The sequence below is a fragment of the Cuculus canorus genome, chromosome 21 (assembly GCF_017976375.1).
Source record: "Cuculus canorus isolate bCucCan1 chromosome 21, bCucCan1.pri, whole genome shotgun sequence".
NCBI lineage: Eukaryota > Metazoa > Chordata > Aves > Cuculiformes > Cuculidae > Cuculus > Cuculus canorus.
The window spans coordinates 7,807,016-7,932,349 of record NC_071421.1 but is presented as its reverse complement, the minus strand read 5'-3'; the positions used below and the strand labels follow the sequence as shown (position 1 = coordinate 7,932,349).

Here is a 125,334-nt window from a genome sequence, read left to right as displayed (position 1 = left end):
AGGCTGAGCGAGTCTCTGCTGCAGTGCATGATGCCTTAAACCTCAACAGGGCCTTGTTGGTGCCAGTGTGAGCAGCAGCAAGCGCAGGAGGAAATGAGGGTGCAACAATATCTTGGTTCCATTTGCAGGTCAGCTTAGGTACCGTTTGTAGCTGTACTCCACACGGGGTTCATTTGTGGTTGTGGTCTTGGCTTTAGGGGTTTTGTCTTTAGCATCCCGTTCTCTTAGTCAGAGCTGCAGTTGGGGAGCTGCAAAGGGCTGCCTCGGAGTGCTCCTGTGCATCTGGTGGGATCTGTGTGCGTGGAAACAATGCTGCCTTCTCCTCCTCCTCCTCCATGTGGTGTTGGGGCCGATGGATCCCAGCATTCATAGGCAAAGGGCAGCAAAGGCAGGGTTGTGTGAGAAGGGTGGGCATCACCTTGTTCTTCTTGTTCCTTGAGGTTGCATCTTCTGCTTTAGACACAGGCAACCGCTCAAGCTCCCTGTGGGTCTGGAGTTACTGGAGCTGGGAAGCGTGCACTCAGTCCCTATGGGTCTGGATCTTCTGGAGTCGGGCAGTGTGAAACCACTTCCTCCTCATCTGGATCTCCTGGCGTTGGGCAGCGTGAACTAACGCCATATGTGTCAAGAGCTTCTGTCTGCTGGCAGCACGAACCCAGTCCCTCCACATCTGGATCTTCTGGAGTCAGGCAGCGTGAAACCACTTCCTCCTCATCTGGATCTCCTGGCGTTGGGCAGCGTGAACTAACGCCATATGTGTCGAGAGCTTCTGTCTGCTGGCAGCACGAACCCAGTCCCTCCACATCTGGATCTTCTGGAGTCAGGCAGCGTGAAACCACTTCCTCCTCATCTGGATCTCCTGGCGTTGGGCAGCGTGAACTCACGCCGTATGTGTCAAGAGCTTCTGTCTGCTGGCAGCACAAACCCAGTCCCACCACATCTGGATCTTCTGGAGTCGGGCAGCGTGAAACCACTTCCTCCTCATCTGGATCTCCTGGCGTTGGGCAGCGTGAACTAACGCCATATGTGTCGAGAGCTTCTGTCTGCTGGCAGCACGAACCCAGTCCCTCCACATCTGGATCTTCTGGAGTCAGGCAGCGTGAAACCACTTCCTCCTCATCTGGATCTCCTGGCGTTGGGCAGCGTGAACTCACGCCGTATGTGTCAAGAGCTTCTGTCTGCTGGCAGCACAAACCCAGTCCCACCACATCTGGATCTTCTGGAGTCAGGCAGCGTGAAACCACTTCCTCCTCATCTGGATCTCCTGGCGTTGGGCAGCGTGAACTAACGCCATATGTGTCGAGAGCTTCTGTCTGCTGGCAGCACGAACCCAGTCCCTCCACATCTGGATCTTCTGGAGTCAGGCAGCGTGAAACCACTTCCTCCTCATCTGGATCTCCTGGCATTGGGCAGCGTGAACTCACGCCATGTGTGTCGAGAGCTTCTGGCTGCTGGCAGCACAAACCCAGTCCCTCCACATCTGGATCTTCTGGAGTCAGGCAGCGTGAACCCACTTCCTCCTCATCTGGATCTCCTGGCATTGGGCAGCGTGAACTCACGCCATATGTGTCGAGAGCTTCTGGCTGCTGGCAGCACAAACCCAGTCCCTCCACATCTGGATCTTCTGGAGTCAGGCAGCGTGAACCCACTTCTTCCTCATCTGGATCTCCTGGCGTTGGGCAGTATGAACTCACGCCGTATGTGTCGAGAGCTTCTGGCTGCTGGCAGCATGAACCCAGTCCCTCCACATCTGGATCTTCTGGAGTCAGGCAGCGTGAACCCACTTCTTCCTCATCTGGATCTCCTGGCGTTGGGCAGTATGAACTCACGCCGTATGTGTCGAGAGCTTCTGGCTGCTGGCAGCACAAAACCAGTCCCTCCACATCTGGATCTTCTGGAGTCGGGCAACATGAACCCAATCCCTCCACATCTGGACCTCCTGGGGTCAGGCAGGTTTGTACACGCTAAGATTTTAAATCAGAGTCATCCCTTGACGGAAGATGGTGAAATAAGACTTTTCCATGAATAATGCCAAAGGCAGAGTTCTGGAGAACTCATTTCTACTCTGAGGTCAGGCTGGTGCCATTCCTCTTCTGGGGATCCAAAATGCTGCCCCATCTCCTGTTTTGAGCTCATTTCCTAAGATCTGACAATGCGTGTTCTTTAACTTTGAACAGGCAGAAGATGTCAGAGGCTGGACACCAGTGGCAGGGTTGGCTTCATCTTCCCTCGTCAGCGCTGGGAGTCACGGACCATCGGAACGTCTCAAGGTACAAATGTTGCTGAGAGAACGCGACCAAGGCCTCAATGCATGTGAACACCCATCTGAGGGGCTGGAGACCAACCCGAGCTCATATCTGCAGGTGAGCAAAGCTGGAAGAAGTGAAAGGAAACCGGAAAAGGAGGTGGAAGAGCTGAGAAAAGCCCTGCAGGAAAAAACAACAGCGTTAGAGAAGGCAGACGCTGAATTACATGAGGCCCAGAGGCAGATAGTGGAGCTGCGTGCTCTGCAGCTGAAGGAAGAACAGAGGAGCAAAGACACCATCAGGAGGGCTAAAAGGCTGCAGGAACAACTGTCCCAGCTCCAAAGGGAAAATCGTTCCCTCCGTGAGCAGTTGGCAGAGATGGAGGAGATCGGCAAAGAGCTAATGGTGAGTGGTGGTTTTCCATGTGAGGGGGACAGTGTAGAACATGAGTGAGGTGAGCACTGACTGAGAATGAATGCCAGGAGCCATTCCCAGGGCTGTCTGGTGCTTCTGCAGGGATGAGGTCCTTGTGTGGGAGTCCATCCCCTGCGTTGGTTCTGGTTTGGTTGGAATGGCAGGCCTCGAGGAGTCCTTACAGACAGTCGGGTGTAGAGAATGCTGCAGCATGCACTGGTTTTCCTGCGTGCAGCAGCAGAACAGCGTGAAGGCTGATGCCCAGAGGGGCTCTAGAAGCCGCTGATCCTGGGGAAGGGGCTGCCGTCCAACTCTGGCACTTGCAGTGGCATCCGGTGACACTTTAGCCTTGCCTTAAGACACCAGCCAGACCCCCACAAAGGTTCAGTCTCAGTATCTCCTGAGAAGAAAACGCTGGGCAATAGCATCTTCATTAAAAGGTGACATTTCTTGGGTTGTCTTCACGGGCCAGCAGTGTCTGGAGATCTTCAGCTGTGCCGATGCAATCTTCTTCAGTGGAGATTGCTTCACCTGTGATGTCCTTATAAAATGGATCTCATTAGATTAACGAGGAACTGGAAGGGCAAATACAGATTTTTGCTTCTGACTTTTCTTTCCACACTCCTGCGATGTTGCTTCCCCAGAGACAACTGGAACAGCTGCAGGGAGAGTTGTATGATGCTTCCATGAAGCAGCGTGCGGCAGAAAGTTCTTGCAACTTCTCTAGACAGCTCTGTGATTTCTGGAAGCAGAATAACTTCTTCTGGCTAGACATCTTGGAGAAAACTAAGGCGCTGGTAGGCAAAGTCTGTCAGGACATTCATATTTTCGAAGCTGTTCTTTTCCTCCCTGCCTCCTGTCCTGTCGCCTTGAAAACTCAGCTGGCACTTCTGCTTTAGAACCAGGCACTGCTCAAGCTTTGCTAGAAGAGACAACCAGCACTGACACTGCGTGGAGGAAACGCAGGAGGAGCAAATGAGAGACTGCAATCAAAATTGCAGAGAGCGGTCAGCGTCACTTACTGGAGGCAAACAGCATCACCAGTGCTGCCCAACCTTCATCTTCCTCGCACCCGCACCTGGGAGAAGAAGCACAGCAGCGCGGCATTGCAGACTTTGTCCCTCCAAAATCAGCTCAAAAGGAATGAGAAAAACATACCGTGGAAATTTTTATGAGGGACTTGTGGGAGCGGTGTTGACATTTTTAGTAAGGTATAAATATGAGCTTGTAACAATAAACCAGGTCTTAGCTTGAAACGAAAGCTGAGTCCGTGTATGTTTGTACGCCACGGATGGCGCCCGATTTTGGGTCCAAACAGAGGTGTGGGAGGAGCGCGGTCCATGGCGAGCATCGGCAGAACGGCTGGAGGGGCTGAAACGAAGCCCAGGGTGCACGCGCAGACACCTGCCTGCTGGACGGAAGGTGAGCTGCCGATAAGGGGATGGGGAACACCATAACCCAGGAACAGAAAGATGGAATAGATTTGTTTAAATGTATTTTAAAGAAAGAAAACCAAACGCTAGAAACGAATGACCTTCTTTTGACGTTTGCTTGGCATTCGAGCAAGAAACATGGGATAAGATCGGAGTTAGATGATGGGATGGAGCGACTCGGTTGGACCAAATGGCCAGTGCACTGCTCGGTCCCTGCCGAGCGAATTCTGAAGTGCTAAAGGCACACATTGGCTCCAGAGAGTACAGCGAGGATTCAGACCCGAGGGCAGGACTGTCAGCAACCGCCGCCACCCCCTTCAATTTGGGTCTGACATACCCCGAGAAGGAGCCCAATTTCTTACCAGCCTGTCCCTCGGAAAGATGAGCGCAGGGAGGGAGCGCAGCAATGGGGGCACCCTGAACGGTTACAAGCTTTTCCTGCCACATGGGTTTTAATAACTCAGCATGAAATGTTAACTATGTTAATTGAAAAGGGTCACAACCGTTTCTTGGAATTGGATGGGATGGATCCCTTTACCATCTATGTTGCAACAACTCAACAGCAAGCAGACTGGCTTTTGCAACATTCTTTATCTATACAAATTGCATTAGTAGACTTTAAAGGACAAATCAGCATTCCTTATTCTCCGAGTCCCCTTTGAGTCTCTTTGAGACTCACTCGAATAAGGAGTTCCCGTGACTAACCTTACTAACCCTACCCACTTCGTGACGCTGTAGGTCAACCCAGTGCATGTGTACAATACAGCACAATAAATACGTGTGGGCTTTGGCGCTTGGAGAGAATATTCCCCCTGCGCGCCGTGCACAGCCACACACCTGCACCCCCCTCTGCCTTTGGTGTCCTCAGTTCCACAGGTCAGCAGCTCCCCCCGTTTTCTCAGCCGGGTGGCTGTGATCTCCCCTGAAGGAGCGGCTGCTGTTCCCTTTGGGAAAGAGGCGGCAGATTTCTTTTCTCGAGGAGGAGGGGGGTGGGGGGGTGGGGGTGTGTTTCTCCGGGCGCTGCCGCTTTTTTTTGCCAAGCAATGCAGGTTCCAGAGGGGCAGGACAGGCATTAAAGACCGGGAAACCACTTTAAGCCCGATCCCAGGTATCCTGCTTCCAAAGGCCATTTCCTCCCCCTCAGCAAAGTCCGCAGCAGAGCTTTCACACCTCTCCCCTTCAGCGGCACAGTCCCCTGAGGCAGCGCCGCCTCAGGCACCTGCTCGGCGCTCCCCTCCCCTCTCAGACCTTCCGCTACACTGCGCCGCAAAAACCAGTAATGGAATCACAGAATCACAGAATCACAAGGTTGGAAAGGACCCATTGGATCATCGAGTCCAACCATTCCCAACACTCCCTAAACCATGTCCCTCAGCACTTCATCCACCCGTTCCTTAAACACCTCCAGGGAAGGCGACTCGACCCCCTCCCTGGGCAGCTGTTCCAGTGCCGATGACTCTTTCCGTGAAGAATTTTTTTCTGATATCCAACCTGAACCTCCCCTGACGGAGCTTCAGGCCATTCCCCCTTGTCCTGTCCTCTGTCCCTTGGGAGAAGAGCCCAGCTCCCTCCTCTCCACAACCTCCTTTCAGGCAGTTGTAGAGAGCAATAAGGTCTCCCCTCAGCCTCCTCTTCTCCAGGCTAAACACCCCCAGCTCTCTCAGCCGCTCCTCGTCAGACGTTCTCCAGCCCCTCACCAGCTTCGTTGCTCTTCTCTGGACACACTCCAGAGCCTCAACATCCTTCTTGTGGTGAGGGGCCCAGAACTGAACACAGTATTCGAGGTGCGGTCTCACCAGTGCTGAGTACAGAGGGAGAATCACCTCCCTGGACCTGCTGGTGACCCCATTTCTGATCCAAGCCAAGATGCCGTTGGCCTTCTTGGCCCCCTGGGCACACTGCTGGCTCATGTTCAGTCGGCTGTCAACCATTACCCCCAGGTCCTTCTCCTCCGTGCAGCTCTCCAGCCACTCTTCCCCCAGTCTGTAGCGCTGCATAGGGTTGTTGTGCCCCAAGTGCAGGACCCGGCACTTGTGAATAGAGAAGGTCTTGTTGGGGATTTGACAGTTGGAGGACGCCTGGGATTAAGCCATCATGAGATGATAGGGTTTTCAGTTCTAGGTGGGATTAAGAAGGGGGTTAGCAAAACAGTCACATTAAACTTCCAGAGGGCAGACTTTGGCCTGTTCAGAAGGTTGATTAGCAAAGTCCCGTGGGAAACAGTCCTTCAGGGCAAGGGAGCCCACGAGGGTTGGGCGCTCTTGAAAAATGAAATCCTAGCAGCTCAAGAGCAAACCATCCCTGTGTTCCGGAAAAGGAGCCGGCGGGGGGAAAAGCCAGCTTGGTGGAGCAGGGAGATCTCAAGATGCGTCAATAAGAAGAAGAAGCTCTATGTGCTTTGGAGGAAAGGACAGGCATCTTGGGTGGACTACAGGGACGAAGTGAGATCGTGCAGGGAAAAAATCAGGAGGGCCAAGGCCCAACTAGAAATAAAACTCGCTAAGTCTGTGAAAGACAACAAAAAGTCTTTCTACAAGTACATTAACAGGAAAAGGAGGACGAGGGAGAATATCCAGTCTCTATTGGATGCAGAAGAAATAACAGTGACAGGGGATAAGGACAAGGCTGAGGTACTTAATGCCTTCTTCGCCTCAGTCTTTAATAGCAAAGAAAGTTGTTCCTTCTGTTTACAAAGCCAAGAGTTAGAGGAGCAGAATGAGGCTCCCATGATCCAAGAGGAGGCGGTTAGAGACTTGCTTGCCCAGCTAGACGCCCACAAGTCTATGGGGCCGGATGGGATCCACCCAAGAGTATTGAAGGAGCTGGCGGATGTCCTTTCCAAACCCCTATCCATCATCTTCCAGCGGTCCTGGCTGACTGGGGAAGTTCCACTAGACTGGAGGCTGGCTGATGTTGTGCCCATATGCAAGAAGGGTTGCAGAGAGGATCCGGGGAACTCCAGGCCTGTCAGTCTCACCTCAGTGCCGGGGAAAGTCATGGAACAGGTAATGTTGAGTGCTATCATGAAGCACATGCAAGAGAACCGGGTGATCAGGCCCAGTCAACAGGGGTTTACAAAAGGCAGATCTTGCCAAACTAACCTGATCACCTTCTATGACAAAATCACTCAACTACTGGATGGGGGAAAGGCTGTGGATGGAGTCTTCTTGGACTTCAGTAAAGCCTTTGACACAGTTTCTCACAGCATTCTTCTTCAGAAACTGTCAGCCAGAAGGGCTGCCCCCCTTCTCCCCAGCACTTGGGGGGGCTCTCTGTCACCTCTCTTTCCAGAAGGTTCGGCAGGCAGCACAGGGTCGAGGGGGAGCCCCGGTCGCTGCTGGGCACTGCCCCTCCGCCCAACCCCGCACCAACCGCCGACACCAAAGACAGAGCTTTGCATCTCCAACCCTCCCTCAAGCCAAAAATACCCTCTTGACTACACTCACCCCAAGCAAACAGCGCAAGCGAGGAGAGAGTTCATCTTCCTGACGCCCTGGGAGAGGGAACCAGATCGTTTCCCCATTCTACCAACCAATTCCTTGTTTACTTCCCCCCCTTGTCCGAGGACGGCAATGCTCCCCACCTCTGGGGATCGGCGCAGATGAGGGGGATGAGGATGCACCCATCGCTTCGGGACCCTTTGTATAGGGTTTGCTCCTTGCTCTTGGATGCTCATTTTCCCTAAATCTTGCTGGCGAGGCTTTTCCGTACAGGAGAAGGTGCTCTCCTTCCCCTTTACAGGAATGCAGGGAATTCCCACCCAACACCCCTTCTCCATAATGCCCACATGGCCGTGGGATGACCCGGTGAAGCAGCATCATTTCCAGCCCAAGGAGGAAGCCGGTGCTCCCTGCCCCCGGCCAGAGATGCCCAATGGCCTTTTCCTCTGCCTTTCCTTGCATCGTGGTGCCCTTTTTGGGGAAAAATGATGACCTGACTCAGCTTTTGCATCACGGCAGCCGTGAACAACATGGGTTTGGGGTTTTTGAGGGGTCAAATGGTTCGGGAACCATCCCTCTGCCATGCTGTGAAGGCATTTCAGGGCGAATCATTGCTTCTCTGGGAAAAACATCTGAGCAACGATAAAAATATCTCTAAACATGCAGTTCTCAGGAACAGGGGTGTGTGCAGGTATTGGGTGACTAAACACTCACCCCCTGTGAGAGGAGAGTGAAGAAAACGGGGTGTTTTGGGATGAGCGAATGCAACTTCCCTTTATTTCTCTCTGTGTGGTTTGTTCCACCTCCTGATTGCAGTCACTGTGCAGAACTCATCCTGTTGAGAGGAACTATTTAGTCACCAACTTAACTGCCCTCCTAAATTAGCATTGTCTGGGGATGGGCAAGGCTTTGAAATCATAGAATCATGGAATGGTTTGGGCTGGAAGGGATTTCAAAGCCCATCCATTCCCACCCCCTGCCACGGGCAGGGACACCTCCCACTGGATCAGGGGCTCCGAGCCCCATCCAACCTGGCCTGGAACCCCTCCAGGGATGGGGCAGCCACCACTGCTCTGGGCAGCCTGGGCCAGGGCCTCCCCACCCTCACAGCAAAACATTTCTGCCCCATTTCTCATTTCAGTCTCACCTCTTGCAGCTCAAAACCTTTCCCCCTCATCCTATCCCTGCACTCATTGATAAAGAGCCCCTCCTCAGCTTTCCCGGAGCCCCATTCAGTACTGGAGGCCCCTAAAGGAACCCCCCAGGGCCCCTCTAGGGAACCCCAAGGGTCCCAAGGACCCTGCTAAGAACTCCTTAAGGGAGGATCCCTCTAGGACTGCCAGAAACCTTTGGGAACCTCCAGGACCCCTCTATGACTGCCAGGACTCCTCTAGAGTGCCCCTACGACCACTATAGCGACCCCCAGGACCCCAGCAGGGCTCCCCAGGACCCTTCCAGGGATGCCTAGGAACTAGAGAATTGCATTAGAAAAATTCTAACTCAGGGATGGAGATAGAAATGAGGCTGACATTGCTGTGACCCCCTGTAAGCTTGGTGCCTGGTGCTTTGGGAGGAATGTCCTTCCACAAGAGGTTATGGGGCTTAGAGGACACTGCTGACCCAGGGACAGCTTCCTGACCAGTAGACTATGGGACAGGAGAGGGCTCAAGCTGTTTCTGCACTGGTGGAGCCAAGAGCACCACAATCTGTGCCAAAACGGGCAAGGGGGGAAGGCAGAGACTCTACAGCCCTGGTCTCTGCACGGTGGACTTATTTACACCCTCTGGGGGATGAAGGACAGAAATTGCAGGTCAGAGCAAGTGCTGGAAAATTCAGTTCTTGGAAATATTAGCAGGACTGCAAGGTTTTGGACTTCTCTTGCCATGGGATGACGAAGATGGCAGGGGGACAATTGCCAAATGGACGGAGCGGTTGGTTTTTGCCATTTCAACTAAATTATTCAGGAGCTTTTCTTTATCGTCCCCAACTGTAAATGTGTGTGTGTGTCATCCCAGATCCACCCAGAGGCTGGAAGTTGTAGATGAACTCTGTAAAGTGGAAGAGGAATGGGGTGAAGCGTATCTTCTCCTGAACCCCGACTCCTTGTGCAGTCAAAGCCTACAAGCTTTGTAAATAAACCTGGGAAAAGTTCCCTTCCACACTTTCTGATCCCAAGCGCTCCCTGCCATGTGCACACTTCTCTCTTTTCCCCTTGGTCTGTGCACGTGAAGGGAGGTGGATGACGAGGGAAATGGCATAGGAGCGGGCGTGGAGAGGAAAGGTGGGATCTGAACATCCTGAGAAGGAAAGAGGGTGGATCTTGGATGCTTATTAACAGGGATGGATGCTTGGGTGGGAGTAGAAGGAATCGGATCATGCAGAACCGGGGTGTAGAGGGGATCTGTGTATGCACAGAGGGAAGCAGAAAGGATCAGAGCGTGAGGTTAGGGAAGCAAAGGGGTCTGAACACACGTGAATGGAAGAGGATGGTGTGTACTCGGGAGAACAGGGCATGAAGAGGAGTCACAGTCAGCGTGAGGGGGCACCGAGGGAACGTGAGTGCTCGGAGGAGGAAGGGGAGAGGCCCTCAAAACTAATGAATCGGCCTGGAGGGCACCTCAGCGTGCCTGGAGAGGGGGATGGAGGGCATCTGGACTGGCACAGGGGGCCACGGTGGGGACAAGAGCAGTCACAATGGGAAGAGAGCTCGTCACTGCGCTTCCCCTGGCTCAAAAGCACCAGGGAGGAGAGGGCCACAGCGGGAGGGAGAGATGGGCTGCAGGAGAAAGCGCACCAAGGGGCCTGGAGATGAACCCACAGGCACGGCTTGGAGGTGGAGTGGCCTGAAACGCATACTGAGGGGCCTTGGGGTGCTCTGAAAAGCTCCCTGAGGCTCGCAGCATCCTGAATCGCACCCCAACTGCCTTGGAGAGCAGTGAGACTCACACCTAGGGCAGTGGGGCACCCCAAAAGGCACAGCCCCGGGTGGTGGGAGCATCAGAAGGCAGATTGATATGGGCAGGGGAACCCCAAAAAGCCAACGAAGCCTCTTAGAGCACCCCAAAATGGACCCTGAGCAGTCTGGGGTGGCCTCTGACAGACAAAGGATATGGAGGGGCTCCAAACAGCCCCGAAAGGCACGCTGCTTTGTTTCATTTTGGAAAATACTTGATGCCGATCGAAACTATACATATACTCTTTTAACATTTGGGACAAATCTAATATAGCTCTGATTTCCCCCGATGCTAATGTTTAGTTAGTTGATCCCAGATTAACTATTGTCCCATTCAAACATGTTATAATTCTTGCAATGTCACTGCTGTTTCTTACATTCTGTGTCACTGCTGTGTCATCTAACGATCTCTGAAACTATGAAAATTAGTCATTGATAACCCACCTAACATGTTCTAAAAGGATTACTTGGCGTAGCCAAAGACAAACATGATTGCCATCCAGTCATATTTGCAAACAAAATACAACGCTTATTTTTGGGTTTTATGGTCACTGTCTTGCAGTAATAATTGAGATCGTTGCTGACCAGATCGACCCTCGCGATGCTCCTCTTGGGGTGTTCCATCACGTGCTTCGTCTACTGCTGGTTTCACCCATTTTGCTGGGCTCCAGATTGGCCCACTACCTGTAATGACACAAGCATATCCTCTTCCCCACGTTATTAACTGGAAAGGGCCTTTCCAAGACCCTTCTCTTATTTTACTAACACTTTGGGATGTTCTTGGAATGTAGACATTCCTGTTGTCAAAGTCTGTATGTGCTTAACAATGGGAGGGACTTCATCATTCCCTGCTAAACGCAAAAAAATCATTACATATTGTACTTTTATAATTCTGTTAGTGGGTGTTCCTCCTGATTCCCCCCTTTTTTGTCCCTTGAGGCAATATTGTCCATTGATAGCGACCCCTAAACTCATGCCCAAAGCCCAGGAGGCACAAAAAGGCACATTGGTGTGACCAGCTTCCATCCCTTGTGCTTCCAGGGAGCTTTGCTGGGGACTTGCTGGAGGAAGAGGGAGGTGGATGCCATGAGAGGTAGCCCTGGGCCTCAGGGGCCGTTCCCCTCAGAAACGGGGCTGTGTGGATGCAGAGAGGTTCTGAGCACACGCCCACACCCCCCTCCAGCCCTGCTGGCCTTTGACCCTGCCCTGCTGCCAGCGCTTTATGATGTCACAAGCTGTTCCTGAGGTGAGCACGGGCCTTCCAACCCTGCTCTTGGTGGAGCTGGTACCGGTGAAGCCGTTGGTGGTGGAGCTGGTGCTAGTGAAGCTGGTGGTGTTGGTGCTCTCGGTGGAGCTGGTGCCAGTGAAGTCGCTGGTGGTGGTGCTCTCGGTGGAGCTGGTACCAGTGAAGTCGGTGGTGGTGGTGGTGGTGGTGCTCTCGGTGGAGCTGGTGCCGGTGAAGCTGGTGTTGGTGGTGGCGGAGCTGGTGCCGGTGGTTGCCCAGCCCAAGCTGCTTGAGTCCTGCCACTCCTCAGAACTCGGTTCCTTGGTTCCACCAAGTCCTGCCGGCCATCTCTCCTTGCAGAGAGGTGAGTGAAGTCAGGTGGTTCAGGGCCCATTTCCACTGCACCATGAAGAGGATCTGGAAGATCCTGCGTCGGCGGAACGTGGGGGTTCGGTCTGTGCCCTGTGAGAGCACGAGTGGCCATGAACTCTGCCCAGAGGGACAAGACAAACTGCCGCCTGTGGATGCCGGCAGCACCTCGGCCCAGGAGCAGCCCCTGGTGAAGAAGCCGGACACCAACTGGCAGCACACAGCCAACAGGTACCGGGGTTTGGGTGCCCCTGCGAAAGCTCCGGGCTCTGTTCCTGTCTGGGGCACAGCTTTGCACATGGGGGTGTTCCTTCTCCAGGGAGGTCCCTATGGAAAGAGGGGATAATCCCAGTTGTTAGGGTTACGATGAGCAGGACTGATGTTGTGTTTCTGTCTGTCCACGTGCAGTCCTGTAGAGTCCACGGAGCAGGAGAACAAGAGAGAAACTGCTCCAGGCCAGGCAGAGGCTGTGTCGGCATCCAGCGCTCCCTGTGGATCTGGAGCTGTTGGAGATGGGCAGCATAAACGCGCTCCCCGTGGGTCCAGGGCTTCTAGAGCTGGGAAGCGTGCACGCACTCCCCATGGGTTTGGAGCTTCTGGAGTCGGGCAGCATGATCGCACACCCTGTGGGTCCGGAGCTTCTGGATTCAAGCAGTGTGAACCCACTCCCTCCTCGTCCAGATCTGCTGGAGGCAGGCTGCATGAACCCTCTCCCTCCTCATCTGGATCTCCTGGCTTTGAGCAGCGTGAGCTCACTCCATGTGTGTCCAGAGGTTCTGGCTTTGAGCAGCGTGAGCTCACTCCATGTGTGTCCAGAGGTTCTGGCTTTGAGCAGCATGAACCCAGTCCCTCCATGTATGGACCTTCTGGAGTCGGGCAACGTGAACCCAGTCCCTCCACATCTGAATCTTCTGAAGGCGGGCAGCATGAACCCACTCACTCTATGTCCAGACCACTTGGCTTTCGGCATCGTGAGCTCATTCTGTGTACGTCCAGAGCTTCTGGCTTTGGGCAGCATGAACCCAGTCCCTCCATGTATGGACCTTCTGGAGTCGGGCAACGTGAACCCAGTCCCACCACGTCTGAATCTTCTGGAGTCGGGCAACGTGAACCCAGTCCCTCCACATCTGGACCTCCTGGGGTCAGGCAGGTTTGTACACACTAAGATTTTAAATCAGAGTCTTCCCTTGAGGATTCTCTTCCACCCCAATGTGAAATAAGACTTTTCCATGAATAATGCCAAAGGCAGAGTTCTGGAAAACTCGTTTCTACTCTGAGGTCAGGCTGGTGTCAGTCCTCTTCTGGGGATCCAAAATGCTGCCCCATCTCCTGTTTTGAGCTCATTTCCTAAGATCTGACAATGTGTGTTCTTTAACTTTGAACTTTGCTCATATCTGCAGGTGAGCAAAGCTGGAAGAAGAGAAAGAAAACTGGAGAAGGAGGTGGGAGAGCTGAGAAAAGCCCTGCAGGAAAAAACAACGGCTTTAGAGAAGGCAGACGCTGAATTACATGAGGCCCAGAGGCAGATAGTGGAGCTGCGTGCTCTGCAGCTGAAGGAAGAACAGAGGAGCAAAGACACCATCAGGAAGGTTGAAAGGCTGCAGAAACAACTGTCCCAGCTCCAAAGGGAAAATCGTTCCCTCCGTGAGCAGTTGGCAGAGATGGAGAAGATCGGCAGAGAGCGAATGGTGAGTGGTGGTTTTCCATGTGAGGGGGACAGTGTAGAACATGAGTGAGGTGAGCACTGACTGAGAATGAATGCCAGGAGCCATTCCCAGGGCTGTCTGGTGCTTCTGCAGGGATGAGGTCCTTGTGTGGGAGTCCATCCCCTGGATTGGTTCTGGTTTGGTTGGAATGGCAGGCCTCGAGGAGTCCTTACAGACAGCCGGGTGTAGAGAATGCTGCAGCAAAGACCCCCTTTGTGGGGGTCTTCTGACACCAGGCAGACCCCCACAAAGGTTCAGTCTCAGTATCTCCCGAAAAGAAGATGCTGGGAACAGCATCTTCATTAAAAGGTGACATTTATTGAGTTGTCTTCACGGGCCAGCAGTGTCTGGAGATCTTCAGCTGTGCTGATGCAATCTTCTTCCAGTGGAGACTGCTTCACCCTGTGATGTCCTTATAAAACGGCTCTCATTAGATTAACGAGGAACTGAAAGGGCAAATACACATTTTTGCTTCTGACCTTTCTTTCCACACTCCTGCGATGTTGCTTCCCCAGAGAAAACTGGGAGAGCTGAACGATGCTTCCAGAAAGCAGTGTATGGCAGAAAGTTCTCGGAACTTCTGTAGACGGCACTGTGATTTCTGGAAGCAAGAAAATTCCTTCTGGCTAGACATCTTGGAGAAACCTAAGGCCATGGTAGGCGAAGTCTGTCAGCACATTCATAGATTCAAAGCCATTCTTTTGCTTCAAAAGACACGAGAGAAGAGGACATTCTGGGATCAACTACAGAAGAGCTTTGTGTGAGGAAGCTGGGAGCTACACCATCATTTCCAAAGGCTTTCCAGCCTAGAGTGTGCTTTCAGCACCTTTCTCCTCCTTCCTCCTCCTCCGCTAAGAGGGTTTCCCCCTCCCTCTGTGGAAGGCCTGGTACCTCTCGTCTGTGCACCCGGCACTGCCCAACGCAGGCGTTAGTGCAGGAGTGTGTGGGTGAGGAGGAGCGGGGCAGAGCAGGAGTTGATGGGAGCAAAAGGAAATGCAGAGAATGCCAGACATTGCAAAGGAACATCTTCACGTGCACGGGTGCTGTGTGATGTCATAGGTTTCATTTGCCTTTTGGCGAGGCGGGGCGGATGGGAGCTGGAGCAGTCTCGTCAGCAAGGGCTTGAAAGGTGCTGTTCCTGTCAGAAACCCAAGGGGCTTTTCCCTGGGTCGAACCGCAAACAGGATGGCTGATGGCGATGTCCGTGATCCAGATGCTCGACGGAGTGTCACAGCTATGTCGGACCCCTTTGCCCAAGGCAGGCTGTTTTACCCCCATGCAGATGGGGTCACAAACATCTCTGGAGCAAAAAGCTACAAACCAGGATCTGTTCAGGCTGAGCGAGTCTCTGCTGCAGTGCATGATGCCTTAAACCTCAACAGGGCCTTGTTGGTGCCAGTGTGAGCAGCAGCAAGCGCAGGAGGAAATGAGGGTGCAACAATATCTTGGTTCCATTTGCAGGTCAGCTTAGGTACCGTTTGTAGCTGTACTCCACACGGGGTTCATTTGTGGTTGTGGTCTTGGCTTTAGGGGTTTTGTCTTTAGCATCCCGTTCTCTTAGTCAGAGCTGCAGTTGGGGAGCTGCAAAGGGCTGCCTCGGAGTGCTCCTGTGCATCTGGTGGGATCTGTGTGCGTGGAAACAATGCTGCCTTCTCCTCCTCCTCCTCCATGTGGTGTTGGGGCCGATGGATCCCAGCATTCATAGGCAAAGGGCAGCAAAGGCAGGGTTGTGTGAGAAGGGTGGGCATCACCTTGTTCTTCTTGTTCCTTGAGGTTGCATCTTCTGCTTTAGACACAGGCAACCGCTCAAGCTCCCTGTGGGTCTGGAGTTACTGGAGCTGGGAAGCGTGCACTCAGTCCCTATGGGTCTGGATCTTCTGGAGTCGGGCAGTGTGAAACCACTTCCTCCTCATCTGGATCTCCTGGCGTTGGGCAGCGTGAACTCACGCCGTATGTGTCAAGAGCTTCTGTCTGCTGGCAGCACGAACCCAGTCCCTCCACATCTGGATCTTCTGGAGTCAGGCAGCGTGAAACCACTTCCTCCTCATCTGGATCTCCTGGCATTGGGCAGCGTGAACTCACGCCATGTGTGTCGAGAGCTTCTGGCTGCTGGCAGCACAAAACCAGTCCCTCCACATCTGGATCTTCTGGAGTCAGGCAGCGTGAACCCACTTCCTCCTCATCTGGATCTCCTGGCATTGGGCAGCGTGAACTCACGCCATGTGTGTCGAGAGCTTCTGGCTGCTGGCAGCACAAAACCAGTCCCTCCACATCTGGATCTTCTGGAGTCAGGCAGCGTGAACCCACTTCTTCCTCATCTGGATCTCCTGGCGTTGGGCAGTATGAACTCACGCCGTATGTGTCGAGAGCTTCTGGCTGCTGGCAGCACAAAACCAGTCCCTCCACATCTGGATCTTCTGGAGTCGGGCAGCGTGAACCCACTTCTTCCTCATCTGGATCTCCTGGCGTTGGGCAGTATGAACTCACGCCGTATGTGTCGAGAGCTTCTGGCTGCTGGCAGCACAAAACCAGTCCCTCCACATCTGGATCTTCTGGAGTCAGGCAGCGTGAACCCACTTCTTCCTCATCTGGATCTCCTGGCGTTGGGCAGTATGAACTCACGCCGTATGTGTCGAGAGCTTCTGGCTGCTGGCAGCACAAAACCAGTCCCTCCACATCTGGATCTTCTGGAGTCGGGCAGCGTGAACCCACTTCTTCCTCATCTGGATCTCCTGGCGTTGGGCAGTATGAACTCACGCCGTATGTGTCGAGAGCTTCTGGCTGCTGGCAGCATGAACCCAGTCCCTCCACATCTGGATCTTCTGGAGTCAGGCAGCGTGAACCCACTTCTTCCTCATCTGGATCTCCTGGCGTTGGGCAGTATGAACTCACGCCGTATGTGTCGAGAGCTTCTGGCTGCTGGCAGCACAAAACCAGTCCCTCCACATCTGGATCTTCTGGAGTCGGGCAACATGAACCCAATCCCTCCACATCTGGACCTCCTGGGGTCAGGCAGGTTTGTACGCACTAAGATTTTAAATCAGAGTCATCCCTTGAGGGAAGATGATGAAATAAGACTTTTCCATGAATAATGCCAAAGGCAGAGTTCTGGAGAACTCATTTCTACTCTGAGGTCAGGCTGGTGCCAGTCCTCTTCTGGGGATCCAAAATGCTGCCCCATCTCCTGTTTTGAGCTCATTTCCTAAGATCTGACAATGTGTGTTCTTTAACTTTGAATAGGCAAAAGGTGTCAGAGGCTGGACACCAGTGGCAGGGTTGGCTTCATCTTCCCTCGTCAGCGCTGGGAGTCACGGACCATCGGAACGTCTCAAGGTACAAATGTTGCTGAGAGAACGCGACCAAGGCCTCAATGCATGTGAACACCCATCTGAGGGGCTGGAGACCAACCCGAGCTCATATCTGCAGGTGAGCAAAGCTGGAAGAAGAGAAAGGAAACCGGAAAAGGAGGTGGAAGAGCTGAAAAAAGCCCTGCAGGAAAAAACAACAGCGTTAGAGAAGGCAGACGCTGAATTACATGAGGCCCAGAGGCAGGTAGTGGAGCTGCGTGCTCTGCAGCTGAAGGAAGAACAGAGGAGCAAAGACACCATCAGGAGGGCTGAAAGGCTGCAGAAACAACTGTCCCAGCTCCAAAGGGAAAATCGTTCCCTCCGTGAGCAGTTGGCAGAGATGGAGGAGATCGGCAAAGAGCTAATGGTGAGTGGTGGTTTTCCATGTGAGGGGGACAGTGTAGAACACGAGTGAGGTGAGCACTGACTGAGAATGAATGCCAGGAGCCATTCCCAAGGCTGTCTGGTGCTTCTGCAGGGATGAGGTCCTTGTGTGGGAGTCCATCCCCTGCGTTGGTTCTGGTTTGGTTGGAATGGCAGGCCTCGAGGAGTCCTTACAGACAGTCGGTTGTAGAGAATGCTGCAGCATGCACTGGTTTTCCTGCGTGCAGCAGCAGAACAGCGTGAAGGCTGATGCCCAGAGGGGCTCTAGAAGCCGCTGATCCTGGGGAAGGGGCTGCCGTCCAACTCTGGCACTTGCAGTGGCATCCGGTGACACTTTAGCCTTGCCTTAAGACACCAGCCAGACCCCACAAAGGTTCAGTCTCAGTATCTCCTGAGAAGAAAACGCTGGGCAATAGCATCTTCATTAAAAGGTGACATTTCTTGGGTTGTCTTCACGGGCCGGCAGTGTCTGGAGATCTTCAGCTGTGCCGATGCAATCTTCTTCAGTGGAGATTGCTTCACCTGTGATGTCCTTATAAAATGGATCTCATTAGATTAACGAGGAACTGGAAGGGCAAATACAGATTTTTGCTTCTGACTTTTCTTTCCACACTCCTGCGATGTTGCTTCCCCAGAGACAACTGGAACAGCTGCAGGGAGAGTTGTATGATGCTTCCATGAAGCAGCGTGCGGCAGAAAGTTCTTGCAACTTCTCTAGACAGCTCTGTGATTTCTGGAAGCAGAATAACTTCTTCTGGCTAGACATCTTGGAGAAAACTAAGGCGCTGGTAGGCAAAGTCTGTCAGGACATTCATATTTTCGAAGCTGTTCTTTTCCTCCCTGCCTCCTGTCCTGTCGCCTTGAAAACTCAGCTGGCACTTCTGCTTTAGAACCAGGCACTGCTCAAGCTCTGCTAGAAGAGACAACCACCACTGACACTGCGTGGAGGAAACCGCAGGAGGAGAAAATGAGAGACTGCAATCAAAATTGCAGAGAGCGGTCAGCGTCACTTACTGGAGGCAAACAGCATCACCAGTGCTGCCCAACCTTCATCTTCCTCGCACCCGCACCTGGGAGAAGAAGCACAGCAGCGCGGCATTGCAGACTTTGTCCCTCCAAAATCAGCTCAAAAGGAATGAGAAAAACATACCGTGGAAATTTTTATGAGGGACTTGTGGGAGCGGTGTTGACATTTTTAGTAAGGTATAAATATGAGCTTGTAACAATAAACCAGGTCTTAGCTTGAAACGAAAGCTGAGTCCGTGCATGTTTGTACGCCATGGATGGCGCCCGATTTTGGGTCCAAACAGAGGTGTGGGAGGAGCACGGTCCATGGCGAGCATCGGCAGAACGGCTGGAGGGGCTGAAACGAAGCCCAGGGTGTACGCGCAGACACCTGCCTGCTGGACGGAAGGTGAGCTGCCGATAAGGGGATGGGGAACACCATAACCCAGGAACAGAAAGATGGAATAGATTTGTTTAAATGTATTTTAAAGAAAGAAAACCAAACGCTAGAACCGAATGACCTTAAAGCACTTTTGGCATGGGCTTGGGATTAGGAGCCTTCTTTTGACGTTTGCTTGGCATTCGAGCAAGAAACATGGGATAAGATCGGAGTTAGATGATGGGATGGAGCGACTCGGTCGGACCAAATGGCCAGTGCACTGCTCGGTCCCTGCCGAGCGAATTCTGAAGTGCTAAAGGCACACATTGGCTCCAGAGAGTACAGCGAGGATTCAGACCCGAGGGCAGGACTGTCAGCAACTGCCGCCACCCCCTTCAATTTGGGTCTGACATACCCCGAGAAGGAGCCCAATTTCTTACCAGCCTGTCCCTCGGAAAGATGAGCGCAGGGAGGGAGCGCAGCAATGGGGGCACCCTGAACGGTTACAAGCTTTTCCTGCCACATGGGTTTTAATAACTCAGCCTGAAATGTTAACTATGTTAATTGAAAAGGGTCACAACCGTTTCTTGGAATTGGATGGGATGGATCCCTTTACCATCTATGTTGCAACAACTCAACAGCAAGCAGACTGGCTTTTGCAACATTCTTTATCTATACAAATTGCATTAGTAGACTTTAAAGGACAAATCAGCATTCCTTATTCTCCGAGTCCCCTTTGAGTCTCTTTGAGACTCACTCGAATAAGGAGTTCCCGTGACTAACCTTACTAACCCTACCCACTTCGTGACGCTGTAGGTCAACCCAGTGCATATGTACAATACAGCACAATAAATACGTGTGGGCTTTGGCGCTTGGAGAGAATATTCCCCCTGCGCGCCGTGCACAGCCACACACCTGCACCCCCCTCTGCCTTTGGTGTCCTCAGTTCCACAGGTCAGCAGCTCCCCCCGTTTTCTCAGCCGGGTGGCTGTGATCTCCCCTGAAGGAGCGGCTGCTGTTCCCTTTGGGAAAGAGGCGGCAGATTTCTTTTCTCGAGGGGGGGGGTGGGGGGGTTGTGGTTTTCTCCGGGCGCTGCCGCTTTTTTTTGCCAAGCAATGCAGGTTCCAGAGGGGCAGGACAGGCATTAAAGACCGGGAAACCACTTTAAGGCCGATCCCAGGTATCCTGCTTCCAAAGGCCATTTCCTCCCCCTCAGCAAAGTCCGCAGCAGAGCTTTCACACCTCTCCCCTTCAGCGGCACAGTCCCCTGAGGCAGCGCCGCCTCAGGCACCTGCTCGGCGCTCCCCTCCCCTCTCAGACCTTCCGCTACACTGCGCCGCAAAAACCGGTAACGGAATCACAGAATCACAGAATCACAAGGTTGGAAAGGACCCATTGGATCATCGAGTCCAACCATTCCTAACACTCCCTAAACCATGTCCCTCAGCACTTCATCCACCCGTTCCTTAAACACCTCCAGGGAAGGCGACTCCACCCCCTCCCTGGGCAGCTGTTCCAGTGCCCGATGACTCTGTCTGTGAAGAATTTTTTTCTGATATCCAACCTGAACCTCCCCTGACGGAGCTTCAGGCCATTCCCTCTTGTCCTGTCCCCTGTCACTTGGGAGAAGAGCCCAGCGCCCTCCTCTCCACAACCTCCTTTCACAAAGATAGACCTTCTCTATTCACAAACAGCAAGTCAACACGGGTTTACAAAAGGCAGATCTTGCCAAACTAACCTGATCACCTTCTATGACAAAATCACTCGATTACTGGATGGGGGAAAGGCTGTGGATGGAGTCTTCTTGGACTTCAGTAAAGCCTTTGACACAGTTTCTCACAGCATTCTTCTTCAGAAACTGTCAGCCAGAAGGGCTGCCCCCCTTCTCCCCAGCACTTGGGGGGCTCTCTGTCACCTCTCTTTCCAGAAGGTTCGGCAGGCAGCACAGGGTCGAGGGGGAGCCCCGGTCGCTGCTGGGCACTGCCCCTCCGCCCAACCCCGCACCAACCGCCGACACCAAAGACAGAGCTTTGCATCTCCAACCCTCCCTCAAGCCAAAAATACCCTCTTGACTACACTCACCCCAAGCAAACAGCGCAAGCGAGGAGAGAGTTCATCTTCCTGACGCCCTGGGAGAGGGAACCAGATCGTTTCCCCATTCTACCAACCAATTCCTTGTTTACTTCCCCCCCTTGTCCGAGGACGGCAATGCTCCCCACCTCTGGGGATCGGCGCAGATGAGGGGGATGAGGATGCACCCATCGCTTCGGGACCCTTTGTATAGGGTTTGCTCCTTGCTCTTGGATGCTCATTTTCCCTAAATCTTGCTGGCGAGGCTTTTCCGTACAGGAGAAGGTGCTCTCCTTCCCCTTTACAGGAATGCAGGGAATTCCCACCCAACACCCCTTCTCCATAATGCCCACATGGCCGTGGGATGACCCGGTGAAGCAGCATCATTTCCAGCCCAAGGAGGAAGCCGGTGCTCCCTGCCCCTGGCCAGAGATGCCCAATGGCCTTTTCCACTGCCTTTCCTTGCATCGTGGTGCCCTTTTTGGGGAAAAATGATGACCTGACTCAGCTTTTGCATCACGGCAGCCGTGAACAACATGGGTTTGGGGTTTTTGAGGGGTCAAATGGTTCGGGAACCATCCCTCTGCCATGCTGTGAAGGCATTTCAGGGCGAATCATTGCTTCTCTGGGAAAAACATCTGAGCAACGATAAAAATATCTCTAAACATGCAGTTCTCAGGAACAGGGGTGTGTGCAGGTATTGGGTGACTAAACACTCACCCCCTGTGAGAGGAGAGTGAAGAAAACGGGGTGTTTTGGGATGAGCGAATGCAACTTCCCTTTATTTCTCTCTGTGTGGTTTGTTCCACCTCCTGATTGCAGTCACTGTGCAGAACTCATCCTGTTGAGAGGAACTATTTAGTCACCAACTTAACTGCCCTCCTAAATTAGCATTGTCTGGGGATGGGCAAGGCTTTGAAATCATAGAATCATGGAATGGTTTGGGCTGGAAGGGACTTCAAAGCCCATCCATTCCCACCCCCTGCCACGGGCAGGGACACCTCCCACTGGATCAGGGGCTCCGAGCCCCATCCAACCTGGCCTTGAACCCCTCCAGGGATGGGGCAGCCACCACTGCTCTGGGCAGCCTGGGCCAGGGCCCCCCCCACCCTCACAGCAAAACATTTCTGCCCCATTTCTCATTTCAGTCTCACCTCTTGCAGCTCAAAACCTTTCCCCCTCATCCTATCCCTGCACTCATTGATCAAGAGCCCCTCCTCAGCTTTCCCGGAGCCCCATTCAGTACTGGAGACCCCTAAAAGAACCCCCCAGGACCCCTCTAGGGAACCCCAAGGGTCCCAAGGACCCTGCTAAGAACTCCTTAAGGGAGGATCCCTCTAGGACTGCCAGAAACCTTTGGGAACCTCCAGGACCCCTCTATGACTGCCAGGACTCCTCTAGAGTGCCCCTACGACCACTATAGCGACCCCCAGGACCCCAGCAGGGCTCCCCAGGACCCTTCCAGGGATGCCTAGGAACTAGAGAATTGCATTAGAAAAATTCTAACTCAGGGATGGAGATAGAAATGAGGCTGACATTGCTGTGACCCCCTGTAAGCTTGGTGCCTGGTGCTTTGGGAGGAATGTCCTTCCACAAGAGGTTATGGGGCTTAGAGGACACTGCTGACCCAGGGACAGCTTCCTGACCAGTAGACTATGGGACAGGAGAGGGCTCAAGCTGTTTCTGCACTGGTGGAGCCAAGAGCACCACAATCTGTGCCAAAACGGGCAAGGGGGGAAGGCAGAGACTCTACAGCCCTGGTCTCTGCACGGTGGACTTATTTACACCCTCTGGGGGATGAAGGACAGAAATTGCAGGTCAGAGCAAGTGCTGGAAATTTCAGTTCTTGGAAATATTAGCAGGACTGCAAGGTTTTGGACTTCTCTTGCCATGGGATGACGAAGATGGCAGGGGGACAATTGCCAAATGGACCGAGCGGTTGATTTTTGCCATTTCAACTAAATTATTCAGGAGCTTTTCTTCATCATCCCCAACTGTAAATGTGTGTGTGTGTCATCCCAGATCCACCCAGAGGCTGGAAGTTGTAGATGAACTCTGTAAAGTGGAAGAGGAATGGGGTGAAGCGTATCTTCTCCTGAACCCCGACTCCTTGTGCAGTCAAAGCCTACAAGCTTTGTAAATAAACCTGGGAAAAGTTCCCTTCCACACTTTCTGATCCCAAGCACTCCCTGCCATGTGCACACTTCTCTCTTTTCCCCTTGGTCTGTGCACGTGAAGGGAGGTGGATGACGAGGGAAATGGCATAGGAGCGGGCGTGGAGAGGAAAGGTGGGATCTGAACATCCTGAGAAGGAAAGAGGGTGGATCTTGGATGCTTATTAACAGGGATGGATGCTTGGGTGGAAGTAGAAGGAATCGGATCATGCAGAACCGGGGTGTAGAGGGGATCTGTGTATGCACAGAGGGAAGCAGAAAGGATCAGAGCGTGAGGTTAGGGAAGCAAAGGGGTCTGAACACACGTGAATGGAAGAGGATGGTGTGTACTCGGGAGAACAGGGCATGAAGAGGAGTCACAGTCGGCGCGAGGGGGCACCGAGGGAACGTGAGTGCTCGGAGGAGGAAGGGGAGAGGCCCTCAAAACTAATGAATCGGCCTGGAGGGCACCTCAGCGTGCCTGGAGAGGGGGATGGAGGGCATCTGGACTGGCACAGGGGGCCACGGTGGGGACAAGAGCGGTCACAATGGGAAGAGAGCTCGTCACTGCGCTTCCCCTGGCTCAAAAGCACCAGGGAGGAGAGGGCCACAGCGGGAGGGAGAGATGGGCTGCAGGAGAAAGCGCACCAAGGGGCCTGGAGATGAACCCACAGGCACGGCTTGGAGGTGGAGTGGCCTGAAACGCACACTGCGGGGCCTTGGGGTGCTCTGAAAAGCTCCCTGAGGCTCGCAGCATCCTGAATCGCACCCCAACTGCCTTGGAGAGCAGTGAGACTCACACCTAGGGCAGTGGGGCACCCCAAAAGGCACAGCCCCGGGTGGTGGGAGCATCAGAAGGCAGATTGACACAGGCAGGGGAACACCAAAAGGCTGACGAAGCCTCTTAGAGCACCCCAAAATGGACCCTGAGCCATTTGGGGTGGCCTCTGACAGACAAAGAATATGGAGGGGCTCCAGAATGCCTCAAAAGGCACGCTGGGGGATTTTGGGTGAAAATTGCTTCATTGCAAGAAGCCGTGCGCCCCAAAAGGCACATTGAGGAGTGTGAGGGGAACAAAGCAGCAGAGCCAGGGCTGTAGGGTGCACCAAAAAGCACGCTCTGGGGAACTGGGCACACCAGAAAGCAAACCAAGGCATAAGGGTACCCCAAATGGACAGGGGACCTTGGGGTGCCCTCCAAGTGACACCCAGGGCTCTACGGATACAGAGAGGGGAGCAGCAAGGGGTCCAGGGTAGCCCTAAACTCATGCCCAAAGCCCAGAGGCACAAAAAGGCAGTGCCAGTGAAGCTGGTGGTGTTGGTGCTCTCGGTGGAGCTGGTACCAGTGAAGTTGGTGGTGGTGGTGGTGGTGGTGCTCTCGGTGGAGCTGGTGCCGGTGAAGCTGGTGTTGGTGGTGGCGGAGCTGGTGCCGGTGGTTGCCCAGCCCAAGCTGCTTGAGTCCTGCCACTCCTCAGAACTCGGTTCCTTGGTTCCACCAAGTCCTGCCGGCCATCTCTCCTTGCAGTGAGGTGAGTGAAGTCAGGTGGTTCAGGGCCCATTTCCACTGCACCATGAAGAGGATCTGGAAGATCCTGCGTCGGCGGAACGTGGGGGTTCGGTCTGAGCCCTGTGAGAGCACGAGTGGCCATGAACTCTGCCCAGAGGGACAAGACAAACTGCCGCCCGTGGATGCCGGCAGCACCTCGGCCCAGGAGCAGCCCCTGGTGAAGAAGCCGGACACCAACTGGCAGCACACAGCCAACAGGTACCGGGGTTTGGGTGCCCCTGCGAAAGCTCCGGGCTCTGTTCCTGTCTGGGGCACAGCTTTGCACATGGGGGTGTTCCTTCTCCAGGGAGGTCCCTATGGAAAGAGGGGATAATCCCAGTTGTTAGGGTTACGATGAGCAGGACTGACGTTGTGTTTCTGTCTGTCCACGTGCAGTCCTGTAGAGTCCACGGAGCAGGAGAACAAGAGAGAAACTGCTCCAGGCCAGGCAGAGGCTGTGTCGGCATCCAGCGCTCCCTGTGGATCTGGAGCTGTTGGAGATGGGCAGCATAAACGCGCTCCCCATGGGTCCAGGGCTTCTAGAGCTGGGAAGCGTGCACGCACTCCCCATGGGTTTGGAGCTTCTGGAGTCGGGCAGCATGATCGCACACCCTGTGGGTCCGGAGCTTCTGGATTCAAGCAGTGTGAACCCACTCCCTCCTCGTCCAGATCTGCTGGAGGCAGGCTGCATGAACCCTCTCCCTCCTCATCTGGATCTCCTGGCTTTGAGCAGCGTGAGCTCACTCCATGTGTGTCCAGAGGTTCTGGCTTTGAGCAGCGTGAGCTCACTCCATGTGTGTCCAGAGGTTCTGGCTTTGAGCAGCATGAACCCAGTCCCTCCATGTATGGACCTTCTGGAGTCGGGCAACGTGAACCCAGTCCCTCCACATCTGAATCTTCTGAAGGCGGGCAGCAAGAACCCACTCACTCTATGTCCAGACCACTTGGCTTTCGGCATCGTGAGCTCATTCTGTGTACGTCCAGAGCTTCTGGCTTTGGGCAGCATGAACCCAGTCCCTCCATGTATGGACCTTCTGGAGTCGGGCAACGTGAACGCAGTCCCACCACGTCTGAATCTTCTGGAGTCGGGCAACGTGAACCCAGTCCCTCCACATCTGGACCTCCTGGGGTCAGGCAGGTTTGTACACACTAAGATTTTAAATCAGAGTCTTCCCTTGAGGATTCTCTTCCACCCCAATGTGAAATAAGACTTTTCCATGAATAATGCCAAAGGCAGAGTTCTGGAAAACTCGTTTCTACTCTGAGGTCAGGCTGGTGTCAGTCCTCTTCTGGGGATCCAAAATGCTGCCCCATCTCCTGTTTTGAGCTCATTTCCTAAGATCTGACAATGTGTGTTCTTTAACTTTGAACTTTGCTCATATCTGCAGGTGAGCAAAGCTGGAAGAAGAGAAAGAAAACTGGAGAAGGAGGTGGGAGAGCTGAGAAAAGCCCTGCAGGAAAAAACAACGGCTTTAGAGAAGGCAGACGCTGAATTACATGAGGCCCAGAGGCAGATAGTGGAGCTGCGTGCTCTGCAGCTGAAGGAAGAACAGAGGAGCAAAGACACCATCAGGAAGGTTGAAAGGCTGCAGAAACAACTGTCCCAGCTCCAAAGGGAAAATCGTTCCCTCCGTGAGCAGTTGGCAGAGATGGAGAAGATCGGCAGAGAGCGAATGGTGAGTGGTGGTTTTCCATGTGAGGGGGACAGTGTAGAACATGAGTGAGGTGAGCACTGACTGAGAATGAATGCCAGGAGCCATTCCCAGGGCTGTCTGGTGCTTCTGCAGGGATGAGGTCCTTGTGTGGGAGTCCATCCCCTGGATTGGTTCTGGTTTGGTTGGAATGGCAGGCCTCGAGGAGTCCTTACAGACAGTCGGGTGTAGAGAATGCTGCAGCAAAGACCCCCTTTGTGGGGGTCTTCTGACACCAGCCAGACCCCCACAAAGGTTCAGTCTCAGTATCTCCCGAAAAGAAGACGCTGGGAACAGCATCTTCATTAAAAGGTGACATTTATTGTGTTGTCTTCACGGGCCAGCAGTGTCTGGAGATCTTCAGCTGTGCTGATGCAATCTTCTTCCAGTGGAGACTGCTTCACCTGTGATGTCCTTATAAAACGGCTCTCATTAGATTAACGAGGAACTGAAAGGGCAAATACACATTTTTGCTTCTGACCTTTCTTTCCACACTCCTGCGATGTTGCTTCCCCAGAGAAAACTGGGAGAGCTGAACGATGCTTCCAGAAAGCAGTGTATGGCAGAAAGTTCTCGGAACTTCTGTAGACGGCACTGTGATTTCTGGAAGCAAGAAAATTCCTTCTGGCTAGACATCTTGGAGAAACCTAAGGCCATGGTAGGCGAAGTCTGTCAGCACATTCATAGATTCAAAGCCATTCTTTTGCTTCAAAAGACACGAGAGAAGAGGACATTCTGGGATCAACTACAGAAGAGCTTTGTGTGAGGAAGCTGGGAGCTACACCATCATTTCCAAAGGCTTTCCAGCCTAGAGTGTGCTTTCAGCACCTTTCTCCTCCTTCCTCCTCCTCCACTAAGAGGGTTTCCCCCTCCCTCTGTGGAAGGCCTGGTACCTCTCGTCTGTGCACCCGGCACTGCCCAACGCAGGCGTTAGTGCAGGAGTGTGTGGGTGAGGAGGAACGGGGCAGAGCAGGAGTTGATGGGAGCAAAAGGAAATGCAGAGAATGCCAGACATTGCAAAGGAACATCTTCACGTGCACGGGTGCTGTGTGATGTCATAGGTTTCATTTGCCTTTTGGCGAGGCGGGGCGGATGGGAGCTGGAGCAGTCTTGTCAGCAAGGGCTTGAAAGGTGCTGTTCCTGTCAGAAACCCAAGGGGCTTTTCCCTGGGTCGAACCGCAAACAGGATGGCTGATGGCGATGTCCGTGATCCAGATGCTCGACGGAGTGTCACAGCTATGTCGGACCCCTTTGCCCAAGGCAGGCTGTTTTACCCCCATGCAGATGGGGTCACAAACATCTCTGGAGCAAAAAGCTACAAACCAGGATCTGTTCAGGCTGAGCGAGTCTCTGCTGCAGTGCATGATGCCTTAAACCTCAACAGGGCCTTGTTGGTGCCAGTGTGAGCAGCAGCAAGCGCAGGAGGAAATGAGGGTGCAACAATATCTTGGTTCCATTTGCAGGTCAGCTTAGGTACCGTTTGTAGCTGTACTCCACACGGGGTTCATTTGTGGTTGTGGTCTTGGCTTTAGGGGTTTTGTCTTTGGCATCCCGTTCTCTTAGTCAGAGCTGCAGTTGGGGAGCTGCAAAGGGCTGCCTCGGAGTGCTCCTGTGCATCTGGTGGGATCTGTGTGCGTGGAAACAATGCTGCCTTCTCCTCCTCCATGTGGTGTTGGGGCCGATGGATCCCAGCATTCATAGGCAAAGGGCAGCAAAGGCAGGGTTGTGTGAGAAGGGTGGGCATCACCTTGTTCTTCTTGTTCCTTGAGGTTGCATCTTCTGCTTTAGACACAGGCAACCGCTCAAGCTCCCTGTGGGTCTGGAGTTACTGGAGCTGGGAAGCGTGCACTCAGTCCCTATGGGTCTGGATCTTCTGGAGTCGGGCAGTGTGAAACCACTTCCTCCTCATCTGGATCTCCTGGCGTTGGGCAGCGTGAACTCACGCCGTATGTGTCAAGAGCTTCTGTCTGCTGGCAGCACGAACCCAGTCCCTCCACATCTGGATCTTCTGGAGTCAGGCAGCGTGAAACCACTTCCTCCTCATCTGGATCTCCTGGCATTGGGCAGCGTGAACTCACGCCATGTGTGTCGAGAGCTTCTGGCTGCTGGCAGCACAAAACCAGTCCCTCCACATCTGGATCTTCTGGAGTCAGGCAGCGTGAACCCACTTCCTCCTCATCTGGATCTCCTGGCATTGGGCAGCGTGAACTCACGCCATGTGTGTCGAGAGCTTCTGGCTGCTGGCAGCACAAAACCAGTCCCTCCACATCTGGATCTTCTGGAGTCAGGCAGCGTGAACCCACTTCTTCCTCATCTGGATCTCCTGGCGTTGGGCAGTATGAACTCACGCCGTATGTGTCGAGAGCTTCTGGCTGCTGGCAGCACAAAACCAGTCCCTCCACATCTGGATCTTCTGGAGTCGGGCAGCGTGAACCCACTTCTTCCTCATCTGGATCTCCTGGCGTTGGGCAGTATGAACTCACGCCGTATGTGTCGAGAGCTTCTGGCTGCTGGCAGCACAAAACCAGTCCCTCCACATCTGGATCTTCTGGAGTCAGGCAGCGTGAACCCACTTCTTCCTCATCTGGATCTCCTGGCGTTGGGCAGTATGAACTCACGCCGTATGTGTCGAGAGCTTCTGGCTGCTGGCAGCACAAAACCAGTCCCTCCACATCTGGATCTTCTGGAGTCGGGCAGCGTGAACCCACTTCTTCCTCATCTGGATCTCCTGGCGTTGGGCAGTATGAACTCACGCCGTATGTGTCGAGAGCTTCTGGCTGCTGGCAGCATGAACCCAGTCCCTCCACATCTGGATCTTCTGGAGTCAGGCAGCGTGAACCCACTTCTTCCTCATCTGGATCTCCTGGCGTTGGGCAGTATGAACTCACGCCATATGTGTCGAGAGCTTCTGGCTGCTGGCAGCACGAACCCAGTCCCTCCACATCTGGATCTTCTGGAGTCGGGCAACATGAACCCAATCCCTCCACATCTGGACCTCCTGGGGTCAGGCAGGTTTGTACGCACTAAGATTTTAAATCAGAGTCATCCCTTGAGGGAAGATGATGAAATAAGACTTTTCCATGAATAATGCCAAAGGCAGAGTTCTGGAGAACTCATTTCTACTCTGAGGTCAGGCTGGTGCCAGTCCTCTTCTGGGGATCCAAAATGCTGCCCCATCTCCTGTTTTGAGCTCATTTCCTAAGATCTGACAATGTGTGTTCTTTAACTTTGAATAGGCAAAAGATGTCAGAGGCTGGACACCAGTGGCAGGGTTGGCTTCATCTTCCCTCGTCAGCGCTGGGAGTCACGGACCATCGGAACGTCTCAAGGTACAAACGTTGCTGAGAGAACGCGACCAAGGCCTCAATGCATGTGAACACCCATCTGAGGGGCTGGAGACCAACCCGAGCTCATATCTGCAGGTGAGCAAAGCTGGAAGAAGAGAAAGGAAACCGGAAAAGGAGGTGGAAGAGCTGAAAAAAGCCCTGCAGGAAAAAACAACAGCGTTAGAGAAGGCAGACGCTGAATTACATGAGGCCCAGAGGCAGGTAGTGGAGCTGCGTGCTCTGCAGCTGAAGGAAGAACAGAGGAGCAAAGACACCATCAGGAGGGCTGAAAGGCTGCAGAAACAACTGTCCCAGCTCCAAAGGGAAAATCGTTCCCTCCGTGAGCAGTTGGCAGAGATGGAGAAGATCGGCAAAGAGCTAATGGTGAGTGGTGGTTTTCCATGTGAGGGGGACAGTGTAGAACACGAGTGAGGTGAGCACTGACTGAGAATGAATGCCAGGAGCCATTCCCAAGGCTGTCTGGTGCTTCTGCAGGGATGAGGTCCTTGTGTGGGAGTCCATCCCCTGCGTTGGTTCTGGTTTGGTTGGAATGGCAGGCCTCGAGGAGTCCTTACAGACAGTCGGTTGTAGAGAATGCTGCAGCATGCACTGGTTTTCCTGCGTGCAGCAGCAGAACAGCGTGAAGGCTGATGCCCAGAGGGGCTCTAGAAGCCGCTGATCCTGGGGAAGGGGCTGCCGTCCAACTCTGGCACTTGCAGTGGCATCCGGTGACACTTTAGCCTTGCCTTAAGACACCAGCCAGACCCCACAAAGGTTCAGTCTCAGTATCTCCTGAGAAGAAAACGCTGGGCAATAGCATCTTCATTAAAAGGTGACATTTCTTGGGTTGTCTTCACGGGCCGGCAGTGTCTGGAGATCTTCAGCTGTGCCGATGCAATCTTCTTCAGTGGAGATTGCTTCACCTGTGATGTCCTTATAAAATGGATCTCATTAGATTAACGAGGAACTGGAAGGGCAAATACAGATTTTTGCTTCTGACTTTTCTTTCCACACTCCTGCGATGTTGCTTCCCCAGAGACAACTGGAACAGCTGCAGGGAGAGTTGTATGATGCTTCCATGAAGCAGCGTGCGGCAGAAAGTTCTTGCAACTTCTCTAGACAGCTCTGTGATTTCTGGAAGCAGAATAACTTCTTCTGGCTAGACATCTTGGAGAAAACTAAGGCGCTGGTAGGCAAAGTCTGTCAGGACATTCATATTTTCGAAGCTGTTCTTTTCCTCCCTGCCTCCTGTCCTGTCGCCTTGAAAACTCAGCTGGCACTTCTGCTTTAGAACCAGGCACTGCTCAAGCTCTGCTAGAAGAGACAACCACCACTGACACTGCGTGGAGGAAACCGCAGGAGGAGCAAATGAGAGACTGCAATCAAAATTGCAGAGAGCGGTCAGCGTCACTTACTGGAGGCAAACAGCATCACCAGTGCTGCCCAACCTTCATCTTCCTCGCACCCGCACCTGGGAGAAGAAGCACAGCAGCGCCGCCTTGCAGACTTTGTCCCTCCAAAATCAGCTCAAATGGAATGAGAAAAACATACCGTGGAAATTTTTATGAGGGACTTGTGGGAGCGGTGTTGACATTTTTAGTAAGGTATAAATATGAGCTTGTAACAATAAACCAGGTCTTAGCTTGAAACGAAAGCTGAGTCCGTGTATGTTTGTACGCCACGGATGGCGCCCGATTTTGGGTCCAAACAGAGGTGTGGGAGGAGCGCGGTCCATGGCGAGCATCGGCAGAACGGCTGGAGGGGCTGAAACGAAGCCCAGGGTGTACGCGCAGACACCTGCCTGCTGGACGGAAGGTGAGCTGCCGATAAGGGGATGGGGAACACCATAACCCAGGAACAGAAAGATGGAATAGATTTGTTTAAATGTATTTTAAAGAAAGAAAACCAAACGCTAGAACCGAATGACCTTAAAGCACTTTTGGCATGGGCTTGGGATTAGGAGCCTTCTTTTGACGTTTGCTTGGCATTCGAGCAAGAAACATGGGATAAGATCGGAGTTAGATGATGGGATGGAGCGACTCGGTCGGACCAAATGGCCAGTGCACTGCTCGGTCCCTGCCGAGCGAATTCTGAAGTGCTAAAGGCACACATTGGCACCAGAGAGTACAGCGAGGATTCAGACCCGAGGGCAGGACTGTCAGCAACCGCTGCCACCCCCTTCAATTTGGGTCTGACATACCCCGAGAAGGAGCCCAATTTCTTACCAGCCTGTCCCTCGGAAAGATGAGCGCAGGGAGGGAGCGCAGCAATGGGGGCACCCTGAACGGTTACAAGCTTTTCCTGCCACATGGGTTTTAATAACTCAGCCTGAAATGTTAACTATGTTAATTGAAAAGGGTCACAACCGTTTCTTGGAATTGGATGGGATGGATCCCTTTACCATCTATGTTGCAACAACTCAACAGCAAGCAGACTGGCTTTTGCAACATTCTTTATCTATACAAATTGCATTAGTAGACTTTAAAGGACAAATCAGCATTCCTTATTCTCCGAGTCCCCTTTGAGTCTCTTTGAGACTCACTCGAATAAGGAGTTCCCGTGACTAACCTTACTAACCCTACCCACTTCGTGACGCTGTAGGTCAACCCAGTGCATATGTACAATACAGCACAATAAATACGTGTGGGCTTTGGCGCTTGGAGAGAATATTCCCCCTGCGCGCCGTGCACAGCCACACACCTGCACCCCCCTCTGCCTTTGGTGTCCTCAGTTCCACAGGTCAGCAGCTCCCCCCGTTTTCTCAGCCGGGTGGCTGTGATCTCCCCTGAAGGAGCGGCTGCTGTTCCCTTTGGGAAAGAGGCGGCAGATTTCTTTTCTCGAGGGGGGGGGGGGGGGGGGGGGGGTGGTGTTTCTCCGGGCGCTGCCGCTTTTTTTTGCCAAGCAATGCAGGTTCCAGAGGGGCAGGACAGGCATTAAAGACCGGGAAACCACTTTAAGCCCGATCCCAGGTATCCTGCTTCCAAAGGCCATTTCCTCCCCCTCAGCAAAGTCCGCAGCAGAGCTTTCACACCTCTCCCCTTCAGCGGCACAGTCCCCTGAGGCAGCGCCGCCTCAGGCACCTGCTCGGCGCTCCCCTCCCCTCTCAGACCTTCCGCTACACTGCGCCGCAAAAACCGGTAACGGAATCACAGAATCACAGAATCACAAGGTTGGAAAGGACCCATTGGATCATCGAGTCCAACCATTCCTAACACTCCCTAAACCATGTCCCTCAGCACTTCATCCACCCGTTCCTTAAACACCTCCAGGGAAGGCGACTCCACCCCCTCCCTGGGCAGCTGTTCCAGTGCCCGATGACTCTGTCTGTGAAGAATTTTTTTCTGATATCCAACCTGAACCTCCCCTGACGGAGCTTCAGGCCATTCCCTCTTGTCCTGTCCCCTGTCACTTGGGAGAAGAGCCCAGCGCCCTCCTCTCCACAACCTCCTTTCACAAAGATAGACCTTCTCTATTCACAAACAGCAAGTCAACACGGGTTTACAAAAGGCAGATCTTGCCAAACTAACCTGATCACCTTCTATGACAAAATCACTCGATTACTGGATGGGGGAAAGGCTGTGGATGGAGTCTTCTTGGACTTCAGTAAAGCCTTTGACACAGTTTCTCACAGCATTCTTCTTCAGAAACTGTCAGCCAGAAGGGCTGCCCCCCTTCTCCCCAGCACTTGGGGGGCTCTCTGTCACCTCTCTTTCCAGAAGGTTCGGCAGGCAGCACAGGGTCGAGGGGGAGCCCCGGTCGCTGCTGGGCACTGCCCCTCCGCCCAACCCCGCACCAACCGCCGACACCAAAGACAGAGCTTTGCATCTCCAACCCTCCCTCAAGCCAAAAATACCCTCTTGACTACACTCACCCCAAGCAAACAGCGCAAGCGAGGAGAGAGTTCATCTTCCTGACGCCCTGGGAGAGGGAACCAGATCGTTTCCCCATTCTACCAACCAATTCCTTGTTTACTTCCCCCCCTTGTCCGAGGACGGCAATGCTCCCCACCTCTGGGGATCGGCGCAGATGAGGGGGATGAGGATGCACCCATCGCTTCGGGACCCTTTGTATAGGGTTTGCTCCTTGCTCTTGGATGCTCATTTTCCCTAAATCTTGCTGGCGAGGCTTTTCCGTACAGGAGAAGGTGCTCTCCTTCCCCTTTACAGGAATGCAGGGAATTCCCACCCAACACCCCTTCTCCATAATGCCCACATGGCCGTGGGATGACCCGGTGAAGCAGCATCATTTCCAGCCCAAGGAGGAAGCCGGTGCTCCCTGCCCCTGGCCAGAGATGCCCAATGGCCTTTTCCTCTGCCTTTCCTTGCATCGTGGTGCCCTTTTTGGGGAAAAATGATGACCTGACTCAGCTTTTGCATCACGGCAGCCGTGAACAACATGGGTTTGGGGTTTTTGAGGGGTCAAATGGTTCGGGAACCATCCCTCTGCCATGCTGTGAAGGCATTTCAGGGCGAATCATTGCTTCTCTGGGAAAAACATCTGAGCAACGATAAAAATATCTCTAAACATGCAGTTCTCAGGAACAGGGGTGTGTGCAGGTATTGGGTGACTAAACACTCACCCCCTGTGAGAGGAGAGTGAAGAAAACGGGGTGTTTTGGGATGAGCGAATGCAACTTCCCTTTATTTCTCTCTGTGTGGTTTGTTCCACCTCCTGATTGCAGTCACTGTGCAGAACTCATCCTGTTGAGAGGAACTATTTAGTCACCAACTTAACTGCCCTCCTAAATTAGCATTGTCTGGGGATGGGCAAGGCTTTGAAATCATAGAATCATGGAATGGTTTGGGCTGGAAGGGATTTCAAAGCCCATCCATTCCCACCCCCTGCCACGGGCAGGGACACCTCCCACTGGATCAGGGGCTCCGAGCCCCATCCAACCTGGCCTTGAACCCCTCCAGGGATGGGGCAGCCACCACTGCTCTGGGCAGCCTGGGCCAGGGCCTCCCCACCCTCACAGCAAAACATTTCTGCCCCATTTCTCATTTCAGTCTCACCTCTTGCAGCTCAAAACCTTTCCCCCTCATCCTATCCCTGCACTCATTGATAAAGAGCCCCTCCTCAGCTTTCCCGGAGCCCCATTCAGTACTGGAGGCCCCTAAAGGAACCCCCCAGGGCCCCTCTAGGGAACCCCAAGGGTCCCAGGGACCCTGCTAAGAACTCCTTAAGGGAGGATCCCTCTAGGACTGCCAGAAACCTTTGGGAACCTCCAGGACCCCTCTATGACTGCCAGGACTCCTCTAGAGTGCCCCTACGACCACTATAGCGACCCCCAGGACCCCAGCAGGGCTCCCCAGGACCCTTCCAGGGATGCCTAGGAACTAGAGAATTGCATTAGAAAAATTCTAACTCAGGGATGGAGATAGAAATGAGGCTGACATTGCTGTGACCCCCTGTAAGCTTGGTGCCTGGTGCTTTGGGAGGAATGTCCTTCCACAAGAGGTTATGGGGCTTAGAGGACACTGCTGACCCAGGGACAGCTTCCTGACCAGTAGACTATGGGACAGGAGAGGGCTCAAGCTGTTTCTGCACTGGTGGAGCCAAGAGCACCATAATCTGTGCCAAAATGGGCAAGGGGGGAAGGCAGAGACTCTACAGCCCTGGTCTCTGCACGGTGGACTTATTTACACCCTCTGGGGGATGAAGGACAGAAATTGCAGGTCAGAGCAAGTGCTGGAAATTTCAGTTCTTGGAAATATTAGCAGGACTGCAAGGTTTTGGTCTTCTCTTGCCATGGGATGACGAAGATGGCAGGGGGACAATTGCCAAATGGACCGAGCGGTTGATTTTTGCCATTTCAACTAAATTATTCAGGAGCTTTTCTTCATCGTCCCCAACTGTAAATGTGTGTGTGTGTCATCCCAGATCCACCCAGAGGCTGGAAGTTGTAGATGAACTCTGTAAAGTGGAAGAGGAATAGGGTGAAGCGTATCTTCTCCTGAACCCCGACTCCTTGTGCAGTCAAAGCCTACAAGCTTTGTAAATAAACCTGGGAAAAGTTCCCTTCCACACTTTCTGATCCCAAGCACTCCCTGCCATGTGCACACTTCTCTCTTTTCCCCTTGGTCTGTGCACGTGAAGGGAGGTGGATGACGAGGGAAATGGCATAGGAGCGGGCGTGGAGAGGAAAGGTGGGATCTGAACATCCTGAGAAGGAAAGAGGGTGGATCTTGGATGCTTATTAACAGGGATGGATGCTTGGGTGGAAGTAGAAGGAATCGGATCATGCAGAACCGGGGTGTAGAGGGGATCTGTGTATGCACAGAGGGAAGCAGAAAGGATCAGAGCGTGAGGTTAGGGAAGAAAAGGGGTCTGAACACACGTGAATGGAAGAGGATGGTGTGTACTCGGGAGAACAGGGCATGAAGAGGAGTCACAGTCGGCGCGAGGGGGCACCGAGGGAACGTGAGTGCTCGGAGGAGGAAGGGGAGAGGCCCTCAAAACTAATGAATCGGCCTGGAGGGCACCTCAGCGTGCCTGGAGAGGGGGATGGAGGGCATCTGGACTGGCACAGGGGGCCACGGTGGGGACAAGAGCGGTCACAATGGGAAGAGAGCTCGTCACTGCGCTTCCCCTGGCTCAAAAGCACCAGGGAGGAGAGGGCCACAGCGGGAGGGAGAGATGGGCTGCAGGAGAAAGTGCACCAAGGGGCCTGGAGATGAACCCACAGGCACGGCTTGGAGGTGGAGTGGCCTGAAACGCACACTGCGGGGCCTTGGGGTGCTCTGAAAAGCTCCCTGAGGCTCGCAGCATCCTGAATCGCACCCCAACTGCCTTGGAGAGCAGTGAGACTCACACCTAGGGCAGTGGGGCACCCCAAAAGGCACAGCCCCGGGTGGTGGGAGCATCAGAAGGCAGATTGACACAGGCAGGGGAACACCAAAAGGCTGACGAAGCCTCTTAGAGCACCCCAAAATGGACCCTGAGCCATTTGGGGTGGCCTCTGACAGACAAAGAATATGGAGGGGCTCCAGAATGCCTCAAAAGGCACGCTGGGGGATTTTGGGTGAAAATTGCTTCATTGCAAGAAGCCGTGCGCCCCAAAAGGCACATTGAGGAGTGTGAGGGGAACAAAGCAGCAGAGCCAGGGCTGCAGGGTGCACCAAAAAGCACGCTCTGGGGAACTGGGCACACCAGAAAGCAAACCAAGGCATAAGGGTACCCCAAATGGACAGGGGACCTTGGGGTGCCCTCCAAGTGACACCCAGGGCTCTACGGATACAGAGAGGGGAGCAGCAAGGGGTCCAGGGTAGCCCTAAACTCATGCCCAAAGCCCAGAGGCACAAAAAGGCACATGGGTGTGACCAGCTTCCATCCCTTGTGCTTCCAGGGAGCTTTGCTGGGGACTTGCTGGAGGAAGAGGGAGGTGGATGCCATGAGAGGTAGCCCTGGGCCTCAGGGGCCGTTCCCCTCAGAAACGGGGCTGTGTGGATGCAGAGAGGTTCTGAGCACACGCCCACACCCCCCTCCAGCCCTGCTGGCCTTTGACCCTGCCCTGCTGCCAGCGCTTTATGATGTCACAAGCTGTTCCTGAGGTGAGCACGGGCCTTCCAACCCTGCTCTTGGTGGAGCTGGTACCGGTGAAGCCGTTGGTGGTGGAGCTGGTGCTAGTGAAGCTGGTGGTGTTGGTGCTCTCGGTGGAGCTGGTGCCAGTGAAGCTGGTGGTGTTGGTGCTCTCGGTGGAGCTGGTACCAGTGAAGTCGGTGGTGGTGGTGGTGTTGGTGCTCTCGGTGGAGCTGGTGCCGGTGAAGCTGGTGTTGGTGGTGGCGGAGCTGGTGCCGGTGGTTGCCCAGCCCAAACTGCTTGAGTCCTGCCACTCCTCAGAACTCGGTTCCTTGGTTCCACCAAGTCCTGCCGGCCATCTCTCCTTGCAGAGAGGTGAGTGAAGTCAGGTGGTTCAGGGCCCATTTCCACTGCACCATGAAGAGGATCTGGAAGATCCTGCGTCGGCGGAACGTGGGGGTTCGGTCTGTGCCCTGTGAGAGCACGAGTGGCCATGAACTCTGCCCAGAGGGACAAGACAAACTGCCGCCTGTGGATGCCGGCAGCACCTCGGCCCAGGAGCAGCCCCTGGTGAAGAAGCCGGACACCAACTGGCACCACACAGCCAACAGGTACCGGGGTTTGGGTGCCCCTGCGAAAGCTCCGGGCTCTGTTCCTGTCTGGGGCACAGCTTTGCACATGGGGGTGTTCCTTCTCCAGGGAGGTCCCTATGGAAAGAGGGGATAATCCCAGTTGTTAGGGTTACGATGAGCAGGACTGATGTTGTGTTTCTGTCTGTCCACGTGCAGTCCTGTAGAGTCCACGGAGCAGGAGAACAAGAGAGAAACTGCTCCAGGCCAGGCAGAGGCTGTGTCGGCATCCAGCGCTCCCTGTGGATCTGGAGCTGTTGGAGATGGGCAGCATAAACGCGCTCCCCGTGGGTCCAGGGCTTCTAGAGCTGGGAAGCATGCACGCACTCCCCATGGGTTTGGAGCTTCTGGAGTCGGGCAGCATGATCGCACACCCTGTGGGTCCGGAGCTTCTGGATTCAAGCAGTGTGAACCCACTCCCTCCTCGTCCAGATCTGCTGGAGGCAGGCTGCATGAACCCTCTCCCTCCTCATCTGGATCTCCTGGCTTTGAGCAGCGTGAGCTCACTCCATGTGTGTCCAGAGGTTCTGGCTTTGAGCAGCGTGAGCTCACTCCATGTGTGTCCAGAGGTTCTGGCTTTGAGCAGCATGAACCCAGTCCCTCCATGTATGGACCTTCTGGAGTCGGGCAACGTGAACCCAGTCCCTCCACATCTGAATCTTCTGAAGGCGGGCAGCAAGAACCCACTCACTCTATGTCCAGACCACTTGGCTTTCGGCATCGTGAGCTCATTCTGTGTACGTCCAGAGCTTCTGGCTTTGGGCAGCATGAACCCAGTCCCTCCATGTATGGACCTTCTGGAGTCGGGCAACGTGAACCCAGTCCCACCACGTCTGAATCTTCTGGAGTCGGGCAACGTGAACCCAGTCCCTCCACATCTGGACCTCCTGGGGTCAGGCAGGTTTGTACACACTAAGATTTTAAATCAGAGTCTTCCCTTGAGGATTCTCTTCCACCCCAATGTGAAATAAGACTTTTCCATGAATAATGCCAAAGGCAGAGTTCTGGAAAACTCGTTTCTACTCTGAGGTCAGGCTGGTGTCAGTCCTCTTCTGGGGATCCAAATGCTGCCCCATCTCCTGTTTTGAGCTCATTTCCTAAGATCTGACAATGTGTGTTCTTTAACTTTGAACCTTGCTCATATCTGCAGGTGAGCAAAGCTGGAAGAAGAGAAAGAAAACTGGAGAAGGAGGCGGGAGAGCTGAGAAAAGCCCTGCAGGAAAAAACAACGGCTTTAGAGAAGGCAGACGCTGAATTACATGAGGCCCAGAGGCAGATAGTGGAGCTGCGTGCTCTGCAGCTGAAGGAAGAACAGAGGAGCAAAGACACCATCAGGAAGGTTGAAAGGCTGCAGAAACAACTGTCCCAGCTCCAAAGGGAAAATCGTTCCCTCCGTGAGCAGTTGGCAGAGATGGAGAAGATCGGCAGAGAGCGAATGGTGAGTGGTGGTTTTCCATGTGAGGGGGACAGTGTAGAACATGAGTGAGGTGAGCACTGACTGAGAATGAATGCCAGGAGCCATTCCCAGGGCTGTCTGGTGCTTCTGCAGGGATGAGGTCCTTGTGTGGGAGTCCATCCCCCGGATTGGTTCTGGTTTGGTTGGAATGGCAGGCCTCGAGGAGTCCTTACAGACAGCCGGGTGTAGAGAATGCTGCAGCAAAGACCCCCTTTGTGGGGGTCTTCTGACACCAGCCAGACCCCCACAAAGGTTCAGTCTCAGTATCTCCCGAAAAGAAGATGCTGGGAACAGCATCTTCATTAAAAGGTGACATTTATTGAGTTGTCTTCACGGGCCAGCAGTGTCTGGAGATCTTCAGCTGTGCTGATGCAATCTTCTTCCAGTGGAGACTGCTTCACCCTGTGATGTCCTTATAAAACGGCTCTCATTAGATTAACGAGGAACTGAAAGGGCAAATACACATTTTTGCTTCTGACCTTTCTTTCCACACTCCTGCGATGTTGCTTCCCCAGAGAAAACTGGGAGAGCTGAACGATGCTTCCAGAAAGCAGTGTATGGCAGAAAGTTCTCGGAACTTCTGTAGACGGCACTGTGATTTCTGGAAGCAAGAAAATTCCTTCTGGCTAGACATCTTGGAGAAACCTAAGGCCATGGTAGGCGAAGTCTGTCAGCACATTCATAGATTCAAAGCCATTCTTTTGCTTCAAAAGACACGAGAGAAGAGGACATTCTGGGATCAACTACAGAAGAGCTTTGTGTGAGGAAGCTGGGAGCTACACCATCATTTCCAAAGGCTTTCCAGCCTAGAGTGTGCTTTCAGCACCTTTCTCCTCCTTCCTCCTCCTCCGCTAAGAGGGTTTCCCCCTCCCTCTGTGGAAGGCCTGGTACCTCTCGTCTGTGCACCCGGCACTGCCCAACGCAGGCGTTAGTGCAGGAGTGTGTGGGTGAGGAGGAGCGGGGCAGAGCAGGAGTTGATGGGAGCAAAAGGAAATGCAGAGAATGCCAGACATTGCAAAGGAACATCTTCACGTGCACGGGTGCTGTGTGATGTCATAGGTTTCATTTGCCTTTTGGCGAGGCGGGGCGGATGGGAGCTGGAGCAGTCTCGTCAGCAAGGGCTTGAAAGGTGCTGTTCCTGTCAGAAACCCAAGGGGCTTTTCCCTGGGTCGAACCGCAAACAGGATGGCTGATGGCGATGTCCGTGATCCAGATGCTCGACGGAGTGTCACAGCTATGTCGGACCCCTTTGCCCAAGGCAGGCTGTTTTACCCCCATGCAGATGGGGTCACAAACATCTCTGGAGCAAAAAGCTACAAACCAGGATCTGTTCAGGCTGAGCGAGTCTCTGCTGCAGTGCATGATGCCTTAAACCTCAACAGGGCCTTGTTGGTGCCAGTGTGAGCAGCAGCAAGCGCAGGAGGAAATGAGGGTGCAACAATATCTTGGTTCCATTTGCAGGTCAGCTTAGGTACCGTTTGTAGCTGTACTCCACACGGGGTTCATTTGTGGTTGTGGTCTTGGCTTTAGGGGTTTTGTCTTTGGCATCCCGTTCTCTTAGTCAGAGCTGCAGTTGGGGAGCTGCAAAGGGCTGCCTCGGAGTGCTCCTGTGCATCTGGTGGGATCTGTGTGCGTGGAAACAATGCTGCCTTCTCCTCCTCCTCCTCCATGTGGTGTTGGGGCCGATGGATCCCAGCATTCATAGGCAAAGGGCAGCAAAGGCAGGGTTGTGTGAGAAGGGTGGGCATCACCTTGTTCTTCTTGTTCCTTGAGGTTGCATCTTCTGCTTTAGACACAGGCAACCGCTCAAGCTCCCTGTGGGTCTGGAGTTACTGGAGCTGGGAAGCGTGCACTCAGTCCCTATGGGTCTGGATCTTCTGGAGTCGGGCAGTGTGAAACCACTTCCTCCTCATCTGGATCTCCTGGCGTTGGGCAGCGTGAACTCACGCCGTATGTGTCAAGAGCTTCTGTCTGCTGGCAGCACGAACCCAGTCCCTCCACATCTGGATCTTCTGGAGTCAGGCAGCGTGAAAACACTTCCTCCTCATCTGGATCTCCTGGCGTTGGGCAGCGTGAACTAACGCCATATGTGTCAAGAGCTTCTGTCTGCTGGCAGCACGAACCCAGTCCCTCCACATCTGGATCTTCTGGAGTCAGGCAGCGTGAAACCACTTCCTCCTCATCTGGATCTCCTGGCATTGGGCAGCGTGAACTCACGCCATGTGTGTCGAGAGCTTCTGGCTGCTGGCAGCACAAACCCAGTCCCTCCACATCTGGATCTTCTGGAGTCAGGCAGCGTGAACCCACTTCCTCCTCATCTGGATCTCCTGGCATTGGGCAGCGTGAACTCACGCCATGTGTGTCGAGAGCTTCTGGCTGCTGGCAGCACAAACCCAGTCCCTCCACATCTGGATCTTCTGGAGTCAGGCAGCGTGAACCCACTTCCTCCTCATCTGGATCTCCTGGCATTGGGCAGCGTGAACTCACGCCATGTGTGTCGAGAGCTTCTGGCTGCTGGCAGCACAAAACCAGTCCCTCCACATCTGGATCTTCTGGAGTCAGGCAGCGTGAACCCACTTCTTCCTCATCTGGATCTCCTGGCGTTGGGCAGAGTGAACTCACGCCATGTGTGTCGAGAGCTTCTGGCTGCTGGCAGCACAAAACCAGTCCCTCCACATCTGGATCTTCTGGAGTCGGGCAGCGTGAACCCACTTCTTCCTCATCTGGATCTCCTGGCGTTGGGCAGTATGAACTCACGCCGTATGTGTCGAGAGCTTCTGGCTGCTGGCAGCATGAACCCAGTCCCTCCACATCTGGATCTTCTGGAGTCAGGCAGCATGAACCCACTTCTTCCTCATCTGGATCTCCTGGCGTTGGGCAGTATGAACTCACGCCGTATGTGTCGAGAGCTTCTGGCTGCTGGCAGCACAAAACCAGTCCCTCCACATCTGGATCTTCTGGAGTCGGGCAACATGAACCCAATCCCTCCACATCTGGACCTCCTGGGGTCAGGCAGGTTTGTACACGCTAAGATTTTAAATCAGAGTCATCCCTTGACGTAAGATGGTGAAATAAGACTTTTCCATGAATAATGCCAAAGGCAGAGTTCTGGAGAACTCATTTCTACTCTGAGGTCAGGCTGGTGCCATTCCTCTTCTGGGGATCCAAAATGCTGCCCCATCTCCTGTTTTGAGCTCATTTCCTAAGATCTGACAATGTGTGTTCTTTAACTTTGAATAGGCAAAAGGTGTCAGAGGCTGGACACCAGTGGCAGGGTTGGCTTCATCTTCCCTCGTCAGCGCTGGGAGTCACGGACCATCGGAACGTCTCAAGGTACAAATGTTGCTGAGAGAACGCGACCAAGGCCTCAATGCATGTGAACACCCATCTGAGGGGCTGGAGACCAACCCGAGCTCATATCTGCAGGTGAGCAAAGCTGGAAGAAGTGAAAGGAAACCGGAAAAGGAGGTGGAAGAGCTGAGAAAAGCCCTGCAGGAAAAAACAACAGCGTTAGAGAAGGCAGACGCTGAATTACATGAGGCCCAGAGGCAGATAGTGGAGCTGCGTGCTCTGCAGCTGAAGGAAGAACAGAGGAGCAAAGACACCATCAGGAGGGCTAAAAGGCTGCAGGAACAACTGTCCCAGCTCCAAAGGGAAAATCGTTCCCTCCGTGAGCAGTTGGCAGAGATGGAGGAGATCGGCAAAGAGCTAATGGTGAGTGGTGGTTTTCCATGTGAGGGGGACAGTGTAGAACATGAGTGAGGTGAGCACTGACTGAGAATGAATGCCAGGAGCCATTCCCAGGGCTGTCTGGTGCTTCTGCAGGGATGAGGTCCTTGTGTGGGAGTCCATCCCCTGGATTGGTTCTGGTTTGGTTGGAATGGCAGGCCTCGAGGAGTCCTTACAGACAGTCGGGTGTAGAGAATGCTGCAGCATGCACTGGTTTTCCTGCGTGCAGCAGCAGAACAGCGTGAAGGCTGATGCCCAGAGGGGCTCTAGAAGCCGCTGATCCTGGGGAAGGGGCTGCCGTCCAACTCTGGCACTTGCAGTGGCATCCGGTGACACTTTAGCCTTGCCTTAAGACACCAGCCAGACCCCACAAAGGTTCAGTCTCAGTATCTCCTGAGAAGAAAACGCTGGGCAATAGCATCTTCATTAAAAGGTGACATTTCTTGGGTTGTCTTCACGGGCCGGCAGTGTCTGGAGATCTTCAGCTGTGCCGATGCAATCTTCTTCAGTGGAGATTGCTTCACCTGTGATGTCCTTATAAAATGGATCTCATTAGATTAACGAGGAACTGGAAGGGCAAATACAGATTTTTGCTTCTGACTTTTCTTTCCACACTCCTGTGATGTTGCTTCCCCAGAGACAACTGGAACAGCTGCAGGGAGAGTTGTATGATGCTTCCATGAAGCAGCGTGCGGCAGAAAGTTCTTGCAACTTCTCTAGACAGCTCTGTGATTTCTGGAAGCAGAATAACTTCTTCTGGCTAGACATCTTGGAGAAAACTAAGGCGCTGGTAGGCAAAGTCTGTCAGGACATTCATATTTTCGAAGCTGTTCTTTTCCTCCCTGCCTCCTGTCCTGTCGCCTTGAAAACTCAGCTGGCACTTCTGCTTTAGAACCAGGCACTGCTCAAGCTTTGCTAGAAGAGACAACCAGCACTGACACTGCGTGGAGGAAACGCAGGAGGAGCAAATGAGAGACTGCAATCAAAATTGCAGAGAGCGGTCAGCGTCACTTACTGGAGGCAAACAGCATCACCAGTGCTGCCCAACCTTCATCTTCCTCGCACCCGCACCTGGGAGAAGAAGCACAGCAGCGCCGCCTTGCAGACTTTGTCCCTCCAAAATCAGCTCAAATGGAATGAGAAAAACATACCGTGGAAATTTTTATGAGGGACTTGTGGGAGCGGTGTTGACATTTTTAGTAAGGTATAAATATGAGCTTGTAACAATAAACCAGGTCTTAGCTTGAAACGAAAGCTGAGTCCGTGTATGTTTGTACGCCACGGATGGCGCCCGATTTTGGGTCCAAACAGAGGTGTGGGAGGAGCGCGGTCCATGGCGAGCATCGGCAGAATGGCTGGAGGGGCTGAAACGAAGCCCAGGGTGCACGCGCAGACACCTGCCTGCTGGACGGAAGGTGAGCTGCCGATAAGGGGATGGGGAACACCATAACCCAGGAACAGAAAGATGGAATAGATTTGTTTAAATGTATTTTAAAGAAAGAAAACCAAACGCTAGAAACGAATGACCTTAAAGCACTTTTGGCATGGGCTTGGGATTAGAAGCCTTCTTTTGACATTTGCTTGGCATTCGAGCAAGAAACATGGGATAAGATCGGAGTTAGATGATGGGATGGAGCGACTCGGTCGGACCAAATGGCCAGTGCACTGCTCGGTCCCTGCCGAGCGAATTCTGAAGTGCTAAAGGCACACATTGGCTCCAGAGAGTACAGCGAGGATTCAGACCCGAGGGCAGGACTGTCAGCAACTGCCGCCACCCCCTTCAATTTGGGTCTGACATACCCCGAGAAGGAGCCCAATTTCTTACCAGCCTGTCCCTCGGAAAGATGAGCGCAGGGAGGGAGCGCAGCAATGGGGGCACCCTGAACGGTTACAAGCTTTTCCTGCCACATGGGTTTTAATAACTCAGCCTGAAATGTTAACTATGTTAATTGAAAAGGGTCACAACCGTTTCTTGGAATTGGATGGGATGGATCCCTTTACCATCTATGTTCCAACAACTCAACAGCAAGCAGACTGGCTTTTGCAACATTCTTTATCTATACAAATTGCATTAGTAGACTTTAAAGGACAAATCAGCATTCCTTATTCTCCGAGTCCCCTTTGAGTCTCTTTGAGACTCACTCGAATAAGGAGTTCCCGTGACTAACCTTACTAACCCTACCCACTTCGTGACGCTGTAGGTCAACCCAGTGCATATGTACAATACAGCACAATAAATACGTGTGGGCTTTGGCGCTTGGAGAGAATATTCCCCCTGCGCGCCGTGCACAGCCACACACCTGCACCCCCCTCTGCCTTTGGTGTCCTCAGTTCCACAGGTCAGCAGCTCCCCCCGTTTTCTCAGCCGGGTGGCTGTGATCTCCCCTGAAGGAGCGGCTGCTGTTCCCTTTGGGAAAGAGGCGGCAGATTTCTTTTCTCGAGGGGGGGGGGGTGGGGGGGGTGGTGTTTCTCCGGGCGCTGCCGCTTTTTTTTGCCAAGCAATGCAGGTTCCAGAGGGGCAGGACAGGCATTAAAGACCGGGAAACCACTTTAAGCCCGATCCCAGGTATCCTGCTTCCAAAGGCCATTTCCTCCCCCTCAGCAAAGTCCGCAGCAGAGCTTTCACACCTCTCCCCTTCAGCGGCACAGTCCCCTGAGGCAGCGCCGCCTCAGGCACCTGCTCGGCGCTCCCCTCCCCTCTCAGACCTTCCGCTACACTGCGCCGCAAAAACCGGTAACGGAATCACAGAATCACAGAATCACAAGGTTGGAAAGGACCCATTGGATCATCGAGTCCAACCATTCCTAACACTCCCTAAACCATGTCCCTAAGCACTTCATCCACCCGTTCCTTAAACACCTCCAGGGAAGGCGACTCGACCCCCTCCCTGGGCAGCTGTTCCAGTGCTCGATGACTCTTTCCGTGAAGAATTTTTTTCTGATATCCAACCTGAACCTCCCCTGACGGAGCTTCAGGCCATTCCCCCTTGTCCTGTCCTCTGTCACTTGGGAGAAGAGCCCAGCTCCCTCCTCTCCACAACCTCCTTTCAGGCAGTTGTAGAGAGCAATAAGGTCTCCCCTCAGCCTCCTCTTCTCCAGGCTAAACACCCCCAGCTCCCTCAGCCGCTCCTCGTCAGACGTTCTCCAGCCCCTCACCAGCTTCGTTGCTCTTCTCTGGACACACTCCAGAGCCTCAACATCCTTCTTGTGGTGAGGGGCCCAGAACTGAACACAGTATTCGAGGTGCGGTCTCACCAGTGCCGAGTACAGAGGGAGAATCACCTCCCTGGACCTGCTGGTCACACCATTTCTGATCCAAGCCAAGATGCTGTTGGCCTTCTTGGCCCCCTGGGCACACTGCTGGCTCATGTTCAGTCGCTGTCAACCATTACCCCCAGGTCCTTCTCCTCCGTGCAGCTCTCCAGCCACTCTTCCCCCAGTCTGTAGCGCTGCATAGGGTTGTTGTGCCCCGAGTGCAGGACCCGGCATTTGGCCTTGTTGAACCTCATCCCATTGGTCTCAGCCCAGCAGTCCAACCTGTTCAGATCCCTTTGCAGAGCCTCCCTACCCTCCAGCAGCCCTGACAGTGGGAAATTCAGCTCTCGGATCCCAAACCCCACCGGATTGAAAAGCTGATCCCTTGTGCAGCACCGTGGTGATGGCAGGGGATGTGACTCCCTCTGCCGCCCCGCACAACCCATTGCCCATCTTCCACCAGGTCCCATCATCCCACGCCACAGCCGCCTGCCCGGGAGAAATTGGCACCGTGAACAGTTTTCTGGGGGAAAATCAATATAAAAGCAATTTAGGAGAATTTTAGCCACACTTGGGAATCAGTGAGGTGAGGCAGAATCAGAAGAGCCTCAAAGAAATCGATATGCATGCGCAGTCCTGGGTCTGCAGGGCAGGAACTTACTTTATATCCGTGCTTAGGGGATCAAAGGAATATCCCAGCTATTCCAGCAATGTCAGGAGCTCCGCAGAGCTCCTTAACACTGATGCAACACCACCAGGAAAGGGAACTTCAGGCCCATTCAAAGACTCAGAACTTGAGAGAAACACAAGAAATCCTTCATTAAAAGAGGTGTGGAATCATCTTTCCCCAGAAATCCCACCCTTATTCATAATTGGGAAATAGAAACCCTCTCAGGCGCCGAGGCTTTTGTGTCTCATCCCATTCCTCCCGCGAGTTCCTGTGCTTGCATCCACCCTCGTCGTCTCTCCTTGAAATTCCTAGGTTTATGCCCAAGCTGCCGGCTGCCGAGACGAAAATCAAGGATCTTGCAGTTGGAGTTTGAGCTGCAAAAGATCCAATTACGGGGGCACCAAGCGGTGCCTGGAGCGAGAGCTGATGCTCTCCCGGCACCTGCTGGGAACGGCGCAGTCGCTCATGTGCCGGCACTGCAACTACAGCGACCTGGAGAAGATCAGGAGCGACTCCACCTGCCCACCGTGCCCTGGTCCTTCTGCCTCCAAGCCCTCTCCTTGGCCCCATCGGAGGCCGCTGCCAAGCGCGAGAGGGGCAAAAACCCCACGCTGACCGCGAGGTGTCTGCTAATGCAGGAAGACACCAAATCGCAGTGGTTCTGCACAAAAACCCCTCTCGCTCTACAGGGGGATGAGGGACAAAGGGGAGCGCCCTGCGCCCCCCAACCCCACTGCAATAAACCAGCCGGGCACCACCCTGTGAGGTCTTTCACGGGGAGGAGGATGGGAACGGGAGCCTGATGGGAGTGGGTGGGAACGGGAGCTTGAGCTGGGTGGGAATGGGAGAAGGAATGGGAGAAGGAATGGGACGGGAGTGGGAATGGGAGCGGGATGGGAATGGGAGCCTGAGTGGGAGTGGAAGTGGGAGTGGGGTGGGAACAGGAGCTTGAGCTGGGTGGGAATGGGAGAAGGAATGGGAGAAGGAATGGGAGAAGGAATGGGAGAAGGAATGGGAGTGGAAGTGGGAGTGGGGTAGGAACAGGAGCTTGAGCTGGGTGGGAATGGGAGAAGGAATGGGAGAAGGAATGGGACGGGAGTGGGAATGGGAGAAGGAATGGGACGGGAGTGGGAGTGGGGTGGGAACAGGAGCTTGAGCTGGGTTGGAATGGGAGAAGGAATGGGAGAAGGAATGGCAATGGGAGCAGGATGGGAACGGGAGCTTGAGTGGGAGTGGGAGTGGAAGTGGGATGGGAACAGGAGCTTGAGCTGGGTGGGAATGGGAGAAGGAATGGGAGAAGGAATGGGACGGGAGTGGGAATGGGAACAGGATGGGAACGGGAGTTTGAGCTGCGTGGGAATGGGAGCAGGAAAAAGAGCAGCATGGGACAAGGGTGGAAACGGGAGCAGGGTCGGGACAAGAGCGGGAAGGGAATAGGAGTGGGATAGGAACAGCAGCAGTACTGGGATCAGGAAGAGGGTGTGAGTGAGGTGGGAATGGGAACGGGGTGGAAACAGGAGCAGAGTGGGAACAAAAGTGAATGGGAAGGAGAATGAGAGCAGGTCCGGGACAGACACAGCCCCTCTGCTCTGAGGAGAGGCTGAGAGGGTTGGGGCTGTTCATCCTGGAGAAGAGAAAGCTCTGGGGAGACCTTAGAGCAGCTTCCAGTGCTGAAAGGGGCTCCAGGAAAGCTGGGGAGGGGCTCTGGATCAGGGAGTGCAGGGAGAGGATGGGGGGAACGGCTTTAAATTGGAACGGGGAAGATTTAGATTGGACATTAGGAAGAAACGATGAAGAGGGTGGGGGGTGCTGTGCAGAGAAGCCGTGGCTGATCCCGAGCGATCCATTCCCGGGGCAGGGGTGGAACTGGAGGGGCTTCACGGTCCCTTCCGAACCAAACCATCCCACGGCTGCACCGTCCCCCCCGCAGCCGCTGATTGGCCGTTGGCGCGGAGCTGTCTGCCGCTCATTGGCTGAAGGGCGCTCATTGGCTGAAGGGCGCTCATTGGCTGAAGGGCGCTCATTGGCTGAAGGGCGCTCATTGGCTGAAGGGCGCTCATTGGCTGAAGGGCGCTCATTGGCTGAAGGGCGCTCATTGGCTGAAAGGCGCTCATTGGCTGAAAGGCATTCATTGGCTGAAAGGCGCTCATTGGCTGCCGTTTCCCGTCTCTCATTGGCTGCGGCCGCTGATTGGCTGCCGCTACTCGGCTCTCATTGGCTGCGGGCGCTTCCGGGGGACTTGGCGGGGTTGGGCAAGATGGCGGCGCTGGCGCTGTTCTCGCTGCTCGCGGCGGCGGCAGCGGCGGTGGTGGCGGCGGAGGCGGAGGGGGGAGCCCGTACCCTGGTGCTGCTGGAGAACGGGAACCTGCGGGACACGCACTCGCTCTTCTTCCGCAGCCTGGCGGGTGGGGAGCGCGGCTGAGGGGGGCTTAGGGGGCGGGGGATTGGGGTCTCTGAGGGGCCCTTGAGGGGCTAAGGGGAGAGATTGGTGTCCCTGAGGGACTGGGGGGGGGATTGGGGTCCCTGAGGGGCTAAGGGGGGAGATTAGGGTCCCTGAGGGGGGGATTTGGGTTCCTGAGGGAGGAGATTGGGTTCTCTGAGGGGCTAAGGGGGGAGATTGGGGTCCCTGAGGGACTGAGGGGGGTAATTGGGGTCTCTGAGGGGCTAAGGGGGGAGATTGGGGTCCCTGAGGGAGGAGATTGGGATCTCTGAGGGGCTAAGGGGGGAGATTGGGATCCTTGAGGGACTGGGGGGGGGGGAATTGGGGTCCCCGAGGGACTAAGGGGGGGTGGGAGAGATTGGGGTCCCTGAGGAGCTGAAGGGGGAATTGTGGTCCCTGAGGGAGGAGATTGGAGTGTCTGAGGGGCTAAGGGGGGAGATTGGGCTCCCTGAGGCACTGGGGGGGTGGGATTCGTGAGGAGCTGGGGGGGAGGGTATTGGGGTCCCTGAGGGGGCCTTGAAAGGCTAAGGGGGGAGATTGAGATCCCTGAGAGGCTGGGGGGGAGATTGGGGTCCCTGAGGAGATGAGGGGGGGGATTGGAGTCTCTGAGGGACTAAGGGGGGAGATTGGGGTCCCTGAGGGACTGGGGGGGAGGAGATTGGGGTCCCTTAGGAGTCCTTGAGGGGCTAAGGGGGGAGATTGGGATCCCTGGGGGGGAATTGGGGTCCCTGAGGGGTCCTTGAGGGGCTAAGGAGGGAGATGGGGATCACTCAGGGGCTGAGAGGGGGAGACTGGGGTCTCTGAGGGCCATGATTGGGGTTCCTGAGGGGTGGATTGGGGTCCCTGAGGGGCTGAGGGGGCAAAATGGGGGTCCCTGATGGAGCTAAAGGGCGGAGATTGTGGTCCTGTATGGGGCTGAATGGGACATTTGGGTTCCAGGGGGCAATGTCAGGGTCCCTGATGGTGCTGAGGTGGGAAATCAGGGTCCCTGAGGAGCTGAAGGGTCTCCAAAAGGGCTGAAGGGGGAGATTGCGGTCCCTGATGGAGCTATAGGGCAGAGATTGGGGTCCCTAAGAGGTCTCCAAAGGGGCTGAGTGGGGAGATCATGGCCCGTGCTGGAGCTGAGGGGTTGGGGTCCCTGGTGGGGCTAAGAGGGAATATCAGGGTCCCTAAGGGGGCTGGGGAGCCCCCAGTGGGCTGAGAGAGGAGATCGCAGTCCCTAAAGGAGCTGAACGGAGAGGCTGGGGTCACTGCTGGACTGAGAGGGGTGGCTGGGGTCCCTTATGGGGCTGAGGGGGGAGATGGGAGTCCCTGATGGGGCTGAGCGTTCCCCAAAGGGGCTGAAGGGTACGTTGGGACCTCTGAAGGACTGAGGTGGGCAGATGGTGTCCCTGAGGGAAGGAGATCAAGGTCTCTGATGGGGCTAAGGGAGAACATCGTGGTCCCTGATGTGACTGAGAGGGGAATTTGGGGTCCCTGATGGGCTGAGTGGTGTGTCTGGGGCCCCTGAGGGCAGAGATCAGGGTCCCCAAAGGGGCTGAGGAGGGAGGCTGGGGTCATTGACCCCAGTCCCTGCTTGACAGACACCAATGCAGCATCCTTGCAACAGAGGTTTTCAGGGTTTGATCGCTCTTCATTTCCTGTGGGAACACTCTGGCATCAGACCCAGAAAGCCACCAAGCGTCTTTTTTCAAAATACCACTGTTTGTGGGGGAGATGAAAGCACTGGAGGTCCTGACGCTGCTGTGCTGCACCTTGTGTCGGTTTTGTCAAATGCTCAAGCTATTGGTTTTGTCTTGCGGTGGCAGACAGGGGCTTTGACCTCACCTTCCGGACAGCGGACGATGCGGGGCTGTCCCTGATAAAATACGGAGAGTTTCTGTATGACAACCTGATTATCTTCTCGCCATCCATAGAAGGTAAATACTAGAGGGGAGCACTCAGGTGTTTTGGAAGCTTGGTGGCATTTTTGGGAGGGGATTTCCAACTGCTTTGTGAATTTTAGTTAAACTTTGTGCTTTAGATACTATCCTTTGTGTCTCAGACCCGGTAACAAACTGCGGATGCTTCTGAGCCTTTCATGGTGGTTCTTTCAGCCATAATAAAAATGTTTTGGTGCTTTGCCCTGGTTTATTTCTTCTATAGTATCATTTCCAGTGGGAGATGTCCCTGCCCATGACAAGGGGCTGGAACTGGATGGGCTTTAAGGTCCCTTCTGACCCAAACCGTTCTGTGATTCAATGGTTCTGTGAAGTAGTCATGGATTTCTGGCATGTGCTTTCAGATTTTGGTGGAAACATCAATGTGGAGACCATCACGGCTTTCATCGATGGTGGTGGCAGCGTCCTCGTTGCTGCCAGCTCAGATATTGGTGAGTATGAACGCTTGTCAGAGCGAATTAAGCATGTCTTGTAATGGGCACCTGTGCTGCGTACACTCTGCAGTGACCGAATAGAGTTTATTCATCCTTCTCTGAGAATCTGCCACGAAAAGGGTGAGAAAGTAGAGTTTCTTGTTGTGAACTTCAAGGTCTGCGCTGTACGGAAATGGGTGATAAACAGCCTTTATTGCATTTTGAAAGGGAATGTAACTGGGAGAGCTGGTGATGGCCTTTGAGAGTTTGGCTCGTGGAGTGCTAAGTTATCCAACTGCTGTTCAACTTTAATTGTCTGTGAAAACAAAGATAGCTTCCAAATCATGAGAGAAGCTGTTGCTTGCCCTTAGCACAGCAAACATTGCCAGCCTGGCCCTGCAACATGTTCACCGTGATCTCTCGTGTCTCCTCCCATGGGGCAAATGCAGGACTCGGAGCTGAATTTACCCTTTTTGTTGAGTGCTGCGTAATGGAGAATCCGTGCTGTCCTTCCAGGTGACCCGCTGCGGGAGCTGGGCAGCGAGTGCGGGATCGAGTTTGATGAGGAGAGAACGGCTGTCATCGACCATCACAACTACGATATATCCGACCCTGGCCAGGTAAATGGGTTTTATGAATGGAAATTTAAGTGTCAGTGTTTAAGGATGCATCTTCTGTCGTTGTTTTCCTTCGTCAGTTCTCTACTCTCCCATGAAAGTCACCAATAAAGCAGCTTTGCAGTGTTCAGATTCACTGCTGTCAGGAGCACTGCCCTAACGCTGCACAGCTCCGCACGCTTGGAGTCTCTGCCTTCAGATCCCTCTTTCTGCGTTTCCCAGAGCTGATCTTTCAGGTTGCAGTTTCCGATTGCTGCCGTGTCTCAGGCAGCTGCAGCGCTGGTAGTGGTGGCCGTGAGCCACTCTGAAGGGTGTAGGGGGGAGTTTAGCCTGTGAGCGAAGCACATCAGATGCTGAGTGCGCTTTGGATGCAGGAAGGGAGATTCTCAATCCCAGAGAGCAACGGAGAAATGTACACATTTCTGTTGTTTTTTTTTCCCCTGATGCCATCCCATGCTTCAAAATTAGAACCTGTATTAAGGTCTGAGCTAAATATATTCAGCTAATTTTTATTTAAACTAAACCATTGCAGTAGTGTGTGGGTGTTGCCCTGGTTTAAGGTTGAAAGTTCCTAAATATGGGGGGGGGGAACATTGTAGGTATTAATGTCTTTATGAAAAGGTGCTTAACATTCCATGATGTATTGGTATTTAATGTAATTTGATTATCATTAATCAAAAAAAAGCTGGGTTTTGCTTTTTAATTGAATTGTTACATTTATCCAACCACTGCTCAGTGTTCACTGTCTGTAAAAACAAAGATAACTGTCAGATTCCAAGAAGCTATCGCTGTTAGCTCATCAAACGTCACCCGTGTTCACCCCATCTCTTGTCTCCTCGCAGCACACGCTGATAGTGGCGGACACCGAGAACCTCCTGAAGGCTCCCACCATTGTGGGGAAGGCAGCGCTGAACCCCATCCTCTTCCGAGGGGTCGGGTAAGCGCCCTGCGGTACAGGAAGGGAGGCAAGGGGCTGTGGGTGGGGGAATACAGCCAGGGGCCGTGTTCCCCACAGTCCCTTCATGCCGCTCACCACCCCTCTTCCCACAAGGATGGTGGCTGATCCCGACAACCCGCTGGTACTGGATATCCTGACGGGCTCTTCTACCTCTTACTCCTTCTTCCCCGACAAGCCCATTACCCAGGTACGCTGCATTCCTCTCCGTGTTTGGGCTGTGCTCCTACAATTGAATCCCTCAGCCTGGGGAAAAACCCTCGTGTTCAATCCCTGAGTCGGTTCTGAAATGGTCAGGCTTTTGTCTGCATTCTGACACCCCCTGGGAATCTTTGCTTTCCGCTGCTGGGAAAACACCCAGCATGAGGGAAGCTTTGGAAGAAAAGCCAGCCCAGATCAAAGCTTATCTCCTGGTTTCATTCCAGACGGAGAGGGCAGAAGCAAAATGCTGGGAATCCCACTGCTGGTTATTCTGAGCTTTCTGGCTTCTCCATGATTACGGAGTGTGCAAGCTGTAGTCGGACTGTTCCACCTGCAGCAAACCAGCGATTGACTCCCTTTAATCACTCCTAAATTGCCTCAATGCTCATCCAAACGTGTTCCTTTCCAGTACCCACACGCCGTTGGGAAGAACACCCTTCTGATTGCGGGACTACAAGCCCGGAACAACGCCCGCGTTGTTTTCAGTGGCTCCTTGGATTTCTTCAGCGATGCTTTCTTCAATTCTGCTGTGCAGAAAGCTACTCCTGGCTCCAAGAGGTGTGTAAGGCTTCCTGTCATCCCTGGAATATATAAGGAGCTCTTTGGACGCAGAAGTCCTGGGAAACAGACTGAAAATATTCCTGTCATGGGCAACAGCAGAAAGCTGGTATTGAACTGGGGGAAACACGTTCCTTCGGCCTGGAAAGCCATTCCTCCCTTAACGCTGGCTATCTTTTTGTTGCTTCCACATCCAGTAATGGTTCAGTTTTGGCATATAGTGGGCTTTTCCAGTGTGACTGCCATCCTTTCTCAGCCTTCCTCCGTCCATAGGTACACGCAGACAGGTAATTACGAGCTGGCCATTGCCTTGTCCCGCTGGGTGTTCAAGGAGGAGGGAGTGCTGCGCGTCGGAGCCGTCTCCCACCACCGCGTTGGGGAACATGCGCCTCCTAATGCCTACACCGTCACTGACCTTGTGGTACGTGGGCATGTGGGACCTGCTTTGGGAAAATGCGGACTCGGAATGGGTCAAGGGTTGTTTTCAGGCATCACTCGTTAACTTCAGGCATCGTGGGTTTGTTCCAGGAGTACAGCATTGTAATTGAAAAGCTCTCCAACGGCAAGTGGGTCCCCTTCGATGGAGACGATATCCAGCTGGAGTTTGTTCGCATTGATCCCTTTGTGCGGACCTTCCTGAAGAGGAACGGTAGGGTTCCCTGGCCTGCCTTGTGTTTTCTTGCCACTCCAGCCCCACATTCCCTCACCACTCTGGCTCTGTGTTCCCTCACCACTCCAGCCCTACAGAATCACAGAATGGTTTTGATTGGAAAGGACTTTTGAGATTGCAGAGTCCAACCCGTGTTTCTTCACCAGCCCTGCATTCCCTCACCCACCTCTCGCATTCCCTCGCTGCTACAGCCCCATGTTCCCTTGCCGGCCCCACATTCCCTTCCCTTGCCAGCCTGGTGTTCCCTCGCTGGCCCTGCATTCCCTCGCCACTCCAGCCCCACATTCACTTGTTGGCCCTGTGTTCCCTCACCCATTCCCTGTCCGGCCCCACATTCCCTCGCCACTCCAGCCCCGCATTTGGGCTGCTTTCCACAGCCTCCCACATCACCTAAACATCTCCACCATCTCTCAGGTGGCAAATACAGCGTGCAGTTCAAGCTGCCAGACGTCTATGGTGTGTTCCAGTTCAAAGTGGACTACAACCGCCTGGGCTACACCCACCTCTACTCCTCCACCCAGGTGAGCGCGGTGGGGATGAATCCCCCAGGAGGATTCCTGCTGGGGCCACCAGGCTCATGGTACCACTCTCCCATCCAGGTGTCCGTGCGTCCCCTCCAGCACACGCAGTATGAGCGTTTCATTCCCTCGGCGTATCCCTACTACGCCGGTGCCTTCTCCATGATGGTTGGGCTCTTCATGTTCAGCATCGTCTTCCTGCACATGAAGGAGAAGGAGAAATCCGACTGAGCTCCTTCTGGGAGGAAGAGCCTTTTCCCGGGTGCCAGGCGGGGATGGGCAGCTCGGGATCCTCGTTTCCAGCTGTGTAAAGACTGATGGGTGCCAGGCATGCTGGGAATTTGCGTTTGGTCATCTGATTTTCACAGGTTGGGGGATTAATAAGGAAAGAAAATGGGATTTTGGGGGGGAGTCAGTTCCCAGAGTGTCTCCGAATGTGGAGCCGTGTTGCCTCCGGTGTTGTCCTGTGAGGAGTTTGTGGTGGTTGTCCCACCTCACCATTGGGATGGATGTGATTCTGGATGAATAAAGCCTCCTTCCTTCCACCCTGGATTGAGATGAAGTGAATTTGCCACAGGAGGCTGTCGGATGCATCCCTGGAATCACTGGTAGCACAGGGGCTGTGCATCCCCCTCACAAGGTCTTCTGGTGGAAAGGAGAGTGGCACCGAGGGGAAAAGGGGGGACTTGGGACACCAAGGAATGCTCATGGGGGTTCCGGGGTGTCCCTGTGGGCACAGGAACAGAGAGGGGGCACCCTGACAGCCATTCTATGCCCCACAAAGCAAATAGGTGGGTGCAGGGACCCTCTGAAGGCTCACTGAGGGGTGGGGAGCACCCCAAAATGCGCCTGCGGAGTCTGGGGAGGGAACAGCTGCCAGAAGATGTGATCCTAGGAAAACAGGTGCAGCGGACGGAAGATGGAGCTGAGTGGCTTTTGGGGGACACGGGAGTGCCATTTGGGGGCACTGGGGCTATTTGGGGAGTGCCAGGGCTGTGTGGGGCATTGTTGGGGTTGGTTGGGGTGGGGGGGTTGTTGAGAGGACTGTTGCCATTTGATGGGGTGGGGTGCAGGGACTGCTTGGGGGAGAGGGTTGGAGCTAGTTTGGGGGCACGGAGGCTGGTTTAGGGGGGCGCCAGGGCAGTTTTGGGGATGCTGGGGGTGATTGGGGCTGCCTGGGGGGAGGGCACAGGGGCAGTTTGAGGGGGCGCTGGGACAGTTTGAGGGTACCGGGGCTCTTTGTGCATCACTGGAGCTGGTTTGGAGGGACTCTTTAGGGGGATACCGGAGCAGTTTGGAGGGGACACTCGGGTTGGTTGCAGGGGCACTGGGGCTGTTTGGGGGATGCTGAGGCTGTTTAGGGGGCACCTGAGCTCTTTGGAGGTCACTGGGGCTGGCTTGGGGGGACACCGGGGCAGTTTAGGGGGATGCCAGGGCGCTTTGGAGGGACACCGGGGCGGTTAAGGGGGATGCCAGGGCGCTTTGGGGGGACATCGGGGCAGTTTGGGGGATGCCAGGGCTCTTTGGGGGGACACCGGGGCAGTTTAGGGGGATGCCAGGGCGCTTTGGGGGGACACCGGGGCGGTTAAGGGGGATGCCAGGGCGCTTTGGGGGGACACCGGGGCAGTTTGGGGGATGCCAGGGCTCGTTGGGGGGACACCGGGGCAGTTTAGGGGGATGCCAGGGCGCTTTGGGGGGACACCGGGGCGGTTAAGGGGGATGCCAGGGCGCTTTGGGGGGACACCGGGGCAGTTTGGGGGATGCCAGGGCTCTTTGGGGGGACACCGGGGCAGTTTAGGGGGATGCCAGGGCGCTTTGGGGGCACACCGGGGCAGTTTAGGGGGATGCCAGGGCTCTTTGGGGGGACACCGGGGCAGTTTAGGGGGATGCCAGGGCGCTTTAGGGGGACACCGGGGCAGTTTAGGGGGATGCCAGGGCGCTTTGGGGGCACACCGGGGCAGTTTGGGAGATGCCAGGGTGCTTTGGGGGGACACCGGGCAGTTTAGGGGGATGCCAGGGCGCTTGGGGGGGTCAGCGGGGCAGCTTGTGGGGACTCCGGAGCTGTTTGGGGTCACTGGGGCTGTTTAGGGAGCACTGTGCCCGCCCCCCCCAGCTTCGGCTCCTGCCCCTGTGCCCTGGATCAGGGCCACGCCCCTCGGGCTCAGGTCACGCCCCTCGGGCTCAGGCCACGCCCCCGACACTGACGGGCCGGCGTTCCCCTCCGGGCGGGGCGGGCGCTTTGCGACAGCGGCGGCGCTTGGCGGCGGTCGGCGGGGCCGGTGGCGGCGGGGCGGCCATGCTGCTCACCGTGTTCTGCCTGCGCCGCGACCGCAGCGAGCTCACCTTCTCCCTCCAGGTTGACGCCGACTTCGAGCTGCAGAACTTCCGCGCGCTCTGCGAGCTCGAGTCCGGCATCCCGGCCGCCGAGAGCCAGGTCCGCCCACACGGGGCTCGGCCCGGGGCCCCGCTGCGCCCCTCCGGGGCTGGGAACCGCCCGTGTCCCTGTCCCCCGTCCCGCCCTGAGGCTGGGAACCCTCCCCCGTCTCCCTGTTCCTCCCCCCGGGGCTGGGTCCCCGTGTCCATGTCCCCTATTCCCTGCCGGGGCTGGGACCCTCCGTGTCCCTGCTGCTCCGCCACGCCGTGAATCGGTCCCCATGTCCCTGTCGTGTCCCCCCTGGGCCTTGGAACTCCTCCGTGTCCCCATTTCCTCCCCTCCGCCGGGGTTCGGACCCTGCCGTGTCTCCGCTGCGCCCCCCACTCCCCGTTAATGGGTCCCCGTGTCCCTGTCATGCCCCCCCGGAATTGGTCCCCGTGTCCCCCTGTCCCCTTCCCCAAGGCTGGGACCCCCTGGTGTTCCTGTTCCCTCCCCCCCGGGGCTGGGACCCCTCCCCCGTGTCCTGGCTTCCCCGGGGCTGGGTCCCCGTGTCCCTGTCCCGCCCCCGGGGCTGGGAACCGCCCCGCGTGTCCCCATTCCGCCCCCCTCTCTGGGGCTGGGAACCCCCCCCCCCCCCCCCCCCCGCCGTGTCCCCGTTCCCCGCCCCTCCTAAAGCCTGAGACACCCCTTCTTCCCCCCCCCCCCCCCCCCGTGTCCCCGCTGTGCCCTCGCTAGGGCTGGGACATCCCCGTGTCCCTGCTGAGCCTCCACACTCCACACCTCGGGGCTTGAGGGTCACAAGGGGAGTGAGGATCTGGCCTTTTATATTTGGGCAGAAACGTGTTCTTTTTCCCTCAGAATCCCCTTCTTCCCCACGGCAAATGCTCCAGTGCCCCAGGACTTAGTGTCTCCCTGGGAAAGGCTTGGTCTCCTCCCACAGTGAAACAGAAAAAGGGGGGGGGGGAAAGGGTTTATTGAGTTTTCAGATAAGTCTTCGGAGGAATTTGGTGTGTTAAGGAGGATGGATTTGAAGTAAGAGGAACAGGAAAACAAGGAAGGTGGGAGCTCATGGTCTCCTCACACGCTGGGGAATGAGACTGAAGTGCCCAGGAAAGGTTTTATTTATCCAATCTAATTCCTGCCTGCGGAAAGGGCAGATTGAGGCTTTTTTCCCTGTTTTCCCTGACAGGTGTGGGACCGGACACAGCTGCCTTGTTCCCTCACCCCATCCAGCTGGAATTTGGGGCTGGCTCGTCACGACGTGCCCAAGCACACGGCAGGCTGGGGCGCGGGGCTGGTCTGTCCATCCCTACAGGCTTTACTCACTGTTTTGGGGTCAATCCTGCTGGTTTTTGCCATTCCTGCCCCTCTGCCAGCGGGGCGACGCGGTGCTGGCTGGGGCTGTGTCAGCTCCGTTCCTCAGGGCACCTGGCAGAGTATTGTGGCGGCAGCTTTTGCTTCCCAAGTCTTTTCCACATCTCAATTAATGTAGTGTTTTTCCAGTCAGGCGAATATGAGTTGGCAGGGGAAGAACTGCTGAAGTGGCAGCCCGGGAGGTGGACGCGTTCCCTGGCCGAGGGGGTTCCCAACACATCGCCCACGGCATTTCCCTTTCCCTCTTGCTTCCAGCGAGCCTTTAATTTTAGGGTGAGGTGGGATTGGAGAGGGAAGCAGTTTCACAAGCAGGGGTAGGACATCAAGGTGAGGTGGATTTTTTCTTTTGGGGGGAAAAAACCTCTTGAGATTTGGTAGGCTGAAAGAGAAAAAACAGCTCCTGTGGGGGTTCCCACCCATGTCTCTGCCACCAGCGGTGACAGGGACGGCTGCTGCGCGTGGGATGGCTGCTGCGCGTGGGACGGCAGGTCTGTGGTGGCCTCAGTGTCTCTGGGAGTGTAAATCATCGTCAGCTTTGTCCCTGGCGTCAGGGTTACCACTGGCTCGAGGCTGGCATGGGATAGTGAGGGTCTACGGGCTTTTCCACTTACATGTCACTGGCATTTCCCGTCCTTGGCGATTAAACTGCAACTTTATTGGCCACAGGTAGCAAGGATCAGTGCTGTGCTTTTTGTCACCACCTCTGCTTTCCCTCTGCTATTTACACATCATCTCACTGCCTTTTTTAATGTTTCCTAGCCACAAATTTACTGCTCCTTTCTCTCCCATTGCTGCCCAGTGCTTGTGAAGTGTTTTGAGGATCTTTAGTGGGGATAGGGTTATAAAAACATAAGTTATTGGTCAAGCAGCTTGTGGTGCCGAGGGATTTTGCCTGCTCAAACCATCCTACGCGGACAGGCAGCATTCCCTTTCCCAAACTGGTGCCATTATCCACCACTTTTTTCCACAGCCGAGGCATACGTCGTGTTAAAGATGCCATGTTGGCAGAAAAGGACGATGAATTTAATAGGGTGGGGTGAGCAACTGCTGCCTGTAGAGGAGGGTTAATCCCAGTCGTATTCCTTGCTGGTTTGGGCAGTTTATTCCAAGTGCTGCAGTTAACTCGGGGCTGCGAGGTTTCCAAGGGCTGGCAGCGCTGTCAAGGCATGTGATAACAGGGACGGCTGCTGTGGTGATAAGAGGGGCTGGGTGAAGAGAGGGAAATAATTCAGCTCACCGCGGTTTCCTTCATGCATCGAGGCAGTGGCTTTTCCAGAGAGGAGACGGGAAGGCCCTCAGCTGAACCACGTTTTGGTGGCACCGTTTATTTCCTTCGTTTCTCTTTCCTTACATGCCATGTGCCTCCTGTCCATGGCTGCGTGTGGCTGTGCGCAGGGAGGTTAATGGGTTCTGGGATGGTTGGTCTGGGGTCGTGGGAGGTATCCAGCACTCCTGACTGGGGCTCCTGGTGCCATAAGGAGGTTCTACGAAAACAAATCTTGCCCAATCCAGCGCTGTGCAGCGTCTGTGCCGGCATCCCTGCCCTCAAATAGAGACTGTGTCCGATACCTGGCTGGCAAATAGCCAAACCACAGTAAAATGGAATCGGTTTGTTCGAACAGCAGAGCAGGATGGGTCAAACGCGCATTGAGCTGCGCTGCTGATGGATGTAGAGTGAGGGCCAGGTGCTTAATTCGTTGTCTGAGCCATTCAGGCCGAACGCTCGTAAATCCCTTCCCAGCAAGATGACAGAGGTAAAACCTCGCTTAAACTGATTAACTTGTCTCTTCTGGAGTGTCTGTGCAGGGAAGCTGCCATTTAGGATTTGCATGCGCAGCTGGGATTTATGGCAGGCGGGCAGCAGCATTAGTCAGGTCTGGTAATGTTAGAAGACACACCGGGACTCTTCCCATCATAATCAGCCTTAGTTGCACCAGGAATATCTTGCAGACCATCGGAGTGGGGACTGCACACCTTAACATAGCTTGGAAACGGCTCCGTGTTTGCTTAGGAAGGGATCCAGCCCGGTTCAGCGCTGCTGAGGTTGCTAAGTGTGTTGTTAATGAGGAGGTAGGAGGCTTGTGCTTGGTTCTAAAGGCGTGTGTTTCTCTAATTCCACTTGGAGTGCATGAGTGGGGTTCTCTGTAATATTCCAGAGTTCCAGAGTAAAGCAGTGAAAGTCCATAGTGTCTTCCAGACCTTAAAACACATAGTAAGGGAGTTTTGGGGTGGGGGTGTCTTCTTTTTGGATCTGCGGCTTGTGACAGCATCAGGTAGAGCCACAGCCCAACCAGGCAAGGACTATAAAAGCTTCTCCCACACAGCTTTGCCAGTCCTGACCTGCGGCAAACCTGTAGTTGCTGATCCGGTCTGTTCCAGATGCAGAGAGACGCGCTTTCGCTAAACGAGGTGGTAAAGGTGAAATTTGATCGTATGCCTGATGGTTTTAGGCCGAGTTCTCCAGCTCTTCTTGCTCTGGACTCCCGCCAGGGGCAGGAGGCAGCTGAACTGATCTGCCCGGGCCTGCTACGCTCCGATGAAGGCACAGAAACTGCAATGGTTAGCAGACAGCGTTTCTGGGAACTTCCGTTCTCATAAAGCCCTGCTTTATTTATTTTATTTCCTTTGCTTCCCTGTAATTCAGGACATCTGTGGGTATCGCAGATCCAGCGCTAATGGGAATGTTCCCATGGTGATTATTCATTTTTATCTCAATATGTTTTGATGTTTAATCTGCAGACCCCTTGTTAAGTCCGATTATCAGAACAGAAAAGGATGTGGCTTTGTGTTTGGTAGGCGAAAGAAGCGAATAGAATTATAGAATGGTTTGGGTTGGAAGGGACCTCAACCCCATCCAGTTCTACCCCGTGCCATGGGCAGGGACACCTCCCACTGGCTCAGGGGCTCCAAACCCCATCCAACCTGGCCTGGAACCCCTCCAGGGATGGGGAAACCAGGCCTCCACTGGGCAGTTCCCTGCCATGGACCAACTGCTGCTTGAGAGCGGTGTCTTTGGGTACAGAACCTTCAAGTCTGGCTGAAGTAAACTGGGGATCGCTGAGCTAATCGCTGAGGGCCCTGTAAAACTGGTTATTCTGGAGAACTGTGTGGTGGGAGATGGTAGGGATCATAGATATCAGCCTGGATCATCCAGGATCTGCCCTGAATGATGCTGCCTGTGTGTGTGCGTGGTAGGTGCTAGCCTGGAGGAGATTGTGCTGTAACTGTGACTTGTGTAATTGTAGAGGCCAGATTCTTGACATGTGTGGCAAGCAGCCCTGGCGCAGGGCTCACTTTCTTTTAATAATCCTGGTCTCTAATTAAGAGGGAGCAGCCCTTCTCTGAAATGCTGGGCATTGAGAAACCACTGTTGTGTGTTGATAAGGCCCGTCTGCGTCATTGTCCACCCACTGCCTTGTAGAGGTCTCCCTGTGTCTGAGGCATAGGTGCTTTGGCAAGGCCTGTGGTGAGAACCTCACACCTTCCCTCTGAGATATGGGAAAGGTCTGGAGGATTGACTGGAATGCTTTCCTCATAAAATGGAAATGATAAAGAGGACGAGGATGTCCAGTTTGTCGTGCGCGGTGTTTCACTGCACTCTCTCCACAAACAGATTGTCTATGCAGAGCGGCCTCTGACCGACAACAACCGATCCTTGGCTTCCTATGGCCTGAAGGATGGCGACGTGGTGATTCTGCGGCAGAAAGAGGCTGTAGAGCCGCGGCCCTCTATCCGCTTCCCAGGTGAGAAAGGATTTGTGGTAACTTTTGCTCTGAGCATCCAAAGATCCCTGTATTTATCAAACACTGACTCCATCAGCCTCCTTTAGCAGCTCACTAGGCAAAACATTTAGGAAGGGAGGGTGGCTCAGGATGAGGTGAGGGGCTTAAAATTGGCTGAAGGGTTTCTTATTTATTGGCTTTTTTAATTCTAAGGAGTTAAATATCATTTTACTGTTCTTTTGGGGAGATAGGGAGAATGCAAGAACGGGAAGGGGTTCAGAGCAGCAGCTTTTGTAAAGGCATTCGAATTTCCCTTCAGCCGCTGGTTCCCTTCCCGCTGGGCATAGCAGCACAGGAACACGCGCTCAGCCACGTCGAAAAGCTATTACGATGTGTGTCTGAGTCTGTACTGTGACAAATACCTGAAGAAACCACATCCTGACAAACCCACATGCACAATCGTGCTTACATGAAAGAGGCTTCTCAGCTAACATCGGAGCGGGGCCCTGCTCCTCCCTCCTGCCTCCCGCAGCCGATTCCTAGTAAATCCCTGCTATAAAATACCGCTGGAAGAGAAGGTGCCGCTGGCTGAGGAGAGCGTGGGAGTGTTGTGTGAGGTCTTCATCCTCCTGCCTCGGCTGGAGGAGGTGCCTGCAATGCAGGTCTGCAGGGATGATGCTGCCCACCTCTTCCTGCTTTTTTGAACCCAAGGGATTCAGGAGTGCCTTAGGGACACTAGGTTTAGCTTTGCAATTCCTCCATGTGGCATTCATGCGTGTGAAGCAGGGAATACCAGTCTGATTCTGTAAGTGTGTTTCAGGGTGTAAAAAACAGGGCAGATAGAAGGCTGGACCAGTTACAGAAACAGGTACTCGCATTCCTAACCCAGTAACCGGAGCACGTGGCTGTGCTTCCCGTATGAGCTGCTGTTTGCAGAATCCGCTTGGATTCTAGAGCATCAAGTGCAGCTCATCCTTCCCGTGGTTTTTCCACTGTGTTTTTCAACTGGAATTGTAAGCACAAAGTGCTGACGCCTCCGGCCTCTCTTCCCCCAAGGTCTGCCAAGGATAGACTTCAGCAGCATCGCTGTTCCGGGGACATCCACGCAGCAGCACCAACCACCAGCGCAGCGTCTTCGCCCCTCGCCTCCCGATGCGCCTTCCTTCCCGCAGGGTCTGGACAATCCGGCACTGCTCCGGGAGATGCTGCTGGCGAATCCCCACGAGCTGTCCCTGCTGAAGGAGCGCAATCCACCCTTGGCAGAGGCATTGCTCAGTGGAGACCTTGGTAAGTTGGATTTTTAATCTGCAGGAGGCAGTTTTCAATCCATTTGAGCTCAGTTCTGATAAAAGGCAGCCACGGATTTTTGACTGGCTGGGATGTTCGCTGCCAGCTCATTGATGGTGCTGATGAAAGGTGCCAGTTGGGAGGACTCAAGCAGAGTTCCTCTCCTCCTGACTAGACCGTTTCTGGCAAGTTGGGCGTATTTCTCCTGCTTGGCTTCTTTTGCATCCTCTATCCCCTACTTTGAAGTATCAGCTGCACGGATACATCGAGTTTCTGTGAAGACAAGTGGCTCCGCTTCTGATTTTTGTGCTAACACTCCGTGGTGTGTTTGCTGCCTCCCAGAGCCCACTGAGACCTTGACAGGGAGCAGTACACTATAAACCCAGCTCTGTCCATGATGGTCAGTGACTGGGGACATGGACATCAGAAAGGGAGAGGAAAAGGAACTACGAATAGTGGTTTGGGGAGCTTTTCCAGTAGGAATAGTCATAAATGTTTACGTTTCTGTTGATTGAGAGTCTTCCTGTATTTTGGGCACAGTTAAAGCCTAGTGCCACATCTGTCAGTTCCTCTGCAGGTGAGCAGCTGGTGTTGGTCCCTGTGCTGAAAGCTTTGAACTCTGGTTCCTTTTGGGATGAGAAGAGTGATGTTTGGGGCCTCAAGAGTTCTGCTTCTCAACCTCTATATGACGTTTAGTTAGGAAATAAGTCCTGCTGAGTTTGGAGGAGGAGCTTCCAGCAGGAAACTTTTTTTGCCACTTTCAAGGTTACATCCTAATGATTTCTCTCCATCAAAGGAAGCTGGAAGGGAGTTTGCCGCAGATATTTTTGGCCTGTTACATTGTTTAAGTCTGACTTTAGCACATACCCAGAGATAAAACTACATCTTTTGCGCCTCCAAGCTGTCTCACACCTCTTGCAAGTCTGTAGTGGAGCAGAGAAGTTCTTCCCATCACGTTGAGCAGATGTGCTGCTGCTGGTAGAAGAATTGAGAGGTTAAGCCCAAGACACTGAGCACTGGCTCATCTGCCCATCTGTCTTGTCTTGTGTGCATTAAGCTTCAATCCAGGGGCGCATTTTCAGTCCCAAGTGGCTGCAGTGGAAGGAAGTGGGGTTTGATCTGGTTATGCTCTCATCATTCTGTACTGCCGCTCACAGTGTTTGAGCACCAGTCCAGCTCAGCTCTGGCTCCGCTGCCCAACTACACACATAGAGATGGGCTGTGTGACTGCACTGGGTCCTTCACAAGCACTTTAGAAGGCACCTGCTATGCAGAAGCCTAATTTAAAACTGAAAAAACAATCAGGAAAACATACTTGAAGCCTTCCTGAACACATAACAGCCTGTGAGCCAGGGAGCCACTTCATGGGAGCTGCATTTCTGGAAGCAAACCCACAACCTTCTGTGTTTACAGAACTTATCTGTTGCCAAGTCCCTTTGGGAACGTACGTGATCAGATCCAGGCAGTAAAAATTAGACAGAAGCCCTCCAAAAAAGAGGAGATTTAAAATCTGTGTCCTTAAAACATGCGGCTAAACTTTGGGAAGCAGATGTCAGTGGTAGGCATTGAGCTTTAGGGATTATAATGTCTCTGTCGTTGCCTGCGTTGCTTGGGTTTCAAGTAAGGTTTGCCATTAGCCTTTTTATGTCTTACAATTTGCACTTGCTCTTTGTTGGGTCTCCAGGCTGCTGCTGCACCAGGGCCCGCTGAGCACAAAATGCGACAGTTTGCAAGCTGTTCTTCTGGATGGGCCATACTGAGCACTTTGAAATCTTGCTTTGGTCTCTCTCTGAATGCAGGCGCGCTCAAGCTTCTCGTTTGATTTATGCAAGTTCTGTAATCCTGAGTTCTGCTTTGGGTCTCATTTATGTGCTGGGGGGCTTGAGTATTGTGCAGGCAGTTCTTGCTCCCATAAAAGAGTGAATTCCTGGTTTAATGGCAGCTCTTTGTTTTAAATATTGTCTTCATGTGTTTTTCGTTTTTCTTCCCTATAAAAATACATGTGCAAGGAAATGGAGTTTGATTGTGCTCAGTCTGAGTAGCAGGCACAAGAAGGAGCTCTGTCTGGTTGCTTTTCATCTCTGCGGGTTCCCAAGTTTGCCAGCAATCCTTTGAGGAGAATCCATGCTGCCTTCAGACAAAGCCCTTTGTACCTGTGCTGCCGAGTCTACCCCGAGCGCATGCTGCCATAAAAAGAAGGGTTTGCTGTGCCAGACCTTGATCTGTAAGAGCAATTTCCAGTAAAAAGCATTTCTGTATCCCCTTGTTACTGCAGAGAAATTCACCAGGGTTTTGTTGGAGCAGCAGCAGGACAGAGCCCGGCGGGAGCAAGAGCGGATCCGACTCTATTCAGCTGATCCTTTTGATCTTGAGGCACAGGCCAAGATAGAAGAAGACATAAGGTAGGAGACCACGGCCCCTTGCAAGCTTTGGAGGTCTTCACGGTGCTTTTTTCCATAGGATACTTCCATCCGTGGTGCTTTTTTGTTGGAGGATGCAAGGCGTGTGTTTAGATCCTGCCTTTAGAGGTTCCCAACATGGTCCTCTGAGCCCTTTGCGCCTGGAATGGTTGGGAATCGGGGATATGAAGGTGATACCAAAAATGCTGGCAAATAAACTCTTGAGACTGGTTTTGGAGTTTTAGAAGGCAAGCATCCTTTTTCAGGCCTGGGCAACATGCGGGAGTGATCTCCATCGATCCTGTGCTGGTTACAGCTGAGCACAGATCATGAGGTCCAGCACTGCTGTCTGTGTGTGACGTTCCAGGGCTGCCTAAGCTGCTCCACTCTGAAACAAGAGCTCTTGCGGAAAGCACTCAGCTGAGGTCCTGTGAGAGGTGGCACTTGGGTGCCTCAGGCACGTTTTGAGCTGGAGAGTGGGCCTTGTGTTGCTCTCAGCTGAGCTCAGCACAGCAACGTGGCAGCGTTTCTCCCAGCTGCCTTTGAGATTTGGTTTTGTGCACTGCTGATCGCTGTGTCTCTGGCTGATTCCAGGCTGGGAACATCTCTGCTGGCAGAAGAGATGTTCTATGGAAATATGTCCTGCTCCTCAGCACTTGCTCCCTCTTGCTGCCTTCCAAATGTAATTGCTTTGGGCTCAGGCTTGGTTTCTTAAATTGAGTGATAAATCCTTGACTCGGAACACAGCTGACTCGTAGCTGGTCATAACAAAATCAACTTGTGATAAGAATCACTCTTGTGTTATGACTGACAAGATGGTGGTGCAGGTTAAATGCTTCGCTCAGCAATGCTGAAAAAATGTACGAAACATTGCTCAGAGGCACAGGAACGCTTCTCCTCTTCCTTAGGTGAGGGGACAGGTAAGGGTGACGTGCCCTGGGCTGTGCAGCTGGTAGGGAGCAGGTTAGACATCAGCAGTCCCCGTATTTCACACCCCACGTTCCTCTCAACTCATTGCTGCGCTGGATGGCTTTGCCCAAAATCCATTGGAAGCCACTGTGAGGATCATATTTTTGAGACCCATCTCTGTCCTTCGAGTGTGTCTTGAGTGGAGAGAGTGCCAGGGACAGAATAACGAATTTGACAAGGAACCAAACTAAAGATTAACCACTGTATATCTGATTTAAGCTTAAATAATAACGGATGGGATAGCACGTGGTGCTCTGCTTCACGAGTTTGTGAAGCGGGACACAATCCAGTAGGGTAGTGGGTACTTCAGCTCCCAAGCGAGCCAGGTCTTGGATGCCCTTAGCTGGTTTTCTTCCCTACCAAGAAACCGTGTCTACTTATCTTGTTGTGGGAAGGCTGCCACAGCATGGAAGATGGGTAAGAGAGGAGCTTGGGGTTCTTGCCCTACTAAGGATGGAAAACGAAAATGCACCAAAATTGGAAGCCATTTTGCCTTTCTGGTAGAGAAAGCTATTTCAGATGCAGTCACTACGTGTACCCATCACTTCCAAGATTACTGTAAGGGCTGTGATGGGCTTCTTGAAGAGCATTTCCTCTGCAGGCTTGAGTTTGCAGCAATGCTTTGTGCCCGTGGTGGTGTTCTTGCTGCAGGCTGTACTCATGGTGCTGTTCTCGCTGTGCTTGTGCTCACCTTCCCGCCTTCCTATGCTTGGAAAAAGGAAAGATACCAGGGAAACGCTGGAGGATTTGAACCTTCAGCTGTTGTATGGGTCTCCAGCGTTGTAGCTGCTGGCAACACCTTCGTGTGCTCGCAGTGCATTAGAGGGACTAATGAAGATGCAAGTTCTCGCTCACAAGTTCTCCAGGTGACCTCTGTGGTGTCGGCTGTCTGTCGCAAACAGGTCACCTGGTGCTGCTGTAGGAGTTGAACAAGGAGTTTGAAGGAGCAGTCTTCACGGCTGCTTGGGAGAGGCTTGGTGGCTCTGGATGAAGCCAAGGTCATGACTAGCAATTCCCCTGCTCAGAAGGCTGTGTTTAGCTAACGAAGCGGTCTTTGTTGTGGTTTAATCGTGCTGTTTCTCAGGCACGCTGTGGCGGTTGGGGCTACCAGATCTGTCTGTGGGTCAGAGGGATGCTTATAGGAATGGCTGATGGGAGGTCTGATTTTTTCCCTCTCAGGCAACAAAACATTGAAGAAAATATGACGATAGCGATGGAAGAGGCTCCTGAGAGTTTTGGCCAGGTGGTGATGCTGTATATTAACTGCAAAGTCAACGGACACCCAGTGAAAGCCTTTGTTGACTCAGGTGAATTGCCTCCCATTTTCACCCCTTTCTCTGTGCTCTCACCAACGGAGACAGTAAACCTTCCAGAAATTTTGCCCCAAAATTCCATCATAAAGCGTTGTGTTACAACATTTCGAAGCAGCTAACTGAAGCCTGAGAGCAGCCTGGGCTTTGTTAAAGGCACACAGAGCAAATTGTTCAGAGAAGCAGTGCACGTGAGCGCTTGAACACCCCGGATCAAGGCTCCTGCGAGGATTTCTGGGGCTCTGGTGCCGGAAAGGTCACTGCCACATGTGTTTCTTGTCTCATTTTACAAATGGGGGGGATTTTACATGCCTTTAATGCTCTGCTTCCCATCCGCAGCCTTAAAGGGAAAGTGCTGGGGTTATTCCAGCTCTGCAGTAGAACATATTTTGCCATCAGTGCTGACCTGTGTGTCACTGTCAGTACAGTGCTGTGGGATTCACAGGAAGCCTTTGAGCCTTAATGCAGTTCCGTGCTGCAGGCAGGTTGGTTTCCCAGCTGCTGAGTGCAGGATATTCAGCCCTTGCAAGAGACAATCTAATTTGTGATGAGCTGTCAGGATTTAACACGGATCCTCTTGCTGGTAGGTGCCCAGATGACCATCATGAGCCAAGCTTGTGCTGAGAGGTGCAACATAATGAGGCTGGTGGATCGGCGATGGGCTGGCATCGCGAAAGGCGTAGGGACACAGAAAATCATTGGCCGAGTGCACTTAGGTAAGAACTGGTGTTCTTTGGGCAGCGTTAGCAGCGGTTCGACTGCATTTCCCGCAACCTTGGCACCAAGGACTATCTGGTTTGATGCTGTAATCGTTAGAAACTCCCGCAGAGGAAAACAACAGCACAACTGCAGTATGTCTGTCTGACTTGGGCAGAATCCTGTGGCTGCTGTCGTGTTTAACGCTTTCCTAGTGGAATTGCTGATTCTTTTGGGTGAGGGAGTGCTCAGCTCCTGCGAATGTAGAGGCTGTGTTTGTTCTGGGTGTAAAAAACAGGGCTAATATGGAATAGCAGGATCTACCCTATTTGGGGTGGGATTGCTGGGCAGTATGGGGGAGGAGTTTCCTGTTCCTTTGGGAAGGGAACACTGGCTGTGCTCTTGTGCAGCTTTTCTGGGTGACAGAAGATTGTCCTTATTGTCTGAAAAATCAATTCGCGTCCCTGTTGGTGCTTTTTAGACGTGTGCTCTAACAAGCCGTACACAGCCACTCTAGGTTAGACAAGCAGTACCTGAGGCTTGAGAGCAGGTCAGCTTTTAAGATAATTAACTTCTTGAGACTAAAACTGGCCCGATAGTCCCCAGGGCGTGCATAGGGCTAGATTGTCTGTTATCCAGGCAGTACATCAGAGCTCTGGTTTCAGCTTCACCCAGCAGGTTTGCACAGACCTTTGCCAGGAGATGGAGGAGCAGAAAACAGATTTGTTGTGCTGTAATGTTGCGAGGTGATGACTTCTCTGCCTTACATTTCAGCTCAGGTCCAGATTGAAGGGGATTTCCTGGCATGCTCCTTCTCCATCCTTGAAGAGCAGCCCATGGACATGCTTCTAGGACTGGATATGCTGAAGAGGCATCAGGTATCTTTTGGAACAGTTACTGGCTCTCCAAAGTTAAGAGCTAAGCGCGACATAAATGCCATGCCAGAATTTATGAGGACTTTCTGGGGAAAGCTGATGTTGGATTATCTTCCAGCCAGTTATGAAATCTCTACGTATACTCCGTGCATCATCGGTAGCTATTAGGGTGTCTGGCTGCTCCTGAAGTTTTTTTCTCTCATCAAAGATGCTCAGAGCTCTCCAACTGAATGATTTATTATGAACCAAGTCATACAGAACCCTTATGGCTGGCGCTCTTGGCCCACTTTGCATAGCTGCTATGAGCTGTTCCCATTGGGAATGGATTGTTTAACCTTGGGTTTCCTCCTCTTCTGTGAGCTGACTGGCTCTCACACAGGCCCCTGATGTCTTGATGCTCTTTCACAGTGCTCGATTGATCTCAAGAAGAACGTACTCGTGATTGGCACCACCGGCTCCCAGACCACGTTCCTCCCAGAGGGCGAACTCCCAGAGTGTGCCCGGCTGGCGTATGGGGCTGGGCGGGAAGATGTGCGGCCAGAGGAGATTGCAGACCAGGAACTAGCAGAAGCAATACAGAAATCTGTAGAGGAAGCAGGTACCAGGAGGAGCCGGGTTGAAATGTTGATCTACTTAGTTTTGCTGTGTGTCAGGATGTCTGTCAGAAGTCCCCCTCCTCAGCTCTGAGGAGATACCATCTAATGCAGTGTCAGTGAGTAAATGCTGGAGAGAAAGGGGCTTCATTCTTGCTCGTGGCCTCTAACTGCACTTCTCCCTTCCTCTCTGTACAGCAAAACCTGTCTGCATGAAGGCATTTGGGGGTGCTCGCTGTTTAATTTGTGCTCTCCATGCCTGCTGTGCTCTCTTGGGTTTCACGGTGTGGTGGTGCAGGGCTGTCTCTGGCATCCATTTACCTGGGTTGGGTTGTAGTGCCCAGTCAGGATGTGGTTCTGCTCTGGGAGACCAGACAGCTTTGTGGATGCTTCCTTGTTCCTGTTCTGAAAAACCGCAGCGTATAAAAAGAGAGGAGCTGCAGCAGTCAGTGCAGATCTCTGGACAAAAGTTCGTGATGGTTTTTAGAAATAGCACTGTTTCAGCATTTTTTCCTTAGAATGGTGCTTGTGCCCTTGGAAGGCAAACGGCTGCTCTTGCTGACGATTTCTGTTGCTTGGAATTCAAAAGCAACAGCTGGACTCCCATCCTAATGTCTTATCATCAGCCTTAAATGTGATCTGCAAAGAGAATTTTCACCCTCCCTGTAGTTTTGTGCCTCTGGAGTCTGTAAGCTGCACACCCTCCGACTGGCAGGGCTGCGGAATGTTTTGGTAGCCGCAACATTAAGCGGAGATGCCGAAATAGCTGAAAGCCAAACTGTCTGACACTCAGGTTTTCTATCCAGCTCCTCCCATAACTTCAGCAAATGCTTTTGGTTGAAGGAAAGCTTTGTTATCTTCTTTCCCCACTATTACAGTGAAGCTGGGGATTCCTCACAGTGTCTTTCTTAGGCCTTTTCAGGACTTCTAAAGACAATGTTTTATATGTGTTTTGAAGACTTTTGCGTTTTTCTGCTATTTTTTCCTCTGAAAGCGCTCATTAAGATTCTCCTTCCCACAAACATGCAAAACTCTTTGCCCAGTCACATTAAAGCTGATAAAGCTCATTTCCTCAATATTTTTCTTGCTGATTTCTTAAGATTCTGGCATGTTCCTATTTAAAACTGAAGTGCGATGACCAGCTTTAGCTCTGTATTTTATATAACCAGCTGTAATGCACTGCTGTTTTCTTTAACGCTCCCCAGAGGCTGCCGGGTAGTCTAGAGAGTAAGCAATGATTTCCTTGCAAGTAACACAGTTGTTCACATTAAGAGAAGCACAGGACTGCACTTATTGGTCCATTTGAGCAATTTTCTTCCATTCTAAGAATGTAAGTTTTCAACAGATGCAAAAACCTGTCTCTAATGAATCGGCAAGAAATGGTTTACATGTTTGACTTGTAAAGCCAGACTTGAACGGTTATTAACTTTAGTTGCAGCGAGTTGAGAGAAACACAAACAGAGAGCTGACCTTGTTCCTGTCAAGTTTTGGCACAGCTGGGGGTCGGACTCGGTAGCTTGGGCTCGTGTCTCTTCACAGAACCTGGCAGAGAAAATGTGTAGACGTAAATATTGGTTCTGTTCCTGTAACAGTTTTGAGCCTGGTTGGCAAAAACCTGGGTTGGTTTTTGCAATCTCTCCATTTCGGATGAGGCTTTGCAGGCATCCTAGTTTGTTGGACTTGATTCTCTGCTGAAAGAGTCAAATAAAAAGCAAACTTCTCAGCCCAAAATATATGATTTTTTACAATAAAAGCATTTTAGTCAACTGCTTTGAAATGAAAAGTGTCTAAAATGACTTAAATCCAAGCTGCTTATGTGCCAGTACCGTTCTAAAGACCACGTGAATGCGTTCAGCCTACTCAGCAGCCTGCCAGTCTCCAGTGCTGAGCCGTAGAGGAATGTAAAAGATTTATGAGTGTAGGAAATCCATTTTGTGTATTCCCTTAATGCCCATAGAACCCCTGCATGCAAAACGAAGGCAGGTCTTGTTTTGGATTGGCCGTGTGCAAGCCTTAGACCCAGGACAGGCCTCTGGCCTGCAGGTGTTTGTCAGCTGTACCCTAAGATGTCAGAATATTAATGATTACCCTCTTCCTCTCTTCCCAAACTATCAGTTGCTGCTAGATGATACCAGAAAAACCAAGTGAAAGAATGGGAGAGGGAGAGAGAACAGAATGCAGCACCAAGGAAGCTCAGCGCCCCGCAAGTCCTGTGTTCTTTCATAATAGCTTGAATTTTTGCTGCCTTCTGGTAGACAGTGCCACAGAAACCACTGCGTACACCTGGAGGCTATTAAAGTTCTCACTGTGAATGCACCTGGATTATTTTTGAGCTTTGTTTAACTTCACTGTAGCGAGCCTCCCGATTTCTGTCAGTGTTCCAACACCTGTAGAAAGGCGGCTGAGCTGTAATGGAGTCCTGGATTGTCTTGCTGTGATTTAGATCCTCCACATCTGCTTCATTTATGTCTGCGAACTTGCTCATTTCTGCCAATGTGCAGTGTTTTACCAGCACTGGTAACAATTCTGGGATTATGGAGGATTTACCAAACTGGCAGTAGAACCACAGTTGCTGTGGGAGGAATTGTGGTCGGGGAGTTTACCCCAAACACAGCTTTTCATCCAGACGGCCTCCATGTCCCAACGGTGCTGCCATCACAAAGGCAGCTCAGGCTTTTCCTAATGTAGAGAGGAATTCATCCCTGATGGTGCGCTTTGTGGAGAGGAGTTTGCTCCGGGTGCTGGCTGGATCGATACCCTAGCTGGGACTGGGATTCAGCGCCTGTGGATACTCCAGGAGGAGGATGACAGACGGTCTTGGAAGTACCTGGGAGGATCCCAGCTACTTCTGCTGTCTAAATGATCCCTGACATATTCGATCAGACCTGATCCACCGAGGCAAAAGACAGCTCTGCGTCCTCTCTAAAGGATTGGCTTGGGAGCAGAGAGCCTGAATGTAATCCTACTGCCTAGAAGCAGGAAAAGATCCCTCTGGTTTTTATCTGTATCCTGTATCACAAACCCTTTTAAAACATGGGCAGTTGGAAAATCTGCAGGAGAATTCTGGCTTTTTAATGCTCCAGCGTCGCTTGGTTGTTGTAGCTGCACTGGGGCCGGGGCCACGGAGCTGATTGCTCTGTGTTCTGTACCCAAGTGTATCGATCGGAGGGGCAGCGATCCCGAGAATCAAAGAAACGAGCAGCTGAGGTGCAAAAGGCAGAGCTCTTCCGTGGTGAGGAACTGAAAAGAAATCCTGGCTGTACGTGTGAGCGCTGTTAGCTGCCCCCAGGGCACTGGCGTATCTGTAAAGAGAGAGAGAGTTCAGGTAAAGCAATGGTGTATGTTTGAGGACGCTGAGTTTGGAGGCTTTGGAGAAGGAAAAGGGAATTAGTGCAGCCAGTCAGGCAGCAGAGCCTGGATATCTGACACTGGAGAGGGTAGGGTTTAGTGGAAGAGCAGGCGCTCTTACAGCAAAGGTCATGTTGGCGATCTAACGAGAGCGTGAGAGCTGATGCACAGCAAGATAAATTGACTTATTTAATCTCTCCTGATAACTATCACCAGTGTTTGGTGCTACTGTTAGAGATCTGCAGTCCACATGGATAAGGAAGCAGTGAGCAGCTGGGCTTGACTCCCTTTGCTTTGGTCTCCCCAGCCTCGGGCAGCAGTTCCTTTGGGGGATTTCTGCCTTTCACCCAAGGATCTTTGCACTTCCCTTTTGCAGCAAGCTGATGTTTGCTCACCTTCTCTTGCTTGTGGTGGCAGCGCTGGGAGCACAGTTCCAGAATTACATTGCTATCCCAGTTCTCATTCCCCAAAATATGCCTCCTGAATTTCTTCAGTGGTGCAGAGAACAAGCCAGTACAGAGCTAGACGTGTGCCTTGTGCTGTGTATAGTGTATCAGGTGTGTAGTATCGCCCACGACCACTCCGCAGCGCAGATAGTCCAGAACAGACTTTAAATTGTTCTCCAGCAGAGTTATTTTTGACTTGATGTAATGAATTTCCCACGCAGAACTCCTTCTGGAAGAAGGCGGAGAACACGTGGGGCTCCTGCTGCTTTTGCACGCTGCCCACTCGGGAGGGGAGCTACGAGGCCACAGGGCTATAACCATGCATGTGGGGTGCTCTGAATATAACACGAGTTTGGTGTGTTTGTTTCCTAATCCAAACAGAACGTCAGAAGCCTTGATGCATGTAGTGTGTGTTTACTGCAGCTGGAGTGGGCCACAGACCAGGTATTTATGGCCATCGGTTTATACTTTTTCACTCCTACAGTACAAACTGTTTCTTGTGTGTCCTAACGGCTTCTTTCTGTCTGTCTTCTGCTAGAGAATAGTGACAAAGAAACTACCTCACTGGAAATGCCCTCATTACCAGCTTCTGATGGGTTTCAAGATCCAGTCCAGTCTTCAGGACTAAATTCCAAGATCTGTAATCCCACAAATCAATTACTTGATCGTTCTGTCTCTGCCCCTGCTTCAGTTTGCTCATCGGAATCTAGCCTCGCAGAGCCCATTGATCCTAGAGCCGTCAATTCTTTGGAGTCTCCAACTGAATACCAGATAAGCCCAGAAAAAGAACATCCTCTCTTATCACAGCATCTTTCCGATAACGCTTCCTTGGCAGATAACGATCCTTCTCCCCGGACAGGGGAGATGCCCTGTTGCAATCCAGCTTGCCTTTCACAGAAGACACTCAAAGAAACATTTATTGCTGACAGTCTAAAGGAATGTAATATTAAAGAACAAGACTATGGTCAGAAACATCCTTTGGAAGTGACAAAAGAAAACAGTTTTGCAGACACTGATGCTAAGCACGGGCAAAATACAGATATACATCTGTCTTCAGAGCAGGAGCAGAAATGTGAACTTGCCATAGACCCTCAGACATGCAAAGAACCTGAGAAGGAACATCTGGAGAAGCAGAGTGAGAAAACTGACCCACGACCTCCTTGCCACGTTGGTGGGGCTGAGAAACCTGTTGTGGAAGAAGCCAGCCAGCCAGAAAATTCTCCTACAGAAACAAGAGGAGATGGACTGGAGAAGGCAGGTCTTTCCTGTGTGAAAGGGGGTATCCAAATGTCAGCTTCCTGTAGCCTTATTCATACAGAAGCCTTCATGGAAGTAGATGTAGTCGAGCAGTCTGCAGCTGAAGCGCACAGCTCGGTGAGTGAGCAGGAGCCACAGGGTGAGGGCAGAAGTGCATCTGACCTGAACTCGGACACCTTTTCTATGGAGGTGGAGTCACTGAAGTCTGCATCCTCCTTGAGCGATCCGCTTACCACCAGCGATGTCCCGCAGTCTAACAGCAGTAGGGAAACTCCAGCGAAGTATGAGTTGTCTGATTTGGCGGCTGAAGACAGCTCTTCCTTCTCCAGCATCCATCAGCTGGACATGGGTGCAGGAAGGCCTTCAGAAGAGCCATGTTTCTCTCTAGCATCAGCCTTGAAAGAGCTGCACAAACTCTTGGTTATCAGTCAGAAAGGAGAATGTAAAATCCATGCATTGGAAGAAGTCTCTCAGCTGGAAATGGTTCGCAGAGAGCCAGCGGTGCAGCCAGAGGGGCTTTCTGACAGTGAGCAGAAGGGCTCAGATCCAGTCAGTCAGGAGCAGAGTTGTTCCTCCTGTGAGGTGAGGTCTGAAGGTGGAAGAGAAGAGGGGAAACAGCTTTGTGATTCCAGCGTAGGAAACGTCAGCACCGAGGCTATCAGTCACATGCAGTCAGCTCTCGGAGAGGGTGCTTTAGAGATTCAGGAGTTTCCAGGTAAGAGCGATGCGGTGGCGGCGAGTTCTGCAGCGACATCTGACCAGCAGCAGAGCTCTGAACAAGCAAAGGTTGTCGCAGAAGGTTGTCAGAGTCCTCCTAGTCTGACTTCAGAGCAGAACACATCTGTTTCCTCAAAACCTGCTTTGGATGAAGGAGCTCCTCAAGATCCTCGGAGCCTGCTCACAGGAGCACCCAGGAGAAGCAGCAATCCTGCTCCAGAAGGTCCGTGGCCATTGGGTGGGTGCGAGGACCCGCTGCCAAGCCCACCAACTCGGGGGGCTGGACCATCCTCAGGTGCTGCTCCACCACCTGCTTTCCCTGCGGCTGACGTTGATCGCATCCTCAGCGCTGGTTTTTCCACCCAGGAAGCTCTTGAGGCTTTGGAACAAGTGGATGGAAACGCAGATCTTGCTCTTCTCATTTTGCTAGCCAAGAGTATCGTTGTTCCTACGTACCTGCAGAAGAGGTAGCTGACCGGGGTGTCTTTGCTTTGAAAGGATGTGTCTAAGTTATGCATCATCACATACGAGCAGAACATTGAGCCAGATTTTTTAATTATTTGCAGCCAAAGTAATTTGTCTCTTCTGTTTCACTCGTTAGATTTGGCATTTTAAAAGAAAGGAAGCATCCTAGCAGTGTGTGGACAGGGTAGCTTTTGATTACGCATATTGGATTGAAATTGGTGTTTCTGTTTAAATGTATGATTTTAGAATAAGCTCCGATATTAGGAATAAAAAGCAGAAGCTGTTAAGAGCCCCACCCTGTCCAGCACGAAGCAGATTGTGAATTGCCCGTGCCCACAGCTGCCCAGGACAGAGGTACACGCTGAGCTCTGTGTGCGACGCGAAACAGCGCTTCTCCGGATGGACTTGGTGGATTTGTTGTAGCTCTCCTGTGCTTTGTAACCCAGTGCCCGTCTCTGGTGCTGCTCAAACTGTTATGGCAGCTACAGAAGGTACGTAGGTGCCCCCGGACGTGTGACGCTCCGCAAGAGGAGCGAGGGGTGGAGGGGGTTCGGAAGCGTGCGGTTTTGTGCGTGCGCGGGGAAGGCTGAGGCCTGGTTTTGCCAAACCCTATTATGCTCTTGGGCCAGCGTGTTCAAGTTTACAACGCGGGGATAGAAGAAGGGAAGGGACAGAAATTTGGTGCTACCAAAACTTCAGAGACGTTTTAACTTATGTGAAAGTGTGCTGGTATTGACTGGGAGGGGAGGGGGGAAGGAATAGTTTACATTTTTTCTCCCTTGCCCGCATCTTTTCCCCCGTACAAATGAACAAACTCAACCACTTTAAGGCAAAACCTTAATGATGAAATTGTTTAACAAACCAACCATATGTTGTGGCTCTGAACACCCCTCTGCCTGGGGAAGAGTGGCCTTTGTCAGTGGATCCGTTCCCTGTGCAGTGAGCAGGGCAATGATCGGAAGGAAAAGACCTGCTTTGCATGAGTTTGTCTGGATATCTGGGGTGTCAGCCCCTTGGCTGTGGGAATGCAAACTGCCGAGAGCCCCTGGGGGCTGGTGGGGTACTAATTCAATACCTCTTAACAAGTGAGGGCTCCCCAACAGGGTTTATGAAACAAATGCACTGACGTGGCTTCTGCGTTATAACCATCGTGGCCTTCCAGAAAGCCTCCGGTGAGCAGCCTGCGTGGTGAGGACTCACGCGGCTGTGCTGTAGGGAGCCCTTTCCAGATGCTTTTCTTGGGAATGAATTACACTGTGATACTCTGCAGAGGCCCAGAACACCGCTGGGGCCGGGGAGGGGGAAAGGGAAGTGTGGCTGACACACAATACCAAATTTTAACTAGGAACACTTGGAAGTCTCAGAAGTGGCTTTGTGTCACGAATTCATCTTGAACTTTCTGCTTTGAGCTAGACCTGAAGTGATGGGTGAGCAGTGGCTGGAAACGTGGTTTGTTGATGGCTTTCATTTGTCATTATCGTCGTCTCAGGCCTGTGTCCCTGGTGTTCTCTTCTCCCTGTTGCTTAGCGGATTTGCCTACGTGTACGCTAGGCTTTTTTTCTGCAGGGTGGCCTTTAAAAACAACACAAATCTGGTTTCATCTGTGAACTTGCAGGAGTTTCTGCTGTCAGCAAGTGGTGGTTGTCAGATTTTTCTTACATACTTGGGCAGCCAGGAGATCCTTAATGAGAACAAAGAGCTTTATGGCATTCCTCTGTCGAATGGAGCTTTGACCTGAGCGTACCAGCCAGGCCTGAGGCTCCCAGACATGTTTAGCTCGTATCCCAGTACCTGTGACACCAGCAGTAAGCGCTGCTCCACAGGGATGTAGGAAGCAGCACGTGGCTGTTTGGGAACCCCTTGCTCAAGCAGCATCAAATAATTCACTTGAGGCTCTGTTGAAAATGAATGATTGAGGCAAGACTACAGCTTTATGATCTCTACTGTGGAGGTGGTGAGTTACCCCTGCTAAGTTTTAATATTCTCCTTTCAATGAGCCCCTCGAATCAGCCAAACCCCCTCTGTAACACTCAGACTGGTACAGGAGTACGGTGTCGTCGGGTCTTTCTCTCAAAGCCCTCAGAAATGAGACCTGTTAGACCCGCTCCCATCTGCAGCTGGTTCACTCAAAAGCAGCAACAAGAGTGAAGCTGCTGGCTCTCCCATCCAGAGCATCCTCAGGCTAACGGCCGGATCTGCTTTGATTCGCACCCAGGTCTCAGTGAGGTGGTCCTGGGAGCCAGGCCCGCTCTGGTGCACGGATACCGGCGTTGAGCTGGCCGCCTTGGGTGAGCGAGAGCTGAATTTGCACCCTTAGCCTGCAGGTTCACCTGCTGCCAGCTCCCTGCAGCATCAGACATCAGACAGTCAATGTTATCCCCTTCTGTATTTACACTTTGTTTTAGAAATAGTGCTAATAGCTAGACGAAGTACTGCTGCTTTGCACCAAACTGGCTAAAGGCTCTAGTTTTATGGCCACATTTAGACTGCATATACAGAATTTATGCTATAAAAGCTTTAGAGCATCAGCCAATTTGCTTCAACGCTCAGTTTTATTCTTTGATAAAGAGATCTTCTGGAATCTGCCCTTCTGCCAAAGCTGTACTGAAGCATGTATCGACAGTGCTGGAATTTCCTGGGTCGCTATCTCTGAACTGCTAGAAACATAGCCTGACCCCAACTGAGAAATACCTGTAAAACTCTTTTGTCAAGTTGGTCCAAGCCTGGTGATTTAAATCTCTTCATTTCAAAGCCTATCTCTGAGCGAATGGCTACATGCTGCTAAATTAGAGAATAATTTATTTAGGAGTAAGGTTTATGTCAGAGAAAATCTGGGCAGTGGTGAGTATTTAAGGTTCGAATAAAATGTAATTGAACGTGTCTTTAGCAAACACTGTCTAGAAGTTGTCATCTGTTTTAACGTGCACGTGTGTCCTCTCTGCTGTCTGCACACGTCCTTTGCTCAGCCCTTAGCAATCCCTTATCCGCTTGCTCTCTGTGCTTACCTGGCCTCGGAAGTCGGAATACTCCTATTCATGTTGGGGTGGCTTCTTGGCTGGAGTCGGGGATAAAGGTAGCGCCAAAAGCTGTTTGGGTTTCCAGGGAGCCTTGTACTCTGGCCTGAAATAAAGCACTTCGCTCTCTTCCCCCTCCTCGTCCTTCAGTGTTCCACGTACTAACGCACATCAGCTTAGCAAAATTATTGCAGGATGAAAAGTCCATCTATAGGGAATAAAGCAATGCTGGGAAGCTGCTTCGTAAAGATGCCAGTGCCTGCGGGGACCCTCGTGGGTCTGCAGACCTGGTTTCTGGGTGTCTTCTGAGCCACTGTGGCCGTGCACCTCGCTGTTGGGTTCTGAGATGTATCCTTTTCCATTAAGATACTGAAGGAACTTGCCTGGTCTCTTGCTAATCCTGTTCATGAGTTCAGAGGTGATGTTTAGTGAAATAGCAATATCTGAAGGCGTCTGGGCGCAGATAGCTCTGACAAGAGGAGGAAATAGCTCCTGGTGCCGGTCCCTGGTGTGTTTGCCGCCTGCTGGACAAGGCTGCGCTGTGTTGTCCTGACAATCTCTGCCTCGTTGCTACATACGTTCAACTTTCTCCTTCCTCCAGGACTGTCCATCTTGTACCTCCTAGATGTGTTCCTTTCCTCCTGTCTCTGTCTCTCTGTTGGCCAACACCCTCGGCCCCACAGTGTGAATGTTGGGGTTGAACAGTGCAGGGACAGGAGTTGGATGTGATGATCCTTGTGGGTCCCTTCCAACTCAGATCATTCGATGATTCTCCTTCTGGCCATCTCCCTTCCTCAAAAGCACCAATAATTAAGTGTAATGCTGGACTCCCAGATAAGTTCTCCTTAGAACGCTGTGCCCCCCGCCGGGGCTACAAGAAAGCTGGGGAGGGACTGTTTACAGACGCTTGTAGTGGTAGGATGAGGGGCAACTGGTATAAACTGGAGAGGGGCAGATTTGGACTGGAAATAAGGAGGAATTTCTTCACTGTGAGGGTGGGGAGGCCCTGGCCCAGGTTGCCCAGGGAAGTCGTGGCTGCCCCATCCCTGGAGGTGTTCAAGGCCAGGTTGGATGGGCCTTGGGCAGCCTGAGCCAGTGGGAGGGGTCCCTGCCCATCACAGGGGGGTTGGAACTGGATGATCTTTAAGGTTCCTTCCAACCCAAAGTATTCTATGCTTTATGAATAAAAGGAGGAACAGATCCTAGAGGTTTCCTCACCAGACTTGGGCTTCTTGCCAAACAGCTCCCCAGAACTCTAACATGAATTCCAAGAGCAGAAATCCAAAGGTAATTTTGCCTGCCTCTCTCAGAAGTCGGCTTGGGAATTGGGGTTGGTTTCGAGTACATCATTCCCTTCTGAAGCGTTCAAGAGATTTCTCCCTGCACTGTAGATGTAGCTTAGCCTGTGATCCAAATGCATCGGGGTTTGGGTCACCCATTGAGTGATGCTTTTTAGCTGAGGAGTTTTACAGACTCACTTAAGGAACTTGAGGGAATCAATACTCAGGAATCCTAAAGCTGGTTGCATTTGTGTCATTTACTCTTCTGGGCTGAACATACTGTGGGTGTCCTCGCCGGTGGCTGAAGGGAGGAACGATTGTGTCATCAGAGATCGGGATGTGGTTCTGCCCAAAGTAATACACACTTGATTCTTTTTTTTTTGATCTCTGTTGTCTTGTTCTTTTTTTTTTTTTTTAATATTGGGGGACTGTTTATCAACAAAATTGATGTGTAAAAAAAATTTGATATTTAAAAAAAATGAATAAACAATTTATCATAATGTTGTTGGATTGGTCTGTCTGTATTTCTGAGGTCAGCATCGCTGCACTTGCATCCTCCTCTGGTTGGTTTTCTAAAGCCAACAGCGTTGCCGTCACGTAAATGCTGTTGTTTTGAACATAAGGAGTAGAAATGTGTGGTTAGAATGGTGCCGGGTGGTAGGGCTTGAGTCTGTTCTCCGAAATTCAGGTATTCCTCTTCTTAGGGGATGGGCTGTTGGATCCTTCAGACAGGCCTTGGAAGTGGAAGAGCATGAGAGGACAACATGAAACGCTGCACTCGGCCACAGCACCGTCTGCTGGGAGAAGGAATGAGGCGCTCCTCGTGTCTCCTGTGTAAAAACCTCGTTTCCGGCCAGATTAGGAGACAGTTTGGTTTATTTTTTCTGGAGCTGGAATCTCTTGGAGCATCAAAATTGTCATTTATGTCCCCTCGTGGCAGTTTTAGCTAGGAACAACTTTTTTTACAGTCCCATTCTCTTTGTGTCCTCTAACAGACCGGGTTTTGGAAAGGGAGAGTGGAGGCTCTTCTGATACTTGTGGTGCAGTCAGCTGATCCGAAGCACCAGCATTTCTCCCATGGAGAAATTCCTTTTCCATGTGCCAAAACCCACTTTTCCCTGAGAGAAGCGCTGAGGTTTTGGCCATTGCCTCTGGGATACGCAGAGAGCAGCCGGGTCCAGGTGAGCAGCCACGCAAACCGCGATGGGTCATGAATCGGCTGCTGTGACAAAGCAGACAGAGGTTTCCTCCTCAAGTGTTCAGAGCTCTGCGTGTGATGCTGTTGTCACTGTTATATCGAAGTTACATCATTACGGTGGGTAATTAATTAGGAAGCAAAACTACAGTTGGAATGCTGATTTTGGGGTGGGAAAGGGGGCAGTTTAATGTGTGGGCTGCTACAGCCCCGTTCGATATTCTCATACAGCCGAAACATTGGTTGCAGTTCCTTCTGTTGGGAGATGATTTAAGGACTAAATGGTCTTGCTGTTCGGAAATGGGTTTGAGCTCTCGAGCTGTGTCCTTTCTGGAGGGTGTTCTTGCGGTGTAGAAGCGCAAGTTAACACAACTGTGACAGCTGTATTCACATTTTGGGATCATCCCAGGCTGCCCGAATAGAGGCATTAGCACTTCTAAATCCACAGCTCCTTACACCACCCAGAGAGGCTCAGACCCACTGTAATGAATGCAAAGCTCATTGCACGTCAGCGTGCTTTTCTGGTTATCTTTCGTGGACACTTCAGGAGGAGGACAGAGGGCTCTCCCAGAGGTTTAGAGTTTAAAAATGACTTACGAAGGGCTTTCCCAGAGGTTTGGAGCTTAAAAATGACATATGAAGGGCTTTACCAGAGGTTTGGAGTTTAAAAATGACATATGAAGGGCTTTCCCAGAGGTTTGGAGCTTAAAAATGACATATGAAGGGCTTTCCCAGAGGTTTGGAGCTTAAAAATGACGTATGAAGGGCTTTCTGAGTAGCCACGTGGGTGCAGGAGCCGGACACAGAGAGGCGAGCGTTGCATCATAGCGCTTCCTGCGCCAGAATAGTTTGCGAAGCAGTCAGTGGAGGAAACGTGACTGAGCCATCCCTCGTGAATTCCGCGGTGCCACTCGCTTGCCTCCGCCGCCTCGCTCCTCTGCAGTCTCATGGGTTTAGCACGTGCCTGGTGTTGCTTTGCCGAGGGAGCCACTCTTTGGGCAGCTCTGTCACCAGGGTGGGATTTGGGAAATCCTGCTGGCCAGCCTAGCTTTCGGCTGATTCCAGCCTTACATCCATTATCTGCTCTACTTCTTCTTCCTTGTGGAAGCAAACCGGGGGTGAGGGATCCCCTCGGAAGTGTAACCGCACCACGTAATGGTCTGTGACAACCAAGCTCACTCATTACAAGGTGCTGTCACGATTGCCAATAAAAGCATTGAGTCACGCAGACGAGGATGTGAGTGGTTGGTGAGCGCAATGCCTCGCAAGAGCCGCTGCCGAAGGAGTGTCCGATCCCAATCCGGAGTCCCTTTGTTAACAAATGAGGATGGGAAGCGCTTTAAAAACAAAACATTTGTGCCTGGCTGTAGAAATGAAGGTGGCCCTTTCTTGCTCCCCTTCTATGTCATGTTTTTCCTGCTAACTTCAGGCTGTGAATATTGAGCAAAACATCTTATGTATTTTTATGTCCTGCCCCAAAGAGTTAAAAATCCCTTGGGAAGAGGGCGGGAAGCAGACTAGCATGTGATGGGAGCGGGATGGTGCCTCCTGAGCTTGTCCAGGGAGAACAGGAGCTGCCTTTAAATGCTGAGAGCAGGGAATTTTCCAGGTAAATCCATAACTCTGCAGTGGATGCTTTAAGGGATCAGAACGTGCTCATTTTCCTTGGAGTAAAACAGACTTGGGGCATTCAAAACATCCAGGAAAACTGTGGGAGACGAGGAAGTCTGCCATACCATGGGATTATCCAGGTGTATATTATACAGTGTAACATAAATTAATGTCTATTACATATAATATGCTACAAATAATATATGTAATGTATAGAATATGTATAGACTACACCTGTATGATATATATTATAACTAATATACATTATACGCTGTAACACTGCACTGTATCTAGTGCCTCTGGAGGGATGAGGAAAGCAAACAGTGGCGGCTGGTGCTGTACAGCTCATTTTCTTTATATCCAGAGTGTGCTTTAAATCCCCAAATTCACCAGTAAGGAACAAACCAGTGTATTAGATCAGTTGGGCTTCTTTAAAAGGGGCTGACTTTACCTTGCTGGTCTCTCCAGTGACTTGTTAGGGATCAGGCTTTAACACTTCACGCTCGGGACTGCAACTATGTAGTTGTGTGTGCATTTTAGGGCGCTTCTCCCATCTCCCTATTTGGCAGGAGAGGTTTACCTGCTTCCCCGGACAGCTCTGAGCCTTGTTGGGATCACAACTACCTGAAAGGAGGTTGTGGAGAGGAGGGAGCTGGGCTCTTCTCCCAAGTGACAGGGACAGGACAAGAGGGAATGGTCTGAAGCTCCGTCAGGGGAGGGTCAGGTTGGATATCAGAAAAAAATTCTTCATGGAAAGAGTCATGGGGCACTGGAACAGCTGCCCAGGGAGGGTGTGGAGTCACCTTCCCTGGAGGTGTTCAAGGAACGGGTGGATGAAGTGCTTAGGGACATGGTTTAAGGGAGTGTTAGGAATGGTTGGACTCAGTGATCCAGTGGGTCCTTTCCAACCTGGTGATGCTATGATTCTCTGATTCTGCTTCTTCAGCCACTGGTGGAGCTGAGAACAAAAAAAAAAAAAGGAGTTTTATGCTCTGGCTCCGTTTGAACCCAAATGCTGACGAGCTGCGTTCTCTTCCCTTCCCAGGGAGTTTCTTCCCCAATTTCCAAAGCTGCCAAACTGGCCGGGCCATTCCGCGGCTGCAGGGAAAGAGCAGGCTTGGCCTGGCTTGTTTTCTCCTCCAAGCCCCTGCTCAGCCACCCCTGCCAAGGAGGTTGTTTCCAGAGGAGGGGTGGGAAGCATCCGAGTTGGTTTTGTCTTATTTGCTTTTACTTTCAGTTCCATTTTCAATTATCAGGATTGAACACCGCAAAGGCGCTGCGCCAGCCCTAAAGGACGGCACCTGGATCACAGAAGGAGGGGTTATTATTTATCTCTTTTATTTCCCCCTCCATTAAGCCTTTGCCCCAGCCCTGGCTCTGGCCTGTGTTGGTGAGAGGCCCCCGTTTCCAGGAGCTTTTCCCACCCATGGTGGTTTGGGTTGAGCAACGTTTCTCTGGCCCATTTCTGGCTCCACGATGCCACCAAGAGAGTTGGGTCTCCTGCGCATCCCAGGGCTGTGAAGCCTGTGGTGATGAGGTGCCATGTGGGCCACTCTGTTTTCCCCTCACACCATTGAAGGTTTCTCTTCCCTCCCTGCCGGCACACTGGATCACTGCAAAGCCGGGCCCTGGCCAGGAGGCCCCAAAGAGGAGCTTTGCTGGGCTCTCAGAAGGCACCCAACACAGGGGTTCCTTCTAGGGCACGTGAGGCACCCAACACCATTTCCCCTCGTGTCCCCTGAGTCACGAGGGACCTAACTTCATCTCCACTCATGTCTCCACACTGTCCTCAATGCCTTTTCCCCACAGCTCTTCACTGAGCCCGGGGCTGTGAGGAACCCAGCGCCGCCTCCCTTCACCCCTCACTGTCCCAGCCTCATGGAACCATGGAATGGGTTGGGTGGGAAGGGACCTCAATGCCCCTCCAGTCCCACCCCCTGCCACGGGTAGGGACACCTCCCACTGGATCAGGGGCTCCAAACCCCATCCAACCTGGCCTGGAACCCCTCCAGGGATGGGGCAGCCACCACTGCTCTGGGCAACCTGGGCCAGGGCCTCCCCACCCTCACAGGAGAACATTACTCCCCAAGATCTCATCTCAATCTCCCATCTTTCAGCTCAAAACTGTTCCCCTCATCTCATCCCTGCACTCCCTGACCCAGAGCCTCTCCCCAGCTTTGGAGCCCCTTTCAGCCCTGGAAGCAGCTCTAAGGTCTCCCCACAGCCTTCTCTTCTCCAGGCTGAACTGCCCCAACTCTCTCCGCCTGTCCTCATACAGGAGGTGCTCCAGACCCTGGATTGTCTCCATGGCCTCCTCTGGACTTGTTCCAACAGCTCCACGTCCCTCTGCCATCGCTGCCCGCGTCCCCCTCGGTGCTCCCTATGGGCCATGTCAGTGTTGGTGCTGGTCCCAATGCCAGCGCTGGTGTCGGGGGCACTGGCGATGCGGGTGCCGGTGCCGTTGCTGGTCCCAGCACTGGTGCCGGGGGTGCTGTTGGTGCTGGGGCCGGTACCGGTGTCTGTCTGGTGTTGGTGCTGCTGCCGGTGCCAATACCGGTGTTGGTGCTGCTGCCAGTGTCTGTGTCCGTGCCGATGCCGGGGTTGGGGGCAGTGGCGATCCTGGTACCAGTGTCATTGCCAGTGCTGGTGCCGGTCCCAGTGCTGGTGCCGGTTTTGGTGCTGATGCCGGTACCGGTGCCAATGCTGGTGTCTGTGCTGATGCCAGGGCAGTGCCGGTTCTGGTCCCAGTGCCAGAGTGGGGGTCGGGGCAGTGGTGATGCTGGTGCCGGTGCCAGTGTCATTGCCGGTCCCAGTGCCGGTGCTGGGGGTGCTGTCGGTGCTGGTGCCGGTACCGGTGGCAATGCTGGTGCCGCTGCCGGAGCTGGGGGCAGTGGCAACGGTGGTGCTGGTGTCGGTGCTGATGCTGGTACCAGTGCCAATGCTGGTGTCGGTGCTGATGCTGGTGTCGGTGCCAATGCTGGTGTCGGTGCTGATGCTGGTACCAGTGCCAATGTTGGTGTTGGTTCTGGGTCGGTGCTGGTGTCGGTACTGGTGCCAATGCTGGTGCCGGGGTTGGGGGCAGTGGCGATGCCGGTGCCGGTGATGATGCCGGCGCCGCGGTTGTTGTCGGTGCCGGTACCGATGCTGAGGGCGGGGCCTATGCTGGGGGGGCGGTGCTGGGGGCGGGGCCGGTGCTGGGGGCGGGGCCTGTGCTGGGGGAGGTGCGTTCCCTCCCCGCCTGACCTCAGTTCCTGCCCGTCACGAGGCGGTCCCGCAGCCCATGGAGCGCCGGGAGCAGCCATGGAACCCGCCGAGGTGAAGGACCGCATCCTCCAGAACATCTCCCTGTCCGTCAAGAAGGTGCGGGAGGGGCGGGGGGCAGCGTGGGGACACTGTGCCAGGGCTCGGGACCCCCTGTGCCGGGGCTGTGGGGCTGAGACCCCCTGTGCTGGGGCTGGGGACAGCCCGGGGGACCCCCAGATCCAGGGCCATGGGGCTGGGGACAGCCCTGGGGACCCCCAGATCCAGGGCCATGGGGCTGTGGACAGCCCTGGGGACCCCCAGATCCAGGGCCATGGAGCTGTGGACAGCCCTGGGGACCCCCAGATCCAGGGCTATGGGGCTGGGGACAGCCCGGGGGACCCCCAGATCCAGGGCCATGGGGCTGGGGACAGGCCGGGGGACCCCCAGATCCAGGGCCATGGGGCTGGGGACAGCCCTGGGGACACCCAGATCCAGGGCTATGGGGCTGGGGACAGCCCGGGGGAACCCCAGATCCAGGGCCATGGGGCTGGGGACAGCCCTGGGGACCCCCAGATCCAGGGCCATGGGGCTGGGGACAGCTCTGCCTTCCCCTGTGCCAGGGCCGTGGGGCGAGGGACCCCTCTGCCTCGGGGTGTCCCTGGCTCTGCCTCTGGCTGGGGAGACACCTGGAGTACTCGGACACACGAGGCGCGTGGGATTGAGCCCTAGGGACCCCTCCCACCCCAGCCAGGGGGTTGGGAACACCCCAGAGACACTGGGGGGTCTTGGGTCAGGCCTGCGGGGCGAAGGACACCCTGGTGTCCTCTCAGCTGGAGCCTGGGGACACCTTTAGGGATCCCTCAGCGTGGGTTTGGGACCCCGGCCCACCTTGGCAAAGGGACACAGCCAGGGCCCCCCAGGAGCATCTGTCTGGTTGGGATACACTGGGCTTCCTGCTTTTCCAAGGGATTCTTTCTCCTGCCAACAGGAGCTGGGGGCTCCTTGGGTGATCCTTTTTCCACTGGGGAGCTGGACAAGTCCAGCATGAAACCCTCTTTCCAGAAAGGAAAGTGCCCTGCTCAGATCCCTCAACACGAAGGCTCAGCAAACACATCCCATCACACCTCATCTCTCACCTCATCCTCCTCCTCGCCCCTCGTTCCTCCTCGGCTTCTGTTGCCCACGAGTGTTCCCCAAAGCCCATCGCTTTGGTGGGCGCCGTTGGCCCAAAGGGGCCCAGAACACTGGAGTCTGACTGGGGAGTCTCAGGAGAGTGTTGTAAGGACAAATGGGAAGTCTGGGGCTGGAAGTTGTGTCCTTCCTGGTCCATGTGTGAGTTCCAGCCCTCTTTGAGAAGGAACGCAAGGTCTGTTTAGGAAGGGTTCCTTGTTTGTTTGCATCCTGTGTTTTGGGGGAGAGGAGGCTTCCTGGACTCGCTGATGTTTCTCTAGTTGTTGAGTTTCTGCTGCCTGGTGGAACAGGAGTTTTCCTGACCCAGATTCATCTGTGAAAACTTGTCTTACGGAGACCGTCACGAGTGAATTCCCAGCACCTTTAAGGAATGGATGGTCTGACATTGCCTTTGGGATGTAGGATAGATGTGCAAGTCTCTCCCAAGTTTTCTCTTCATGGGTCACACTGCCCTCTGGTCTCTCACCTTTCCATACACTAAAATTCAGGGAAGTCTTTTATCTACCTGGAAATCAGTGAATGTTCCGCCTGCTCTGTGCTCTGTTGGAATGCTCTGCAGCCTCAGTTTCCCCATGTGTGTAAGGATGTAGTGCTTCCCACACAGGATTTGTTGGACGGAGTTTGTTTGCTCTCGGAAAATCCTTGGAAATGCTGGAAATGCTATAAATCCAACATTATGGGGATTTTGATTATTATCACGCATACCTTTGCCTTGACCTGCCTCTGTCTCTGCCGCCTCCCTTCACAGTCCAGCAGCAAAAGTGGATTTGGGAATTTTTTCATCCTGCCTCTTTTGCATCCTTGTTCTGAGCAAGAAAACTCCATGAAACATGGAAACTGATGTGAAACTTCAGCGTGGTGGACTTGCTTCCACTGTCCCAGTGAAACCAAGCCCATCCATGCGGTGGAGGTCCAGTGCCGACATATCCCCGAGATGCAGTTCTCCCTCCTTGAGGACATCACTCCTGTTCTGCTATGGAACCGCTAACTTTTCCCAATGCTTCCCTGTCTGCCATCAGCCCTCAAGTCCCTGATGTTTCTCCTTTTATCTGCGTTGGTGGGAAGATCAGGGGTGGAGGGGAGCAGGTACAGCCTTCCTACACCCTGGCTGCCCTGGGAAACCATAGAATGATTTGAGTTGGAAGTGACCTTAAAGATCACCTAATTCCAACCCCCTGCCGTGGGCAGGGACACCTCCCACTGGAGCAGGTTGCTCCAAGCCCCATCCAACCTGGCCTCCAACGCTTGCTTGGCTCCTTGTCCTCCTTTCCCTACCTCTGGGTCTTGAGTAACTCCTCATTGCTGGGATTGTGTCACAGAGCGTGGAGGTTTCCAACTATCTCGCCTCTGATTTCAAAAGCCTCAAAGCTGTGTGGGCTGCTCGATCCTGACTTTCGCCATCGTGACAGGTTGGAGTTGTGGGTTTGGTTGCGTTTCGGGGTGACAGACACTCCTTTCTCTCAGCTTCAGACCTACGGAAAAGCCGAGAAAAGTCATGGATGCCCCATCCGTGGAGGTCTCCAAGGCCAGATTGGATGGGGTTTGGATCAACCTGATCCAGTGGGAGGAGTCCCTGCTGGACTGGATGGGCTTTGAGGTCCCTTCCAGCCCAAACCATTCCATGATTCTGCGATTCTCTGCCTCCTGGCAGTCTGTGGGCTGCAGGCCAGATGTTGTTTTAGGAGACAGCAAGGACTAAACCTCACGTCGAGACTGGGTAAACTGGGACGAACCACCGCTGGAGGCTGAGGTACCCGATTCCGATGTTAGGCTTGGAGCAGCAGCAGCAAAAAGCCTTATTTGCACCGAGTGGCCAGGGGAAGACCATCCAGACGCTTGTCGGCTTCCCTCTGCTCGGCCAGGAAAGGCAGCGAGGATCAGCACAGCCCTGGGCAAGGCTTGGACCACGCTCTGACTTCACCTGGTCGTGACTTCAGTTTCTCTGGGTGCTCCTGGATTTCAGGAATTGGGGATCAGAGCAAAGCAGCGAGTAAATTCTGTGCAATCCAGCAGTGAAACAAGTGCTTCAATTCCAAGTGGATCCCGAAGCAAACAGGACAATCTCTTATTTTCCTAGGAATACACACAGCTGGAAAAGGCAGGGATACAAACCTGCTTGGAGAGGGTAAATCCAAACCTGTGGGTTTCTCTGTGATACCCAAGTGCCAGATCTGGACTGTTCACATTCTTCACCCGTATCTCAGCAATCGGCGGTGTGAGATCAGGTCTCTGCTGCAGAGAGAGAGGCAGAACATCACACTCAGACACCCAGTAAATTGTCCCCTGTAGCTGGAGAGATTTCTAGAGGCTTCTGCTCGTGGTGGCTTGAGGAGAGGTTGGGAAAGACTTGGGTCCGTGCTTCAATTCCAGCACGTCCAAGGGAGCTGTGAGCACAGTGTGGATTTCCCATCTGCAGCTCCTCTCTGTCCTCCCTGGGAGAGCCGAGTTAGCTCAGAGGGCAGCGCTTTCTGCTCTGATTACGTGGATGCTGCGATGCCGCGGAGCTCACTGCTTCTGTCTCGTGACTGTTCTTTTCCCTTTTCCCATCCTGTGCTCCAGACAAATTACTGGGCAAATTGATGCCGAACCCTTATGTTTTTTAAAAGAATTAGGATTTTATTGAGGCCGAAGGCTGGGGAACTGCATGTTCTGGCTCAATGTGCATTCACCGCTTCCTGTGCGGACCTGTGTCCACTCCAGTGCTTCTGTTCTTCTAGGAGACATCGCTGTGCGATGCAGCAGTGGGAACAGAGCTGCCTCCTGGTGCTTCCCGGTTGAACTCGTGCCTTGATAAGCACATTAGAAATGCCAGCAGCTTCGTATCCATCCTCAGCCAAGCATCTCCTAGAAGCTGTTGCAGGTGACCTGATCCGTGCTGGTAGTGTAGATGTTTCGTATTCTTGTGTTGGATTTCCACATCCTCCTGGATGCCGCAGCAAGTTAAGGAGGAGTTTGTTGTTGTCCTGCTTGTGGTTACGTGCCAAAAATGCAAAGTGCTTCAACAGTACTCCGTGTTGGCAATTCCAGGAGCTAAACTTAAAATCAGAATAGAGATCGGAATCCAGCATTCTGGGTCTTCTCTCTGTTTTTTACAGTTTCCTCCTGGTTTTGAAGGACACACATTCCCATGAACTCCAGAGCGGCCGATCCTTGGTGCATGCCAATCAGGTGGAGCCATGGGTTTTGCCGATGTTGCAGGAGTTCTTGCCAGAAGCTCTGACTTTGGGAAGGTTTCCACTTCCTCCACAGTGAATTAATGCTGTGCCTTTTATTCTTGTCTCCACATGGGATTTTCAGCCCTGTACCACTGAAATGCTCCTTGAGCTCTGCCTTGCAGCATCTCTGCTCCTCCTACATGGCCAGGGAGGGTAGATTTGGGGCTAGCTTAGTACTCCCGTGTCCTGGAGAGAAGCAGGTAGAATAGAGTAGTTTGGGTTGGAAGGGACCTTAAAGATCATCTGGGTAGCGCTGGAGTGGAACATCCCTCTCCAAATCATGGAGAGAACATGCTCACGTCCAGCTGGGTGGCTTTATTTTACCCCAGCTGCTGTGACACCGAGGTAGCAGTTCTGGAGGTGTGACAGCAGCCAAATAGCAACATCTCTTCTGCTTCCCGTTGAGGGGCACCTCGCTGGCTCTAAGACCACATGGGTTTTATTTCTGCCAGGGTATTTCCGTTGCTCCTCTTTACTCAAGGCCACATCCTCCGTGTCCGTGGAGAGCGGGCAGCAGGGCTGAACATCGGTACGGGCACGCTGCTCTCCTTGGCACGCCTGGTGTGTCCCTTCGCCCCTACACCAGGTTCGCTGGGCGCTTGTGGCTGAAGCTGGCAGCAGTCTCGTGGAGCTTGTGAGTCCACCGTGGAGTTGCAGGATCACTCGGGTGCTTTAAGAAGGCTATGAACACTTGCAGCTCTGACGCTGCCCATTTTAGTGGTCCTGTAAAGGGTCAGCCACTGTTTGGTGAGCAAATGAAGCCGTTTGTGGCTCTGCTGAGAACACAACTGTATTTGCCTGGAGCAGTGGTGGCTGCTCCATCCCTGGAGGGGTTCAAGGCCAGGTTGGATGGGGCTTGGAGCCCCTGATCCAGTGGGAGGAGTCGCTGCCTATAGCAGAGGGTTTGAAATTGGAAGGACTTTAAGGTCCCTTCCAACCCAAACCACTCTATGAGTCTGTTTCTTGGGTTGCTTGTATTCCAAGGTTTATCTCTTTTGAAATTCCTCATGCTGCATCCTGACACAGGTGGTGATAGAATATTTGTCATCTGCAGTGCAAGGGGATTGGATTCTGCAGGTACCTAAACTGATGTTGTCTCTCTACCCAGAGGAGGTGTTCTCAAAGCCAGCTCCGGATCTGGTGCTGGACAAGGCTACAATAGCCTTTTGGGGAGGAAAGAAATCCCGTTTGCTCTCCTACCACTAATGCAAAGAGTTTTGCTGGGAGAGCAGCTGATTTAGGAGGATAAATTTTGGCAGCGGGTTTTGTACGAGGAGCTGAAACAATGCCTGGGAACCACTCTACCTCCGATTGCACAAGTTCATTGGCTGCTGAGCGATTTCAGCTTTCCCCTCTTCTGATATCCTGATCCAAGCAGAGAAACTGAAAATAACTCCGGGCTGGAGGACTTGGCTGACGTGGATTCAAAGCCGGTGTGTGGGTAAAGCAGCAGCACCGTTACACAAGCTGCCCTGTGCCTGCTTGTGTATTTTCCGCTGCTTGGGGTATTTACCAACCAGGCTTGGTTTTCCCTTCCCATGAAATCTGGTTTTGCTGTTGTGTCGAGCCTGTGACCTTTCCGTTTGTCTTCAGTGAGCACAGGGATCCAGTTCCACAGCTGGCAGCTCCGTGCGCTCTGCTCGCCGTGGCAGAGGGATGGGATGCTCCGTGAGACGTGTCACCGCTGGAAAAACTCATGGCCTTGGCTCATCCACGCACAGGTCCAGCCTGCTGCAAGGTTTGCTGCTCAGAAAGAATGAAGGAATGCCCTGGAAGAGCCTTCAGGGTGTGGGAGCTGATGAGTGTTCGTGCACCAGGAGGTGACACTTGCAGATGATTCAGGGCTCTGTGCTTTCAGCCATGAAGCATCTTTGCTTCACCTCTGTCAGGCTGCTGTCTCTGCAGGTCATGAACGCGCTCTGCTTCTCTCCAGGCTGCTCCAACATCACTTGTGCCTTCACATCTCGTCCTGCTGATGGATTTCAACACGAAAGCCACCTCAGGGAGCTGTACTGAGTCGAGGACAGAAAGCCTGGCACTGAGGCCAGTGCTGGTTTGGAAGCTTCTTGTAAGAAATGTTGATTCAGGCCATGTAGGCAGCCTCCAAAGTGTCCTGCAGGAGCTGAAGTTTCAGGTCTTTCAGTTATACAAGTGTACAGCCATGTCCTGGGCTGCAGCCAGAGCCGTGGGACCAGCAGAGAGGGAGTGGGTTCTACCCCCCTGCTCTGCTCTGGTGAGACCCCACCTGGAGCCCTGCGTCCAGCTCTGGAGTCCTCAGCACAGGAAGGACATGGAGCTGTTGGACCAGGTCCAGAGGAGGCCACGGAGATGATCCAAGGGCTGGAGCACCTCCCATATGATGACAGGCTGAGAGAGTTGGGGTTGTTCAGCCTGGAGAAGAGAAGGCTCTGGGGAGAACTTAGAGCAGCTTCCAGTGCTGAAAGGAGCTGCACGAAAGCTGGGGAGGGGCTCTGGATCAGGGAGTGCAGGGAGAGGACGAGGGGGAATGGTTTCAGGCTGAAAGAGGAGAGATTGAGGTGAGATCTTAGGGAGAGATGTTCTCCTGTGAGGGTGGGGAGGCCCTGGCCCAGGCTGCCCAGAGCAGTGGTGGCTGCCCCATCCCTGGAGGGGTTCCAGGCCAGGTTGGATGGGGCTTGGAGCCCCTGATCCAGTGGGAGGTGTCCCTGCCCATGGCAGGGGGTGGGAATGGATGGGCCTTAGAGTCTCTTCCAACCCAAATAATTCCATGAGTCTGTGAAGGCAGAATAACACCCCTGCCTCAAAATTCAGCCTGGCTTTGAGTGATGTGGAGGACTAGGGATTTTCTAGGCTGTTTGGTTCAACCTCTTCTCCGTCTGTTAGCCATTGCGTGTCTGTACTCCCCTGAGTGGGTACAAGAGGGCTGGTTTCTTGCCTGTCTTCTCGTCTGCCTGTCCTGTCTTTCCCTGTTGCCTCTTCCCATGGGACTGAGCTTCCATCGCCTGCCTGGGAAGAGGTCTCTCACCTCCCACCTTTTTTGTAGTGCTCCCTGAGCTCCAGGCTTGCTCCTGAAGGCGCTCAGCTCCGGGTGAAGCCCCAGACTGAGCGCTAAGACCCAGAGCTGCCTTCTTAATGAGCATTTTTTTTAATCACGTTGCTAGAGAGCTTTGCGAGCTGCATTCCCAGAAAGCCCCGTGGGTTTGCTCTTGCTGCAGAGGGTTGTTCTGGCTGTGCCAGGTGGGTAATCTGCCACCATCCTTGTCCATTCCTGCAGCCTGGTGGAAAAGTGAGCGCTGGGAGCAGGCTTGGGAAGAATTTTGAGTCCAGGAAAGGGTTTGCACCTTTAGCTGGCACCTGGGTGGCTCACAAAACGCTGCCCTCAAAGAAAGCCTCCTGCTTGATAGCTTGGAGAGGTGTCTTTCCAGCTGCTGAGGAAGATGGGGAGAGCATGGGAATCAAGGCAGAGAAAAGGCTGCTGCAGTTTGTTGTGTTTGGCTGCCTGCTTGCTGCCTTGTGGCCCTGCTTTCGGTTGCATTCCTGCAGTTGGGGTCTGCTGCAGCTGGGAGGGCTCCACTCGCCCGTGCGGCGGGCAGGGAGCCGGTGCGATGCAAGGGGCGCCTGACTGGGCTGTTTGCTTTGCTTTCACCGCGTTTGTCCTGCCAGGGAAATGCCAAGCGGAACAAGGGAAATGAACTTGATGTTGGAAAGCTGCTAGTGAAACATCTGCGAGCCAGATTTATGGAGGGGAGGCTGAGACTGTGGCCACCGGGAATGGTGCGTACGGGTCTGGACACTGTATTTCAGTAGGATTCTGGCGATAGTTCAGAGGAGCACTGCAGGAATTTTTAGATTTGAGGAATGGACTTCACGACGTGCCCTCCTGATTGCTTTTCGGCATCTCTTGCAGCACAGGAGCTCTGTAAATAGACCTGGAGAGCTTTGTGCTCATTGAGAACCAGTGCAATTAGTAGGCTATAAAGTTGGGCAAGGAAAGCCCTTTCTCTTGCTGGGTGGAGTGTGTCACTGCGGGAAATCAACTTGGAGTTGATAAACAGCATTTAAGTGGAGCTTCTCCTTGACAGGGACGAGGTGCATTTGTTAGGAGTGCAAACCCCGCATTCCACCCTGTGCAAACCAGCTCTCTGTTCCCTTTGGACAAACACCCTCCCGCTCCACTTTCTTCTCAAATGTGTTTAATTCACCAGCCTTGAGTGTTTGGGCTCTGGAGGAGCTTTTGTAACCGGTTTGCCGAGGAGGGTTTGGTCCTACACTGTTGCAACACCAGTGCTGTGACCCCGCTGGGGCTGTGGAGTGGTCTCGGTGAACGGTGGGGATGCCTTCTGCATGCCGACGGCGCTTATTTTGGCCGCAGGAATGTCTATAAATAGCCCTGGGCCAGGGCTCGAGGCGTTCGCAGTGCCCCAAACAAGTCCTTCATCCAAGTCAGCCTTCAACCCTTCCTTCTGGGTTTGGAGGGGATGAGGGAGAGAGAGTCTCTCTGAGAAACTCAGAGATGACCAATGTCGCGTTCGTTAATGCTTTTTAAGCCGATCGCTTGCCTCCTTCCTCATTTTTCCCAGCTCGCTGCCCGGCTCTGTCAGGGAGCTGCTTTGTGGATGCTTCATGAAGTTTGGTCTCCACCTCCCAAACAGGTTCGTCTGCCGCACCGGCATCAGGGAGAGATTGCTTTCCAATTACTCATGTGTGGTTGATGGTGATGTGCAGGATAGAAGTGAACACTCCGTTCAGAGGCCGTGTTTCCAGGGCAGTGCCACATCGCTCCTGTCTGTGCTCCACGACCAGAGTCCGGAGCTGGGATCATCCATGCTCTGTGCCTCTGCCCTAAGGTGGTCATAATCCCTACAAGATTTTCAGCTAGGTGGGTCTTGGAGCAGGGCAGCCTTTTGGAAATGAAGCAATTGGGTTTTGTTGCCCATCTGGAAGGGTGTTTCATTATACCTTTCCTCCGTGTGTCTTCACTCTCCTCCCAAGCTGAAAAAGCCATCCCGTCGGTTTTTGCAACCCTCAACCTTTTGCCACCCTCGCTGTAGGGAGGGCTCTGCCCAGGGGATCCCGAGGCTTGTTCTGTCTTGTTTCCTCCCTGGCTGTGTGGTAGCTCAGCGGGGATTCTCCTGGCTGATCCCTTTTGAGCTGTGCTGGTCCTCTGCTCGGGGCCATGCACCTTTGGCCGTGTTTATTTTTGAAGGGTGCTGGAAACAGCAGCATCCCTTGATGCGTGGAGAGCGTGGGGGCACATCTTTGTGCCTGGGGGAAGGAGTGAGCCCTCGGTGTGCTTTACTGTGACCAGTGGCTCCTAAACTGCTGTGACTTGAGTGCCCGAACCCAAATCCAAAACTGCTGAGCATGTGTCTCCCGCTGGCAGGGTCCCACGTGGCCAGGGCTGGTGTGACCCCGTGACAGAGCAAAGCACACTCGTGCCAGCTCGTCCTCTGGCTCCTGGTGTTGCAGAGGGGCAGCCGGGAGCCTTTTGGGGTAGGTTTGCTCTGGACATCACTTTGCGGCTGGGATTTTGAGCAGCCTCTCCAGGAACGGGTGCAGTGCAGGTGCTGGTCTGTGCGTGCTCCTTGCAGAGCAGCTGAAAGCAATGCAAGCCTTAATGTAGCACAGAATGAGCCCTTCAAAACCTAAATCCCTTCATAGGGGAAGATTTGGCTTCCCTAGGGAAGAGAAATGTGTTTGTCAGAAATTCCCTAGTGCTTCTTGATGCCTGGAGATGTTCAGGTGAGACAAGCGCTGTTTGCATCCATTGATGATGGGAGCAGGTTGGTCCATGAGCAACAGAGGGCCGGGAGCTGAACTGGCTGCAAGAAGGGCTGTAAGAAAGATCTCAGTTATTTTTGGAGAAGGAAGGAAAGAAAAAAAGAGGAAATGCTTCCATTTGCTCATCTTTTTCGCTGCCCAGGCTTGGAGTGTCTCTGTCATGGGGAATTCCTCTGGCTGGTAGCACAGACAGGCTCTAAGTTCCCTCCAAGATGAACCTCCCCCAGCTGTGTGTTCAGAGCTTCTCCTTGCTTTTGGTGGTAAGATAATGGAGAGTCCGATCTATATTCGTGTCCCCTTATCTGTCTCCCACAGCTGCATTGCCTCAAGCCACCACGGAGCTGGTGAGACTCCTGGGACAGGAGCCCTCCTCCGAGGGTGCCCCAGCGCCCTGCACAGGCAACAGCCCACGAGGGACAAGCTGGGAATTTCTGCCTTCAAATCCTGGCTCACATCCCATAGGGCAGGGGCTTTGCTTCCTGCCTCAGTTTCCCCAAAGTGGGATATTTCAGTGAGCTCCAGACAGCTCTTGGAGACCGTCGCCATTTCTTCATCTCTCTGTTTCCTGAGGGATATGGCTCTAAACTCTGACTTTGTTTCTTCCTCTGGTGTTCCGGCCGCAGGTAGCTCCTGAATTAGTTCTTGAAGAGTGGGATTTTAAGTCGTTCTTCCCCCTGCATGGGTCTGGGCTGTGCATTAATAGCATAAATCTTCTGGTTTGGCTTCCTCCCCCAAACGGCTGCTGAGCTGAAACCCTTCAGGTCTCACCTGGGTGTCATTCAGAAGTCTGTGCATCACCGGAGCACCCGCCTGTGGCTCCGCGAGCAAAATGCCATTGCCCATTTCCTTCCCCAGGGGATTCACCTTCTGGACCAGTGGGGACTGGGACAGGCTGAGCTGCGCTGTGCGATCCAACGAGGGAATTTGGCTGAGATTCTTTGGACTGTTCTTTCCCACGTAAGGGCTGGGACCAGCTCCGTGCAGGAACACGCCTGGCTCTCCTGTCTTACCTAAGAGCTCCAGAGAGGCAAGGTCTTCAAGCCAGGAGGGTGTTTGTGCTTGATATATTTAAGAGTGTTGTTGGGAGCAGTTCCCCAGGGGCTGTGAGGCGTTCTCTGTCCCGCTGATAACATTTACATTGAGACCAGATGAGTTTCTAAAGGAGCTTCTCTGGCTCCAGCAATAATCCAGGAGGAGGTACCAGTTTCTGGGGTCAGGACAGACTCGAGCACAACACCACCAAGTTTGTGGTTTTAAATGTGCCGTCTCGCTGGTGAGGTTTGATGGAGACTGTTGGGTCACCAGAATAACAGACGTATGGGTGTTGTGTTGTGGCGGCTCAGCTGACCCGTGCTCGCTCGCCGCCAGCCAGAACAAACAGCCGTGGCGTGTACGGCTGAGATTACATCCCGGATAAGTAATCTCCTTGCTGGAACGCCAAGTGTGTGCGAGACGGGGACCTAAAGAGATCCGTAAGCTCTAGGGGCAGGAGGAGGCCAGTGGGTGAGTCGGGAAGGGATGTGGGGTTTGGGTGGAAGAGGGTTTCTAGCAGGTTTGCAGAAGTTTATGCTGCGCTCAGCAGAGTGTGGGGCCAGTGTGGAATTCAGAGCCAACTTGGCGGCTGCAAACGCATTAACCAAGGATGAGTCAACCTGCCCTGATGTTTTAGAGTGCGGCAGCTGCATGATGTGATGCATCGTAGTGATGTAGCCTTGCCCCAGCAGGGCAAACAACTTGAGGTTAATTGAGCTGCCTTTGTCCCATGTGCGTGTGCCTCTGTCTGTATCTGCGCTGCCCTCTGCACCCTCTGAGTTTACGCTGCTTTTCAGCCAGACGGTCCGTCCCAGCCTGCGTTGGAAAGGCTGAGGCAGCTCTCGGCTGCCTGGCATCAATACCCAGCAGCACAGCGGTCACTCGAGCTGCTCCTTACAAGAAAACCTCTGTCTCTTCCCGGCATGCTGAAATTGCATGGAGATTTAGCCCAGAGAGCATGTGCTGTACAAATGAGGCTCCTGGACTCTTTCACCCCTGGAAGCAACATCTCTCTGCAAGCAGGGTTTCCTGAGAGAAAGACCCTGAGAGTGAGGAGGGGACTTATCCGTGGCAGAGACAGAAACAGAGCCTGGAGCCTCTTTGTTTCTGTTCCAAATGGGTTTGTGATCACTCTCCTGCTGTGGAGGAACCACCAAAACCCGGCTGCATAGAATCATAGAATCACAAGGTTGGAAAGGACCCATTGGATCATCGAGTCCAACCATTCCTAACACTCCCTTAAACCATGTCCCTCAGCACTTCATCCACCCGTTCCTTAAACACCTCCAGGGAAGGCGACTCGACCCCCTCCCTGGGCAGCTGTTCCAGTGCCCAATGACTCTTTCCGTGAAGAATTTTCTTCTGATATCCAGCCTGAACCTCCCCTGGCTCCCTCCTCTCCACAACTCCTTTCAGGTAGTTGTAGAGAGCAATAAGGTCTCCCCTCAGCCTCCTCTTCTCCAGGCAGTGTTTGCTGCAGAGGAGGAGGCTGTGCAGCCCAGCAGATGGGGAGGTTGGCTGTGCAGCTGTGGCCATGCTGCTGGCCTGTCTCCAAAACATGGATGAACCTTGGTGGGTGAGGCTCTCCTGATGAGTTCCTGCCTTTAGGGTACTCTTAAAATCAATCGCTACACCCTGTAAGTAGCCTGCATCGAGGTTTGTAAGCTGAGCGCTTTATAAAAGCTACTTAATGCTGTCTGTGAGTGTGTTGGCACCTCCCTCTGCCTCCTCAGTGGGCTGTAGAGGTGCTTCAGCCGTCCCACCTCTTCTTTTTGCAGCTGCAGAGCTACTTTGCTGCCTGTGAAGATGAGACGCCGGCGATCAGAAACCATGACAAGGTCCTGCAGAGGCTCTGCGAGCATCTGGACCACGCTCTGCTCTACGGGTAAGCGCGGAGCTGCCTCTGGGCTGCTGGGTTCCCCTGCTTCTCACCATGGTTTGCCTGGGGAATGGACGGAGATAAAGTCCTCACTTAACCTTCCTCTGGGCTGCTTCTTCCAGCCTGCAAGATCTTTCCTCGGGCTACTGGGTGCTGGTTGTTCACTTCACCCGCCGGGAAGCCATCAAGCAGATAGAAGTGCTTCAACACGTGGCCACCAACCTGGGGCGCAGTGAGTGTTTGCAGACGCTGCCCAGCCTCGGGCTGGGGGCACGGGGCAGGTTGTGCCAGGGTTGTGGCAGCTGCGTGTGCCACAACCCCGCTGTATCTGGGCCGCTTTGCTCAGGCTGTGGAGGTTCAGTCCTGCTGTAGCCACACAATGGCCCTAGAAATAACTGCACTGGGTCTCTGGATCAGGTGTTGGATCAGGGATGTAGCCCGGCTGCTGCTGCTGCGAAACCAAAATGATCTGGGCTGTGCTCCAGGAAGGGTTTCTGGCAGATGGGAGGCATCACCTCTGTTGCCCCAGAACATCTCGCTGTAGCTATCGTTGCCCAACGCTGCCTCCCTTGCTGTGAGTTATCTGTAGTGGATGTTTTGGACCATCAGGGCTGCTTTTGACGCAGAACAGTGCCCAGAGACCTGCTTTCTGCCTGATTATCCCAACATCTTTCATCTCCCAAGCCCCGTTCTGCTGAGCGCAGACTCCACCATCACCTCTTTCTGCACTAAAATTTGTGTGTGGTAGCTCCAAATGCGCCTGTGCTGATTTACAGCGACTCTCACTCCTGTCTCCTGATTCCTGCTGGAAATGCCAGCAGGTCTCCCATCTCGCTGGAGAGACACGGTTGTGTCTGTGCTTCTCTGTGGTCTCTTACTCCCATTCCCACTTGGAATCCTGAATCTGCCCCTTCATCTCCCACTGAACATTTTTCTCCCCTGAGGTTTCTGTAACAGTCAGTTGCTCCCCTGAAACGACACAAATGTGAATGAACAATCTGATATGTTTTAACCAATTCCTGGTATTTCCCAGGCATTTCTCCATGGGTAAATCTCTGCTCTCTTTTCAGGCCGGGCATGGCTGTACCTCGCCCTCAATGAAAACTCTTTGGAGAGCTATTTGCGGCTGTTCCAGGAGAACCTCAGCCTGCTGCACAAGTACTATGTCAAGTGAGTATCTCGGCTCCTTAGAATCACAGAATGTCCTGAGCTGGAAGGGACCCACAAGGCCCATCGAGTGCAGCTCCTGTCCCTGCACAGGACACCCCGACCTTCTCACCATGGGGCTGAGGGCGTTGGCCAAATGCTTCTGGAATATTGTCAGGCTTGGTGCCGTGACTGCTTCCCTGGGAGCTGTTCTCGTGCTCCACCACCCTCTGGGGGAAGAACCTTTGCCTCATGACCAACACAACCCTCCCCTGGTGCATCTTCCTGCCGTTCCCTTGCATAGTGTCATTGGTCACCAGAGAGAAGAGATCAACACCTGCTCCTCCTCCTCCCCATGAGGAAGCTGCAGAGCGTGAGGAGGTGTCCCTTCAGTCTCCTCTTCTCCATGCTGAACAGACCAAGTGACTTCAGCCGCCCCTCATACGGCTTCGTTTTTGTCTCTGGGCACTGGCTGATGGCCCTTCTGCTCAGCAGGAAGCCTTCATTTGCCAGTGGGGAACAAGGAGCTGATCTTTGTGGGTTTTGCAGAGGTTTTGCATGATTAATTTCAAGGTCCCACATGTGGACACACATATATGGCACGCGCCTCTCAGTGAACTGCTTTCACGCCCAGTCCCAAATGTAGCCTTTATGCGCTTCTGTCTTGTCCAAGAAGCTGTTAAGCTCTTGTCCAGGGCCTCGGCTTTGGTGGCAGCCTGGAGGTCTGGCTGTAGCTGGGTTTGGGGACAGCACACAGCGGATGCCCGACTGCTTGGAGCCACGCGGATCTGCCCTTGAGCTCTGGTGTCGCTCTTAGGAGACAAACAGCGGGCTCGCAGCTCCGGGGCTGTTTATACAGCAGCTCCGAGGCACCCACTGAGAAACCTAAAGGGTCCTCATGGGTGTTTCTTCTCTTTCCCACATCTCTAAAGCTCTTTTGTTTTATCCACACTGCAGGAATGCTCTAGTTTGTAGTCATGATCATCTGACCTTGTTCTTAACACTGGTGTCTGGACTGGAATTCATCCGCTTTGACTTGGATCTGGTGAGTGATTTATCTCTTTCCTTTGGCCCTGGGAGAGCAGGAATGTGGAGCAAGAGGTGTCCTGGGTGTCACAGGTCCAGGCTGTACCTTCTTGTTGGCCTGCAGCCGGAAACGTGAAGCTGCAGCTTTTAGGAAAGGCTTCAGGCTTTGGATCTTTGGAGATCCTTTGGGATTTATTCCTGCTGCTCAGCTCAGGAGAGGAGCAAGATGGGTGCAGGGAAGGCAGCTGTGGGGCAGATGAATGGGGATAAGGGAGGCGAGCTCCACAAGCGTGGTATGAAACGCTGGCGTCCCTCCAGGTAAACACAAAGGCACTGCCTAAGCCTTCGTGTCGCAGTGGAGCCGCCGGTTTTCCTGAAAGGCGGCAGAATTGGGCAGCCAGAGGACGTTCAAGGACAACCCCATCATTTCGCCTCTGCTAATAGTTGTCTGCAGCGTTTCGGAGCCTGACTCACCCCGTGCTCTGCCCTCCGCAGGACGCTCCCTACCTGGATCTGGCCCCATACATGCCGGATTACTACAAACCCCAGTACCTGCTCGACTTTGAGGACCGCCTGCCCAGCTCCATGCACGGCTCGGACAGCCTGTCCATCAATTCCTTCAACTCGGTCACCTCCACCAACCTGGAATGGGACGACAGCGCCATCGCTCCCTCCAGTGAAGGTCAGTGGGTTTTGGAGATGGGTGCAGTCAGGACTGTGCTCCCAAATCCCCTTCGGCTGTGCTGCAGGACCAGGCGAGGCTCCAAATGAGGTAGAAAATGATGGGCTGGAAGAGGCTAAAGTCAGAAACACAGCAATCAGTCTGTGAGTCTATCCCATCTCGCCCCGGGAGGTGCTGCGGTCTCAGCATTGGACCGGGAGAGAGAGAAGGACTTTCCCTGCCAGTCTCTTCCAGCCACATTTCCATCTGGGGAGAAATCTCCCCACGGAATGAAAACCGTGCCCATATCAGTGTGGCTTCCAGTTCAGAGCAGGTGCGCAGGCTGCAGAGGACCTTTTTCAACTGCTTATTTGCAGTCCAGACCCCAGAAGTGCTGGAGGTAGTAGGAAGGAGTTTCCAAAGCCTTTCTCCATGTCTGCAGTTTGAGGAAAAGGCCACCAGTGGTCTCGGAGGTGCTGGTTTTCCCTCTTTATGCATCTTAAATAGAGCAGCGAGCTGAGTTGTCATACTTATTCCCTTCTCTTGATCAGAGAGGGCTGAGTGGTGTTCCTGATGGATGAGAAAACACGTGCCTTGTGCCCCTTAACCTGCTCGAAGCTGGAGCAGAGAGCTGTTATCCTGCACAAGATGCGTTCGAGTGAAGGAACAGCTCTGCTGCCGATCTTCAGAGTGCGGAATATGTTGACCCTGTTCCTTGTTTGATGTCAGTTTGAGCAAAGCGAGATCAGGGGATTCTGGGTGTGCCGTTAATTGGATGCAGTGGATTCCAGACTGAGTCTGCGTAGGGATGGGTTCCATCCGAGACCAGGGGCTGCCAGCTGCTTTTTATTTGCAAGATGGAAGTGGCAGAGATTAAAGATGCTGGGAAGGAACAGCCCGGGGAGCGAGATGCCGATGAGGGGATAAGTGTTAGAGCCATTTTTGTAAGGGCTTAGGAGCACAGCGCTGTTCTGGGCTCCCGGTAGCGTCTGCCCTCGCGCTGTAAGCCTGGAAGGGTGTGCTTTTGGGGACTTCCTTATGCCAAACCTCCAGCATCCAGGCAAGCTGGACGCAGGATGAGAAGCCCAGCAGCAAAAGTCACAGGAGGGAGCTCCTCTGTCCCCAGAGGTTTGGGGGAAGCAGCCATTCCTGTGCACACCGCACCCCTGGGCTTGTGTTCCCATCCCTCCCTCAGCAGAACCGATCTTGGAGCCAGCGCATCCTCCTGTCCCTGTTGGCTGGACAAGGGGTGCCATGGGTTTGGCTACTCTCTCCAGCCTGTCTGATGGACAGGAGCTTAACGGGCGAGAGAAGAGGGGTTTGGAGCAGAGATTCAGGAGATTTTGAAGCTAGATCTTGGGGTTAGCATCATCACAAGCCATTCCATGTGTCTGGGCAGTGACTGTGATCCGTGTCTCAGTTTCCCCATGTGTAGAGGGGTTTGGTGTTGACGTGGAAACTCCATTCCCAGCTGCAGGACCAGGATGGTGGAGGTGTTAGAGCCTGGGAGGGCAGGCGTTGCCACTGTTTCTCCAGCGTGGAGGAATTTAACTTCAATAACTATCTCACTGCTCGTCGTTTCAACAGGAGCATCTCGCTACCCCAGGAGTGTAGGTGGAGCTGGGGATTTTAGGATCAGAGGACAAGTTTTTCCCTTTAATCAGCCCCCTGGCTTTGCAAACGTTAATGAATCAAACATCACAGTATCTATGGGAGGTAAGTGCAAAGCGGGGAAACTGAGGCACGGAGCGATTAAATCGGTTCACAAAGGGGATCCTTGATTAGGTACAGGACACTGACTGGTTTTCTGGTTTAGCTTTGCAGCAGCTCGCATAGCAGGGCCTTTGCTGGTCCCGTTGTAGCTCCCATCACAAACATCCAACAGGAACAACCCTTTGTGCAGCTGGTTCCCATTTGCATCCATGTTCCCTTATTATTTTCTCATGCATTTCAGATACCGGTGGAAGATTGTTTTGTTTCTCTCCCATCTCCCTCCCCAGATCCCCTTCACACTCCCTCCCTCCCTCCCCACTCCCTGTATTTCTAATCCTGAGTTTTATCCCTCGTTTTTGTAGATTATGATTTTGGAGATGTCTTTCCAGCAATGCAGACCATGCCCAGCAGAGACTGGGAAGGTGGGACAATCTCATCTCTTACAGCGTTCTGGTTTTCTCTCTGCATTGCTGCCCCTGACGCTTGCTGCATGCTTCCCGGTTCATTTCTTTAACTGCCACATCTTGATGGAATTCCGTAGAGGCAGAAAGGAGCAGAAAAGATCCCCCAAGGTGCGAGGTTGTGTGTCTCATCTGTGAGACCACGTGCAAAAGCTTTCCCTAAATCCTGGCGTATGCTCACCCTGCCACACATCCCGCAGCAGAGGGAGGATTCCCTTCCTCCGTGTCTTCTGTCTCAGAGCTTGCCGTGAGGCTTGGGTTCTGCGGCTGCTCGATACGTTGATAAAGGAGCTTTTATACCAGGTTACAAAAGAAAAGCTGCCCGATCGCCCCCGCTGCGAGGCTGGCGGGCAGGGACCGGCGACATCCGTGAGGGGGACTGTGCCAACTGACCTCGCGCTGTACATTTCCTCCGTGGGGTAAAGCACGCAGGGTGCCGACCGAAAAACAAATCCACTCCACTGATTTCCTGAAGGTCCGGGAAAACAGCTGAATTCACTCTGCTTTCTTTAATTTGGGGCATTTTGCAGGGATTTAATTGGGGAGAGTTTGTTTTCCTTGGACCCTGCTCTCCTGTATCAAAACATCTGTCTCAAAGCCGCAGCGTCCAGCTCGATTTGGGTCACTGTGCTTTTTTTCAATTCAATTTTACCACTTTTAAACCCAACTTGTTGGTTCTGACGGTCAAGAGCACGTACCCATTTGAGGGGAACTTGTGTTCCCTTGTCCCCGTGCAGTCCCTGTGTGCATCCTTTGCGTGTCGCGGGAGCCGGAGACCTCCCTGCTTTACCTCTGAAGGAAACACCCATGCTTTCTCCGTCACAGCTGAAAGCTGGATGGAGCCTTGGGTCCCAATTGCCTTGGCTGGTACTGCCTGAATACTTGAGGAGGCTCTGCCTGAATTCCATGCGGATGCTCCTGGGCTCTAACACGCTCCCTCCCATCTTCTTTCTTCCCCCACGCACAGAGATGCTTCCAGAGCTGGTTTAGCGCATCCCTGAAGCGTGAGTGTACGCCCCGCGAGGACAAACCATGTTTCCAAACCCAACACTCCTCGAGCAGCTCAAGCTCAAGCCTGGGGATGCCAGGGGCAAATCCCACTGGGATTTCAGACATGAGCACGGCTGCCCTGTGCCGATCCCAGTTACGCAGTGGTGCTGCTGCGATGCACCGGTGCTCCAGGCTGGTTTACTGCACGCTGAGCAAACCTCAGCCGTAGCAAAGCTCTCATCGTAACAAGAGGTTTAGAAGGTTGGGGCGGTTCTCAGCAAATGCCCTTTGGGGTAAAATTCTGTGTTTTGGACAAAGATTGTGTAGTCTCAATAGAACTGGCAGGGTTTAGGCAGAAGTGATATTTGTTTTGTTGGTACAAGCAAGAAGCCGGGGGCTGAAATAGCTTTTAAACGTTTTCTTTTTCTCCTTTAGTGTAGATGTTAAAGATCTGTCCCACTGAGTTCCGTGGATGGAGTCTGCAGCCTCCACGCTCTGAGGCAGCCGTTCCAGCAGGAACAAAGCAGCATTTTGAAATCGGCCGTCACAAAACTGCCTTTATTTGATTTTTATAAGAGGTTTCATTTTCCTACTCAAAACCTCCACCCCCGAATCAGTCCGGTGGGGCTGTGCTTCCCTTCAGAAGGGATCTCCCTGCCTAGCAAGGGGTTTCTGCTGCCTTTGGAAATGAAGGGAGAAGAGAAGGGCATGAGTAACAACCTTCCTTTAACTGTGACTTTGTGGATGGATAACTCCGAGCATGACTCCTGTAGCCCTTCTCCGCTGCTCCTTTTGCCTCTGAAGACTAACACGGGCCAAGCCGGTTGTGCTCCAGCCTGTCAGTGCACCCTGCTGTCCCCGGTGAATGCTGTTCCCCCTTCTCCTCCCTTCCAGTTCCCCGTGTGCGTCTCATCCAAGCAGAGAAAGCAGCCGTAAGGCTCCGTTTCTGCCCTCCTAGCTGAGCCAGTATCTTCCTAAAACCCAATCACAGGGGCGAGGCAGCAGCCTCGATAGCTCGCTGTCATAGAATCATGGCATCATGGAAGAGTTTGGGTCGGAAGGGACCTCAAAGCCCATCCAGTCCCACCCCTGCTATGGGCAGGGACACCTCCCACTGGATCAGGGGCTCCAAACCCCATCCAACCTGGCCTGGAACCCCTCCAGGGATGGGGCAGCCACCACTGCTCTGGGCACCCTGGGCCAGGGCCTCCCCACCCTCAGTCACCTTCCTCAGGAGCACCATGGCCCTGAGACCCCTCAGGTTCCTTCCCAAGGACACTATCTCGACTTCTTCATCCCTCTGCTGGCTCCTGGGTGACCACGCGGTCATTTCCAGGCATTGTCTCAGTTGCAGCGGGTGCAAAACGCGGAGCGGTGCTGGGTTGGGCGCTGGTCTCTCTGTCCCTCTCGCCAAGAGCCGCCCGCCCGCAGCAATCTCTGAAGCTAAGCTGGTCCAGCGGCTCTGCCGGCGCCTGGGATGGGGTCACAGCAAGCAGTGTGGTGACCACGTAGTGCCCCAAGCCCCCAGCACGCAGCTTTGCTTGTTTTGACCTGATGAGGTGCCCAAGCTGACGTTAATCCAGCTCTTCCCTTCTTGTCTTTGCAGATGGAGACCTCACGGACACGCTCAGCTGCCCGCGCTCCACCACCTCGGAGGTGAACGGCAGCAAGGCCTCTGCGAAGAGCCCAACGCAGCGCTACAACCCCTTCAACGAGGAGAAAGCCGAAGGGCTGTCCTCCACCGAGACCACACCAGTGCACACAGCGTCCCAGGAGAAAGCAGAAGCCACCCCTGAAGGAACGGACCAGTCCGAGAGCTGCACGGAGCTGGAGGTCATCAGGTAGGAGCGGAGCTGCCTGGGCTAGAAACGTGGCTCTGAGCAACACCTGTCACCAGAAGGTGACATTGTGCCACCCCTTCTAGCCCAACAGAGACTGCATCTGTGATGTAGCCTTTGCATGGTCATGAGAAAGCGGTTTTATAGCTCCAGACACCAACAGATGCTCAGGAGATGTCAACAGCGCTGGTCCCGGGGGTCTGTAGAGCCGTAGCTGGCTCGGCATAAGCAGCTTTGCCGGGCAGCCTGAATCAGAGCTCCGGGAAGCCGTGGGCTTTTATGTTAGGCTTTCTCCAGCTGGTGGCAGCTTTGCAGCAACTCTGGGTCTCAGATCTTCTCTCCCATCCTTGCTCTTGTTTGTTGACGAGCTGTGGCTAAACCTGTTGAGGGAGAAGCCTCCACAGACCGGACGGCCTATGTTTGACTCTTGCAGAGATCCCCCAGCGTCCCTCGGAGCGATTATCCCAGACAGAGCTCAGGGCTCTGTCTGCTCCCACTCAGGGATTGGGACACCCCAAAACTGGCCTCTGCTTTGCTTTCACGCCCTGTTTATCCTGGGAGGAGCAGAGGAGCTGGGTTACATCTCACCCAGCCGACACGAGGGACAGGGAGCACCGTGCTTGCTTCCCCAACAGGAGTGACCTGGTGGCCTTGGTGCCATGGGAGGCCGGAATGCTTCCGCAGCCGCCATCCCGGTGTGCCCCTGGGCTGGAGCCGGCTCCTGCCTGCACCTCCCTCTTCTGGCAATTAGTGACACAGCATTCCCACGTCCTCTCCAAACCTTCTTTCTTCCCAGCATCTTGCTTTCAGACAGGGATTTCTCCCACATCAGTTTAGCTCCGCATCCATTTGTATTCCCTTTGCAGCCAAAGGAAACCCAAGATGCTCTGTTCTTTTTTGGATCCGTGGGGAGCTGTATCCATACCCTGTGGTTCTTCTGCTTTTTCTGCTGAGGGCTGGCACGGAGACGGGTGTTCTGTCTTGGCTGCACAGGGAACAATGTTCTGGATGTGAAGGAAAATTGTGGAGGAGGGTTGTTGGGAAAGAGTGAGACCCCTCTCTGTCTCAGCGGGCAAAGACAAGCGAATCTGTCCTGCTCTCTCGCCGTGCAGGTTGGCCAAGAAGAAGAAAACAGGCAAGAAGAAGAAGGTGAAGCCTGAGGAGCGAGTGCACGCCCCTGCGCCCGCAGAGCCCGAGACGCAGCAGGCCAGCGGCGACAGCGGCGTGAACGGGATGAGCGACAGAGAGGACCCGCAGAGAGACGATGGTCCCTCGGCCGGAGAGCCACGCGCCAGCGGGCAGGAGGAGGGCCGGGAGCGTTCTGCCCTCAGCCAGCTGGCGTTACGCATCCCTGAGATGAAGGACACGTCTATGGAGAGCGTGGGGCAGCCGCTGAGCAAGGTGATGGACAGGCTCAACGGGCAGCTGGACCCCGGCGGCTGGAACGGCCCCCTCGAGCCCCCCGGGCAGTCCTTTCGGACTGGCACGCCAGGGGAGACCCCAGATGGATCGTCCTCTGGCGACTTTAGTGAGGGGATTTCAGCCCCCATGGACTTCTACCGCTTTACCGTTGAGAGTCCAAACGCTGCTGCGCCAGGTGGTGGCCACCATGACGCTCCAGGGCCTGGCCAACCGCCACATGTTTCTGGTAGCCCAGAGGCTCCTGAAGAAGAAGAAGGAAGCAGAGAGGGAGAAGCAGTTGGGGCAGTAGAGGAGTCTGGAAGGGCGGGTGACGAACCCCAAACTGGCCAGACAGAAACTGCCAACCCCCAGGTTCTCCGTGAGCCAAAGAAGGAGCAGCCCAGCCCTTCCGTGAGCAGCGCCGAGGACTCTGGCGTGGAGGAAGGGCAGGGCAGCCCTTCGGAGCTGAGCCATCCCTCCGAGTTCAGGTGAGGCTGGGTTTGCTCAGCAGGGAGAGCATCTTCCAAACAATCTTGAGCTCAGGTTCGCACTGCTTCCTTTATCCTTGGTTTGGGGGAAAAAGCCCATCCTTTCCAGGATGAAGATGAGGCCCAAAGGGTCAGAAGGAGGAGGTCAACAGGTGCCCACATTGTGGATGGGTTCAACAAGGAAGGGGATTGCCCTTCCTGGACCCACCCAGCCCCACGTCCATGTCCATCCTCTCCTGTCTGTCTTCACAGGGTGGATAACAACCATCTCCTCCTGCTGATGATCCACGTCTTTCGGGAGAACGAGGAACAGTTGTTCAGGGTAAGGCGGTCACACTCGATCTCTGATGAAGGACCAGGCTCTGTGCCTGGATTGGCCACAGGCTGAGAGCTCCTCTCTCTCTGCAGATGATCCGAATGAGCACCGGACACATGGAGGGGAACCTGCAGCTGATCTATGTCCTGCTGACGGACTGCTACGTGTACCTGATCCGCAAAGGTAGCCCATCCCGATCGCCTCCGTGCTCAGCTGCAGGGAAGGGAGACTTTCTTGTCCATAAATGAGGGCACCATAGCTCCTTCCCTTCGCTGCCAGCCCCTGCCAGTCCCCTCGTGTCCCCTGCTGCGGTGGCAGTCACAGTAGGGAGCCCAGGTTGATTTGTCCCTCAAGAAGCCCTGGGACACGGCTTGGTTTGGCCGGATCCGGGCAGCGCTGGGCTCCTTTGCCCCCGTGTCACGCAGCTCTTTGTGTGTGTGCAGGGGCAGCGGAGAAGCCGTACATGGTGGAGGAAGCCGTCTCCTATAATGAGCTGGACTACGTCTCGGTGAGCGCAGCCTGGATCGGGTCTCGCTTCTTGTGGGGAGCAGGAGGGCAGTTTGGGGGTCAGTCCTCACCTCTCTGGCCACGGGGGTGTCAGGAGCATGACGGTGGGGTGGGATTTTTTTGGCCGTTCTGTCCACAAGGAGCGTTTTGGCCAACAAATCTTTAAGACTAGGAGAGTTAGCAGTGATCCCCTCTCAAATGCCACCTCTGTGGGTGCCCGGATTGCTCGTGTATTCATGTGGGCAGCAGAGTGACCACTGGCCCTCTTCCCTGGGGCGGGAAGCCGAGTTCAGCCCTGCTTTGCCACCCCTCGTTTCCCTAACCAGTCGTCCGTGGCACAGGTTGGGCTGGATCAGCAGACGGTGACTCTGGTGTGCACCAATCGGAGGAAGCAGTTCCTGCTCGACACCGCGGACGTGGCTCTCACCGAGTAAGCAGGGACCGGGCAGCAAACCGGGAGGGTGGGACCTCTGGCCCGCACCTTGGGCTCCCGCCGTGACTTGGGAACGCAGGAGACTCTGGTGACAGCCCTTCACAATGAAGTTCTGTGACCAGTGGGGGGTTGGTTTGATGCTAAACCCTGCAGACTGTGCATCCTCTGTGTCCCTTGGGATGAGCAGAGACAAGGTCTTGAGTTTCAAGGTGCATCCAGGTTGGATGCAAGGCCAGGTTGGATGGGGCTTGGAGCCCCTGATCCAGTGGGAGGTGTCCCTGCCCATGGCAGGAGGTGGGAATGGATGGGCTTTGAGGTCCCTAAACCATTCCATGATTGTATGACGATTCCTGGGTCTCCCTGTGTGTGTTGTCACTCAGGGAGGTGACTGCATTGAGGCCCGGATGGTCATACTGGGACCTGTGTCAAGATGAGTGTCCGTCTCCCAGTTTCCTTCATGGACCTCAGACTCTGCAGGTTGCTTTTGAGACCTTTTTGGCCTGGAAGACCAGAGGCCCACATTGAAGGGAAGCCGCTTTGACATGAGAGAGATGAGCTGTTTGCCCTGACCTCACCAGAGAATCCCTGTCCCCCTCTCAGGTTCTTCCTGGTCTCCTTGAAGTCAGCCATGATCAAAGGGTGCCGGGAGCCCCCGTACCCCAGTATCCTCACAGATGCCACCATGGAGAAACTGGCACTTGCAAAGTTCGTGGCGCAGGAGTCCAAGTGCGAGGTGAGTTTGGATATCGCAGCCATTGCTGAATGTGGGGGAGGCTCACGTGGGAGACTCCTTCCCATTGATGTCTCCACATGATTCTCCCAGGCCTGCGATGTGGTCGTGCGTTTCTACGGTCTCGTTCATTGGGAAGACCCCATGGATGAGGCACTGGGATCTGCCAGCGGTAACTACTCCTCCGGTGAAAATGCAGTCACCAAGGATGGCATCCTGCACTACAAGGCCGGGACCTCCTACCTGGGCAAGGAGCAGTGGAAGACCTGCTTCGTGGTGCTCAGGTGGGCGCTGGGGCTGCGGTCGGGACTGGCGTCAGCCAGGATTGTTGGAGAAAGCGCTGGGACCACTCTGCTGCCCAGGAGCTTCCTGGGAGATGGAGAGGACTTCACCTGGGAAGCTAAAGTCACCGCTTGTGGTGCAGGAATGCGACGCCGTGGGGCTGTGTTGGGGAGGGGGGGAGTGTGGAGTTGCTGGAGCTGAGCTGACTCCAGTCACCACCTCTCTTCTCTTCCCAAACGGCAGCAATGGGATCCTGTACCAGTACCCAGACCGCACGGACGTCACCCCTCTGCTCTCCATCAATATGGGGTAAGCGGCTGGAAGGATGTAGCGCCCATATTCTGTGGGGATCTGGGAATCAGGAGCTGCTGGGGATGTTCGGGGAGCTCTTCTGGGACAGATCAGGATCCAGTCCGTGCTGCAGGACTCCCTGTTTGCTCCTGGCTCGGTACAGATGCCCGTTCCCTTTGGCTCCAGTTTGTGCAGCTGGAGATGAGCTCATTCCCTCCTGGATTTTGCATGCCAAGTGCCCCCTTTGCTGGGGAATCGCCCTCTGGAGGGGTGACGTGCCCCTCTGGGACAGGCAGAGAAGAGAAGGCTCTGGGAGATCTTAGAGCCGCTTCCAGTGCTGAAAGGGGCTCCAGGAAAGCTGGGGAGGGGCTCTGGAGCAGGGAGGGCAGGGATGGGGTGAGGTGGAACAGTTTTCAGCTGCAAGAGGGGAGACTGAGATGAGATCTTAGGGAGAAATGTTTTGCTGTGAGGGTGGGGAGGCCCTGGCCCAGGTTGCCCAGAGCAGTGGGGGCTGCCCCATCCCTGGAGGGGTTCCAGGCCAGGTTGGATGGGGTTTGGAGCCCCTGAGCCAGTGGGAGGTGTCCCTGCCCATGGCAGGGGGTGGGACTGGGTGGGCTTTGAGGTCCCTTCCAACCCTAATGATTCTGTGAAGAGCCACACTTGCGAGCTCCACAAACCCACCGTGCTTGACTCCTGCTCTACCACAACGTGGAGAGAGGGAGGGCATCCTTGGAGCAACCACAGGGGAAACGCGTGCTTGTGGGCGCAGGAGGTGACGTGGAGTACAGGGAAGGGCAGATGGAGGCAGTTTTGAGGCTGGCGGGTCCATCCTGCTCATCTCCCTCCTCCCCTCTCTCCCAGCGGCGAGCAGTGCGGGGGATGCCGGCGCTCCAACACCACCGACCGGCCCCACTCCTTCCAGGTGATCCTGACAGACCGGCCCTCGCTGGAGCTGAGCGCCGAGAACGAGGAGGACATGGCAGACTGGATGCAGTACTTCTGCCAGGCTGTCTCCAAAGGGGTGAGCCGGGGACGGCGCCCCAGGCGTGGGTGCCTCGAGCCCCTCCTTTGCCCAGAGCCCCAGCTGGCCCAGGGCCACCAAAGGGAGCGGGGACGCCTGGCAGGGATGGCGCAGGCAGTTTTGTTGCTTCCCCGTGGGGCGCCCCATGGCGATGGGGCTCCTTCATGCTGGATTTTAACCCCTCCCTGGGCAGGTGATCCCCCAGGGTGTTGCCCCTATGCCTTGCGTCCCCTGCTGCCTCGTGCTAACGGATGAGAAGGCTTTCACCTGCCACGAGGACTGCCAGACAAGCTTCTTCCGCTCATTGGGCACCGCGGACCTGACGGATGTCACCGCCATCTCCACAGAGGCGGGCAAGGAGTACTGTATCCTGGTGAGTGCCGCCCTTCGGAGCAGCCAGCCCGGGGCTGGAGAAGGATGGCAGCGGTAACGCCTGGGCTCTCTCTTGGTGTTTAGGAGTTTGCTCAGGACACCAAGCAGTTCCTGCCCCCCTGGGTCCTCTATTTTAGTTGCACTACAGAGCTGGAAAGGTTCCTCTCGGCGCTGAACACTGCGTGGAGGAACATCTACCAGGTGAGGCTGTGCTGCGCCCTTTGCTTCCCCCGGCGAGGAAGGGCAAACCTGTCTGGCACCCGCTGGGTGAATTATTCCCTGCAGGCTGAACCCAACTTTCCCCGAAAGAGCAGGAGAGCCGTGGAGCTTCTCCGTGTCCATAGAACCATGGGATGTGGGGTTTGGAGGCCTGAGCCTCCTGGCATGTGGGCTGTGAGCACCCATGGTGAGGGCACTGAGGGGGAGCCTGGATCAGCTCCATCCCCCTCTGCCACCCCAGTTTATGACACAGGCGAGGTTTCAAGGTGGTTTTACAACAAGAGGGGGAAGCAGCTGTCGCACCTCGAATACTGTGTTCAGTTCTGGGCCCCTCACCACAAGAAGGATGTTGAGGCTCTGGAGCGTGTCCAGAGAAGAGCAACAAAGCTGGTGAGGGGCTGGAGAACGTCTGACGAGGAGCGGCTGAGAGAGCTGGGGGTGTTTAGCCTGGAGAAGAGGAGGCTGAGGGGAGACCTTATTGCTCTCTACAACTGCCTGAAAGGAGGTTGTGGAGAGGAGGGCTCTGGGCTCTTCTCCCAAGTGACAGGGGACAGGACAAGGGGGAATGGCCTGAAGCTCCGTCAGGGGAGGTTCAGGTTGGATATCAGAAAAAAATTCTTCACAGTAAGAGTCATCGGCACTGGAACAGCTGCCCAGGGAGGGGGTCGAGTTGCCTTCCCTGGAGGTGTTTAAGGAACGGGTGGATGAAGTACTTAGGGACATGGTTTAGGGAGTGTTAGGAATGGTTGGACTCGATGATCCAATGGGTCCTTTCCAACCTTGTGATTCTGTGATTCTGTGATTCTGGTTCCTGTCCTGACTGCCCCACGCACATGTTCCAGGTTGACCTCCTCCACAAGGCCATTCTGGACGCTGCCGTCAAGAAGAAATGCGAGGACGCTCAGAGTCTCATCGACAGCGCCTGGCAGCGCAGCGACAGCCTCTGCCGCGGGCGAGCAGAGCGGGACCCCTGGTGTTAACCCTGGCCAGGAAGGACGGCTGACGGGAGCTCATTTTTGGAGAGCAGGGGGCCGTATCCGCCTGCCCCGCAGCCAACGGGGTGTCTCGAACGCTCCTGCCAACGCTTAGTCCCACCAGGAGCTGCCTGCAAGCGTGGATCCCATTCCCACCACGCTTTCCACCGAGCTGGGGACATCCGACGTGTTTTGGGGAGCAACCAGATGCTTCACCACGCTGGAGGCAAGGCTGAGCACGGCCGCTTTCCTCATGCAGGCGAGCCTGCGCCACCCTCCTTGTCCAGCTTCTGTGGGGCAAAAGGAATTCCCGTTCATGGAATAATATCCCACTACTAGCGAGGGAGAGGGTGGGAGCGGGTGGGCTGGGGCTGAGCAGCCCCCGAGCACGGCGGGGAGCGGGACTGAGTTGTTCATTTTAGAACAGGGTGGAGGCACGGAGGTGGCGAGACGGGAACGCTGCATCGCTACCGTGCATGTTTTCTCCTTGCTAATACAATCACCGAGTACGGCACTGCTTCGCCTCCACCTTCTCCTGGCACTGGATGTCACACAGCCACTCCTCAGCCTGGCAGTGAGATTTGAGGGTAAAAATTTAGCCTGGAATATCCTGACGCAGTTTGAGGAGTTTTCGGAAGCCGATTTGAAGTTGGATGCCTTCATGTGCCGGGGATGGAAGAGATGGAGTCCGATGTTCTTCAGGCACCCTAAGAGTTGTCACACGGCTCCACCAGACACGTCCCCATCTTCTTGGCTCGCTGCATCCCAGGCCGGTGAGGACCTGCCACCGCTTGCCCTCCGCAGTGAGCCTTTTGGGGCACAACGCCAGCTTTTAACTAATAATCACGATCATCCCGAGCCCTTCTCCTGTTAGATACCTTCACGGGGCCTTTTGCTGGGCGGACACGTACGAGACTGAATGTATATGTACAGACATCGGCTTCCTTCCCCCTCCCCAATAAACATCCATTGGTAACTTGGACAAATTCCCGCGCCAGGGCTGTTGTTCCTCCTCCCGGAGTGATGCTGGAGGCGGTGGCTTCGCTTCGGGGCAGGGAGATGGGGAGATTCCAGCTGGAGCCGGAGAGGAGGACGTGCGCCCCGGCTCCTCGCTCAACCCCAGCAGCGTTCACCCTCCAGTGGGGCGCGTTCACGGCTTCAACCTTGAATTATCCATCTCCATCCCGAACTGGGAATTATCCATCCTCACGCTCTGGCCCCATTTATCACTGGGTCTGGGAGGTATTCCCAGTCTAGACAAGGAATAAACAGCCCCAGGGCCAGCCCCCAGCGCCCTCCACCTTCCCCAGTATCCCTCTGTCACCCTTTGGGCTCAAACTGGGGGGATTTAGAGGGGAGGTGTCTCTGCCCAGGGCAGGGGGTTGGGTTTGGATGACCTCTGAGCTCCTCCCTTCCAACTGGAACCGTTCCATGATTCTATAATATTGGGGATGGGGCAGCCGGGCTGGGGGGGATTGGGAATTTTAGGGACAGTAATGACCCAAAGGGTTTGGCCACAGGTCGGGAGGCACCACACGGCCCTAAGAATAGGAACCAAATGGGGGAGGTGGGATGGATGGACGGACAATGCCATTGCCCCCCCAAGATTTATAGCCTGGGAAGCTCCAATTTTAAAGCGTTTCTGTAGCCCTGAGGGTCTGTCGCAGGGGGAGGAGGGCGAGAAACCCCTGCGAGCCCCCCATGCCACAGCCACAGCTGCAATGAGTTGGCCGGTGCTCAGAGAGCCCCCCAGGCTTCGTTTGGCTGGGGAAGGGGGGGCAATGGCTGCGTGTGCCCCCCCCCAACCCTTCCTTCCTGCTGGGCTTTCCCTTCCATCTCCTCATGCTTTTGTCTTTGCAGAAAGGGCCCTTTTTCTCGCTGTTTGCGCCGGGCACCTCCACGTCACGTGAGAGCGGGACGCGCGGCCGGGATTTGGCTGCGCGTCGCTGCGGGGGGAGACGCACCCCACGCCTGACCTTTGCCCCATCTCCCTTCCCCACACGGCGGGGTGGTTGCGGGTTGGGGGGGGTTCTTGGTTTGCGGGAGGCGCTTGTTTGCTCGCTGCCCCCTTTTCTTTTCCCTGCGTTGCGGGGGGGAAAAGGTGGAGCCTGGGGCCACCGCTGCAGGTGCTGCATGGCTGCCGGCACCCTCGCACCCTTCCCTGGGCCCCCTTCCACCTCCCTGCATGAATTCCCTTATGCCTCCCAAACCAACGCCCGCGTCGCCCAGGATTCTCCGACCGGTGGGGTCCCGCCGGCTATGGATTTGGTGTTGGGAGCGGCGGCCGGTTGCTTGGCGTGCGTCCTCACCAACCCGCTGGAGGTGGTGAAGACGCGGCTGCAGCTGCAGGGTGAGCTGCAGCCCCCCGGCACTTACCCCCGGCACTACCGCGGGGTGCTGCGGGCGGCGGGCGCCGTGTGCCGCGCCGACGGGCTGCGGGGGCTGCAGAAGGGCCTGGCCGCTGGCCTCCTCTACCAGGGCTTGATGAACGGAGTCCGGTTTTATTGCTATTCCCACGCCGAGGATGCCGGCTGGACCGGGTATCCCGGGGGCACCGTGGCTGCCGGGGCCGTGGCCGGGGCGGTGGGAGCCTTCGTGGGCAGCCCCGCGTACCTGGTGAGTGCTGCTCACGTTGCGGGGGCGGAAGGGAGATGGGGTGTTTTGGGGACCTCCCCCCAGAAAGGATTTGGCCGCTCTGGAGGTGGCTGCATCCTATAAACCAACTCAGCGCATCCCTGCTCCCCGTGTTTTGCTTCATCCCCCAAACCACGGGGATGCTTTGTGCGCGTTCTTCCCCCAAGTTCCCCCTCCATCCCAAAAACGCAAGCAAGGAATTCCCGTATAAAGAAACCAGGGTGTTTTCCCCCTCTTTTTTAGGGGGTCTCCCCTGTTCTGGGAGTTGCAGAGCTCAGCTGGAGCGCTTGCAGGGTCCCTTTGCTCCAGGAAAGAACAGGATTCGGAGCCAGGAGGTGCTGCTTGGAGCATCCAGGCCCCCCGCGGCTTCCAGAGGGGGCTAAAACACCCCAAAACACTGCTTAGAAGAGATGGGGGTGCCCACAGCCGCTCCCCAGGGTGTTTGGTCACCCAGTGTTCTCCTCCCCCAGGTGAAGACCCACCTGCAAGCGCAGACGCAGGCGGCCGTGGCCGTGGGCCACCAACACAACCACGAGGTGAGCGCCGAAAGGACTCGGTGGCACCGCGGTCACGCCGGGGTCTGGTGCAGATGATGCTGGTTTGGCCACTGGGTAATTAAAGCTGCTCTTTGGAGCTCGGCCCTGTATAAATGCTATAAATAACAGCGCAAGGACAGGGACACGGAGCTGTGACACCGGATCCGGACACCCCTCGGGGCCGGTGTCACCCGGATAGAGCTGCAGTGTCTTGGTGGCACCAACACACAACGGAGTTTGCACGCCAGCGGGGGAAAATTTTGCCAGGGTGGGGGATTTTCTGCCAGGGGGATGCACTTCTCCTGCTTTTCCCGAATTCCCTCTCTTCCCAGAGCATCTCCGGCGCTTTCAAGAGCATCTACCGGCAGCACGGGGTGGTGGGGCTGTGGCGAGGGGTGACGGGGGCTGTGCCCCGCGTGGCCGTGGGCTCGGCCGCACAGCTCGCCACCTTCGCCTCCGCCAAGGATTGGGTCTGCGAGCGCCAGGTGAGGGGGAGGCGCCCCGAATCCGGCTGCTGTTGGACACTCTGGTGCCATGGGATTGGGTGGGAAAGAGCTGGCGGCCGGCACTGCCCTGATCTGGGGGAGGAAGAGCTGGCAAACAGGGCTTCCCCATTCTGGGGGGAAAAACTGATGGACGGTGCTGCCTTGGTTTTGGGGGACAGAGCTGATGCCCTGTGCTCCCCTCTTTGGGGGACAGAGCTGATGCCCTGTGCTCCTCTCTTTTGGGGGGCAGAGCTGATGCCCCGTGCTCCCCTCTTTTGGGGGGCAGAGCTGATGCCCTGTGCTCCCCTCTTTTGAGGTGCAGAGCTGATGCCCCGTGCTCCCCTCTTTTGGGGGCAGAGCTGATACCCTGTGCTCCCCTCTTTTGGGGGGCAGAGCTGATGCCCCGTGCTCCCCTCTTTGGGGATAGAGCTGATGCCCTGTGCTCCTCTCTTTTTGGGGGCAGAGCTGATACCCTGTGCTCCCCTCTTTTGGGGCAGAGCTGATACCCTGTGCTCCCCTCTTTGGGGGATAGAGCTGATGCCCTGTGCTCCCCTCTTTTGGAGGGCAGAGCTGATGCCCTGTGCTCCTCTCTTTTTGGGGGGCAGAGCTGATGCCCTGTGCTCCCCTCTTTTTGGGGGGCAGAGCTGATGCCCGGCGCTCCCCGCAGTGGTTCGGGGAGGGCAGCTGGGCGGCGGTGCTGGCAGGAGGCATGGTGAGCGGCGTGGCGGTGGCGGTGACGATGACGCCTTTCGACGTGATCAGCACGCGGCTCTACAACCAGCCGGTGGAGGCCGACGGCACGGTAAGGCCGCTTGGCATACGCAGCGGGAAGGACCCGGCGTTTCCCGGGATGGCGCGGGCAGGGGTGCGCAGCCGCCTCCTCTCTCCCCAGGGCAAGCTCTACCGGGGTTTTTTGGACTGCATCCTGCAAATCTCCAGCAAAGAGGGGCTGCTGGGCTTGTACAAGGGCATCGGCGCCGTGTACCTCCGCCTCGGCCCCCACACCGTCCTCAGCCTCTTCTTTTGGGACGAGCTCAGGAAGATGGTGCAGCACCGGCAGCCGCCGGGGCCGTAGGATGTGACCCCGGCTTCGCCACTGCCATTAATAAAAGGGGTTTTTCTAGTTTTTGGCGTCGTTTCGGGGTCCTTGGGGTGGTGCAAAGGGAGGGGGGGAACCTGAAATGCAGGGCTGAGAGGATAACGGTGATGCCAGGGCAGAGGGGTTAAAGATGCTGGTGGTCCCCGAGCCCCACCACATGCATCCCATCACTGCATCCCTCCTCCCACCCTAATTCTCCCCTCCACGGGGCAGCTGGAGCTCAGCAGCTCCAGCCAAAGCTCCAGCTGCCCTCGCTTGCCCCGGCAATGATTTACTAGCCGGGGGGGCCGCTCCCAGCCTCCGCCCCGCGGACCTTGGAGCCAGGGCCTGGCTATGCCGTGGCTCCTCTCCATCAAAAATGTTTTCCCTATGTTCCTGGCTGCCGGCGCTGCCCGGGCTGGCGTGGGGCTGGGCGCTGCTGGATGCGCTCCTGCGAGGTGAGAGCCCTCGGGTGACAGGAGGACGGCTCAGGGACATCTTGGGGGACACCAGGGACCTTCTCAGGTCACGCCCTGAGAACGCTGCCTTCTCCCTGCAGGGCTGGTGGGTGCCTGCGCCGTCTCGGTGCTCTGCAGCCTCTTGAAGGTTTATCTCTACATCCAGTGCCTGAAGTAAGCACCGGCCCTTCTTTTCTTTCGGGGGATCGGTTTTGGGGAGCTGCTTTTGGGATCCACTGTGGAAGCTCTTGGCACCCACGGGTGGCCTGAGCAGAGGCTGCTGGTTTAGTGGTGGACAGGTACAGTTGGATTCGATGATCTCCAAGGTCCAACCCATGGTTCCACGGCTCTCTGCACGCTCCTCTCCCCGCTGCAAAGCGCAGTGAGGGGCCCCAGGGCTGTCACCCCGATCTGGGATGATGGAGGAGGAAAGGGACATCCCACACAGCTCAGCTCAGCATCCCTCTCACTGTCCCCAGCGACCCGGCGAGGCAGGCGGAGAAGGAGGCGATCCGGGCGCAGCGGCGGGTGCTGGAGCCACTGCACGTGGTGGTGCTGACGGGCGTGCTGGCGCTGGTGGGCTCCCGCGTGGCTGCACTGGTGGTGCTGGAGTTCTCCCTGCGCGCCGTTTCCACCGTCCTCTCCCTCCGCAAGGTGAGATGGGATGGGGGAAACTGAGGCACGGCAGAGCGGTGGTGTGGAGGGAGCTGTGGTGTCGTGCATCCCTTGCGGATTTGGAAGCGCTTTGGGGGCTGCAGCGGCCACAGCGGGGAGAGACCACAGCATCGCTCTGCAGCTGTGTATCCCCTTGCAGCTCTGCAGCCTCCACAGGGAATACGGTGGTGGTTGGGATGGAGAAAGCCCTGCGTTGCTCCGCAGCCGCACGTCCCCTGGCTGCTTGCAGCCCCCATGGGGAGGACAAGGGAGACAGCGTGGAGACCACGCGTGGTTTTCTGGAGTCCTCAGAGAGGATGAAGGCTGTGCATGTCTGAAATAATGCATCCTCCACGGCCTGCGTGGGGCACATGGGAGCTGCATGGAGGGGGTCAGGCATCCCCTTCCTGCTCCACAGCTTCTGAGGGTCGGGGAGGAGGCTGGTGTGGAGAAAACCACCCAGCGCTTGGAAGCCATGCATCCCCGAACTCCGAGAAGGACCTGGAGGGGCTGGAGGGCGTCTGGAGAAGGGAACGGAGCTGGGGAAGGGTCTGGAGAACAGGGGTTGTGGGAGCGGCTGAGGGCCCTGGGGCTGTTTATCCTGGAGAAGAGGAGGCTGAGGGGAGAGCTCATGGCTCTCTGCAGCTCCTGAGAGGAGGTTGTGGGGAGGTGGGTGCTGGGCTCTGCTCCCCAGGGACAGCCATGGGACGAGGGGAAATGACCTCATGTTGCACCAGGGGAGGTTCAGATTGGATAGTGGGAAAAATTCGTTCACTGACAGAGCGGTGAAGTCCTGGCAGAGGCTGCCCAGGGAGGTGGGGGAGTCTCCATCCCTGGAGAGGGTCAAGAGGCATTCAGACGTGGCACTTGGGGCCGTGGTTTATGAGACACAGCGGGGTCGGACTGGATGAGCTTAGAGGGCTTTTCCAACTTCAATGATTCCATGATCCCCTTGCTGCTTTGCGGTCTCCGCAGCAGCTGACGGCGCCGTCCCGCTCCCGCAGGGTGCCCAGAGCAGCCAGCTCTACCTGCTGTGCCAGTACTCGCTGGGCTGCGGGGTGTCCTGCGCCCTCAGCTTCTTGCTGGAAGAGGCTCCTCATGGGACGTCCAACCTGGCGCTGGCGGTGGGGCTGGCGGGGCTGCTGGCCTCCTACACCCGCCACCTGGCTCGTCACGTCTGCACCCTCTACGAGCTGCACAGCCAAGCGCAATACTGCGGCATCTGCATCCTCCTCCTCGCCAACGGTCACAACATCCCCCGGCTGCTCCGTAACGCCTTGGCCATCACCTTTGCCGTGGCCGACTTGGCCGCTGTGGCTCTCATCAACCGGGATTTCCTCTCTAGCGCGGAGGCCATCCGCTTCTGGACGCCACTCACCATCTGCTACACGCTGCTGGTCATCCACATGCAAGGTGAGAAGGGGATTGAACCCCCCAGGTACGGTTTGGGGGGATTAGGGAGGGGTGTACCCCAGTATGGGGCTGCATGGGGACCGTATGGGGCTGCATGGGGGCTGTATGGGGCCATAGGGAGCATCTTGGGACAGCATGTAGAGCATCCGGGGGGTATATTGGGCATCTCAGAGTATGTAAGGGTACAGGGCGGCACCGGGGGGGTTTAGGGGGTATATGGGGCATCCTGAGGTTATATGGGGGCTGCATGGAGCATCCTAGGGTTGTATGTGGATTACATGGGGCATCCCGGGGGCACAGGGGGCATCCTGGGGGTATATGGGACATTCTGGGGCTGTACGGGGTATTCTGGGGATGTTTGCAGGGCATTCTGGGGCTGTTTACGGAATATATGGGGCATCCTGGGGGAATATGGGGGCTGCATGGGGCATCCTAGGGATGGTCAGAGGCCCATGGGTTACCCTGGGGAACATATGGGGGCTCCATGGGGCTGTATGGGGGCTCTAGGGGGAATTTTGGGGGTCTATGGGGGCACAGGGAGGCATCTAGAAAAGTATAGGGGGCATATGGGGCTGTATGGGGAGGGTCTATGGGCATATTGGGCATATATGGGGCTGGATAAGGGGTACATGGGGCATATTGGGGGTCTATGGGACAGGATGGGGCATCTGGGGCTGTTTGGGGGGGTCTATGGGGCATATTGTTGGTCTATGGGGCTGTATGGGGCATCTGGGGCTGTTTGGGGGGGCCTGTGGGGCATATTGGGGGGCTGTGGGGTAGACTGGGGCCCTGGGGCTGTTTGGGGGCACAGGGAGCTCCCTGGGGACCCGTGGGGCACGCTAGGGGGGCACAGGGTGCCTGTATCCCCCCGAAATGCAGGTAGGCCCCCATCCATGGGGCTGGGGGGGGTCCACAGAGCCCCCGCGGTGACACCGCGACCGCGTGTCCTTGCAGAGGAGCCCAGCACGGGAGCGCGGGCGCCGCACCAGACGGTGCTGGTCCGGATGGGCGGCCTCTTCGTCCTCCTCCTCACCGTCGGCCGCTGGAGCGACGTCCTCCATGTCCTCTTCTCACTGCTGGGAGAGCTGTGGTGCCTGCTCCGTGCCGGAGTCATGCTGGAGGCGTGCCGGCAGCAGGTGAGACTGGGCACCCACCGCCCCGACGCCACGGTGAGGGGCTGACACCAGCCCCAACGCCACGGTGAGGGGCCTTCCCGCTTCTCCTCTTCCATCGTCCATTCATGTGTGTCTGTGTGTATGGAATTCAAGCTGGTTGAACACGCGCCAGCGGTGGCCCTGGTGGCCAAGAGGGCCACCAGCATCCCGGCTTGGCTCAGCCCTGGGGTGGCAGCAGGAGCAGGGAAGGGATTGCACCTCGAATCCTGGGTTCAGTTCTGGCCCCTCACTCCAAGAAGGACCTGGAGGGGCTGGAGCGCATCCGGAGAAGGGAACGGAGCTGGGGAAGGGTCTGGAGAACAGGGGTTGTGGGAGCGGCTGAGGGCCCTGGGGCTGTTTATCCTGGAGAAGAGGAGGCTGAGGGGAGAGCTCATGGCTCTCTGCAGCTCCTGAGAGGAGGTTGTGGGGAGGTGGGTGCTGGGCTCTGCTCCCCAGGGACAGCCCTGGGACGAGGGGAAATGGCCTCATGTTGCACCAGGGCAGGTTCAGATTGGATAGTGGGAAAAATTCCTTCACTGAAAGGGTTCTCGGGCTCTGGCAGAGGCTGCGCAGGGAGGCGGTGGAGTCCCCATCCCTGGAGGGGTTTAAAGCCGGGCAGCGGAGGTGCTCAGGGATGGTTCAGTGGTGGACAGGGATGGTCTCAATGATCTCAAAGGTCTACACTTGGCCAGGTATCTCTGGTCTTCTCCAACTGAATGAAGGCTTCCTTTAGGTCCCAGAACACAGGCACCAAGGACTCGTTGAGCCAGGCTGGGTTTCTCATCCTTCATCTCCCATTAAAGAGAATAACTAAAAGCCAGAGTATCTGAATGATGCAGAATGTGGGACGCTGATATCCGTTGCAGTTTTGACCACGAGAGATAAGACAGTGATCGCTGCAGGGCTGTTAAAGTCTGTGCCGAATTGTGGAAGCTGCACAACTAAAAAAATTGACTGTGAAGGTTTCTTGGTGTAGGAACGTGTAGGGAAGCTGGGGACTTTCTACAAGGGTGTGGAGTGACAGGACAAGGCGGAATGGCTTTAAGCTGGTGGGGGAGGATGTGGATTGGACATTGGGAAGAAATGCTTCACAGTGAAGGTGGGGAGGCCCAGAGCAGTGGGGGCTGCCCCATCCCTGGAGGGGTTCCAGGCCAGGTTGGATGGGGTTTGGAGCCCCTGATCCAGTGGGAGGTGTTCCTGCCCATGGCAGGGGTGGGACTGGATGGGCTTTGAGGTCCCTTCCAACCCAAACCCTTCCATGATTTTATGATTCTCCCCTTCCATCTCCCGCAGGATTCCCCGCGGCGCTCTCAGCTGCAGAGGCGGTTGGGATCAGCATCAGAAGAGACGTCCTGATGAGCTGTGGGGTGTAAGCGGGCGTCACAGAGCCAAGGTGGCTTCACTTGGCTCCCCGAAACACGGGCACCCCCCAAATCCTCCCCATTGTGGATCCCCCGAGGGGACAAAGGCAAAAGGGCTCCTGGGAGGCGCTCGAATCCATCCCACGGGTTGGGGGAGCCTGTGGGGAGGCTCATGTGGCCCCTG

General features: G+C 54.3%; 6 protein-coding genes and 1 long non-coding RNA gene across 15 annotated transcripts; all 7 read left to right on the top strand.

Moving 5' to 3' along the window:
• Positions 1 to 16,749: 16,749 nt before the first annotated feature.
• LOC128854254 (uncharacterized) lies at positions 16,750 to 18,770 on the top strand. Of its 2 annotated transcripts, XR_008453248.1 has the most exons (3): positions 16,799 to 17,119; positions 17,213 to 18,305; positions 18,408 to 18,770. It is a non-coding gene; the product is annotated as an uncharacterized LOC128854254 (long non-coding RNA). The 2 variants fall into 2 exon arrangements; XR_008453247.1 differs by having other exon boundaries at positions 16,750 to 17,119; positions 17,213 to 18,770.
• An 18,852-nt stretch (positions 18,771 to 37,622) lies between these two features.
• On the top strand, positions 37,623 to 44,245 carry LOC128854227 (alpha-taxilin-like). Its single transcript, XM_054085453.1, has 4 exons — positions 37,623 to 37,816; positions 38,582 to 38,735; positions 38,985 to 39,272; positions 44,014 to 44,245. Exons 1-4 carry the CDS (start codon positions 37,623 to 37,625, stop codon positions 44,185 to 44,187), a joined length of 810 nt encoding a protein of 269 aa, XP_053941428.1. The 3' UTR covers positions 44,188 to 44,245.
• Positions 44,246 to 49,183: 4,938 nt separating this feature from the next.
• Positions 49,184 to 55,786, top strand: DDOST (dolichyl-diphosphooligosaccharide--protein glycosyltransferase non-catalytic subunit). Its single transcript, XM_054085797.1, has 11 exons — positions 49,184 to 49,349; positions 51,193 to 51,303; positions 51,669 to 51,755; positions 52,254 to 52,357; positions 53,197 to 53,291; positions 53,406 to 53,499; positions 53,920 to 54,068; positions 54,342 to 54,489; positions 54,597 to 54,717; positions 55,153 to 55,259; positions 55,338 to 55,786. Exons 1-11 carry the CDS (start codon positions 49,202 to 49,204, stop codon positions 55,485 to 55,487), a joined length of 1,314 nt encoding a protein of 437 aa, XP_053941772.1. The 5' UTR covers positions 49,184 to 49,201; the 3' UTR covers positions 55,488 to 55,786.
• A 1,709-nt stretch (positions 55,787 to 57,495) lies between these two features.
• On the top strand, positions 57,496 to 81,766 carry DDI2 (DNA damage inducible 1 homolog 2). 3 transcript variants are annotated; one of them, XM_054085879.1, is made up of 10 exons: positions 57,496 to 57,690; positions 62,618 to 62,747; positions 63,783 to 64,013; positions 66,289 to 66,415; positions 68,561 to 68,688; positions 69,279 to 69,407; positions 70,162 to 70,265; positions 70,671 to 70,860; positions 75,031 to 75,093; positions 75,188 to 75,325. In XM_054085879.1, exons 1-9 carry the CDS (start codon positions 57,553 to 57,555, stop codon positions 75,045 to 75,047), a joined length of 1,194 nt encoding a protein of 397 aa, XP_053941854.1. In that variant the 5' UTR covers positions 57,496 to 57,552; the 3' UTR covers positions 75,048 to 75,093; positions 75,188 to 75,325. The 3 variants fall into 3 exon arrangements, with proteins under 3 accessions (XP_053941854.1, XP_053941853.1, XP_053941855.1); XM_054085878.1 differs by lacking the exon at positions 75,031 to 75,093 and having other exon boundaries at positions 75,188 to 81,766; XM_054085880.1 differs by lacking the exons at positions 75,031 to 75,093; positions 75,188 to 75,325 and adding an exon at positions 72,971 to 74,449.
• A 5,667-nt stretch (positions 81,767 to 87,433) lies between these two features.
• Positions 87,434 to 116,354, top strand: PLEKHM2 (pleckstrin homology and RUN domain containing M2). Of its 4 annotated transcripts, XM_054085926.1 has the most exons (21): positions 87,434 to 87,548; positions 100,408 to 100,514; positions 100,631 to 100,740; positions 101,579 to 101,678; positions 102,612 to 102,699; positions 103,176 to 103,362; positions 104,929 to 105,057; positions 105,417 to 105,476; positions 108,112 to 108,346; positions 109,456 to 110,232; positions 110,485 to 110,554; positions 110,641 to 110,731; positions 110,992 to 111,056; positions 111,397 to 111,485; positions 112,089 to 112,221; positions 112,312 to 112,502; positions 112,744 to 112,809; positions 113,653 to 113,812; positions 114,006 to 114,185; positions 114,269 to 114,385; positions 115,246 to 116,354. In XM_054085926.1, the coding sequence occupies exons 1-21, from the start codon at positions 87,489 to 87,491 to the stop codon at positions 115,381 to 115,383; spliced, it is 3,153 nt and encodes a 1,050-aa protein (XP_053941901.1). In that variant the 5' UTR covers positions 87,434 to 87,488; the 3' UTR covers positions 115,384 to 116,354. The 4 variants fall into 4 exon arrangements, with proteins under 4 accessions (XP_053941901.1, XP_053941903.1, XP_053941902.1 ...); XM_054085928.1 differs by lacking the exon at positions 104,929 to 105,057; XM_054085927.1 differs by lacking the exon at positions 105,417 to 105,476.
• Positions 116,355 to 117,253: 899 nt separating this feature from the next.
• On the top strand, positions 117,254 to 120,155 carry SLC25A34 (solute carrier family 25 member 34). Its single transcript, XM_054086123.1, has 5 exons — positions 117,254 to 117,993; positions 118,482 to 118,547; positions 118,880 to 119,032; positions 119,700 to 119,834; positions 119,925 to 120,155. Exons 1-5 carry the CDS (start codon positions 117,511 to 117,513, stop codon positions 120,105 to 120,107), a joined length of 1,020 nt encoding a protein of 339 aa, XP_053942098.1. The 5' UTR covers positions 117,254 to 117,510; the 3' UTR covers positions 120,108 to 120,155.
• A 50-nt stretch (positions 120,156 to 120,205) lies between these two features.
• TMEM82 (transmembrane protein 82) lies at positions 120,206 to 125,072 on the top strand. Of its 3 annotated transcripts, XM_054086124.1 has the most exons (6): positions 120,219 to 120,568; positions 120,670 to 120,742; positions 121,048 to 121,222; positions 122,227 to 122,635; positions 123,590 to 123,771; positions 124,523 to 125,072. In XM_054086124.1, the coding sequence occupies exons 1-6, from the start codon at positions 120,490 to 120,492 to the stop codon at positions 124,601 to 124,603; spliced, it is 999 nt and encodes a 332-aa protein (XP_053942099.1). In that variant the 5' UTR covers positions 120,219 to 120,489; the 3' UTR covers positions 124,604 to 125,072. The 3 variants fall into 3 exon arrangements, with proteins under 3 accessions (XP_053942100.1, XP_053942101.1, XP_053942099.1); XM_054086125.1 differs by lacking the exon at positions 121,048 to 121,222 and having other exon boundaries at positions 120,206 to 120,568; positions 120,636 to 120,742; XM_054086126.1 differs by lacking the exon at positions 121,048 to 121,222 and having other exon boundaries at positions 120,210 to 120,568.
• Positions 125,073 to 125,334: the final 262 nt, after the last annotated feature.

What these genes read in the sequence shown, in the direction of transcription:
- LOC128854227 (XM_054085453.1), top strand. Translation starts at nt 37,623, where the DNA reads ATGAAGAGGATCTGGAAGATCCTGCGTCGGCGGAACGTGGGGGTTCGG. An exon ending in TGGCACCACACAGCCAACAG is followed by an intron (nt 37,817 to 38,581) that starts GTACCGGGGTTT and finishes GTGTACGTCCAG; the next exon opens with AGCTTCTGGCTTTGGGCAGC. An exon ending in AGATCGGCAGAGAGCGAATG is followed by an intron (nt 39,273 to 44,013) that starts GTGAGTGGTGGT and finishes TCAAAATTGCAG; the next exon opens with AGAGCGGTCAGCGTCACTTA.
- DDOST (XM_054085797.1), top strand. Translation starts at nt 49,202, where the DNA reads ATGGCGGCGCTGGCGCTGTTCTCGCTGCTCGCGGCGGCGGCAGCGGCG. An exon ending in CTTCTCGCCATCCATAGAAG is followed by an intron (nt 51,304 to 51,668) that starts GTAAATACTAGA and finishes ATGTGCTTTCAG; the next exon opens with ATTTTGGTGGAAACATCAAT. An exon ending in ACCTCTACTCCTCCACCCAG is followed by an intron (nt 55,260 to 55,337) that starts GTGAGCGCGGTG and finishes TCTCCCATCCAG; the next exon opens with GTGTCCGTGCGTCCCCTCCA.
- DDI2 (XM_054085878.1), top strand. Translation starts at nt 57,553, where the DNA reads ATGCTGCTCACCGTGTTCTGCCTGCGCCGCGACCGCAGCGAGCTCACC. An exon ending in TCCCGGCCGCCGAGAGCCAG is followed by an intron (nt 57,691 to 62,617) that starts GTCCGCCCACAC and finishes CTCCACAAACAG; the next exon opens with ATTGTCTATGCAGAGCGGCC. An exon ending in ATATGCTGAAGAGGCATCAG is followed by an intron (nt 70,266 to 70,670) that starts GTATCTTTTGGA and finishes GCTCTTTCACAG; the next exon opens with TGCTCGATTGATCTCAAGAA.
- PLEKHM2 (XM_054085926.1), top strand. Translation starts at nt 87,489, where the DNA reads ATGGAACCCGCCGAGGTGAAGGACCGCATCCTCCAGAACATCTCCCTG. An exon ending in CATCACAGTATCTATGGGAG is followed by an intron (nt 105,058 to 105,416) that starts GTAAGTGCAAAG and finishes TCGTTTTTGTAG; the next exon opens with ATTATGATTTTGGAGATGTC. An exon ending in ACCTGCTTCGTGGTGCTCAG is followed by an intron (nt 112,503 to 112,743) that starts GTGGGCGCTGGG and finishes CCCAAACGGCAG; the next exon opens with CAATGGGATCCTGTACCAGT.
- SLC25A34 (XM_054086123.1), top strand. Translation starts at nt 117,511, where the DNA reads ATGGCTGCCGGCACCCTCGCACCCTTCCCTGGGCCCCCTTCCACCTCC. An exon ending in GCCACCAACACAACCACGAG is followed by an intron (nt 118,548 to 118,879) that starts GTGAGCGCCGAA and finishes CTCTCTTCCCAG; the next exon opens with AGCATCTCCGGCGCTTTCAA. An exon ending in ATTGGGTCTGCGAGCGCCAG is followed by an intron (nt 119,033 to 119,699) that starts GTGAGGGGGAGG and finishes CGCTCCCCGCAG; the next exon opens with TGGTTCGGGGAGGGCAGCTG.
- TMEM82 (XM_054086124.1), top strand. Translation starts at nt 120,490, where the DNA reads ATGTTTTCCCTATGTTCCTGGCTGCCGGCGCTGCCCGGGCTGGCGTGG. An exon ending in CTCTACATCCAGTGCCTGAA is followed by an intron (nt 120,743 to 121,047) that starts GTAAGCACCGGC and finishes CACTGTCCCCAG; the next exon opens with CGACCCGGCGAGGCAGGCGG. An exon ending in GCTGGTCATCCACATGCAAG is followed by an intron (nt 122,636 to 123,589) that starts GTGAGAAGGGGA and finishes GTGTCCTTGCAG; the next exon opens with AGGAGCCCAGCACGGGAGCG.